Source organism: Chanos chanos, chromosome 1 (genome assembly GCF_902362185.1).
Source record: "Chanos chanos chromosome 1, fChaCha1.1, whole genome shotgun sequence".
Taxonomy (NCBI): Eukaryota; Metazoa; Chordata; class Actinopteri; order Gonorynchiformes; family Chanidae; genus Chanos; species Chanos chanos.
Window position 1 is genome coordinate 6,860,708 of NC_044495.1, and position 143,587 is coordinate 7,004,294.

The following is a 143,587-nucleotide window of genomic DNA, read 5'->3' on the forward strand; positions in this document are numbered from 1 at the left end:
TACAGCCTGCTCTGAATTTTTCTTCCAATGATGGACTGACCACATTTGTTTATCTCGGTATACTGACTTCGCATCACTATTTACACGCTGTAATACTTCGCGCTATCTATCTATCTATCTATCTATCTATCTATCTATCTATCTATCTATCTATCTATCTATCTATCTATCTATCCATCCATCTATCTATCTATCTATCTATCTATCTATCTATCTATCTATCTATCCATCATGAGGGTGTGTATTATTTATGTGTCCACTTATCCATAGGACCATGTTTCCATATTTGCTGGATATTCCCTATCTGTACTTACGTTTGAAAGAGTGATATGAAGAACACACATTTGCCAACATGTAAAAGATAAAACAGCATTAATGCAGTATCATTAGATCCTGAGTGGGCATGAGAGCTGCTCTCTCTCTCTCTCTCCCTCTCTCTCTCTCCCTCTCTCTCTCTCTCTCTCTCTCTCTCTGTGTGTGTGTGTGTGTGTGTGTAATTTAGGCTGAGTGCACCTTATCTGGGGACGCTTTTATACTCTCTCCCATATGTCTGTCATGCTCTGGCCTGGCTCTCTCTAATCTGCTCAGATTGAGGCTGTTCAGCTGTGACGGATTACACCCTCTGACATAGCACTGCACTCCACTGCTCTAGCCACTGCAGAGGAGTGCGATTTCAGGCCCAGTGGCACCAGACGCACACAGAGCATCATGCTGTTATAAAGCCAAGTTACCTCTCAAAGCAGAAAGGATACCTCTCTGGTATTTTAGGGCATCTGTTTAAATTTGAAATCAAATTATTACATAAAGGACTAAAATCTTAATAATTAATAAAAGAAAATGTTTGTACATTTCTGGCATTATTCTAAAGGACAACACATCTGGATACATATAGAACATTAATTCTATATTAATTAATAAAAAAAAAATTATTACACATTTCATGTAGTGCTACATCTTGCTATGCTAAAACGCAAGAGACTTTTACATCATTATAACAAATAAAAACACATACATTTCACAAAGAATAGACACACAATTGTAATTCTTTTTTAATAATTTGTATTGCATTTTACAGATTATGAAACAAGAAAACACATATTTTAAGACTACAGTACATTAAAGTATAGTTCAAACAATACTGTAGCAAGCTATCTTTATTTACAGTATTTACAACGTTACAATACAATCTAATACAACCTATTACCCACTGAGAGCTTTTAAGAGAGAGATACTGTACAAACAGTGAGGAATCATGAGTAAACTCACACTGTATGAATGCCAACAAGATTTAAAAATTGTCTTTCTTTTTTTTTTGAAAAGGACAACACAATAAATATACCCGCATCAGGCACCAAGTATGCAGTATCCTGATGATGTAGTGAACTGTCATGTCTTAAATCTGTTAATTAATAAACCTTAATCCAAATTGGTCTCTGCTGAGGGAAGAGAATAAGCACATGTATAATATAAATTGTATCAGTATTATGACACTGATGTTGGCATGATGTAGACAGTACATAGAATGTCTTTTGGATATTTATAAAATGAATGAAGGGGAGAGATATTTATGATTTGATTTTTTTTTTTTATCATAAAGTTACAAGAAAATGTCACATTCAAAAATTAAAATAATGATATTTGTCAAGTTTTTTTAATATATTCATTTCGTTGTGGGAAAACTGTAGTCGCTTTGCGAGAATGAAGAACACAAACCCAGGTAAAATAAGAGTACATTTATGGTGAATGAAATGAGAAAGAAGAGAGAGAGAGAGAGAGAGAGAGAGAAAGTGAACTGGGCACGTTCATAAAAAGGTATTGTGTATCATCAGGGCACGTAGCAGTGTCCTGAAATACTGCAGGAAGAAAGAGAGAGAGAGAGACACACAGAGAGAGCGAGAGAGAGAGAGAGAGAGAGATATCCTCTGAACAGGTAGTGCATGTCTAAGAGCTCTGCTCCTCCTCTTGTGAATCCGAGCGCTCGCTAGATTTTTCCTCCGTCACCACCTTCGGTTCATTCTTGCTTTCCAGTCTTTCACAGGAAACTGTTCCTAGCACTTTAGCGCTGTGCTCCTGTGCTTTTGCCCTGAGAGCAGCAATGCTGTTCTCCCTCAGTTCCTCTTTGGAAATGGGCGTCTTGCAGTCTGTCCTCCTCTCTTCTGCTTCTACCTCTTCTCCCTTCTGATTGGCCGGTTGCTTGCTGACGTCGGACTTCCCGGTTGACGGGACTGCGGCTGCCTCCAAAGACTTTTTGTGCATCCCTGCAAAGAATTGTGGGTATTCGGTTTTAGAAAAGCGTCTGTTGATTGGATTGCCATCTTGAACTGAAAATAGTAAGAAACAAATTTGGGTTTAGCTATGACAAGCTTTTCAAGATAGTGTTTTAATTGTGCAGTCTGATTTGAAAGGGGTTTTTGGTTGAATTCTTTTACATTTGTTATGTTCAGTGGACATTTTGTGTCTTATAGGCAGTAGCAACCACATCTCCAAGTACAGTTCCATAAGGACAGTTTTGGGTATCAAATTCCTAATTCCTCAGTGTAGGAATCATAAAACACTGCTCTGCAGACAGTACCATTACCATATCTTCAAAAAGACATCATCCTAAACTTAACAAGTTCACCAAAGACCGACCCAGGAAGAAGAATATGTTTGTATCACCAATGACATACTTTCTGTTTCTGTCTTGTAAGCAAATACAGCTTTGGGTTGGGGGGTGGGAGTTGGGGGCTATGGTGTAAATACGTCTGGTAGATGAGTCCTGGGCATTTGTTTGAGGAAACATGTTGTTTTTATACAGAGACATAATGACTTTTCACCGCCACAAGGCTCTACCACTGCATGTAAGATGAAAGAAAAAGGAATGATGTTTTCCTGACCAATTTTGCTGCTCTGATAAAACCACAAATCCTGCCAGTTTTCATTAGTTCATTAGTTTTATTAGTGTAGTTGTTTCATGTGTAAAAATGGTCACATTAGGTTTAATTACCATTAGTAAATTAATAGAAAATATAAATGCTAAAATTACTAATGCTAAAATTACTAATGACTTTTCATTATAATGATATAAATTTGTTTGTCTCTACACATTTTTTCTACATTTGTAACAGTTTTCATTCAATTTTGTGTGAATGAGTGTTCTTTTTTCAGGTAAAAGTAAGAGACAATATTATATTTTTTTTTTTTTGTTTACCAAATTTGTTTTCTTTTCCTTATCAGCTCCTTGATGAATCATATCTCAGAATCATTTTAAAACAACTGCCAAAAATGCCAAGTATTAGCATTTAGCAAATTTAGCCCAGTGTAAGCATGAGGTGGAAGGCTGTTGTAGCCGGTTCTTTCTGACTTACCCAGCAGCCAGGGGGCACAGGAGTCCATTATGCCATCCTTGGCCGATTTAAGGATGGACTCGGGAAGCGGGATTGAGTGGCGGACCATGGCGCCATAGAGACCGTACTCGGCCATCACGCTGCTGCGACCCCAACACTTCTCTCTCTTCCTCCACTTAGCCCGACGGTTCTGGAACCAGACCTGAAAAGAGAGGAAAAAAAAAAAAAAGACAGAGAAGAAATCAAATATCTTTCGCTGTCAGGAGGCGCCTGTGTGACGTTCTCGTCTCCCGTTGCTGAATTGGACGGTCATAAACCGTTACCGTTGTAACACAGGCTTGCTGATGTTGAGTAAGAACTGCAAACAACTAGCTCCAAAGACAGGATATTCTATGATTATTTCAGCAAAGGTTTCCCCCCAAAAAAACCCTCTGCCTCACCAATAAACACAAAGAGTAGATGCACTCATGAGTGACAGGTAGCAAGGATAGTATTAAAGCTATATTAAGGGTGAATATTAATGAAAGCCACATAATATTCCTTCACAGTAATCTTTGTGTCTTTTAATTCTCCTGGCTGTTAATTTTATTTTACAGTATAAGGGAACCCACGATGAAGCACACTCGGTCCTCTCAGAATTTTTGTAACTTTACAAGAAAAGGACACACAGTAAATCTGCTATAAAAGATTAGCACCAAACATTCAAATATTTCCACTGCATTTTAAATATTGCATCTCTAAAACATGCAAGATTCTCTATTGTGGTTAAAGAGGGGACATTAGGTGTGTCAGTTAATGTCTTCCCCTCTATAGAGGAGCTTGTGCTAGCCTTCTTCCAGTATTAAGCACCACTAATAGAGCAGTGGTTGCTGAACTTTGATTGTAAGTAGGCACATGATGCTGTGGTTATCGAGTCTTAATCTCTGAGAAAGCCTGGAATATGCTGTTTTGGTGTCGCAAAAGTAGATGTTTAATTGTGTCGAAAATGTTAAGTTAGATAAGGATTTGTGTGTTGAAAATAAAGAAGTATGTATCAAAAAAATGCAGTCATAAACTGTTTTAGCTTTACAACACTCCTTGGCCTAAACTGAAGAGCAAGAAATCACACACGAACAGACATTCACACCTGCAGACCAAAAACTAAATTCAACTTCAGTCCACTAGATTATAACAGAATCACCTTCCAAAACTGCTGTGCGTACTACACGTTTGTTGTGATTTCACCACCATAATTACAGCTACATCGAACAAAAAAACCTGCTGTGGCTTGACTATTCGCAACCCCCCCCCCCCCCCCCCCCCCCCCCCAACCGCTGCCCCCCTCCAACCCCGCCCATGCAGGCGACACGTGCGAATAATCTCTGCCCTTTAGACCCCTCCATGACGCCGAAGCGGATGAATTGTCGGTGACGCATCAGGATGTTTAACCTGCAAACTGCTGGAGTAGTGACGCAATGTCTTCTGGCCGAGACCTCAGGGCTATCTGTCAGCACGCGGAAAGGCCCAAATTGATTTCGTAGCACAATACAGAGTGTTTAACCAGTACTTCACCTCCACTAATCGCAGTCTGCAGAATACAAAAATAAGAGGAGGTGGGGGCCCAGAAACTGTCTAGAGTCCAGAGGGGGACAGACACTGAATGAGAAATTATGGAAACCATTTTCAAATCTTTTTCTGTTAATTCTGGTGATGGCTCTCATTTCTTACAAGATACTTTTTTTTCATGAGAAATTGCTTCTTGGGCGCTCAAAGGAAAGCGGGTGGAGGCAGCGAGGAGAAGCGACCCCCAGGGCACGCCGAGGCTGATTGAAAAATAAGTTAATTTCAAGCCCAATCGATGGTGGACAGGCGGGCAAATATCACGGGAAATTAAACGACCGGGGCCCAGGGGAACACTGCTATTGACCCGTGCTAATAAATTCAATGTAGTTATTTCATTTGAACTCCCCGCATCTCGAGCCATGCCTCCCCTTGGAACTTAACCGGCTCGTCTGATTTAACTAATTACACTCGAAGAGAAAATTGGATGTTAATTTTACTTAGGACTGAAATACACTTATTTATTTATTTCCTTATTATTTATTCGCGGCGAAGAGCCATAATGAGAACGAAATTAAAAGGCACGCCAGCAGATGGATGGTTCAGGAGACACAGCAATCTTCTTCCGCCTTGATTGCTTGATTAGGTCGTTAGCGCTTCTCGCGGAGAACAAATTGTTTCACATCCAACTGCGGTTGATGAGGGATTATCTGTCCAAGCGGGAAAGCTTGAGAAGGGAGTTCTTTTGCTCGAGAGAGAAGGAGACATAGCCAACATTATCACCTGATCGATACGCCCATATAGGGCTCACCTGATGCAGCTGAAATCTTCGAGTTCACTAACTAGCATTTGTAGAACTACCAATGCTGTACCTTCATGAAGGCTATCTCATGGGGCAGTCGCACATTCAGTTTGGGCAGAAACCGCAAAATGCGGATGAAATGTTTAATGGTCCTGTAATGGGACGAGGACAAGAAGGAAAACAACCATTTTCAACAAATTACGGCAAAATAATTTGGTAGATCTATAAACCATGGTCTCAATATTTTGTTATGTCAAGGTCTCGTGGCATGATACCTATGTGTTAGTTGTTGACGAATCAGCAACTTTGCAAGATAATAAAACATCAGAAGCAACCTGCAAACCACGTCAAGGCTATTCCCCCAAACCCACGTTTATTAAAATCAAATGTGAGTCTTCCTAACTGAAATAGTGCCATGTATTCTCTGAGCTGCAGTACTGTGGGCGCCCGCGCGCCCACACACACGCGCACACATTAAGAAGAGACCTGTTGTCTACACCAACATAAAAATTAGCAAATCATCCGCATGTAACGAGAAGATCGATTCAAACAGCGAGCAACCGTTGTACAAAAGAACACCATGAAGAAAAGCGTGGTTTACACTTCAGAGCATCGTTTTTTTCATCATCAAGAAACCATCTTGTTGTTGTGTACCGTCTTGTTATTTCAGCTCGACCACTATATACGGACAGATATCTCATAAGCATAGCTTCAGTTGAAATACTTGTGTTGTAGTTTACCTGTATTCTGTCTTCAGGAAGTTCCGTCTTCATCGCGAGCATTTCCCTTGCGTACACGTCAGGATAGTGTGCTTCGTTAAAGGCCTTCTCTAATTCCTCTAACTGATACGAGGTAAATATAGTTCTGTGAAAAGATTGGACAATATTTCTGAAATCATCAACATCCAGTGAATTACTAAACCGTACATTTTTACACAAATGCAATATACACACAGACGATAGATTTTCAATAATACAAAGCCGGTGTGAAATATTATCAATAATATTCTAACGAGTTCAGTTGAAGCCTTATCTTGAAAACTTTAAGGAAAAAGAAATCACATTGCACCTAATTGATCCTGTGTCAAGTGGTAGCGTATATAAAATAATATAAAATACGTCGTTAAATCCAAATGACTAATCTTTTTATTAGTATGTGCTTGACAACGAAGCTGTAACGTGAAAACAATTTTTTTTATCTAAAATGCAACTCTACTGGATTGCATGTTGGCTCATCTGTGACAAAACTAAACGAATTCAGCAGGTGGACAAAGACAGACGCAGAATTCTCATAACCATAATTTGCTCAAGCTTTTTAGATTTTGTTCATTTGAAATTCATCTGAATTGCGATGAAAAGATCCTGATATTCCTGAAAATGGGTATTTCTGAAAATATATAGTTATTTGGTTTGATGGACTGATACACGCGAAAAAACACATCTAGGTTCTAAATCATTCGACGTTTATTTTCCTTAAGTAATATTTGTTTTGACAGTATGAAAATAAAAATGAAACAAGTGAAAAATTGTAAAGCCTTAAAAGAGTTTTAATATAGATATAAATCATTTCTCTAGTGCTTCCATAATATAAATTCAAGTATACAAATATTTACACAACAATAACACCAATAATTTTCATTGTTATTAATTTTGTTGTTGTTGTTGTTGTTGTTTTGACTGTTGTGGTTATTGTTGTGTGTTTTTTTGGGGGGGGGGTTGTTGATGTTAATGATGTTGGTTGCTAATGTTAAAATTAACTAGTACAATAATAAGTATAGTCACTATTATTAGTATTAGCATGTGGGTAGGGCCAAATATTTCACTGGCTAAATTAAGACATCCCGCTCAGACAACCTACAAAAACCAGTGAGTTGTTGGCCTATAATTTGCAAAAAAATGTAATCCAAATTAACCAACACGGTCAAACATAATTCATTTAAAACGTTATGGGCTTTAAAAAAGAAAATTCTGAAAGAACAAAAAATAATAAAATCCTAAAATTCTGACAAGAGAAAGGGCTTGGCATCCACAAAGTAGCGTTTGAAAGGGAAAGTGATGTCATGGATTTTTTTTTAAAGAGATCTTATTGTCCAGCTTTGAGCTTTCATTTTCAATATTCAGAAATAAATCCGTTCCATCCAACAGCTGGCTACGCAGTGTAAACCCGACAATAAACCGCTACGGCAGCTACAGCACTTACCTGTGTCGTCTTTTCTTCCTTTTCTTGCTCTGGCTCAGGGAGGATTTTGATAGTTTTTTTTCGCTGGATGAAACATCCTCTGAATCTGTAAATGTAGGGGAAAAAACCCGGAAAAATTACTATGGTTACGAATAATAATAATAATAATAATAATAATAATAATAATAAGCAACAACTGTAACTCTTGCTTTCATCCACATTAATTAGCTTATTAGGAATCCATTACCTGTTTACGTGTGGAAAAGATAATAACATTATTATTATCATTATCATCTATAACCGCTTATATACCTATTTAAATGTATAGGTAATGCTAAATCTTGGGTGAGTGGCCTAACACCGTTAACATTCGAACGGATAATATCAGTCAACACTATTTTTTCCCTCACAATGGGACTAATTCAGTGTGAGTTCACTGCATCATCTCAATATCTAAGCAAACACGTACAACAATAATAATAATAATAATAATAATAATAATAATAATAATAAAAATAATAATAATAATAATAATAATTACATACACTGTGCTTTTCGGCATTAAAAGAATTTACATTTTCCTCCCCACAAGATACCAGAAAGATGCTTAACCATCGAATACAATCATACGAGCTTCCTACCTGAACTTGCGGATTGGCTGGTCTCCAGCGGTCCAACTGTCCTGTTGAGAGGCTGCAAGTGGACGTTTTGAGCGTCTGAAAGGACTTCCAAAAATGCTGGCTGGCTATAAAACGACGGAATACCTCCAGGGCCAATTAATCCCATCCCGACCCCAACACCAGCAGGACCGAGCATAGACCTGGCGGCTAGCAAATGCGCTCCTGCGGGCAGAGATTCCAGTGCGCTCCGTGGGGCTGACGACGGTTCTTTATTGAGCCCCAAAATCTCTTGGATGCCGAATCCGGTACATCTGGGCGGATGCGTAGCGCTGCTCTTTGAAAGCTGGTGGCTGTTGTTCCCTCCATTCTCAGTAGGGCAGACTGTTTTCGGTTTGTTTAAACTTTCCGATAACACGGCCCCTTCCTTTCCTGTCATGGTGTGCTTTAAGGATATTCCCCGGTTCAGCCAAAACAGTCTGTCCCTTGTGCACAAGAATCCACAGAGCGATTCGTATGATCCCTCTAGAAAATCTCCTTTTATCAAACAGGTCCACCTCAGCAAGGGTCAAAACTCAGCAGCCAATCAGCAACGAGGAGGCGATTCAGAATTCCAGAGGATGGAGAACGCCGTGCGCATAGTAGCCACTGCATCACCCAAAGAGCTGATTACCTTATTTCAGAGATTAAATGGCGTACCAAATCGAAAGGTAAACAATCGGTTTGAATAAGGCACGGAACCTAATGTGAATTTCAAAATATCAACAAAAGTCTAAAATCACTCAATTTCTTTTTCAGTGTATAGCGCACCATTTTACGCTACTTCTGTCTGAACGGTGTAAATGGTTAGCTTATGGCATCCTATACTGTCCAAGTTGCTTGAATTATATTAAAATAATTTGGAAATCCTTTAAATCAAAATTACAGCGCTAGCCAATTTCACTCCTGAAAATAAAATCCAGTGCATACAAATAAACAACATTCGTCTGTTTTGCCTGTTCAGCTATTTCTTCATTTTCGTTACATATGGTTGTTGAGATCAATGTGCAATTGATCTAACGGGTTAAAAAGAAGAACAATTTCAAGGAACAATCTCGTCGTTTCCCTAAAATGACAGCTGGGAGCTAAAACCAATTTTTTGCCCCTGTAGTCTACCTCAGATTGCTAATCTCCTACCGACATAGATAAAGAGATTTAGGTCTGGGTCAATCTGTATAAAACAACGCAGATATTTTCGTTCGTTTGTACGTGGCCATCACATGTTCTCAACAGACTGCAGAGTCTGGTGATTCAGGGTGCTCAAACAGTGGGCTCGCGCATCTCGACTGTGTGCTGTAAGATACAGGGGTACATATGAGACATCAGATTCTCGGGCTGACTAAAGTAGAGAGAGCAATGAATGCGTAATAAATTAAATGGCATTGTTTTAGGGTAAAAAAATAATACCCTAACTGATGCCACGATAAAGCTAAGAATGGAAACAGAGGGTTACTTTTTAAACGAACGGTTGTGTAATAAAGGATTGTCCTCGCTCATGGTTTTATTTCTAAATTATTTTTTTTCTCACTCTAATCCGCAATACAGACTATTCTATGTTGTTTAGGCTGCCCTCAGTAGACTATTTTTGATTTCTCTGATGACAAAATAATCCAATATTTTTAGCTTGGTTTGTTTATGCTCAAGGTTTCAAATTTCAAACATAATGGCTCTTTTTTACACGTGAAGAGCTACTTGTTCCCTTTCTTTAGCCCTACATTAATGTCACTTGCGATTGTTAAAACTATTAGAGTTAATGAAAGGTTCTGGACACTAGGATTACACGATACAGGAAACGAAATGACGAGGACAAAGTCAAAAATCGATACGGACAGTAGGCTACCTAATTTCACTCATCTAGTCAACTGAGATGCTGCTTCTCCATCCGTCACCCTGTTTTGATACAGTGGTCATATAATCACATCATCATCTACTAGCCAGGGTCTTATCCTTGAGATAAAGCCCTCTTTGGAGACAAATCAGCTTAATTTGGTGCGATTTATAACAAAACCTGGCTGGATTTGAATATCAAATTGACATTGAATTACTAACGCTTGGATGAAGGCCATAAGGACAGCTCAGTATTTTTAATTGAATGTTCTTTCAGATCTCGGAACGATAACATGAAAGGCGACTGAAATATTCTATTCATAATAAGATGGTTATCAAATAAGCAAAATCCGGTGTTGCCTGTAAAGTGAAGCACAGTTAATGAGCACCGTTACTTTAGTACATGGATACGAGTAGGCCTATTTTAAATTACAATAAAATCACATCATGTTTCGTCTTGCCCTTTTATTCAAACGTCCTTAATGATATTCATTGTCCCGTGCACTCCATGCTTTTTGCCTTATTGCAAAGAAATCGAAATGTGGCGACCCAAAGTGCGAAGTAAAAATAAAATTTGTGAATTTATGTTGTTGTCTGAAGTATCCACTTGACAAATAGAGCACCCGTGAGTGTGTATCTAACATCGGAATATACTGGACGTAAACTTGTGCGCACTTGTTTGAACAGACGGCAAAATATATCCTAATTATATTTCAGATTGTTTTTATATAACGAGTTCTAATCAGCTATTACTAAATTACAGTGGGATTTGATTCGTTTGGAGATAATTTGTGGCACAATTTGGACATCTGGACAGATAATTACTGGGAGATAATTTATGGAAATGAGCAGCGAGCCGTTGATGGCGACAGAGATAACACCAATCTTATCAAAGCTCCATGTGCTAATGCATAAATAAATGTCATGATTCATATGACACCAGCAGAGCGCGAGGCGCGTGGCTTCGCCAGAAGAAGACAGCACAGCCAAGCGTATTGGGAGGCTCTTGACCGAGTGGTCCCACGAGAGAGTTAACGATATGTTGGTTTTCTGGCTAATTAATAGTTAGCGTGCGATATCGAGTTCTGATCTACAATTTACCGAGATCTGGTCCGGTCAGATTTAGACTGCTGGAGTGCAATAGTAAATATAGTGAATATCAATGGGCAAGGCCTTAAACGGGACTTCTTGTAATCGATTATTCTTCGAGATTAACGAGCTACTTCAAGATGGAAGTGTGAAACGTACGAATGACTTTACCAAGCGTTTTCCAAAGACTACATGGACCTATATTTAGGAGTGACTTGAAAGTGTTGTGTTGTTTACTCCACCCCCGCCTGATGTTCTGATGTTTGCGGGGGGGAAAAAAGTAAAAAAAAATTAGGCAACAATCGAATGTCAAATTACAACAAGATTTTTTTTCCATTGTGTGTTGCCATGACTGTAAACTATCAGGCTACAACATTTAAAAATGATCATAACAAAGCATTTAAAAGAACTAAACTACTCTTAAATGTAAACACTACTTGAGTTGAATGTGTCCAGAGCAGCAGCAGTATGGTCCATGGCCTTATGTATGCGTTATAGGCATATGTTCATTGTTATAATTGCCTCTTTTCAGATTAGCCGCTATGTTCCAGGTAGCATTGCGCACCTCTTATTTAAAAGTGGCCAGATTTTTTACCTCAAACTAACTTTTCTTTTGTCACAATGGCATAAAATAAAGTAGTGTGGTCCTAAAGATATCATCACATTTAGGAGCCATGTCATGTGAAATGCACCGAATTGGAAACGCATCAATGTAGGCTAAATTAGTGTAAATGAAAATGTATCTGTATGCCTACTTGTTTTGCGTGTTTTCTACTCCAGTAGGTCAACGCAATACCACAGTCCCAACGGGGATTCAGAATCTCCGCCAAATGGTCCCAAACTACCGATGCATGTGCATTTTCCACTGTGCTTTCAACTACCTTATTTAACACCTCTTCTGAGTTCGTTCAGTCTGAAAATATTGAGACATAATGTTATAATACAGAAGAAAACAATATGCTATTGTATTCCAGTTGAGATAAACTGGAAAGGATAACTCATGTTTCCAAAAAAATACTTTAAATATGTGTAGGCTGGCGGCCACTAGACGACTTTAGAATCGGAAAGATTTTAGAAAACACATTAACGTTAAAGCAGGAGTCGGTTATCATGTTAATAATGGACACAGGTGTTTCACGTTTTTTACGAAGGATGCTAAGAAAACACGTCACAGTTGATTTTAGGATTGCGTTTACGATGCTCTTAGAGCTATGATGCTGTTGGACAACAAGAAAACACAGCCTTGATAAGTAATAAAGATGCACTGTAATTATGTTTGTTTGTGTGTGTGTAAAAGCGATTAACTCTCACAGTTCACACACACACATACACACACACACACACACAAGCTGTTTTTAGGCATGGTCTCAGAGGCAGTATGTCACTTTATTATCTGTTCATGATGATTCTGTGTTGGCCTGAATCCATGATAATTAAGTGAGGCTTTTGACTATCACTTTTCCCTGACAAACTATGAAACAGTGTGTGAAAATTTGAATAATACAAATATTGCGAAGAAGAGGGCGACTTGGTAGGCTACATAAGAAGAATGCCACGAACATACAAAAATCACGTGGAATTTTTTTTCTTTTTTTGTTTGTGCCCAACCTGAGAAAGTCAGTCCACGATTCAGACACAACAGAAAGTGCAATAAAAAATAAATGTGTGACTGAAAGTGCATTTCAAACTGAATCCATCCTTTTAAGGAACAGTAATTTATCTCCGCTGTTCTGACAGTGTTTAAACGTAAAAACCTCACCACTTTCACTTTCACAGCACTGAGAGTTTAAACGTTTAAATTCAGCTAATAACTGCAAATTCTCTGTCAGAATATACCCTTATGAGGATCGCACGAGAAATACTAAGCACGAGAAATGAAGAAACCTCTAAATGTGTAGTCTGTAGTAATCCGAAGCACCAAAGTCATATTTTACGTCAAAAGTTAAAAACCCGGGCCCACTGATTAAGAGGGACCAAAATATTACCGTAGCAATTACACAAGCACCAGTTGAAACTAATTAGAAGCCATAAGTGGAAATTTCATTAGGGGTAATGAAGAAATCAATGTTATCAAGATATGCTAATGACGCATCACCCAGTCGAGATAAACCCATCTATTCACACAGCTCTCCGCGAGTCGGAGCGGGCTGTCAATTACAGACGCCTTTCTGCCCTCTCTGCGACTCCACTTCTGTTGTAATCTGTGCAAGGCTTTGTTGTTTATTGTGAACGGAAAGCCCACTCTCCCTCCACGGCTTTTGATAATCCATCTACATATGAAAATGACTGCATCCTGATTTACATGCATAAGAGGGACAGACTAATAAGGTTGTAGATTAAGGAAAGATTTAGCTCAGTCATTCGTGCAGATTGTGTTGCCTATCAAAGACTGGAAGATCTGATGGTGGCAGATTAAAAGGCAAACAGCTGTTGCAAAATTTGTTATTTTCTTCAATCTCCCTGTCCCCTCTCTCTTTCTGTTCCATGACATGGCGAGGACCGCTTTTAAATCGGAGTTAGCGCTTAAAATGAAGCGAATGTTCTGGAGTGAAAGTTCTGGAACGAGTACATTACTATAGATTATCGTGTTGATATCCGAACGTATCTTCTTAAAATCCATTTCAGAGCATTTCAATCAGTTAAATAAGAGGAAGAACAGACCCCTGTCTAGTACAGAGGACACAGTAGCTTGCACGTTATGTCATTTCAGTTCCTGAAACAAACACGGCGTTTGACTTTGAATGCGACTGGAGGGCTGAGTTGTTTTGGCTGGAGATACTTGACATCTATTTGTCTTTAGAAACAGGAGGAGAACTTTCACTGCCAAAGAAGGTCACTGCTAGGTAATGAGTTTTGAGACCAGCTATATTAGGGACATAGCATTGCATTAGCCCTGCCCCTTTGCAGATTGCCAGAGCTTGTGATTTTTCACACAAGGCAATTTAAATGAAGGATCACTGGACCCTACTTAGTCATATATCTGCATTTGCCGTGAGCAATGATGAATGGATCTTAACGCTGCATATAGTATTTTTCATATTCTAATCCAACGTTGGAACGAAAATGAATGTAAAAGTGCATCCAGCAAAGCATACGACAAAGCATACAGGCATACGAGTATCACTGAGGAATCATATTTAAACCGCTCTATCGGTGTAAAAGTCATTATTGTCAAAGAAGCCAATTTCTAGCTCGTATCTAGTACCAAAAAATATGGTAATTATACCCTCCAAAAAGCAACCCGGGAGATGATTTTGAAATGAGTGCTTATATGTCTTCGAAAAAGTGACGTGGAAGGTGATAATGAAGCTCGTGAAACTGCTGTAGGCTGTAGCCTTGCAAAACTGCTGTAAGCACTGTTGGAACAGTGCTAGGACTGCAGCTTGATAACTGCACACACATCTTGTGCTGAGTCTAGCTGGAGAGAGGGAAAAAAAAACACCAACTCAGCGAAGAGTTTTTTCCCCTTGTGTGCTGCCAAGGGCACAGTGACCCCCTGATGCAAAGTGAGTTTGCTAGCTCCAGTTTTCTCATGGTGCTCTCACAATGGCGTGTTTGGGAGCTGCCCGCCGGCATTGCTTAATTAGGCGAGGAGTTGATTAATTTGCACTAATTGACAGCTAATTAAAGGCCTGAGGGCTCATCGGATTGACGTTTGTCAGGGCAGCAAGGCTCGCCGAGGTCAGGGCAGTGGGTTGTTTATGGCTGTGCTGGTTTTTCTTTCTTCCAAGGGGAGACAACCCCACCGCGGGGAATGACCTCCTTCTTCTGGAAGACGTCTGGAAACCGACCGAGGACTCGGGTTGACGGGCAGCTAATGGAGGCAGATACCATAACGTGCACATAATGCCACTCGTTGTGGTGTCAGCATGCTGACCGGTCGATTTGCACTAGTCAATGTACAGCAAAACTGTCACAACGAGGCGGCGTAACAACACGTTAAAATCAACAAGTGCAATGAAATAGCTCCTTTATAGCAACAAGTGCAAATGAATAGCTTCTTAATATCAACAAGTCCGAACGAATAAGCTCCAAAGATCGGCAAGTCAAAGTGGCAAACAAACGCATATTTAAAAAACGTGATGGTTTAACCAGCACAATGAGCATTCCTAATTTGTCTGTAAACAAACGTAACAGGTAAATCTCTAACAACAAGTGTAACGTTATATAACAACACGTTTATATAACAAATGCGCTGATTTGTGAATACAATTCATTTTCTAATTTTGGGGCAGGAAGTCAATCAATGTGTACAGTACATGCTGAAAAAAAAAGGACTTCTTTTGAACCTCGTGTTCAAGTGAAGGCGGCAAAATGTTGACTACACATAACAAACCTTTACAATGTCTGTGTTGGAATTCTAACCACTTCTCCTGGACTGGGCTGAACTTTTACCCTTCTCCAACTGCAGGGCTTCGACTTAAGCTCTCTGTCTCTAATCTATCAGACTGGGAAGCTTTGACACACACCAAAACATACTGTCCTGTCTGGGTAGGGTTAGCTAAAATTGTGGAAACAAGTCTGTAACTGTAGAGAAGGGGTGAAGTTGAGTTTGTGTGGGACGCAGGGGGGTAGAGACCGACTTTGGTTCTGGGGGGTTCTGTGGTAGTGGCCTCCTCTGTCCGTGTGAATCGGAAAGACAATTAGGGGCTTATTAGTCACTGGGTTGGAGGGGGGGAAAGCATACCACTCCAGAGTTGGAGGGAGCAGGAGTGAACGCTCGCCAACCGCGGCCAGGGCCTCTACGACATCTCCAGCCGAGAACAGTCCAGGCTATTGTCTCACCTAATTATGCCGGCCAGGGCTGTCTTTGTTTCCCATTCTGCATGCCTGTCTGATTCCCTTTTCGCCCAGACCATTCACTCCAATGTCCCTGGAAGTGTGCTAATTAGAAAAGAAATGGTCCTAGTAATTATGTCAACTCTCGTTAACAGGGACGACAATGAGCAATATTATTTTTACGCAATGTTTTGTGTAGGGGGCCTCTCAACTTCCAATTCTCATTAAATGGGAGGGGAGGGGGGAGGGCAACATTGGTGTGCAGGCACTCTTATGTCAGGGACTCTTACATGTCCAGACCTAAAGAGGGCCATTCACAGAGGCAGTTTGTGAAGTGGTACAGGCATGAAGTTATTGCCCTAATTATAAGTTTGGACGCCCCTTTGTAAACTTTTGCATTACTGAGCTTGGTTACGACATATCTCCCCATAGGCTTCTCTCTTACAACCTGACTTCATTTTAGTGGTCCTCTTTCTAATGACAGTTTAAGTCTTGCTGTAAAAAAACAATAAGTGAACTTATGAGGATGATATTTCTACGCCACAAATAAAAATGCTAGCACAAAATACATCTCAGTGGTGTAGTTTGCACAGTGTGGTAAACAATTCAACAGACACACAGACACAAAATCCATTTGAAGTTGAAAGAATTTATTAAACATTTTGAGAGTGTTAAATTGCAAAGGAAGTAATGAGTACAAATAAAATGTAAAAATAAATACAGACTATAGATTTTCTATAAAGTAGTATCTTGAATTGAGTCCACTAGAAGATTTCGGTTATCAGTCACCTAAAATCTTAAATGAAACAACTGTTTGACAACAAATATATACATAACGTTGTAATCAAAACTGTCCTGACATTTACTCTGTATCTCTTTTTTTGTCTTATATTGGCAAAAGCACTTCAGTGAGATGACACTGTGCCAAGATCATTTTGAGTCAGTCACAATTTGTTATGAGCTCTTTCTTGTCTACTGAAGCTACAGCTCTCTCCTGGTCCTTCCTGCTGTCCTTTACTTTTTAGGTCTCTCCAGGATGTTTAGGAATTTTCCTCTTGTCATTTCTCTAGCTGAAATAAAAAAAAAAAAGAGAAAAATAAATTAGTGAAATCATGGGTCTTTTGTTTTTCATCATCTGTAACACACTGTTACTGAGTAGGAGCAGTAATGCAACTTTCCTTATCATTTTCCCCTTAGTGACTTGTAACGTTTTCTTAAAGGATTTCAGCAGCCTCAGAAGCATCTATGAAGGTGCTGGCATTTTAAATTTTGAATTAGCACAAAAAACTGTCCTTTATATTCAATCAGCATAAAAACATATTACAATCTACATGTCATCCGTAGATGCATAGCGTTTGGTCATTTTTGTCACAAACATCTGTCCATTTTTGGTTGAAAAGAAAACTCTCACTACATAACAATAAGACGAATAAGACGAGAGTTATACAGTCTGGATAACTGAGGGGCATGTGTCTGTGTTTTTCCCCACTGACAAACACACATATGATAACTTCAGTCTGGATTATGGATCAGTTCTCCACGTTCAGCTGAAACATTCTCTGAGAGTCTACAGAATTTAGGCACTTAGGTGCCCAGCCTCCGATTTCGAACTAAAAGAACAGAAATTCCAATCCCCCAGACCAGCACTGCATCACTGAACACAAAAAGCATTCAAAAGCTCCTAACAGCAAATATCGTGATGCACAAAGCTGAGTGGGATATCTGATGTATCCGGCATACAACAGGATCAGACAACACCCTACAACATTGACAGCTCCACAGATTCATCTGAAGGCTCTCTGTTAACAGAGTACACATATGAAGTTCATCTTTCAGGTGCTTTTCCATCAACAAACATTCCTTATTCCTTTATTCCTTACAGGAACGTCAACCTATGTGGCGGCTGGTGATTTTGGGACCCCTGAGGAAAGTTCATCCAGGTTCAGTGATTGCTCTTCCTTTCAGGTAATGAGAAGATCAAATTCTCTGTCCTCCTGTGCACTGAAGAGGTAAACCTCATCAAACTCATAAAAACTAGCTTAGTTTATCCATGGCAGGAAGAATCAATGCCAATGGGTTTCTTATACCCTCTCTCCATTATTGATGCTCTTAATGTAGCCTAAATCCAGTGGCAAATGAATCTTTGGTGAGGGCAAATTAAATTGCCCCCCCCTCCCCCCCTCAAAAAAACCTCAAGCAATTCTGTTTCTTGTAAAACAGGTGAGAAGTTGACCGTTTTCTAATCTTTGTAATGAAAGTATATTTGTGTATATGCCCTAAAAACCCACAAGTTTTATAGTTCTTTGGAGAGAAATAGAACTACATGGTACTCAAGATGAATAATCAATAAACTAGGAAAACTGTGCGTCGATATCCATTCGTAACTTCAATTTAAAGATAATGCTTGCATTTCATCAAGTTCTGGCACGGCTTTCCGGACATCATCTCTATATGATGTACAGCGATACATCTCCATATGGGATATGACCTGCTTCATCTTCCTCTGTGAAACATCTCCATCGTCTCTCTAACATAACTCCGGACCGTTGTGGCAGGCCGGCGTTTGGGAAGCTGGAGATGAGACAAGCACTGATGAGCTACTCGCTAGTGTGGGTGGCCAGGTTTTTTTTTGTTTTGTTTTTTTCCCTTTTTTTCCCCCCGGGGCCATGAAAGGTGCGTCGGGCACGCGGTGAAAGGGTTAGCCGTTTCCACCGCGGCCGGCTAATGAAAACGCGCGCGCGGCTGATTGTAATTTAAATGAGCTCTGTCGCGTAGAATGATAATGCTAGGCCCAAGCACCGGTCGCCTCACCTTGAGGTGTCCATCATTGGGTTAAACATGATGCTAATTGGATTTGGATTGATTCATTTTGCTTGGTGCTGTCTCATCAAATAAAAGCAAACAAAAATAACCACAGAGCTGTGAGGCATGGCCAAGGAGGGAAGAAAAAAAAAAGGGGGGGGGGCTTTGAAATGAAATGAAACCATCAGAATGAAGAGGAGTGCCCAATGAATTGAGATGACCCATAATTACCACTACCCAGATAACTTTTTTTTCATATTGGAGGAAACTGTGGACAATGAACTGAGTAAAAAAAAAAGGTTTTGTCTCAATACTGATGATGCACCTCTGACAAATGGAGATTTATTCTAAGGGTAATTACTTACTGGAATGTAATCAAAATATGAGGTCAGGTATCACCCTTTTAGGATATATGTGTCCCGTTGGTATTATCAACCTAAAATCGTGCATCGCAGAGTGGAGTGACAGAATAGTTCTTGTTCATCTGTTTAAATTCATATGTATTTCAATGGTTTTTATCTTTCTGGTTTTAAACAAATAAGAGATTAAAAAAAAAAAAAGGGAATAAACTGTTGGCTGGTGGGGATGTCAAAAGGCATGGAAATGGGAAATGCATGGGCAGTTTCACTGTGGACAGATTAGAGCTCCCACTTGTCTGTCCACTCTATACAAATCAAAGCTCTCTAATCCCAGATTTGTCTTGCTGATATCCCTGCTAACAGCTCGTTAAACGGACCAGTGGTTTCTGGAGGGGCTTACAAACAGGAGGAAACTTTGCCTCACTCACTCTCACACACTCAATCACTCTCTCTTTTTACTCTCTTTCCCCCACACACACACACTCTCTCTTTCTCTCTCTCACTCACTCTCTCTTTCTCTCTCTCTGCGCTCCCTCCTTTCCTCTGGTTGTCCAAAACAATATGGGATCCTGGCCCGCTTCAAGTCTCCTCTCCTGAGACTCCGACACGAGGGAGAGTCTCTCTGATCCACTCATTAATTAGATTTCCATTTATCCTCCATTTCCGTCGCTGAGCAAGTGAAATCATTTGCATGGAGTGGGTTAGATTAAAAGGGAAGGGTGGGGTGGGGTGGGGGAGTGGGTGAAGAGGTTCCAGCTAGCCAGGCTGTCCCCTTCTGTCGCTTAACACCAACCACGCCCCCTTCAGCACCACCAAACACACACACACGCACACACACACAAACGCTCGCGCACACGCACACGCACACCGGGTGTTCTCCTCTCTCACGCAGCACAACTGCTTGTGTTCTGTCACAGGCCGTGACAGATCAATACTGATTAGCAGGAGTTAGAGATTTGTTTAGTTGATTAGAAAGGTCAATTACTAATTCTGTACTTAGTTAATCAGCAACTTGTTCCAGCTGACATCCATACTAAATGACATTTTATGGATTCCAGAGACCATCTCGTCTCACTGTGGTTTTTATGAGCTGCTCATTAAAAACTGCAAACAGGCCAGTCACCAAAAAAAAAAAAAAAGTGAATGCTATAAAAAAGGAAAAGTCTGGTATGGGCGGTGGTGTATTTAATTTCAAAATATGAACTACTAACTGCTTAATTACATTTAAATGGAAATTAACAATTGACATGGAGGGTACGGGGGGGAGGGGACTCTCGTATAACGCTGTTATGTCTGTTTCTGTTTTCAGTCACACGCTTTTGGCCTTTAGAGAACACAGCTCACTCATTGAAGTGAGATGCCTCCTACAGAAACTAGGGGTGTGATGATTCATCGTAGCACGATACATCACGGTGCAAAAAACGCGACGGTACGCATCGCATACATCGGACGGTTCTGGTCGTCAGCTCTAATTGCATTTTTGTATTATCATCATCACTGAACATACATTTTATTTCAAATGTTTAGACAATACAATTACATACACACACCAAATATAACAAAACACTACATTACAATTCATCAGCGGTGGTAAATAAATAAACAAGATGAAAGTAGTCACCTGTATCATTATTTGTGTTACCAGTGCATAAAGTCACACATCACGCTTCCGGCGTTCCAATCCAGGCCTCACGTTTTACATGTTTCAGTCACAGACACAAAGAAGAGGTTTCAGCTACGTCAGCGTGAAGCGTAACGAGTGTGGCTGGAGCTGAGACTGAAACTGAGGATGCGGCATCCACCTTTAAATCAGAAATGTGGCAATATTTTGGCCTTACGATCATTCAACAGGAGAATGGCGACAAATTTAGCTGACAAAACGAAGACGGTACACGCTGTAGAAGAAAAATCGCCTACACTACTGCTAATACCACGAATATAACGCAGCATCTACAGTTCCACCGCAACGACAAACTCAGGTCAGGGGATGTGAGAAACAGAGTGCTTAAAGGCCAAATTTCTCTCTGAAAAAGTTTTGCATCTCCGTTGCCTCATGCATGTGCAAGAGCTCAAGATATCACCGGATCCATAGGAGTGTTTGTCGCTAAAGACACGAGACCATTCTCAGCAGTTGACGACGCAAGATTTCGCCTACGACTTAAGACGCTAGAGCCCAAATACAACATCCCATCACGCCCCCGCACTTTAGTCAGTCTGTACAACGAAGCAAAAACCAAAGTGACAGAAATTCTGAAAAGTGTGGAGAGTTAGCTCATTAACTTGTGTCTAAATTTGAGTGTTGGGTGGTGCAATTTTCAGTATTTCATATGAACGTAATTCAGACAGACCCAATCAATTTAATATTCATTTATGTTTGGAGACTATGTATTTTTGTCTAGCTTTCAAAGAACTCCTCCTAGGATCAAGCTGTCATGACTTTTGGTTTAATGGTACAAAAAGACAATAGTTCAGCATTATTAATACAAATCCATTGTTGTCATTCCATTGTAAATTCAATTGATTTTCTTACAAATATCGTGGAAGAATCGAACCGTAAACATAGTATTGCGAATCGAATCGAACCATGAGCTGAGTGTATCGTTACATCCGTAACACAAACTCTCCTATAGACACAAAGTAATACAAGGGGAATATGTTTATTCTCTTCCCTAAACACACTTATTCTGTAATTCCTAATCACTGGGCTAAATCCTAATCTCATTCCCCCAAAGGATCTCCAAACTTCACTTCCCATCTCTCTGCTGGGTTATATGATTTATATGACATTCTATCTCATGGATAAATTTGATTTTTTTAGATAAGTCATGAACCAACAAATGAAAATATGTTAACTACGCTAACTACTTAAAATGCACAGTTAGAGCCTTACAGATAAACCATGATATTTTCAGCATGGAATCCGCTAGAACTAAAACATTTTAAAAGTTGTAAATCTGACTCTAAGGTCTAAAATCAAAACCTCTATATGACACAGTGCTATGAGATCTTTTGGGTTGTTACTGGTACTGTAGTCTCATGGATGAGGTTTGGCAGTCTTCTCTGTCCTAAGGTACTAGAGGTGATCAATGGGAAGCCACCCCATTAGAGCGCAGCCTCGTGCGAGATGGATACCTCTTAACCTTCGAGAGAAAACGAGTCCCTGGGTTAACTGGAATCCCATCTCCTAAACCTGACTGCCCCAATTCGCTTTCATTAAGAGTCAAACACACTAATCGTACCCCTGTTGCGCATCACAAAGTGCCACTTGGCTATTAGGCCGAGTAATCTTTATTTAATGGATTTAACATCCATTCTCACTGCTGTGGTCCCAGGAGATTGGGGAGGAACACAGAGAGGATATGACACACACACATCCCCACACACACATACATACACACACACACACACACACACACACACGCACCCACACACACACAACCCCTTCCATTAATTTCTATACCCCACCCCCTTGCCCCATACAAAACCCACATCTTCGTCCCAGCCTTGGAAAACGCTCTCACACACACACACACACACACCTGACGCTCGTGTTTGTGTTCAAAATTCAATTACCCACTTATTGATACTTCACAGGGATATTTAAGATGCAGACACGGAGAGTGATTTCCCCAGGGAGCCACTGCTTCCTCTTAATGTCCCAGCGCAGAAGCCCCCCACCGCCCCCCCACCCCACTCCAACCATGTCTCTTTCTCTCTCTCTCCCCTCTACCACGAATCATTACACTCACTCACGTACACTCACACACACATATACACACACACACACACACACACGTACACGTGCGCGGATGCAAACATCACACTGTCACCGCCCATTCTTGTTCAAGAGGTGTCCTTATTAATAGGCAATCAGTCAAAACTCATTCATTAAAAACCCTAAAAGGTTCCACACAGGCACTATGATTAGCTGGGAAAGAAAATCCAATGAATTCCTAATGTATTTATGGAAATGAGGTGTCGTCTCTGATCTGTTCACTGAGTCAGTAGGCAGGCCAGAGGAGGCTCTCTCTCTCTGTGTGTGTGTGTGTGTGTGTGTGTGTTGGATTCCCTAATTCGCCTTGCAAAACAGTTGCAAAGATTAGCTGTGCTATCGGAGAGATTGTATATATGTCTTTCAATCCAATATTTTGAGGTATCAAAAAAGTCAAGGTTTTATTGTTATTGCTGCTTTTTTTTTTAAATACTGTAATTTTATTAGCTATTGCATCAGTGCATAGTAAAACACCATGCATGTTTAAGCAACACGCTGAAAGTAACCAGCGTTTCGTTCTTGCTTTGCTTACACATAAACACACTTCAGGTTCCTCCACCATGTGTCCTCTCTCACACATGTGTAAAACATAAGCAATACAGTGATGTCCAGATCACAAGTCAAACGGGTTTGGTCAACAAAAATACAAGTGTCCACGAAAAATGGTATGTGTCTGTGTGTATATGTATATATTATGACTAAGATCAGCACCAAAAACCCAGCAAATAAGCCATCAAGACCTTGTTTTGGTCACCTCTTTTCTAGAGCAATGTCTTGTGTGCACATTTTTGTTGAATTGTGGCACTTAAATGACTGATTACTGGAACTCATAGGTTTGACAGTCTCTTAACCTTGATTTAGGGAAATGGGGGGAAAAAAAAATAAAAATCAGTGTTTTATTAGTGCGGTCATGCCTCCACGGACCAGCAGATCCAATGATACAATGTCACTTAACATCCAACCCAGCACTGTTCTACCGCCTGCGAGTCTGTGCTGGGTTGCACAGCACCAAACACAGTGGATGCTGGTGGGAAAAGAGGAAGGTGCATGTTGGAGAAGACATGACGAGCAAGAGTAGAAGGAGGAGGAGAGGAGAAGACGAACAGGAGCGGAGTGGAGGAGAAGAGCTTTCACCCTGTGCGAGCTGTCAGCCAGCGGCACTTCATAAGGTCTCCACGCCCCCCCCACCCCCCCGCCGCCCTGCGGTAAGCTGTCTCTGATGGATTGATGACGGCACGTTACTACAGTAAGGTGGTATCGGAGCAATCATATTCAGCCTCACAGTGAACTTAATAGAGATGAGATTGATCTAGGGGGAAGGGGGGTGGGGGGGGCATGAATGCTGGAACCATTAGCGGTAGATGGCTTTGACCTTCAGGTTTTCTTACAGGTGCTGGAGACGGGATGTGGAGGTCGAACCGTTTCGGGCATCTGTTCTCGTATGTTTCCATAAGACCGCTTGTCCTAATGTGTATATCTCGTTTTAAGTCTTCTGCAGAACGCTCGTGCAGAAGGAATTGGTTTCGTTTCCCTAGATCTGCCTGTCTAAAGTTGGTTGATTGGGTTTTTATGCCACAGCAGAAGAAAAAAAAATGCAAACCGTGCAATAGCTGAATGAGAGACGTTTTACAGAGAGGGAGTGGATCTCCACACCCTCCGATTTTTAACACCCAGCATATTGAATGCGCATTTAACAAAAACACCAAAGAGCAAATGCAGCCAAGAGCTCTGAGCGCATCCATGGACACCTCTATGAGTAAAGTGTCGTCTGGGTTCAGTAAAATGAAACTGAACACATGGGCACATGACAAAAAAGACGAGCAGAAGCTGGAGACGGTCTGAAAACACTTCGTATAATAAGGGTCTTTGTTTACAGGAAAACGTATTATTATTTTTTTTTGAGCAACCAAATTCATCTGAAGCCCACTGCTGTCCGGTCTGAGTGTTTCAGGATCAGATGAGAGAGTATCAAATGGAAAGCCTTGCATTGTGTTCGCCATTATGCAGAAATCTCATGCAGCGGGTGTGGATTAACCATTAGGCGTGTTAGAGTGGTCTTACCCCCCCAAAAAAACCAGCTAGAGCACCAGCAGCAGTATCATCAGCTGTGCCCGGGGCCCTTTCCCTAAGGACCACTTTCCATTCAATTATCTTCAATAACAGCACTTATCAGAGCAGTCACTGGCCCCGGGGGACGACAGGGGCCTGATAGCCACGCTCAGCGGCCCACGACAGCCACATTCATCATGGGAAGGAGCAGCTGGTACTGTGTTTATGTGTGCATGTGTGTGTGTGTGAGTGTGTATGTGTGGGAGGGGAGGGGGTGACTGGTAGGCACGCGTCAAAGCCCCCGCGAAACAGGGCTGATCAGCATCACTCTGCTAAAAGAGGAGGGGCTTGTGTCCCAGGGGGGAGACAGGTCTGACACACGCCCTAGTATCGCAGATAAACACAAATACATGCAAACGCTCTCACATTCACACTCACACACACCCACACACCTCAAGCAGGGCACGTGTTACATGTACAAAAGCCCTAACAAAGCAACCCCCTCCCTTCATGCCTTCCCAGCTGCCACTTCATCAGTGCTGCTCCTCCTCCGATAAGAACCAAACCCAACAACTTAACACAAGGCACTGGACGTGCACTTTTATATTTACACAAACGCTGGATGGGTATGTTCACAGAACCACCAATACGCTGAAATGCCAACATTATTGTCTTTAGACGTCTAATTCTTTTACATTGTTTCACATGTGTTGCTTGAAGGGGAGGCCCATTTTAACAACTAACTCTGTGGTTTTAAATTGCCGACAATATTGTTGGATGCGTTACTTTAGCAAACCGTTATTTCCCGGTGATTTGTGTTGCTGAGGTTTTCGAGAAACTTTTGTTGGCTGACTGAGCAGAAATAACTGCACATCAACTGTAAAAGGCCAAGTGTAAAAGTTGCCGCGCTTCCTCCAATGACTGAAAGCAGTCTGGACAAGATTAGACACCATACAGACAACCTGACACTGTCAAGACCTAGATCCGCTTATCTTTTCTTTTCATTAACCCATGTGGACATTTGGGCGAAAAAAAAATTCATTTGAAAATTCACCGTCGACACAACCACCAGCGTTAACGACAACGGTAAATCAATGCAGATTTGAGTGCATTTTAGGTGGTTACAGGAAATGAGCATTTCTGATGAAAAACTCCTTCCCTAATGAACTGTCCAGGGTGATGACAAATGCCCAGGAAAGTGTTATAGTTACTCCATACGTCACAAACAGTGAACTCCCCCTTTAAGACGTATCCTCCAAACCTGAGTTAGCAAACTTTGTCGAAATGACGTGCACTGAGAATTCATGCTCGACATCAGAGCGACATTAAGACATCGGCAGAAAGATTTCATACCAGTCGTGGTGTCACATTATCATCTGATGCATACGCAGATGATGTGGTAGCGTGAGGCGTTTGCTCGTCCTCCAAGACAAACAGGGCACAGTGGTTGATAACCTTCCCCGTGCGGCTGAGTTTTCACTGCCTGATTGTCTTATCCCCATTAACCTGCTGGCGACTTTAATGGTCAAGGCGTCCAAGAGGGCACAGTAAATCTCCCCCCCCCCCCCCCCCCCATCCCGCCCGGCGCTCCCGTCTCCCATTTAGCGGCTCATTTTAAAGGCGCTGAGGAGCCAAAGAACCGTGATGAAAAAGCAGGTGAGATTTACAAGCCTTCCCTTGACAGCCGGGAAAAGGAGGAAAATTAAACCACAGCGCATTAAACAGACAGAGAGAGAGAGCGAGAGAGAGAGAGAGAGAGAGAGAGAGAGAGAGAGCATTAAACGCCGCTCTGAGATGTATAACAATCATAATTTCTTACTCTCACGTGCGCCGTGAAGCGGAGCTGAGGGGGACCAGTTCACGGTCTGCTCTGCGTAAACGGTAAAGAGATCACCTGTATGCATGTCATTCCATACTGAAGACGCGTATGATTCACCTTTAAAAGGCCTACACTCTTACATATTTCTCAGAGGGAAACACAAGCTGATAAACTAATCCACTCTCGTCTGTTAAAGCGTGTGAGACCAGCTACCACAGGAGTAGTCAATCAGGAGTTAGCTATATACCTTTCCAACAACAGAACCAAAAACTAGTTTGGTCAAATCTTTCTCTCAAATCTTAATCTTTCACATTCTTCCTTAAAATAGACCATGATAAATTTTCAACCACAGACAACGATACTTGTTGCATGCCCAAGTGCCAAAAAAAACCCCTTGATTTCATTTACCCTAAAATCCTAGAAAAATGTTGCCTATTTAGATGGCAGGAATGATCCTGTTCTTTAACTACAGGTCTAAAATAACTGACCTTAGATTAGACGCATTTTGGAGAATCCATCAACTGCACTAATCTGTGCTTTAATAATTCAAAAGCAGAGTGGGACATGTCATGTAGACACAACACACACACAGACATACACACACACACAAGCCTGAATACAGTCTGCAAAACATTTCTGGTAGCCATCTAAGACTTTGTCAACAGGACTAGCCTATTATTTCACTCATTACTTGCTGGGGGCAATTTAACATTCATTTAAATCATATTTTTTCCCTCAGACTTGACAAATCATGTTTGGCATAATCCTGCCCTGAATGAGCCCACTTTAATCAGGCTCTTGTGATGGAATTTTACAAATCAGCAGTCAACTCTCGGGGCAGCCTCCCTTTCAGCCACCAGCTTCTCCTCCTTCTCCTCGCCACCTCCACATACTCTCTGTGCTATCTCCCCATACTTCACCACAAATCCAACAGAGGCATCCTCACTTTACAGCGTGTGTGTGTGTGTGTGTGTGTGTGTGAAGGTAGACATTTTTGCTTGACGTCATGAGTGCAACTGTTTAATGCAACAGAACAGGACAGGCACTCTACAGAGATTTTTACTCACTTATGATAATGGAGGTATTGCTACTGTGCAGAGCACGGCAAAAGCATTCGTTTCATTCGTTTAAGAGAAAGTGAGCTCAGAGTCACATGAAGTACCTCTGGGCTAGTCTAAGGACAGCTAGAGCGTATGATCCACTGAACGCTTTCTCTGTCCTCATTTTGGCATTATGCCAGAGCTTCGCTCATCTAGCAGTTAGGTAAGTGTGTGTCATCTTCTTCTAAAAAAAAAAAAACCCCAAAAAAACAAGAGCACTCCGGGGCATTCACCTAATCCCCGAGGTCTGGATTATGAACATGGATCAAGACATGTTCCATTTCAAAACCACTGGACCCCGCTCCACTTTAGATCCACAGGACATTTGAATATTTGTAATGGAGTAGGCTGGGAGAGTGACCTGCAGTTGTAAGGCCAGGGTATATTCATGTTCTGGAATAGAAGTGTACTTTGCTTCGAGAAATATCAAAATATGACGCGACAGTGAATATTAGGCCTGAAATATCCATATCAGGCTGATCTTACAGACATAGGTGATTATTTAATTTTCACAAACCATATCTAAATATGAGATCAATCTAATCATTACTATGACACTACCAAAGTTGATCATTTCTGGACTGGAAATTACGGTGAGCAGCACCACCTAGAGGTCACAGAAGGAATTCCAGTCCACAGTTAATACCTTGCTCCCCATTCTAATCACATTTGGGCTATTTCCAAAAATAACTGCTAAGGCAAAACTAGAGACAGGTATTACACAGTGAATGTAATATGATGCATTGTGACACCCTTGACCTAATATGGAACAAGTTTCACAATACCACCAATATTCACTTCTACAATAGCACTCAGGTACAGGGGGATGAGGCTCAAGTTAACCATGAACTCAAAGTGACACTCACATTCTTCAAGGCCCAGCTGATAGGCAAGGTTCTGCAACCCTTTGATTTTCTCCATTAGGTTAGCTGTGGTCAGACTCCCAAGTTCTGTTAAAGAGAATTGTAGAAACCAATGTTATGATTGGTTTTATGCAGGACTTGTTCTATATTTGATTAAATTTTTAAAATGACAGGTAATAACAATGGCTAGTTTTTCTTTATGAATACATTCTAAAACCATACAGTACATTCTGGTATAATAAGCCATACTCATGAATTATGTAGGAAACTGATTTCAGTTAATTTAAGATGTATCAGATACGGCTGTCTTTGAAAAAAACGCTGTACCTTTCAACATTTCAATGTCTTCTGATTCTAATTCAGCCATCCACTTGGGAGGAGAATTAGTAATGGGCTGCAGCAAGAAACAAAAAAGGTTTACTTGCATTCATTGATTTTGAAAATATTCTGACTTTAAAAACGATGCTGTAAACATGAAAAGAAAAAGAAAGAAAGAAAGAAAGAAAGAAAGAAAGACAGAAAGAAAACCACTCACATTTTTAAATGAGGCAGCAAACTCTGAAACCCCTGGTACTGTTGACAAATTGAAATGTCTTTATGAGGAGGGTTTCACACATGGGGTCGATTCTATAAGTATCACAGTTAAGTTTATGAATTAAAGTGTCATGAAGTTGTCTGTTAGGAGTTATCATTGTGCACCTGTGGTTTTCTACTAATTACAATGGTTTCTACAAAGACATAAGATTTGTTATTATTGTAAAGTCGATCCAACAGTTTCAAAGAAGTCAATTCCTCCTCGCCTCCTTGATATATAACAGTTATGGACAATATGAGCGCTAGGCGTGATTACTGTAGCAAATCACTTACACTGCTCTGGCCATAGGTCAGGCGATGCTCTGTCAAGTTTTTCAAAACTTAACAGGGAAGATTCAAAATCATCACCTGTTTAAAAGAACATTTATACACGTTAACTTATATCTGAATCCTCATGCTGTGAAACCAAGCTAGAGTTTCCCATTCCCAATGCACCACTTGATTTTCCTTACTGTACAATGACGTCAGAGTAGTAGCAAACAGTGGTACCAGAGAACTGAAAACACCATAAAAATACTGCTGACAAAGCACCGTCAGTCGGTAACGCCAAGCTGCTGTCATTGAGGTCGCATATTCTACCAAGGTAATTAAGTTATCTTTCCTAAGAACAATGCTGGTTGGCGCATTTAGTTCGCGCAACACTAACGTTATACCCTCCTGTTTGTTGCATTAAAAGCATAATAAAACAATAAACGTGAACATACTGTCTTTTTAAATTAATCTAAAATATAAATGCATCTAAACCTGAAAACAAACGACTTCTGGCAGCAGTTTTCATAAGAATTTAATACATAAAACAGGAGCTGTGTGGCTAGCTCGCTAAAAACTACTGACGTTAGCTGGCTGACCACCCAGATAAAAACAGCTGAGTGATGTCGACAGTCCCGGGCGTTAGCTGTCCAAAACTAATAAAGCTACTCAACATTCCCAAAATATACGGCCTTTAACTGTATGTGTTACAATCTAAAATTCAACTATAATTTTAAACGGAGACTTCATACGCTTCGGCTCCGAATTTACGGTGAACAAACGACAAACACCAGAAGACGGAATTAAAATTTACCTCCATTCGGAGACGCCATCTTAACAACAGTACACGTGACGTTCGGCAGCCAATAGTTAGATGCTACTCGAGGATTGACGTTACTGCGTCATACAATCTAAATGAAGTAATACACTGGGTGTTGTCAACGTCTGCTTATTTTTACTACTCGCCTCAAGACGTAATAATATGATTTTAACCCACCATTCTACATGATTACAAACGGACAATAGTTAGCTAAAACTGTTCAACAAAACGATACATCAGAAAAGGTCTATCATAACGGTGCTGTAAATTTGTTGAACCTTGAAAACTGTTTTTTTTTTTTTAATTTTATTTTCTCACTTAAAATTACTGCAACTATATTTACAAATATAGTTGCAGTAATTTTAAGTGAGAAAATAAAATTAAATAACGATTATCGAAGCTATGTGCTAACATTAACATCATCAATACCTGTGGAACTTCACCTCTAAAACTATAGCTGAACAAAATAATATTTGAAAATCACTTATCTTTGATGAGAAAGTCCATATTAATAAGAAACATACACTGTAACTGACAAAAATACTTTGCAGACGTTGAAATAGTGAGTAAGGCCATTTATTTAAATTTCATACAGTACTGAAAACACTTTTTTATTTCCAATGTATTGTTCACATTTTGGGTCTAAAAATACAGTATTTCATAATTATATTTCTCAACAAAAGAGAGAAAACAAACAGAGATATACACAGATCTTCTCATACGTCCATATTGCTACACTTTAGAACTTTGTTTTACTTACCACTGTAACTTTAAGGTTAAATACTTGCATGTGCATTTTGTAGTGTGTACACTAAAGTAGTAAATTCTTCTGTAAATCTGTTAAAAAAAACACTGTAATATGAAAACTGTATGGTTGTAACATGATATTAATGTTTCTGATACCATAAAAACAAAAGAACAAGGTCTTGTACAATACCACTGCGCATAATCTCAACCACAAGGAGACAGTCATAGCACACTCATACCATCTTACAGCAGCAATTTGGTGACTGATTCAGAAAGTTTCAAACTATTTAAAATTGTCTAAAATTCCCAGGAGTCCATCCACCTGAGTCCAGCCATGGAGCTGAGAGGGTCATGGGCCAGGGGTCCTCTCATGCCATAGGAGAGAGGGTGGAACAAGTAAAAACTGAGGAAAACGAAGAAAACAAAATACTCGATTAAACACGCGAACGTTCAGAAGATAGAACAGTGACGCAAGCAAACACATGAAGATGTCTGTAGGAAAATGCATTTCATGGCAAAAAAAAATTTAAAAAGGAAAAAAAAGAAAAAATGTACGACTCGGCAGGGATTGCCGCTGTCACCCTTTTGCACACACAAATTCTAGGACAGAACAAAAGGTCTTGATAGGTCGTCTACTGATCTCACCTGTAAAAGAAAGCAAACAGGAGTAGGGCCTGTCCTCCCCTTAAGAGACCCTGGGCCACAGCTGGGCTAAACAGTAAGTCCATATTCTGCAGTAACGTGTCCAGTGTGATGCCTTAAAATGGAGAGAAACGCTCTTACTTTGGAAAATTAACTGATAAACAGAACAGTAATTTCTCACATAAAATCAGCATTCAATCTATGCACAACAGTTCAGCCTTAACTAAAGGAGAGTGTAATATCTTCCAAAATGTTCCACTGACACCAGCCTCCAACTCAAAAACTGCATTAAACCAGCAGAAATGATCAGTCATGTAAGGAAGAAAGGTTTTAATGCAGTGTATTTGGCTATAGAGAGAGACCATTTAAACAACATAAAATATCAGTGCTACTGTGGCTAGCTTCCCGAGTGGATTGGTCCTTTCTTTGTTGTCTGTTAATGATTAATGCCTGAACTGGGAGAATCACTTTTCGTCTAGCAGCTTGTGTTTCTCAACAGCAAATTATCAGTGGGGGACCCTGCCCTTTAGAAGCAGCAGAGAGGCTACAGGAAATTGCAGAGATGGCACAGGGCCAAAGTGAAGCCCCTCCCACCCCCCAACGCCCCCCCACATACCTGTTAACATGCTATTGAAAAGCATAGCGGGAAAGTAGTGATGGTAGTACAGGATCCGGCCCATGGTGTAGAATGGCAGGTAGTGTAGCAACCAACCCAGGAATAACGTCCCACCTCCCTGCCTGAGTATGTGACAGCAGGCTAAACGACAAAGGACGTCCCGTTTCACATATTATTTAAACAGACAACAATCTGGAGTAATGAACAGATGAGATTAAGTTTTAAAATATGCATCTTGCTATTGATGAGGTTCACCAAAGGGCTCGATGATGAGCTGACTGGTGGTGTGTGAAAGTATAAGATTTGTGAGTATAAGACAGAGACGCATTGGTTGAGGACACAGCACTACACAATACTCAAATGACAGAGGAGAGAACAGTGAGGGCTTTCACTCTCCCTTTACCTTTTCTCTTGCCCTCTAGCTTGACTCCTCTCTGCACGGCCACTGAGGTAATTGTTACCATGACAACAAACACACCCAAACAAGCCAGGTTAAGCCACCAGATAACCTGCAGGAGAGACCAGGGGTCATGTGTATAAAGGTTCTCAGGTTAAGAACATTGATCTAGGAGAAGTTTATGGCTCTTGTAAATCCTGATGAATACATTTACACAGACAAAGAAGAGCTGATCGTAGATCAGCACCCTAACACTGAGATGCTTTATATCGCAGATAAAGAGAAGTCCTGATACTTACAGGATTTCCCAGCAGGTACACGCGGTACTCTGTCTCATTCACGCCAGAAAACCTTAAGCCCTGAGAGAACAGGAATGATGAAAGGTAAGGCAAGCTTCATCTCAACCAAACCCTGTTTGTTAATCTTTTTTTTTTTTTTTACATTACTTTTTAAAGACGAGTTTGAGTTCACAAACCTGATAGTTGATGGGCCAGTGCCAAGGTTTTGAATTAACTTCATTGTCTTTGGGCTTCAAACCACTGTTGCCCTGATGGAAGAGAGACAGGATATAAATGAAAGCAACTGTTATCTCTCAAGCAAAACCTGTAAGGTGCAGCACATGGTTTCACCCAATCAAAACCTTACCCTAATCATAACTATATGAGATTCCATCAGAATCTCCAGGAAGGAAGGTTTCAGCACTGAAAGACTGATGTTGGGCACTGTGAAGAGATAAAAACGACACATCGTACATATTCACACATTAATACTCAAGAGCCATACACACCTTACTTCTTCACACCTCACTCTGGGCTCAAGTACGAGCCAGAAAGTCTGACTGAACATTATATGGACCTACGTCTGGGGTTGATGTGATCTTCAATGTTCCATTGGGAGTTAGGAGTTTCCTTCAAATATGGACTACATGACACTTCTACTTGTTCCCAACCCCTAAAAAAAAGAAAAAAGTGACACAAAATTAATTTTGTTCCCTTTCTTTCTTAATTTTTATTAAAAAAAAAAGATGTGAGAAACACTCAAGCAATAGGTGTCATATTTAAAAAGAAAAGACAGGACCAGGGATCCTGCTCTCACCATTTTGGGAGGGTTTTTCCAGACGAATAGAGCACACACCCGGTAGAGCGATGCAGGAGGCGAACCTTACTGCGTAACACCTTCACCAGGTCACCCTTTCGTCCCCCGCTCACCTCAATCCGCCAAAGGTCATTCGGGTCACCAGTGCCATTCTAGAAAGAGAGTGACAGAACTCTATTCCTGCTCTGGGATAGGACAACATGCTCCAAAAAGACTGACAAAGGTCTTGGACATGGAAAAAAAAAAACTTATTGCATTTATCTTTAACTATGTCAAAGATAAAAGGTCAACATGAAGAATTAACTAGTTAATAAATGTCACCTTTGTGTCAGATTGATTGACAAACTAGAGCATCAGGAGAGAACTCACAATGCCATAACCTGTGACCTGGAGGTGCTTTTTGGTCAGTGGTGCTTCGTGAAGGTGGCTGTGAAGATTGCGAGTTGTCCTGTTAAAAGACATGAGAGTCATTCACAGCCTACGTCAAAGCTACCAAAACAATAAGAGAAAACAAGCTAACAAGTAAACAAGCAAACAAACAAACAAAGAAAGAAAAAAACAAGCGGCTGTCAAAGCGTACTCTTTGTGCTCCAGTCGAATGATGTCACCGTGACGGACGAGGTCTGGTGTTCCTGAGGGCTCTGAGGGGATAATGCAGATAATGAATCGAGTCAGAACAGGGAGTCTCAGAGAACACGTCCTTTTTTTTTTTTAATACCAACAGTAATTTCCTCTCACCGTCAGCACTGTCCTGTCTCTTGACTAACCACAGATTGTTGTAGTCTTTATGTAAATATGCTGTAACCTGCAAGACACAGATAGAATTTGTTAAAGGTTATTGGTATATTTCATAAAATGGAACAGAAGAACATCCCAGTTCTAAATGTAAAACACATATTTCCAAACGCTGTTATTGGATATGAACCTTCCAAAGAATCAGACTTAAGAAAAAAATTGTGCAACTTGAACACAGATGTGAATTACAAAATAAAAGTCCAAGAAAATCAACCAAGTTGTATTTATTCCTGCACTGTGCATGGTATGTAGCAAAAAATAAGAATTTCTTTTTCTCATGTTGATTTGTGAGAAGGATGGAAGAATTAGGAGAACACACCTGTTGCTGGTGAGCTCCTACCCCCTCTGGGTAAAGGTGCCAGTGTGAGTGGAGGTAACCTCCAGCTATACGCAAATTCTTCACTGTTATAGTGGAGCCATAGGCCAGATCTAAATTACACAAAAAAGAAAAAAAAAGCCACACAACATTACCATTTGAAGTAAAACAAACAACAACAACAAAAAAAAAGTCGAACTGTTAATTCGATTGTGGACGTTTACAGAAATGTAGGTAACGTTTGAATGCACTCACATTCTGGCATAGAGGCATTGTGTAGGTTGTTTCCAATCAAACGGGACTGGAAGGCAGAACTGAAAAAGCCGTCCCCTGGACCGCTGGATGGGAGGAGAGAAAGAAAGTCGGGTAGTTTCTCAATACGCAACCACAGGAGAAAGGCGATACTCTTTGAACTCTGTAAACCTGGGTAAAAGGTGTACGCACTACAATTCCACTTTTGTTCATTTAGCAGACACCCATAACCAGAGCAACCTACAAGGCATGCATTCAAAGTGAGCTGAGGAGATACCACAGATGTTGGCTGATATGAAAACCACTTTTGACTGTACCTCTAGGACTGGACACAGTAAATGGAATGTTAATATGGGAAAAAAATATGTGGCAGAGAAAATTACTGAGACAGAAATGTACACACTTACCTTCTGTTAAGGATGACAAAATGCACAGCAAATATTGTAGTGTACATGAACAAAGGTAGCGCGATTAGCCCAAATATTCGAGCTATCAGGTGTTTCCCAAAATCCACCTACACAAAAAGAGGAACATCACTGGTCACCTACATTCTTGGATTTACAAAACATTCAAAACATTTAAGTTTGTCCTTCTCCATACCAGACAGAGATGCAGGTCACCCAGCAGTCTCCAGAGATCCCAAGCAGTGTTCAGTCCCACCAAAAGGATCACAAACAGCCCCACAAATTTAACCCCCAGAGCTCCAGAGAGGCTGACACCAGTTAGAGCCAACCAGAGCCACCAGTACCAACTGAAAGGCCTAGACACCAGAGAGATCCATCGTAATCAGGCAGGAAAAACAAAAGAATATGAAATACACCAAATCGATGTGAGGCTGAAACACTGGGATTATGATGAGGGAGGTTAGAGATGCGACGCAGACGCTTACCTGTGTGCCTGGCTGTTGAATTTGACCATGCTCAGCACAGCACTCATAATGAAGAACATTAGGATGGGATCAAGTAGGATGTACTGAGACAGGGTGATGCAGCCAGTGTCTGGAGTTAAAACACAAGACGGTTAGTTTGGTGCAAACACACTCAGGATAGACCTGTGCACTCTGCACTTGGAACATCTCTATTGGGAGACGCTCTGTTTGGAACTGCATTTCACTCTAGGACTGGGTTTAACAAATCCTGTCTCTAGTTCAAAAGGGAGAACAGCCAATCAGATTAGCCTGTATTCTGACTAAAGACAACAGCCTATCAGAGCTTCCCATGCTCTTAGTCCATGCATGCAGATCCAAAATCAAATTAATTTCCCAATGAATTGTAATAGAGAAAAAATGTCATTAAAAAAAAAACCAAAACAAAACTAAAAGCAGATCTTAAACACAACGAAATAACTGAATTTTTCTATTGAAGTCTGTAGTAATGGAGCCCAGCATTGCAAAAAACACGGATAAACATCTCTTTCCGTTTGATTATTCAGTCAGGTATAACTGTCACGGACAAGGCTCTGTCACACTCACCAAAGATGAGCAGGGAGGCAGTTATGAGTGCGGCTGCAGTTGAGTGAGACAGCTCCAGCACCACCAGGAAAGAGAAGGGAGGCAAACAGGAGCCAAGAGCAGCACAAAACTGCACGGGGGGGGGGGGGGGGGGGTCATAGTAAACATTAAAATCAACACCAAGGTCTAAGCTCTCAAAACCCTAGAGACAAACTGATTGCACCAAACACTTCATAGTCTGATCCAGGCTACGTTTAAAACCCTCTGTGTTTTAATTTCCCTACTGCTGTGTCTAAGCAGGATCTCTCAGCGTGCCAGAGAACATATGGTGAAAGTTAAGTCCGTCTTGCACAGACACAGCTGAGGAGGACGCTCATGACTTTTGGCTCGAGTTATCTGGCTAACTGAGAAATCCTGCTTTGTGGTTCACAGCTCTGAGCTCAATCTTAACCTCGCCCTGATGCTAAAAGAGAAGCCTCAGTATGACAGCATGTTCAAAAGTCCATTCTGCTGGAGTACTGAAATGTCCCCATAGAGCAGTATGGGCGTATGGTGTTTGAAACATAGTACTGATGTTGATCTTGACGGAAAGAGATCTTGGTCTTTCTCTATGAATGATCCATTATGATTCCAGAGCCCTGAGTTTGATTACACCAAGTAGCTGAGAAGAGACAAAATTCTTACCCCTCTCATGCCCCAGTAATTGTGGTGCTCATATTTATCCCCTGGTTTGATAAATGGGAAAGTCCCATCATATCCTGTCAGGTATCCAGCTAAGCCAATCAGCATCTTTACCATGCAGGAGGAAAAAAAAAAGACAGCTCAAACCCACACGTTCACTTTTGAATGATATGTGCTGTGCAGAATCAGGAAAAAAGAACTAAGACAGAAGATCAGACTGGATTTACAAATTTACGACTTTTACCTTGCCAAGAGGTGGATGGACATCAAAAAAGAAAGTGCGATTGATGTAATAGCTTCCCATTTTCCCAAAGTGAGTCTCATCCCAACTGAAAATGAATTCATGTACACCGTAAGTGTTTGACCATTAGTGTATGATAATGTTTGAGCACATACACAACTCTACATAACATGCTACTTATACTGAATCCTCCACTCACCATATATGCGGTGGTTCCATGATCTTGTAAAAGCGTGTAGCCAAGGAGAGCAGGACCACCAGAGTAAGAGGATAAATTGGTATCTGTTTTTCATGATTGGAAAAGTGGTGGGCTCCTCGTTTGGGGTGCTTGTGTGAAGCTCCATTAAAATGCGAGCTATGTTTTTCGTTTCGGTTTTCTGCGGTATTTTTCACGGGTTTGCTTTGAAGATAATCTTCCTTTAACTCCGTTTCCAAGCATGCTTTTCGATTTCGTACACCTGGGACTGTTTGCCTTTGGATGCTTTGTGCTTCACATGTCCTATCTTCCATTAGCTAGCTATTCAAGAATAGCATTTATAGCCAACTCACTTACGTTCTCTTGCACTTTGGACGAAAAATCAATAACCATATACGAGCAAAGTATACGCTGGGAAGGTAATTAGAGAGATCTATTCCACTTTCCCCTCAGCAACAGTCGCGTATGGTAACCCTAAGCTCGAGAATGTCTTGTTTGTCTAACAACTGTGCGTCTACGTGGCTAATACTATTTGATAATTTCCTGCAGAAATAATACAAGTTGAATTTAGAGCATTATAATCGGCTATCCCAGTTCGTCACCTCTGCATTATTACTTCATTGCCTTGATAGCTGTACGCGAAATACCATATTTCCACACTTCTCCAACTTCTGCTAGTGTGAAGACGAATAAAGTAAGGTATATCCAATATGGCTAACGGTGGTACACTTTTTCAAAATAAAAGTCAAGTCCCCATTGAGGTGCCTTATCTTTGGCGTAATTTTTTTCTGTTTTCTTCATTTTCAAAACCATGCTTCATCTCTCTTTTTCATTTTGAAAATCTTCTTTGCTTGACATAACCTTGCAATCACATTTATGTACGAATAAATTTTTATTTTCATATAACCTAATATACAAGAAATGAAATAACCCAGCAAAAACAAACAAACCAAACAGGATCCTTTTTTAAATCAACCAAAAAACAGTCGCTCACTGTATTCACCCTAAATTGCACGTGGTTCACAGAATAAACCGTGAATGCAGCGAACTGAAAATCAGCAAGATGATTTTCAAAAATCAATAACGTGAGTAAAGGGTCCATCGCTGTTGATATAAAGAACCTGCTTGCTCCCATACTCTCCGTGTTTCACTGTGACGCCAGCATCAGTGCACCTCTGGGACATGGAAAGCTTCTTCTCACACAGGGACACGAAGCTGCGGTAGAGTCGGAGTCCCCGCCACGACTCAATGGCGTCGGGGTGCAAAACTCTGCGGCCTGTGATCACGCCTGCCAGCGTGTCCTGAGGAATTATTAACACGCTTCCCGGAAGCTCGAGGATGGATGCGTGTCTCCCTCCGTCCGCGGGGAAGAACTGGGCGTTGAGCAAAGATTTCACTGTGGTATTGAAGCACAAATAAACACGGAGCTTAGTGTGAAATCATTTCAGACTATTCTGATATATGGTGGTCTGAAACGTAATTAAGCTTCCACACGGTATTTCTTTTGTGTGTATTTACTTGTTCTGTACTTCACTTTGTACTTATCACTCCACTTTTCAAAAACACTGATGTAACCTCCCCAGCACTGGTGATTCTTTTGAAAGATTGACTGTTATGGAGTCTGACTTAGTACAGTACAAGTACAACCACAAACAATGATATGCAAATTATTATTAGTGGTATTTGTATTATAATGCTTTGCCTCTTTAAAACATGGTATTACTATGGAACAGCAGAAATAAAAAAAGTTAGTTAAACATATTAACAATAGCAAAGTGCTGTTTAATTCTTGAGGTGATCTTTTTAAACACTTACCCATTTTGGGAATGACCTCTTCAGTGGCACCTTTGTAAAAGCACACATAAATCACCATCCCTGCCTCAATCTGCCAGAAGGAAAGAATTTCATCATATTCCTATAATAATTCAATGCACCACAATGTATTGTTTCAAAACTTCAATTATTTACTCTGCTTTTAAAACCCCTCAGACCCCACAGTTCACAGTGAATCACTTTGCATGACCACAAGAGTTCAGTAAAACCCCAAAATGCAGTACCAAAGGAATGTTTTCAGACCCTTTCAAGTTTTCAAAATTTTGTTACGTTTCAAACTCATCTTAAAATGGATTCAACTCTTTTTTTTTTTTTCCTAGCAAGATCTAGGAGGACTGATGGTGGTTCCAAATCTCTTCCATTTGAGAATGATGGAGGCTACCGTGCTCTTGGACACTTTCAGTTCTGCAGAAATTTTCTCCTGCCCTTCCCCAGATCTGTGTCTTGACACAACCCTGTCTCGCAGGTCAACGGACAATTCACTTGACCTCATGGCTTGGTTTTCACTCAGACATACACCATGAACTGTCAGACCTTATATAGCCAGGCGTGTGCCTTTCCTAATTATGTTCAATGAATTCATTTAGGCACAGGTGGACTCCAAGCAAGTTGTAAAACCATCTCAAGGACCATTGATAGAAGCAGGATGCACCAGAGCTCAATTGCAAGTGTCATAACAAAGGGTCTGAATACTTGTAAATGGGATATTTCAGTCTTTTATTTTTAATAAATTAACAAAACACTCCAAAAACCTGTTTTTGCTTTGTCATTGTGGAGTATTATGTGTAGACTGATGAGAAAAAAATGACTTGAATCCATTTTAAGATGAGTTTGACACGTAACAAAATGTGGAAAACTTGAAAGGGTGTGAAAACTTTCCACTGGCACTGTATACCTAGAGATTTATTTTCATTCTCACTAAGAAACGGGTAAATATATGAATTCTCTGGGCACAGTACCTTCACCCATTCCATGTTTGTGTTTGATCTGGGAGGTTTGACCTGCAGTAAGGCGTGCTGGCATTGCTGTATTACCGTCCTGGCATTCAAACGCAGAGTTCTCTGATCCTTAGACAAATCTTCAGTGAGTTGAGTAGGGCCTTTGGAACTGTAGATGAGAAAAAAGAAAAATCAAATATCAAAACACTCTGAAGGGATTTGAATCATGCACGTCTGATACCATTGCTGTGACAGGCTGTGACAACATCTCATCGGGTCAGACTGTCATAAAGCGCTAGCGACTAATTTCGTGATTTTGTTTATTACCTGTTTACGGAGTCATGTTTTGAGGTTCCATTTCCTCCATTCTCATATTTGTCAGACTGAAAGCTGCCGGTGTCTGAGGGGGGAGCTCTAGCGTTCAGCCTTGGTGACGTGGGATTCAAACTCTGCTGAACCGGCTGTTGTGTGGCTGAGACGTTTGTGAGACGTTCAGAATGTTGTGAGACGTTTGTGAGACGTTCAGAATGCATCTCCTCAGCAGCTGGACTTGACATTTCCAGACTATATAACAAACAAACAACCAAACAAACAAACATTTTAACTGATGAATAAAAGATGAATGACCATAACCACAAGAAAGTTAAATCCTCTCTTCCGTTCTATCTTATACACTCAGTGCTGAATATATAGTACAGTTAGTATATCATTGTACATTATGTGAATGAGGAAACCATACATGGCAAGACGGGGATGTAAAGAGACAGACAAATCAACCTGGATGAATCTTTGTCATCTGTGGGCTCAGTCTGGTGGCTGGCTACAGAACTCCCAGAACTGACACCAGGTTCTGTGGACTCCATAGGTCTCTGCTGCCCAGAGCCACAACACTGAGGGCAGCTGTTAATCCACTGAGCCACGTCTGCTGTCATAGAGCCCCAAAAGAAGTGTCTGGAAACCAGGGTCAGACACTTCTCATACTCCAAATGACTCATGTCGTCGTGGTAACTGGTGAGAGTGGAGTGAACCTCCTCTCTGCTCCTCAACACTCGACGCCTACCATGTTTCAGATTACCTTTCCCAGAGGTGTAGAAAAGAACACCATCTGAAAAGGACAGTTTTGCTGGGTTAGGAAGAGCTTATTCTTTCAACAAACAGGTAAAGGGATATACTACTCAAATTCACTGACGTGCACAATTCTGTAGACCAAGAACTACAAAACGTGTTCCATAACTTTTATTGGCATGGATGCATTTAATTCCACTTCTTAAACTGAGTCAAGCGATCTTTACCGTGGATGGCGAATCTTGCGCAAAGTCTTCGAAGAGTGTTTTTCTCTACTGAATTCAAACCTGGCGGATAGCCCTTTCCGCTCAGGAATTTGGCCACTGCGTCGTATTTAGAGAAGAACGTGTGCTGGGTACTGGATGCTCTTCTCAAATCATGAACAGCTTCACCAGGAAGGCTCCTCTCACCAAGGTTATGAGAACACGTTTCTGGCCTCTGTGCAGAAACACAGGCACTCTGAATGGACTTCAACACACCCTCATTAACAATTAACAGTCACCACATCAACAGTATTTATGTTTTCATTCAGTGTTTGCAATTCCAAGAAGCTTTACAATCCATTCTAATGAGAAACTCCTATCTGAGAGACTGTGGGCTGTAGTTTTCCAGACTGTGTTCTTATGAAACATAGTCTGCAATTTAGAGCATACAACAAAGTACTAAAATATGATAATAGCTATGACAGTATGATTAAATTGGCAAAGCACCTTCTGGGGGACGCGATAGAGAAGCAGGGTAGGGACAGCGTGCGGCTTAAGGCGAACAGTGCCCTCGGTTTTTTCAAAACAGTCCTCTGTGAAGTGACTGGAACACACAACAGACCTGGGTGTGGGCATCCAATGACCCCTCTGCATGTTCTTAATCCACTGATTCAGCCTCACTGGCTCGTCCATTGGAAATCTGTCAAAATAAGAGCACATAAAATTTGACATAGCTGCCATTACAAAAAAAAAAAAAAAAAAAAAGAGGACATCAATAATGTCGACAGGTATAGATAGTACACAAGTTATTTTGGAGAAAATAATTTAATTTTTGTTAACGTTATTAACTTTGCAGATATATTTTGATGTAATAAAAATGGAGAATTCAAAAATATCACATAATAAATATATCCTGATGCTGTATGAAGACATTTTTGAAGCTAATAATCATGTTTTGGGCGACAGGCAAAAACAGGGCGTCTCACCGATGGAAGGTCAAACCTAGAGTCCTCTCCACCGGTCCGTTGTAATTATTACAGCTGTATACAGAACAGCGATATTTTTTGGTCGCCTCATCCATGTTCAGGCAAAACTGGCATTTGCCAATCCATTCAGCCACGTCCTTGGTCATCGTGCTCCAATAGTACTGCTCACGGAGAAGCGTCAAGCACCTTCTCGAGCCAAAATGGCCTCCGTTGTCATGACACTCTCTAATCGCTGCCGTGACCTCTTCCTTACTTCGAAGAACTTTGCGTCTCTTGGAGCCGTAACGGTAATACAGAACCCCATCTAGAAGACAAAAGCAAAAGGTCACAGAGGTTGTAAACTGAAACACTTGGGGGGGTCAACGTTTTCCGAAACATATTGTTTTCCGTTCACCTTCGATACTGAAGCTTTTGGCAGATCTCCTGATGGTGTGCTTCTGCTTCGACGGGAGACCTCTTGAATACGACCCCGCGCGTAAGTATTTCTCCACGCAGTCGTACCGTCTAAAGTTTGGGTCCTTACTGGTGTGATACTGCTCTCTGTTTGTCTGCTTTTCTGGCTCTGCTTTTGCCTTAGCTAAATCCACCGAATACGGATGTTCTATGTGAACTGCGTCTTCTTTCACTGAGGCACACAAGTCTTCCTCACATTCCATAACGTTGGCATCCTGAGTTTCACTGTTCATCTGTCAATCAAGAATAAATGTAATACATCAATCGTGGACTGCGGAACATATTTCGAATTTGTCAGGCCCATCACCCTGACACCCCCCCCCCCCCCCCACCCCCCACACCCCCCACACACACACACACACACACCACCTGATCTGTTTTTTTGGGCATTTCATTACTCAGTATAAGGTAACTAGATAACCAAAGAATGAAGTGACAGTTAAACATGAACTGTATGAAGGGAGCAGGGTTGGTGTGTGAAAACTCGATTCACATCACATGGCACAATTTTCCAATGCATTTTTAGATATCAGAATTTACTGCTTTCTGATAGGCTGTGTAGGGGCACACAGGGAAGCAGTGTATCATATATGTGGCAATTTTTTTTTACATGTTTCATGTTCAAAAGTAGGTAGGGCCCGGGCCATGACATCAATGAAGTATGCATCGCTATTTTTACTATTACTTTGAGGCAGCATATCTTCACATTAAATATTCTAACTAATGTATATGTGTTTTACCTGACGTAATACTTACTATTCATTGCAAATGTAGTGCATGAAAACTACTTAAGTTAAGTTAACTAGGTGTGTAATTGTGTAGTAAATTTAAGTATGAGAAGAGTGAAGAAAACAATTGACTCATGCTGAAAAAGCTGTGTTTGATTTAAGTTCCAACTCTTCTGATTATTTTACTAGATTTAAAAATGGAAAACAGACTTTTGATACACACCACCTCTGGAGAATGTGCAGGTGCCTCAATGGTGGGTACAGCGCCATCTGTGAGACGAACCCTGTCTCCGGTTCTATCAAAGCAGTCTTCAGTGAAATGTTTGGAACACAAGGCTGATCTTTTGGTAAGAGACCACCGATCCCGATGAGCGAACCGGATCCAAAGGTTGAGCCTCCCTGGATCCCTGAAAGGGAACCTGTCAAAAAACCAAATGCGTTAACGACATACGGAGAAAGAACATGTTGAATTTAAACGATTATTTTCTTTTTTTTTCTTTTTCCTTATACCGGTGAAAAGTGACACCCTGGTCATGGGACAGTGGTCCACTGGTGTTTTCGCAGCCATATGCAAGGCAGTGGTATTTTACTATCACATCACCGGGTGGAGGGGAACAACCCTGACAATTGTTAATCCAGTCAGCAACGTCTTTGGTGATGGAACGCCAGTAATAGCGGTCAGACACTGTTTTGAAACATCTCTTCCGACCGGGGTGTCCCTGGTTGTTGTGGTATTCCGCTAGCACAGCTCTGACTTCCTCTTCGCTGCGAAGCACCTTTCGTTTACGGCTACTATCCAAATACCACAGAGCGCCGTCTTATTTAAAAAAAAAAAAGAGAGAGAGAGAGAGAGAGAAATAGCTCTTCTTTTCAGGGACAGAACAACAACAACAAAAACCAGAATTATGATGATTAAAAATCTTAATAAACTCATGATGTAGTGTATGTAACAAGCTACATACCTCGCCAACGAAATCTCTCACTATATTTTTTAATTCCAACTTTTGTGACTCTTCCTGCTTCCTCTGGGAATGTTCCATATCGCAAATATCTTTCTACATTATCAATTTTATTGAATCTCATGCTGAAAAAGAAAACATATTATGTTATTTATTTTAACAGAACAGATTTTCTGATGGCTCAGTAGGCTGTTGCCTTTAAGTTCATTTATGTGTAATTTACTTTAAAGGCCAAGATAATTTAGCCATGCTAAAAAAAATATAATGAAACACGGTAAGTAAAATTAGCAAATCAAAGGAAATATCATTTAGTTTATTTTTTTTTATTGTATCAGATATTATTATGTCAAACATTAATAAACGTGATTTTTTAAAAGTTAAATATTGTGTCATAAAGTGTTATGTATCATCTTTGCATTTGTTCTGAAATTCGAATGTGGAAGTTCCCTTATTTATTTACGCATCATTTGAAAGATGTGGATTTGGACTGTCTCAAGTAATTTCTAAATTTATTACAGTCTAAGTGAACAATGCTGTCGAGTAAGCTTGCTAAAATCTGTCATTGTATGTCACTGCTAGCTTTCTAATTCCATGTGGTACCTGCTAAATCACCTCTCAGCCTCCCAAAGGGGACATGCTCGGGAACTATCTCTTCAAGCTGAGCTTTTGGTCTTGCCGAACATAGCCACGTGAGCTAGTCGACCTGGAGTCGACAACACAAGGGTGAGTTTTGTGACGAGGAGCAGGATTTGGCACTACATTAAATCAGCCATAGAGTCGTAATTTTCATATCCCGTTCACCCACTCAAAATAGGCGTTTAAGAGGCTTCATACAGAGGACGACAATAAACCACCGCCTGCGCTCCGCTGATGGTATTTTAGGATAAAGAAAAAAATAAACTGGATTGTTAGAGGATGTGTCAAAGAAAAAAGTACAAGGGTCGAATTTGCTCAGCAAATATCACTTCCGGTTGCTTGATTTCACAACCTGCGTCAAGATAAAAGTTCCTGCTTGAAACATTCACACCGCGGTGAACGTACTATCGTGCTGTGAACGTACTGTGACCTTATATAATACCTTGTAGTCATTCATATGATAAATACATGGTTGAAAAGGCTTTTTGTATTAAAAAAACATGATTTCAAAAATGTAACTGTCATTTTTATTACCATTTTATAATTTGCATCAAACCCCAATAACCTTGCAGAACTATCTGTTCTTTTAACCTGTTCTGGAACTATTTGAATATAATTTTGGATTTTACTTTAGCCCAGATCATGGGTGGTCACATTTCCAACATTTTTTATTTTATTTTATTTATTTTAACTCTGGAGCATACCCTTTATCAGACACATAGTGGAAAGCCTGGTGTGATTTTATTAGTGTCAAGCTACCTATTCTGAAAAAAATAAATTACTCCACAAAAGTGTAAAATTAATTGAATTTCTTGGAACTGAACTTCTAAGACCACTGTTATAAAACACATTCTTCCAAAGGCAAACATTCTAAAATATATTGAATGTATTGGGCATTAATGGAATGTGTGTCATAGGACACTAAGAATCTTCCAACAGTTTTTAGAATTGAAAAATTATGATAACATTATTAACACAGAGCTTGAGTTCAAAATATCTTATTTTGCATGGAAAAGATAATAGAAATGACATTACAATTCTTTGTATAAAGATGAAACTTTTGTTTAGTTGTTTTTAAACTACTTCAGTTTCTTTGTGTGATTTTAAATGAACTCTTCTCGATGACATCATAGCAATAGCAGCGATCATATAGCCACACATTTAACAGTTCATAATAACAGTTTATTTAAACTAACTAAACAACCTCTTGAAAGCCTGTTTGCTCAAAACTCCATCAAATGAGTATATGGTCCATTTGTGTCTAGTTTCAGAACTTGTCTGTTTCCATAGGTTCCATGTTTGACTTGCGTTCCTGCTTCGCTGCACTTGCTTGACAAAGACAGTTCTTTTTCACACTGAGACACAAAGCTCGCATAGAGCTGCTGGCCTTCTTCTTTCGCAATGTTGCCATGGTATTGCATCCCTTTTCCCTTTGCTTTGCCTCCCAGTGTAGCCTGAGGCACAATGAGAACATTACCTGGTAGATCCAGGACAGATGTGTACTTCCCAGAGTCCATTTCACAAAGCTTCAAATTGAGCAGAGAGCTCACTGTGGGAATGTACAACGGTTACTTAGCAACTGTTTCCTCAAAACATTTTGTCTGTCAACAACATGTAAATTAATGTGAAAACGCATACCTATTTTGGGAATAATATCTTCAGTTGCACCTTTGAAAAAGCAGATGTAAATTACCATTCCTCTGTTAATCTGTTGGAAATAAACGTTATAGACATGCACCTTTAAGTTGTGTCAGAGTCTGTGAACACATAACAATGCTAATGATATCATCAGAGAAAACTAATCAATATTATAGTTATACCTCAACCCATTCGGCGTCACTTTCTCCATCTGGAGGTTTTACTTGAAGTCTGGCATGGAGGCACTGTTGAAGAACAGCTCTGGCATGCAACGACCCTGTTCTGTCCGTCATCTTCACAACACGGCACTACAGCTATGCTTAAAAGTATTGGCTATTTCATTGGCGTGTGCAAACAATTCGGTATTTATAAAATAATTTTCTATCAAGTAAATGTATGAAGGATCCTTGCACCAGATCTCCAACCCTCCTTCCGGGTCAGGCGCTTTGTCTATTGCGTCATCACCACTCGACAATTTATGATACATGTTTTAAACAAAATGCCCAGCATTTGCGAGGAAAGAACTTCAGTATTGTTCATATATCGTAATTAATGATTACTTGTACTGTACTGAATGTAAATGGAACGCCTTTCCTCGATTAGCATTGGTCTGGCAGCTAGGGGACGTGATTTGTTGATTATCTTTCGCACTGTTTACAAGGTTTAGTAGCTAAGACAGTAAAGGAGTGAGAGGATTTTTCCATTTATTTCTACAAATAAATTACGCACGGTCTTACATTTGACTCGAAAAATGGCACACTATAGCTGCGGTAAACTGTCACATTTATTAAGGCTTACCGCGACTAGTTTTAACTCAGTGATGTGGACTGGTAGGCATGTTCAACATAACGCTCAGCCCAATAGCTGTAAACATTTTGTTCGTCTCAAGGTAAGTTTTGTTTCTCTGACTTAACCACCAACTCTCTTTCTTACAAACAGATGTTAAGTGACTCTCAAGACGTTGGTCAACAATATCCAGTCAGCGGCATAAATAATCCTGTTGGAATTTGATGTCGTAGCCTGATATATATTTCAGATGAAATTACGCCCTACGCTTAGCAACATGAAGTATATTCAACAATAGCTTGGCATGAAATACTGAATCATTAGTGTGCTGCCCATCTGCAGCTGTAACAGTCTGAAACGTATTATGGCACAGTAAACAGCAGAACAGTAGAATGTAGGCTAGCATGTCTCTGCTTATCTGCCGGACCTGACGACAATTCCATTTACCTGAAATTACTCACAGTACCCGTGTAATAGTCAAACAGTATCTTGTATTATGACAGACTTTCTTCGCAGACTAGGAGAAGTTAACAGTGAATTGCATTAGAACTGTGAAAGCGTTCCTTTGTATTTATCGTTTAAAAAATCTCCAAACATCGAAACTGTTTGATGAGTACTGAACGGTGTTTGTAACCTCAGTCCTCAGGTGCTGTTGACAGGGCGACGCTGGAGCAGAAGCAACGGCAGCATATGGCACGTGGCTTGCCCAAACAGAAACCCATAACAGGAGTGAAACAGGTCATCGTTGTTGCATCTGGAAAGGGAGGAGTGGGGAAATCTACTACAGCAGGTATGATGCAAGTTAGGCTTGTGTTTAACAATGAATAATTGCATGCCTAAACTTCATTAATTGTATTATTTTGATATTGTTAAGAGGGTTGACTTTTATTTATGTACATAATTAATGAATCACATTTACCATCAATAATTTGATTTACTAAATTAATTACATACCAAAATACAATGTTCAGAATTAAGAATTCTCATCATGCAAATCCTTATAAACATTAAATATCTCTGCTCTCTCAACAGTAAATCTGGCCCTTGGACTCACAGCTAATGATCCGGTAATCCGGCATACACCAATCATTGTCGCTGTTCCAAAAAGAAATAAAAAGTCTCACATTAGGGTACATTATATTTGTCTTTCTGGTCCATCTCTAATCACAGAGTAAATCAGTGGGTCTCTTAGATGCTGATGTATATGGTCCATCTATTCCGAAGTTAATGAATCTGAAGGGAAACCCAGAACTAACAGACAGTAAGTGACAGCCACATACTGTACAATGCACATATTGTACCTACTGATACCTATAACACAGTGAATATACTGTGGTTAAAATGGCTTGGTGCCAAAAATCTTTCATGATTTTTATCTTTTTGATGTTGGTTAAAGCAAAACTTAATGTTAATTGCTTGTCATATTTGATTTCACTCATCTGAATCTGCTTTGCTTAAAGATATTCTCTGTCGTTAATACATGTATTGTTTCGTTGGTTGATTTTCTACATTTTCAGACAATCTGATGAGACCACTTGTTAACTTTGGAATTCCATGGTAAGTGTATGAACTGATATCTTGGAAGCAGCTGTGTCTCCAGATTGTATGACATTAACCAGATTAATGGCTGCTCCTTGCAGCATGTCAATGGGATTTCTGGTCGAAGATGTTGCACCGATTGTATGGAGGGGCCTTATGGTGATGTCAGCCATTGAGAAACTCCTCAGACAGGTAAACTGACCAAAATGAACAATTTCCGCCTCTCTTTTTACTCTGTCTTTTTGAGGTTTTCTTACAATTTTGTTTTGGAGTTGCCATGAGGGCACTACCCTATATTTATATGAATTATGTGGGTATGATGAGAATTTTTGTCCTGTATTTGTGCAGGTTGACTGGGGCCTGCTGGATTATTTGGTAATAGACATGCCTCCAGGGACTGGAGATGTCCAACTGTCCATCACTCAAAATATCCCTATTGCAGGTGAAGAATTGTTTGCTCTCCATTAACAAAGCACGATCCCTAGATAGATGCGTTGAGTTTTGTTCTCCGTCTGGTATTAAAACATCAGACTGAGTCTTGTTCTCAGTCTAGTATTAAAACATCAAACATGACACCTTTCAGTAGCCGTGTTATCTCTGATACTCAGCTTCATTTTGTTTGTGTGACTCATTTAACAAAAGCTTTTTGCTTCTCAAAGCAGCTTAATGCAACCTAAGGCCTGAAATCCGTACTGAATAATCCTCAGGCAAAAGTGTCAAGAAAACACAGCTTTGTTTATAGTCTGTAACTGCGATGTGAAAGTGATTACAAAATTAGAGTGCCCTACTACAAGGAGGCAGATTAGTCACGCCTGTCAGAATAAATCTGTAATCAGACAGGAACTGTTAAACCATGCAGACAATTGAGATATTAAAATGCCATAATTTAAATTTTTTAAAGCATCTTCCAGTGACATCTTTAGTCATCACAAATTCTCAAATGAAAGAAAACAAGGTTTTTCAAAGTGAATTGTATAATAATCCACCCACAGAATTTTTATTGATAGCTTGTCATTGTTCGTACAGGTAGAGCGCTCTCTCTCTCTCTCTCTCACACAGTAACAGTAGTCTTGCCTATTCACATTAGAGGAATGTGTGAGGTCCTCTCTCACACATTCCTCTACTGTATCACTGTAAGGTGTTCAGCTATTTAAGTATACTAGTCCCCAATCTTCTGAGGGCAGCTTGCAATAATTGATGTAATCCTTCCTGTGCTCTCTGTCAGTGCACCCCCTAAGGTGGGATTAAGCTCATGTTTCTGACAGTAAGCAGGATTCATTTCAGCTCACCTCTGAATCAGCCCTGCTGGCTGATGGGAACTACCAGGAATGTATTACATCATTAAAGGACTTGCTCCATCGACCTCAATGGCAGTTCTCAGAGTTACTACACAGAGAAAAGAGCTTACTTGCAATTTTGTCTGAACCAAACGAATAAGCCATCAGATAGTCTCGTTAGTTTTAATGTGTACTTATGAATGTGTGTTCTATCTAGACACGCGTAAAAGTCTAGTTTGTAAAACTACCCTTTAAAGTGCACTCATGGAACGGTGGATTATTCATCAGCTGTTCAGCTATTGCTTTAAATGAATGACACATTTGTTTCCCTAACTGTGGTCCCTCCACTCCTCAGGTGCAGTCATAGTGTCTACTCCACAGGACATTGCTTTGCTCGACGCACGCAGGGGTGCAGAGATGTTCCGAAAAGTCAATGTGCCGGTGAGACTTTGATAAGACCTTGAATATCTGTGATGCCGTAGCCTTGTTGGAGCCAACTTCTTTTGTGGGTGTAAACTTAGCTGTAACATTTCATGAACTGCTCTTTATTATTGATTTTGTCCCTCAAAGAAATGAACTCATAGTGACTTTGACTTGACATTTTAATGAGGACTGAGTTTTGAATATGGACTTTTACAGGCTACGGGATTACAATAGGCTAAAGCATAAGCACTAGACCTTTTTAATGAAACTTCTACAGAACTAAAGGAGCTGAGATGATTTTTTTCCCCTCTTTCTATTACAGGTCCTGGGTCTGATCCAGAACATGAGCGTGTTCCAGTGCCCCCAGTGTAATCACCAGACCCACATCTTTGGGGCAGATGGAGCCCGGGAACTAGCCCAAACCCTGGGAGTGGAAGTGCTCGGTAAAGCCACTTTCAAAGCTCTGAATACAAAACGGGCTTGAAACATACCAAAAATAAGAAATGTATACGTTCTGTGTTCAGAGTGCTGCCAGAAGCAGTAGCCCGTTTTATGTTACTCCACTAATAACAGAAGTCTATCACTTCTAAAGAAGAAAAACTTAATATTTCGGAAAACCGTCCTTTGAAACCACCGAACCATATTCTGTGATTCCAGTTTCACTGTTCGGAATTTGATTCACACAAACTGACAGATGTTTAGTCAGTTTTCAGTTTTGGCTCAGTCAAATCAACGTCTTTGTGCAGGTGACATTCCACTCCATCTGAAAATCAGAGAGACGTCAGACAAAGGACAGCCTGTGGTGGTGTCCTCCCCAGACAGCCCAGAGGTGAGTGTACGACCGGGTCACACAAACTCAAACCCTGAGCCTCTCACCTGCTCCAGTTCAACTGACTGAAACAGTTATTCTAAAAACATCCAGAAACACCAAGCGTCCAGAAATGTATGCAACGCGGAGGGGCTATTCCAAGAGGCAGGAATTCTAAGTCAGCAAGAAAACTCGGGCCAAAACCTAAGAGCGTCCAAAAAAAAAAAAAGGAATGTTCATTAGCTTTTCTCCTGTTGGATAGTTTGAACTTTTGGCTCAAGTTATCTGACTAACTGAGTAATCCTGCTTTGTGGGATACTCCCCAGAGAGGTATTGTAATGGACAAAAACATTTGGGTGGGGGCAAATGGTGTTATTTTCGAGAAGGGCCTGTGGGAGAGCAGTGAATGTATGAGAAATGAGCTGTTTTTTGTTTTTGTTTTTTTGATGCTTTTTATCATCAGTCCATATAATTCAGGATTAATGTTTTCATTCAGGGTGTAATCTCCACCATTCCATTTGATTTAAGCGTAACCGCAATTTGTCCATGACTAAGCTAGAATATAATAAAGGCCATCTCTCATACGACTCCATAACGTCTAAGTCTTGATGACTAATGTCAGGAGACATTACCGATAATGCACATACCGCTTTAGCCACCCAATTATTCTGTTAGTGACTAAATCCGTAGCATAGTGTTATTCTGTGAAAGGAAACCGCAAAATCAATGTTATGGTTATTTTAAGCCCCATATCAGTCTATAATCAGGAGTTGTGATTTATCGTTGATAGTTTAGATGTGGGGACATTAGATACTGCCTGTATTTCTGACTGCTCTATTTCCCTCTTCAGGCTGAGGCTTACAGGAAAGCGGCCTCTGCTGTAGTGCGGAGGTTAGCAGAACATTCTGGATGAATGACTGACCGACAGATAGAGACCGATGAGCCGGTCACAGTGACCTGAGACGAAATCAACCAGAGCGCTCAGAGCCACCTCACGCCATTCACCTTCTGACTCTCCAATGTCTCGCTTTCATGTTTCATTCATATCCTAAAGCAGTATGCTTTGTTCTAGGAACCACATCACATATATTCAGTCACAAACAATGATAAGTGAAGTTCAGATTTGGTATCCATGGAGAATGCACTCTCGTAAACCAGCCAACAGACTCTTTCTCCTGTGTGGATTTGCTGGGAAAAAAAGAAAGAAAGAAAACACACACACACACACACACGAGAAGGATTTTGGAGATTAGTGGCAGAGGACTACCAAGGGTTTTCAGATTGTCTCTCGGAGAAGTAAGGATGGAATCTTCTCTGTCAAGTGAAGCCAGGTTTGCTTGATTCAGCTCCAGCCGTGACAGAATGCACCATGGAAGCGTATCGCACAAAAGGCTGGGGAGACCTCAGCTGAGCTGAATGTATTTGTTTCATGGATTGTGTGGAGGAAAAGAAGAAATATATGTGATTTAATCAATTGATTTAATGTTATTGTTATTTATTTTATCAAAGCTTGTAGTGTTTACTTCATCTGTGACTACAGGATGAATTAATATATGATTTTATTCATCACTTCAGTACCATTCTTGTGTCTCAAGCTACTTTTATAGTAAAACTACATTTTACTGGGAAAAAAAATGTTTCTTATATTTGGTAACCTGACGGGTGGAGCTTAACATTTTGAGAAAATGAAGCAGGCTCCCACATATTCTGTTTGATAACATCAAATTACAGTTCTACAAACAAATATTTCACACTCTGGGTAATTCATTTTTGGCTCTACCAACCTCGACTCAACATGTTTACTTGCGGTCTGAGGGTGTTATAATAGGTAACTACCAGAAGGTGGCAACACATCCAAATTTGAATTGGCACCAGTATCTGGGCTAATTCGATTCTTTTTTTTTTTTTTTTTTTCACTGCGCTGGGGCCAGAGTGGAATGAAATATTTCTTTATGACAAACAGAGCCACTTCCTGCATACTTTCTCAGTTCCCTTGACTCAACTCTAGCAGCTGTATCTCCCCCAACTGCTGTGAAATACTAGCCAGACACCAGAAGCCTGGATTTCATCAGGTCAACGAAGCTGTGAAACTGCTCTTGCTAAACACTGATTTGGCTGTTTATCTCTTCCTTTGTGTGGAGCTGAGCACGAAACCAACCATGAAATCTGAAAGTAGTTTGTTTTGTGTGCTAAATTACAGCACTTTCACTATGATTCAATTGAGTTACAGTGATTCAGGGTGGAACTGGTCTTGTTAGTGTATTAAATCTGCTTTAGATATATCTACCTTTTATCTAGTGCGTTTGGCTGAGGTTGTTACAGGGTGTGGATATCTTGCCCTTGAGACTGTCGAGGAGGACCTAGAGGCGTAACTATGTAGGTGTGAGCAGTTATCTTTATTAAATTTACTTTAAATTCTGTTGTGATTAAGTAATGCAGTGGGTGTGTTGAACAAAATCTGTCTTTACATGAGAAAGGTTGCTAAGGAATTCACCCTTTTACTTCAATCAACTATTCTATGTCTCCTGAAAACTGTGCATGCCAGATTCATATGGCTCTTTTTTAGACATATTGTTACGTTATGTTCCTCACTCATGTGAATGTGACTGAATAATTCCATGAGCATCCACAGCGGATTTTCCGACCTTCCGTTCATGCACAAGCCTAAACTAAAAAGTTAAATTTGAACCTATTCTTAAATTCGTGAGGAAATCTCGTATAAAAATATCCCATGACAGCATCAAGTCTAAGAATCCATTCATTTCCATGTGGCGATTCGGTCTGGATTTCAGTGCTATTTAATCCCTACCAATGAGCACACACGCTCACACAGATAATTGACTATTTCCATTCACGTGCATTGACTAACAAGAACATAGATCAATGTCTCGGTCAGTCGAAAATGTCAGATGATACAGACGCATATTTAGCTATGCTGCCAGATCCTAAAGCATAACAGGGTACTTCACTAAACGAGGTTGAGTCCAAACCTTCGTTCTGTTACATCTGTATCTTGTATCATGGGCACAGGAATACAGCATGTCAATATCAATGCCCTAAATCAGGAATTCCCATTGGTATAAACCGAAATTTGCAGATTGGCAACCCTGGCCAGAATGGTAGACGTCATAGACGGCGGCATGGGCTGCATGAAACAACTTGGCTGTTTCACTAAGCGCACCTTTTTTTAACCAATGACCAATCAAGGTCAAAGTGATTGATGACTCTTATGCTTAGTGATTTGTGTGGTTGTATGTCTATGATACCAACAGAGCTTTGCTACATTTATTGCTTTAACGTTTCATGAAATATGTTAGGTTAGGATATGACATGACGGCTCTGGCCTCGTCTTTTAAACTGAGTTGTCCCAGAAATGAAAGAAAAAGAAACTGTGTTTCCGAAGTTGTTGTTTTTTTCCCCCCTTGAGTGTGATTGGCACAAGGCGGATTGTTCTAACATGACATGGCAGAAACATGAAAACCTCCCATGAAAGCAGCATGATAAGACAAAGTTATTAAAGAAGACGTGCTTTCTGTCTGGGATGGGGATTTCTATGGCGTATTTCAGCATCTCTGCATCATTGTCAGTTATATGTATTTTGTGTGTGTATATATATATATATATATATATATATATATACATATATATGTGTGTGTGTGTGTGTGTGTGTGTGTATATGTATGTATGTATGTATATATATATATATATAGAGAGAGAGAGACATAATATAATACTGATAATTATGCAGATATATAAAAAGCCCTCACATTTTGTCCTATGCAGTAAGCACAGCACAGGATATCCATGGAGAGTGTTCTACTTCCTTGGGCTATGAGAGAAAATCAATAATTAAATGAGGCAGTTGCCCAGCTCTAGAGAAGAGAGAGGGTGTCTGGTTTCAGTGTCACCTGAGCTCTGTGCAGAACGTATAAAGGCTGATAATACTACTTCAATAATGAATTAAGATAGGGGACTATTTTTGATGTAAAAAACAGGGAATGGTTTGTGGATGCTTGTTGTTAGCTTTGAAATATATTCTATTTGAATCTCTCATAAAGAAGTCCTGTAGGGTGTTCTGTACATATGAAAGTCTTCCGTTCCTTTAAAAACTTGTTTAAAGTGGTGATTTTCACATATATTATACAAGAGGTAAGTATGTATTATTGATTGAGATTATCTTAAGTATGGCTTTCAGAGCCCTGGATTATTAAAGTAGTAGGATATGCCTTTGGCTCATTTTAAATATATCTTCATAAAATCTACATTTGAAGGATTCTGTCTGAGAAGTGCTGCATAATACGGACTGTTATACAGTAGGCTATGAAATTTAAAAAAAAAAGAAAAAAAAAAGTCTATATTTGTCTTTGCAAGACACCATACCCTCGAATTACACCGTGCCTTGGTTCAGCCATTCTCCCAAGTCTTGTCAGTTTGGTCTAAATGAAATACAACTCTCCATTGTTATAAAAAACACTTCCCGTGAGCCAAAAATAAAGAGGAATGAATGGACAGGGAGGGGAATGTAGAAAGAGCAGTAATCTTGTCCTTTATTTGAATATTTTCACTTTCTAGAATCAGCTGTAAAAAAAAAAAAAATTAAAGATTGTTCGGAACGCGAGTCATTCTGAGTAGTCTGTAAAATAGAGTGATAACTCTTAGATTTTACATCAGCAGTGCTGTACAATAGTCTGTTATATAATCGTATTGTATAATTAGCAGAGTAATTCAAAACTCAGAATGAGGCCAGTATAAATGTACTTAGGCGTCTGTGACACCACATGAGCGTGTTCTAAGAAATAACAGATTTCCCATAAGTCCCCTCTCTCTAATATGTGGCCCCATCCATCTCTTGTGACCTCAGGAACCCTACCCCGCCCATGAGACCAAAGCGTGGACCTGTTGCCATGGCAATCCAGCTGTGGTGCCGCGCTGGGTAAATAGTAGCAGCTGGTTCCAATTGTGCTTCATCACTGGTGTGGGGGGTTACGGGCTATCAGACCCCCAACTTCAGTCAGAACTACAGTCTGCATTCAACAGCAGTTCCTAAGTTTGAGAGAATTCAATGACCTCAGACAAAGATGTATTGTTTGAAAAAAAAAAAAAAAAAATACAGTAAAAGTAAAAAAACAGTAAGTAAGTAATGTTGGCCTGGGAGGTGCTTAATGACTGTGAATAACATTCTTAGTAACTCTTACTCACTCACTCAAGAAACACAGGCTAAGGATGACTTTCAACAAAAGCCATATTCAGCCATTCACAATAATAACCCGACAAAACCGCACTGCAGCGAGAGATCCCTGGCCTTGACTGTTTTTCCGTGGCTAGGCGACAGAACACAAAAGGGGGCAGGACAGTATTGCCTCCGTTCAGAGCACAGACTTTCTAGCACAGTTGGCAGATATAGAACACATCTAAGGGAAGTCAGAGGGAGATTTGGGTTGGGGTGTGTGTGTGTGTGTGAGTGTGGGTGGGTGTGTGTGCTGTTGGGGTGGTAAATAATTCATGATCCTGAAGAAAAAAAAGAGAGGGGAGATTTGAGGAAAGGCAGATATCCAGACAGAGGGACAGACAGACAGGTGGAGGCAGCTGTGAGGTAGACTGCTGGGCTTTTGATGTCTGCAGCGTCCTCTAGGTGAGTGGTCCAGAGACCGGGCCACATTAATTAATGTGGGCCACAGCGGCTCTCAGCTCCACGCTGTCTGCAGCCCGAGGTGCGAGAGTGTAAGGCAAAGCCCAGAGGCTAGATGGACAGACCCACAGACGATACTTGCCTCGGGGTTCAATTAAACATAAAGCTGGAGTTGCCATAGCGATAACTTGACACCGTTCCCTTGGCAGAGAGGACAAGAGCTGCATGCTAGCCCTGCATACAAAATTGACATGGGATTGCCCATAGCAAAGTAGCCTCCCACTCAGGCTACAGGGCATCTCTAAAACAGACAAAACCTCCCAAAATGATGATAATGGAAGGTGCTGTGACAAAAGAAAGGATTTATTACATACACTACACACTGTGTAGTGTATGTAATATATTCTGTATACTATAAAGCCAAACCAATTCTTACAAAGTAGAGTTTTGCATGTTACTGCATGTGGTATAAAATGGGTAGGGCATATTTCCCAGTGTAAGCTTTGAGGTTTTGACTATTCAATGTTTCACAATTCATATGCCCTCACAGAAACCGACTAGCTTGTCTGTAGAACATATTGGTGTTCTTATTTCCTGAACATACCCTGTATAGTACAGCATATGTAAAATGAACTTCATATCTATATCTATCTTTATCAGTCTTCTTTTTCCCCCTACAGAAACCCTCAACCTTTGATGGATTACATTCGGTGATCCAGCGGCGGTTTTTTTTCTCTCAAAGGGGAAACAGCAGCCTACTGCTGCGGACAGATAAAGGCAAACCTGATCCACGCTCTGCTGTTGATAACGCTGGCCATTTGAGTGGCCCCCTTTCTGAGCAGAACACAGACTACATTTGCATAGCGCCTCAAGGCCTGTGATAGAAAGGAGCCAGAAGAGCAAGTACCAGCTAGCCTGATGAGCATACACATACACACACACACACACGCAAAGAAAAACATCTCCTGCAGTTCTTGAATAAAACGAGTCTTTCAGCAGTCCAATTTGTTCTGAGAATCATATAGCATTAATATGTCTGTATTCGTGTGGATATGTTGATCTGATCACAATCTAATGCAGGTGACTTCAGATATAAATCAGTGCCCTTTAAGGACATCGTTGGTGCCCAGAGATTGTGGTTACGCTTCTGTCAGTGATATTTGAATGTCAAATATGAATATACACTTCTCTGTATGATGTAATATTCTAGTTAATCTTCTCAAGTCTTTTTTTTTGACATCGGGAGTACACATCACACTTTCCATTGCTGGTTCATCAAGTTTCTATTGAATGACTTTGGAGAAAATGAAACTGCTGGTGATCACATTTCTTAGACAATAATTATCACTGGTTTATAACAGGTTTTGACACATCGAGCTCATAGAACTCTAATGATACCTGAATCACTACAGGGTAACAGAATGGACTGACTCACTTTGAGAAGAGGAGTAAAATATGTGATTTTACAGTAAGCAGTGACAGATACTGTACACAACAGGTCATTAGAAAAACTTTTTTATTGGAAACCAGATTTATTTTCAAACTTCACACTTTGTTAAACAGTGATGTTGTGTGTCATGAAGTCTACTCACAATCTCTGCTTTAGAGAATGATTTAAATTGACACGTCTTTGATCACACTCAGGCCACAGTGTGGGCATGTGATAAACTTTCTATATATGTTAATGGTTTGTATTTGTTTCAGTGACCTATTCTGTATTTTTTATGAAGACTCTGACTTGAATAAGGTCATAAACAGATTCTATTGATACAAACAGAGGATATTATATATAACAGTCATGATATTGAACATCCAGTTCATATTTATTGATTTTCACATTATAAAAAAAAAAATGCATTCATTCATTTATTTTTTTTTTTACACTGAAATGTACTCCACCTTTTAAGCTGACTTACGAGTTTCCATGGAGTCTGAAGTCATTTTTATTTTTCATTAATGCTTCGCCGGACAGGACCTGTGTGAGCTACGCATTCTCACAGCACCAGGGGAACGAACCGTAAATAAAAACGTTGTCTTTACTCAGTGCCCTCTGTCGCTCAGTAATTATATTTTATTGCATCAAATGACACAACAATGACACAACACGTCATTTTTACCAACTGACCTTTGAACGTGCCGGATGCACACCAGTGTGGACGTCTAAAAGCTGAGTTAACAGCATGTTTTTGAAGCCGAGAGCAGGCTCAAGACTGCAATTTCTTTTCCCTGTTCATACTGATTGATGGTGAAAGCTGAAGCTATAAATCAGAGATCTCCCATCAAACTCCCACTTGTTTAAGTGATTTGTCAGACAGAACAAGAGGAAAACTCTCATTTTGGAGTGTATGTTTCACAACACGCTCCTCCATCCGAGCAACACGTTAAAAAAAAAAAAAAAAGAAAGAAAGAGAGAAAGAAAGAAAGAAAAAAAAGCACCAAAAAAAAAAAAAAAAGCAAACCTGAGAAAAAGAGTCAGTGTAAACAGCAGAGGACAGGGCTTCCTGCTTGTCCCAGGGTGTTTTGTTGTATTTGAATTGCAGAGAGACAGCTGAACCCACACCCAAACAGCTCCGAACAATGGTGCTCAGGCTTCCAGCCTCAAATTTAGAAACAAATGCTCCATAGAGCATAAAGCAAAACAGAAATGTTCTGCTGAAATTTTTTTTTTTAAAGAGATGTAGGCATGATTGAGCAAATCCAAGCAGTATTATATTACAGGGCCCAGTCTGGGTCTTAAATATTACAACAGTAATAGTAATAGTTTTAATATTTACTCATTAAAAGCTGAGAGAGAGAAAAAAATATATTGGCCACGTTTCAAGTGAATGTATCAGTTTCTAAATGTGTTGTTTCTATGTGAAATTTGTTTAAATGCTTCATCATAAATATCTGATTTTTTTTTAGATAACCCTTATAGAGAATTTGAGTGAAGACATTTTGAAGAAGCACTTATTCTGAACTTGTAAAACAGGCTTTAATGAAAACTGTTGTGAGGCATGGCATTGTAGTCTCCCTTTCTCTTCTGGATTTCACTGCACTGCTTCCTATTGTAACTTTGTCTTTATATCAGGCAGTTGCATAGCCTGAAGCTGTATAGCTCCATAGAGGATCATGATTGCATTATCCATCTAGCTGATAAACTAATATACTTTAGTGTTCACCATAATGATTTTATGCCCTGTTAAATCTGGCAGAATCACTCAACCTAGTGGTGTAATTTGATTTAATGCTATATCTGTTTACATGTTTATTGTCTAGTGATTGTCTGAAGAATTGCAGCACCACATTTCCCTGCAAACCGGGCTAAATGCAAGAGCTGTGCAAACAAGGTTTGGTAAATGTACTTAAAATCCTCTCGGTGACTGTTGAAAGTGAAGCCCTCGGGCAAAAATACAGTTCTGGAATCTGACATGGCATTATTCCAGAAATCCAATTAATTTTCCTCTTAACCTCACCAGTCATGCCCTTCAGTTTAAAATTACAAGTTAAATGTAGCCCCATGAAATTCAATTTGATGGACATCTGATATACTGCTGAATCACATGAATTAATTTTTGTATTTGTAAAAATTACAAAGTAATTAGATAGACAGACACCGTCAGATGGACACAGACAGACAGACAGACAGACAGACAGACAGACAGACAGATAGATAGATAGATAGATAGATAGACAAAATGATTAGTTGAGTGTTTTATTAGTGATTGATAGCTGTGTATAACAAATAAAAATAATTCAAACGATAGCTCTAAAAAGGAAGGCTTAAGATTCCAAAAATGTTAAATATAGTGGGGGGAAAAAATTATATACCGATAAGAATAGCAGGAGCCTACCAATTAGGTGTTATGGGATTGTGTTGCAAACATGAACGCGCGACGCGCCCCCGCAGTGAAGGGAATGGAAAAGTTACTGGGGAGAGAGTGAGTGAGAGAGCAGGATCTATCCGTCGCCATTACCGATTGGAATGAGAGGGGAGGGAGTGGGACTCGGATTACACGCATACCACTGATATTGTGAAAAAATAGATGAAAAACCCTCTTCTTGAGAATTTCAAAGGATACACCGTATGTTTACGGCCAAAGAAAACACACGATAACTGTTTTAAGATCGAATTAGTGGAAATTAAAAAAAATACTTGGATTGCTACATCTTTTCCGTGGTGTCGGGAGCTGGGAGCGACCATGTTAGGTAGGGGAATGTATTTGGAAAGGAGTGCTCTTACTTTCTTTAGTGCTGTCTGCACAAGACTTTCCATATTTCTTTCGTTTTTGTCTGCCTCAAACAAGCTAAGCCTAGTCGTGTAGTATATCTCAAATAGTTAAATATGCATTTTAACAGTTGCCATTTGGAGTGTATTGTTCCATTATCACAGTGTGGTGTAACGCTGGGCTAAGTTTAGCTAGCTAGCTGAGAGAGAGCGTCTTGCCTCGATTCGGGGCAAGGCCCCTGTGGTAATCACTCGTTAACAAACTAAATATCATAGATAATACTCAGTTGCTTGTTAATGTTAATTATGGACAACTTCTGTTTACCGCGCGACTCTAAAGGAGAAAATTCTCTCATAACAACTAGCTTGAAACATCGAACAACTTAGCTCATTCAATGCCACCTATTTGGGTTATCTGGCTAGCTCTACCACGCTAGCTTCCTCGTTTGTCTGACCAGTAAGTCCGTTTACTAGCTCACTAGCCAAAGAAAAGCATTATGTCATCCTGCGATGTTCTCAAGCAAGTGTAGTGAATAAGTTCAATGACCAAACGCTAGCCTGTCAGAGCGGATGACGGAGTCTCATTCTCACCGGTTAATATTAGTTGGTAAGGAATAGGAAAAGTAAGTGAAGCTATAACGTTACTTATATCACTCACCCTCACCAGCCTCTAGTACTATGGACTTCATTAGTTCCCCGAACATATATTACCAGATAATGTCATTTCTGTTCCTGCGGACTCTGATACATTGGTAAAGATCGCAGATGTGTAAAAAATCATCCAAAAGACGTGGGGTAAACCACTTTAGCTTTGTGCATATTTAGATAAATGATTGCATGTGTACTTTTAACTGTCCTTTAAAGCATCTTAGAATCTGTCTTTACAAGTCGTTTGTTCGCATACTTTTGCGCAACCGATGTAGATAATGATAGATTTTATCCGTGGTAATACCGGTGGTTTCCAGCAATCCGTTACATCTTATCAGATTTACATATCACAAACCAATTGCAGTAAAAGTCCCGTCATATTATTTACACTGATTGATAAGGTGCTTACTGCCACCTTTCTACACTGGAGTATATTGACAGAAAATTAATGTCTGTTTGAAAGTATCGAGTGTGTTTGCAACGTAAGTATGACTGCCTCTATATCGTAAAAGGATCAAAAATTGTGTTTGTCAGCTGCATTAAATCATCTTTCATACTGTCATATTTGGAGTTGTTCTGACAGTAGCCATCTTGAAGCAACTAACAAGGAAATTACAGATGACCTCTGGAATACGCTTTTCGGAGAACATTGTCCACCTGCTCTACGTCCTCGGGAACGAACGTTTAGTCATGCTCTAAACGGACCGTAAAACCGATTTTGTAGTAGTTTTTCTAAAATAACAGTCTCTCAGTATGGATCACGCTATGGGTTTCCATTCCTTTTTATTATTTTAATCGACTTAAATTTTACAGAAATTTGGCGGTTGTTCGTGAGGTGATTGGTGGATCAGATTAGTTAAGGATTGCGTTGATCGTTGTTCAGACTTGGCAGAGTGCATCATAATGTATAAAGCCCAAATGCTAGTGGCAGATGGCATTGACTTGGTTTTTGGATAGAGATGGTTGGCACAAGCTTGAGATGTAGCCCTAAAATCCTATTTTAAATGTCACATTTTTTAAAGGAGCTCTGAAAGATGTTATAAGTAGTTTACAAATGAGTTAGCGTGCCACAAACTGATTAAACACCCTCTGATTTGATTACATTTTAATAAGATCGTAATTGAACATCCAGACTTGCTTTTAAGTGGTAGGCTTGTAAAACAAAGCAACTGCACCTGCAAGCTATTCTTTGGATAGTTAACAAGGGTTGAAAGAAAGTTTTTTTTTAATCTTCGATTTAGTATCTGTAATCCTAACCAAAGACTAACGTATTTGCATAATATCTGGGGTACTGATAAAACACAATCATGTGTTTTGGAATAATAAAACACTCAATCTTAGATTCGCTATGTCTGTGTGTTGTGTTTGTAAAAGAGTAGAAGAGAGTGAATTTTCTTTTTGTAGAGCTGTGTTGTGTTTTCATTTGACCCTTTGCAATAGAGAGTGTCCATGGAGCATCATTTGCTTCAAAGATATTGTCTTGATTTGCTTTCTCTGAAAGGATTATTCAGGTGTTAACTGGTTCCTTGAGGCTCAGTTCATTCCAAATTACAAATTTGTAGGCTGCTGCTGATGGGGCCTGGATTTTTTTTATTGCTTGGCTAATGCATTTTTGGGTCAGTGCCTCTTAAAGGTTGAGGTTATAAGTATTTTCAGCACAAATTGTATTCATGCAGTATTTATTTATTTTTTTTCATCAGAGTCATTGGTACAAGCAAAGGCAGAGAGGCAGACTTTACGAGAACAGTGTTTGTTCACCTTGTATTTTCATAGGCTTTAGAGTTCTGTCTTAAGCCATTGGAGGTTACCAGAAATCCATGAAATTTAGCCTAATTACATTGTGATCTGTGCTGTAGGTCTGTAATGCAGATAAGCTGATGTTTGATTTCAGCGCTCTGTTAAACTGAGTCAACATTTTTTTTCCATTTGTCTTTTCATTGTTTATTCATTTTTGCCTGAGTTAAAATAATTTAGGCTTTAAATTCTACCCAGAGAACACAGGCTTGTCATCAGTACCAAAGCCAACACAGTTTCGCAGATTTGTCACTAATCACTGCTCTGGAAGCATTTGTATGGGTTTGGCCTATCATATGTTGAAATTGCTGTTGGAAGATAATTATTTCCTTTTTTTTTTTTACTTAGTTTGGCCAAAATAACGTTTCTGTCTCTGGGGATGCAAGAATTCCAAAGTGATTTTTACAGTGAAATGAGTTCAGTCGTTTGTTTGGCCTGTAATTCAGGCATGATCTTTTTTAAAAAAAATTTTTTGTTGTTTTCCAGGAAGGTGATAAGAAGAGAAGAAGCAACTGCCCCAAACTGGCTGATCGTGAAGTGGGCGGGACCAGGTCTGGAGCAAGACATGGAGGGACACCTTAACTAACCAATGGAATCAGAGCTGTGCCCTCCTGGCAAACTTTTGCTGAAAGTGTCAAGGCAATGAGAGGGGGAGCATAATGGCCAAGAACAAGGAGCCCCGCCCTCCAGCATATGCTGTCAGTGTTGTTGGGCTCTCAGGGACAGAGAAAGAGAAGGGTAACTGTGGTGTGGGCAAATCCTGCCTATGCAACAGATACGTACGCCCCAGCGCGGACAGCTATTACTCAGAGCACACTTCTGTGTTGAGCACAATTGACTTTGGAGGACGTGTGGTGAATAATGATCATTTCCTCTATTGGGGCGAAGTGTTACACAGAGGGGACGATGGCCTCGAGTATAAAATACACGTCATCGAACAGACTGAGTTTATCGATGATCAAACGTTTTTGCCCCATCGCAGCACAAACTTGCAGCCCTACACTAAGCGGGCTGCGGCGTCAAAGCTGCAGTCCGCGGAGAAATTGATGTACATTTGCACAGACCAGCTCGGCCTGGAGCAGGACTTTGAACAGAAACAAATGCCTGACGGGAAGCTGAACATTGACGGTTTTGTCCTGTGCATAGACGTTAGCAAAGGATGCAATAGAAAATTTGATGATCAGATGAAATTTGTCAATAATCTTTACTCTCAGATAGCCAAGTCAAAAAAGCCTATTATCATCGCTGCAACAAAATGTGACGAGTGTATAGAGCAATACTTAAGGGATGTCCAGGCTTTCGCTGCAAATAAAAAGAACCTCCTGGTGGTTGAAACATCCGCTCGGTCGTCTGTTAACGTAGACCTCTGTTTTAACGCTCTGACCCAGCAGATGGACAAAACACGAGGCAAACCCAAAACCATCCCGTACTTGGAGGCATACAAATCTCAGAGACAGTTAGTGGCCTCTGTCACAGACAGGTTTGAAAAGCTCATTGTACAGACTGTCCGAGATTATCACACAAACTGGAAAACGGTTAGCAATTCATTAAAAAACCACCCAGACTATGAGGAATACATCAACTTGGAGGGCACCAGAAAAGCCCGAAACACCTTCTCAAAGCACACTGAGCAGCTCAAACAGGAACATATCAAGAAAAGGAGAGATGAGTATCTCTCCAGTCTGCCAAAAATTCTCAATAACTTACTTAACAACCTCGAGGAAATCGAGCACCTCAGTTGGATAGAGGCACAGAACCTCATTAAGAGTAGGCCTGAATTTCAGTACTGGTTTGTTGTGTTGGAGCAGACCCCATGGGATGAGACGGATCACATTGACAAAATCAATGACAGGAGAGTGCCCTTTGATATCCTCAAAACCTTCGAAGGAGAGAGGATATATCAAAACCACGTCCAGCATTTGATCTCAGAAAAGAGGCGGCTGGAGATGAAGGAAAAATTCAAGAAGACTCTGGAACGGGTGCATTTCATTAGTCCGGGACAGCCCTGGGAAGAAGTCATGTGTTTTGTCATGGAGGACGAGGCTTACAAGTATATCAGTGAATCCGATCGCAGGGATGTTTACAGTCGGCATCAGCAGGAAATAGTTGAAAGGGCCAAAGAGGAATTTCAGGAAATGCTTTTTGAACATGCTGAGCTGTTTTACGACCTGGATTTAAATGCCACCCCAAGCTGTGACAAGATGAGTGAGATCCACACTGTACTCAATGAGGAACCCAGATACAGAGCTCTACAGAAACTTGCCCCAGATAGAGAGTCTCTCTTATTGAAGCACATTGGGTTTGTGTATCACCCCACAAAGGAGACATGCCTGAGTGGTGTTGGTTGTGTGGATCTGAAAGTCGAGCAGGTCCTTGCAAATAGGCTGGTTCAGCTGGACCATGGTCGTTCCAATCTCTACTATAACAGTGCCAATATCGATAAAATCAATTTATTTCTCCTGGGCAGAGAGGGATTGGCTCAGGAACTCGCTAATGAAATCAGAGCTCAGTCCACAGATGACGAGTATACTCTAGATGGGAAAATTTATGAATTGGACCTTAAACCGTTTGATGTCAATTCTGCGTTGTTTTTGAGCCATTCCTTGGCATCAACGTTTAAACCTCACGGGTGCTTCTGTGTCTTCAGCTCAATAGAGTCGCTTAATATTATTGGTGAATGCATTAGCCGAATTCGAGCAGAGATGGCTCAGAGCAGAAGAGACAGATTCGCCCAGCCTTTGCCATTTATCCTCATTCTGGCAAACCAGAGAGACAGTGTTTGCAAAAACATGCCTATTTTGAGGCATCAAGGCCAACAGCTTGCCAACAAATTACAGTGCACCTTTGTAGATATACCCTCTGGTACCTTCCCACGCAAATTTAACGAGTCCCAAATAAAACAGGCTCTCAGAGCCGTTCTGGAGGGGCTGAAGCACAACTTTGACGTGATGTGCCCCGCACCCTCCATCAAAGATCTGTCCGAGACAGATTTGCGCATCGTTATGTGTGCCATGTGCGGAGATCCATTCAGCGTGGATCTCATTCTCTCGCCTTTTCTGGACTCGCACTCGTGCAGTGCCGGTCAGCCTGGTCAAAGCAACACCCTGATTCTCGATAAAATCATAGGCGACAGCCGCAGACGAATACAGGTCACCGTCCTCTCGTACCACTCCTCGATCGGAATCAGGAAGGACGAATTGGTCCACGGTTACATTCTCGTTTACTCAGCAAAACGAAAGGCCTCCATGGCTATGCTGAGGGCTTTCTTGGCAGAGGTCCAAGATGTCATCCCAGTCCAAATGGTGGCCATCACAGACAGCCAGGCTGATTTCTTTGAGAACGAGGCCATCAAGGAGCTGATGACTGAAGGGGAGCACATTGCTACGGAAATCACGGCTAAATTTACAGCACTCTACTCTTTATCTCAGTACCACCGTCAAACAGAGGTATTCACACCTTTTTTCAATGAGGTACTCGAGAAGAAGAGCAGCATTGAGAGCTCCTTCATGTTTGACAACACCAGGGATGGGACCGGCGCCACTGAGGAAGTCTTTCCACAGTCTCCACACAGCCACTCGCCTGCGTACAGTTATTACCCTGACTCTGAGGAGGATGGGGAAGGTCCGCCGCCTTACAGCCCCATTGGGGATGATGTACAGCTGCTGCCCACGCCCAGCGATCGCACCAAGTACAGAATTGACCTGGAAGGGAATGAGTACCCTGTCCACAGCACACCTGTTGGTGATCACGAACGCAACCACAAAGTGCCTCCCCCAGTGAGACCCAAGCCTGTTCTGCCGAAACCTAGCGTGAAGAAGCTTGACCCCAACCTTCTAAAGACCATCGAGGCGGGCATGAGGAGCACCCGAAGGACGCGAGGACCAATGGCCCATGCTGAGGACCTTGAGTCGTCCGACAATTACGCGGAGCCGGCTGACACACTCCTTAAATCAAAGGGCTTAAACGATGATATTTACGCCGTCCCGGAGGACACCCACAGCCGGATCGTCAAGATGCGTAACTCGTTCGGCGGGCTTCACGTCTTGCACGGCGAAGAGGAGAACGGCATCGACCGTCTGTCCAAGTCCCAGTGCAGCAGGAGACCTTCTAAGTACAAGCACCGTTCGAAGATCCTCTTCAGCAAGACGAAAGCCTACCACAGACGCGTTCACTCTGACGTCAGCGACGACGAGTCGGGGCCAGCGTCGCAGAAGAAGAAGAAGGGCAGGGGTCATCGGTGCAGCGAGGAAGACCCCTTGCTCTCTCCTGTGGATCCCTGGAAGGTGGGGATAGACAACCCAGCCATCACTTCTGACCCAGAGCAGGATGACAAGAAATCGAAGAAGAAGAAGGCACCAAAGACCAAGGAACCCAAAAAGGTGAGCTGTGTGTTTTTCTTCATTATTTTGAACGAATCACAAAATCTGATGTAAGTGCTTTATTGTTTTGAAGGTTAATATGGAGGTTGAAATTTTGTCTTCTTAAACTGAAATAAGAGTAGCCTATGATTAAATATATGCACTGTTTTATCACCTTACATGTTATGATTTTCACTGACACAAGTGCTACTCTTTTAGTTGGTTTTTTTAGTACTTTTAACAGTTGTTTTGAGAATGCTCTAGCGGCACTCAGAATGCCATTCTGTTGTCAGCTCTTTCTGATGTTGAAGTGGAGAGGATGCGAGATACAGTGGAAGAATTTCTGAGCATCCCACGGTAGCTTTGACTGCCTGTTACCAGATGTTAAAGGCATTTGAAGACAGCATTCCAGAGTATAGAGGAAACACTCTGGAATTTTCTCGTTCCCTTTCATTCTGCTTAAGCTTGCTGGCACAGTTTGCCCAAGCTAGAAACGTCTTTTGATGCCCTGAACATCCGTGACGATTTGCAGTCTGAAGATTTTTTCCCTTTCAGATTTTAAAGTATGAGGAACCTGCTCTTTCCTCACTTTAGATACATCAAATGATGCTCTCACAGTAATAGATCTTGACTTGCCTTTGAAACCTTTTTTTTTTTTTTTATATTTTCCATTGCTGTTTGTAAGAGGACACTTTTGAGTTGATCAAGAAAGGGAACACAGTTCAGTTTGGAGTGCATAACTCGCCAATGAGCGGCATACTGTAGGATGTAAACCGAAAATTACAACAGAATGCTTTGTGTGTAATGTGCCCCCTGTCTTCTCAAACAGACAAAATCAAAGGCTACTAAGCCTCTGTATCCACCCACGCGAAGGAACTGGGAAAGCAACTACTTTGGTGTGCCCTTGGAGAACCTGGTAACCCCTGATCGACCAATCCCGTTGTTCATTGAGAAGTGTGTGGAATACATTGAGCGCACAGGTACGTCCTTTGGTTTTCTGATGATTTTGCTGTTTTCATGCAGGATTTAATCACTCCCTACAGTATGCATGCAGCCTTCTCTTGTTATTGTAGTGTTTTGACTTCAGCTTTGTTGTTTATCCCCCTGCATTGAAAATTGACTGCTTATCAGTGTGATGTGACTCGAGGCTACTTTGAGCACACGTGAACTTGTTATATTGTCCTGATGTTGCAAGGCAACGTGTTGTTTAGCACCGGACTAGGAACAAGAATATGGGTCTTTGGGTATACAGGCTTGGCTTCAGCAGTGCACCAGGACAAATGAATCAAGCAATCAAAATGACCTGATAAGCCGGTGAAAAGTAGAATAAGGTGGGGTAGATCAGACTCTGAACAAAAGCTTGAGGGGGAGTGACCCGCCCCCAGGAGGGATGGCTGTCAAAGCCTACCCTTAGCCAAGAAGCTCAGGGAGAATCAGGTCATGTTCTGATCATTTTGTCATGCAGGTAGAGGCTTCCTGTGGTTATTATGCCAGAGAAACCTTTCCCATTTTGCCGCCTTTACAGCCCCTAAATGTCTTGGAGGCATTTAATTGGATTTTCCTTTAAGCTTTGTATGCTTGAAAACAAAGAGACGGATTAATTCTCGTGCTCAGTTCTTTGTTCTGAGTCTGGTTTTGCTCACTGCAGCTGCATAGAAAAGGGTCAAGTGAAAATGATTGGTGTTGGAATATGAACTACGTCTAATGTTATTTCATCGCTTTGGTTAGGACCGTTTTTTTTTTTTTTGTAATCTCAGCATCTGTAAAACAAAAGTGTCATTTTTGCCATGCTGCTGCCATGTTTCTTGTCTTTGGTTTAAGTTGACAAGGGGTTCAGGTCGCTAAAGATGCATTGAGTCCTCTCAGCGGTTTTTGTCCTTTCATCCTTTGGGCCCCCACATTTTATGATCTTATGTAATATGAAGTGGCTATTCTTTTGGTCCTGGCAGTCCTCTCTAGAGAGGCTTGACTGACTACACGCACTGTCTGTTCTGAGAAACAGGTCATTCATGAAATGCCTGATGAGTGTATCTCACCGCTCTTGGCCTCTCTGCTACTTGGGTTTATGAATGATTTTACATTCTCGTATTCATTCTGAGCTTCCGTGCAACTGAAACTGCTGTTTGAAATCTCAGCGCTAGTCTACAGTATTAATCGTTTGTTAGCCTTGTCTTTTGTTGGTCCGTGTTTTGTTTTGTTTTGTTTTGTCTTTCTCTATTCTTGTATCGGACCCGAGTGTCATTTGAGCGTCACCGTTGCAAGCGGTCTGGAATACTCCTGACACTGCTGTGACTGTTCAGCCCCTGATGGACCGTAAAGAAATAAATTAACAGGCAAAAGTGCATCCGTAGAGCTATTCTGGCCCGGCTTATATTAGCCTCCACAGGCCAGAGTCTCCAGATGCTACTCACACAATCTCAGTTAATCGTGTATTTCATTAAACGTTTCCTTTTCTCTCAGTAATGAATTGCATTAGGAGGGGAAAAGGGAGGGGGGGGGGGCACAGACACGGTGTGGTGAATGATTAAATGGATTTTGATGTTGATGCATTTGGAAAGTCGTCTTGGTCATTATTCCCAGAGCACTTAGCCTAATGTGAGCAGGCGGTGTGAGTTTTTTTTTTTTTTTTGGAAGCAGTGGTGCTCTCTCGGTGGGTGATTGGCGATTATACCTCTTCCTCTGCATGTTGAGCAGGAGACATGTAATATTCACCTCTTTTTTTTATGTTAAGAGGCTCCAAGAACTGTGTATTTACACATTAGCTTGATCCTAGTTCTAAAGTGTATTTGGGTTCCAGTTGTTTAATGTCACAATGTCAACTTGCTGCTTCAGTCTAACCCTATAATATCTGAGTGGGTATCCACTCAGACATTACATTGCACTTAAATTACAGGGCTGAATATAATTTATGCTCACAGTAGATATCTGTCGAGTGTTGTTACTGAAATCAGTTGTCTGGACAAAAGGCCATCTCATCTGGGTGATGCCTTTTTTTTTTTTTTTGTAATTGTTGCATAATTGTGACGGTGCTTCTCAAGTGGGCCAATAACCAACAGAAGTGTTAATTAAACCAAATTCCAGTCTGTTTGAAAGGCCGGCCTACTTCCTGTGTTCGGTTCGATGACGACATGGCCTCTACTGCCTGTTCTGTAACCCGCAGTGTACCCAATGGAAACTTTGACTCACCGTCATCAATAAAGCACAGCTCACCAGTTAAACTCAGTCTATCAGACAATAGAATCAGGTGATGCCTGTGTGATGACACATACATTTTGCAGTCAGACAGTTTTTTTGAGAAGACTGGCAGTCTTGACTCTCTTCAATAAAGGCAAAGTTTGAAATGTGGTTTTGAGGTATATGATTAAGCAGCTGTTAGTGGTTTTCATGGCTGTTTGGAGATGGAAGTGGGCAAAGTGTTACTTAGTGAGAAAGCGATACTGGAGTAGAGTGTGTGCTAAGTGGTTTTGTGGTTACAGTGGCAAGTTGGAATTTAAGTGCTGAAATAGGGCAGTGTCCTTTTTGCTCTCTTTTTGCCTTTCATTTCTGTCACAGTTGCTTTGTCCTTTGTCTCTCTCTCTCTCTCTCTCTCCCTCTCTCTCTTTCTGTCACACATGCGTGCAAACACATGAACAACACAAAATAAACTCAAACAGAGGGAGGAGAGAGAGAGAGTAAGTGTGTGTGCGAGTGAGAGAGAAAGGGAGAGAGAGAAGGAGGGAGGCTGGGAGGCTGGGAGGCTGAAGGAGAAGCAGAGAGCAAACCGTAGCCATTTTCTGCTGATCTCATGCCCTGAATGTGCTAGCTCTGAGCAGTGGCTGGCTGATGCCTGCTGACAGTGATTAATTGTTTGGGTCAGTTGGTTTGGGAGCTGCTTTTTTCAGCCTGGGAGAATGTGGACTGGGCCGTATGTGCGGCCCACACGGCATGCTGCTTGGAAGAATCTGCAGGACCGTGACCAAACTTAGCCGCGGCCTAAATGATGCGAGATTTGCGCTACTGATCTTCTAATCAGTGAATCTACTAATCAGTGACTAATACCAACGATCGATTAATTATTCTGAAGGTTCTGATTGCTCTTAGTTATGCTAGACTACTTTGGTTGTTGGATGTTTAAATCAGCGCTTGATGAGATGATTGTAGGATAACTAGTGATGCATTTGCGTCCAGATCGGGACAGCACAGGCTGGACACAGTTTTCAAGAGACAAAGCGGTCACCTTTTCCAAGTTAAAATCGTTTTCTCGCATGTCATAATGGTTGCATTGTGGCGAGATTGATTGATTGATTTAGAAGGTGCATATCAAGTGTTCTCTGCCTCATAGTGATCTGGAACAGTAAGCCGGGCTTTATCCTTACTGATTAAAATCATGAGTGGTGATTTAGCAGCACAGTCCAAAATTACACCTGTTTGTGGGTTTTGGATGGTAGCAGTTGATTTTGGCTGCAGTTACTTTCACAAATAGCTCCAGCCGGTAATGTGCAATTGAAGTAATTGCGGACATGTCAGACTTGCTATTGATAGGCTGTGTTTTTGTGTTTATAAACAGTTTGTCTATAGTTACCGAGGACACTCATTTTAGCTAACGTACCTAATGTACCATGCTGAGGTGTTACTTTGTGTTGTGTCTCGCCAAACGGTTGTCGTCAAATGCAAGTTAACGTAGCTCTGTGGCAGCGGTTACCTCCACTGTGGCTTTAGCGTTGTCAAATTAACCGTTAACATGTTTACCAGTCAACTTTTGTCAGTGACCTCAACCTGGTCATTAATGAATGGGTAATGGAACCTTAATGGACACGATTTAGAGTCAGCCTGCCCATGTGTAGGCTACTTTAACTGCTGCAAGATTATGTTTATGAAAAGATGGATCCTTATGCGAGACACACTGTCCCTAATGAACCAGTACATCTACGATTTGTTCTGCTCTGTTTAAGTTCTTTTAAAGTGTTTGTTTTGGCTTCAAAATTTTTGCTTACACTTGTTTAAAAATGCACTTGAAGACTACGCAGTGAAAGATTAGCTACTCTTGACCCATCTTAACATGATACAGTTGCAGACACAGGCGAGAGAGAAATGAACTGGAGATTCGTCAGGGTTAAGAATCATCCATGCCCATTTTCAACACTTGTCCCTTGACCGGCCACTGCGAGTAACGTATTGTGCCTGACAAGATATGAAAACCAAGGCATTTGCTTTTGTTCTCCCTTTTAAAGAGACACTTGGCACCTGTGGACAGATCCACAGCTTTCTGAACAAAGGACTCATTTTATTTCTCTAGTTGTTAAACTCCCTGTGTGTGTCTGTGTTTTGCATAGGCCTATTCCCCCCCAAAATTAAATCCTCAGCATGAAAGTGGCCTGATCATGCTGTAACTTGCTCAGTGGCTTGAGCCTTTGGTGATGACCTGCTCCGTATCTGGGCCTAGTTAAGTGTGCTGTTGACTTCCTGCATGACTGTGGGGGAGATGTGCGATTGGAGGAAATGGCCACTCTGTGATTGGCCGAAATAGGTTTTCTGTGCCTGTGGCTGTGTCTGAGCATCTCTGGTCACCATTTAAGAATCCTTTTAGAGCACCTTTTTGTCTGAAAGCCCTGGCGGATGAATAAGTTCATCACGCCATGTTCTTTCTTTCTTTCTTTCTTTCTTTCTCTCTCTCTCACTTTCTTTCTCTTTCTGTCTTGCTCGCTCTCTCTCTCTCTCTCTCTCCCTCTTTCACCCTGTCACCCTTTCACTTTCTCAAAAGCTTGTTCTTTCTCTTTTTAACTGTCTTTCTGACTCACTCCCTCGGTCTTTTCTTTCTTCTTCTTGTACTGTCCTTTACTTCGCCTGTCTTTCCACCCCCCCACCCCACCCCACCCCGCCCCCCTTCATTGCTCCTACTCATTCTTTCTCTGTTTTCTCCCTCTCTCTATTTCTCGGCACTCCATTGTGAAACACAGAAGAAACAGTCATACTACGCTTTGGTATGTTCCCTTTCTGTCTCTCTGTAGGAACACATAATGCCAGTCTGCACATGATGTATGCGCATATGTGCTGTACTTCCCCCCCCTCTGCATCCCTCCATTTTGTGATATGAGGCCTATAGCAACAGGAAAGCAGAAACCGTGGGGAGATGGAGAGAAAATGGACCACATGGGTGTTTGTTAATTGACTCTGATAGCTTCTTTAGATGCCGCGTTCCCGTCTTTGATCCAGTGCAAGAGTCTCGGCTGTTTCTCTCTCTCTCTCTCTCTCTCTCTCTCTCTCTCTCTCTCTCTATCTCTCCCCTTCTCTCTCTCTCTTTCTCTCCCTCTCTCTCTCTCTCTCTCTCTCTCCCTCTCTCCCTCTCTCTTTCTCTCTGTTTCCTCCTGGCAGTAGTTTCTTTGAACTGTTAGAGCTTGTTAGCTGTTAACTCATTAATGGCATGTTTCTCAGAGTCGCATTTTAGTATCTCTGAGTCGTGCTTCCGATAACACTGAGGTGTCCTATCAGACAAGGACTGTCAAGGTTCAGTATCTAGGTCACCCTTCTGAGAGGGTGTGTTCACAAGACCCAGAGACCCCCAACTGCATCAATCTGAACACGGTGAACTCAACAGTGTGCTGTTCCAGACCTGGAATTCATTTTCGCAGGGTTTCTTAGGCAAATTCTTGCAGAGGTCTTATGTAGCATATGGGTCATTTCTTTATGGTGTTTGACTTGAAGGAGGCAGAGGCGGTATCCTACCTGTGTTTAACTGGATAATAATAACCAGTCATGTTTCCTCTTCAGATTATCTCTAGAATCTTTTTAGAGCAGTGATGCAAAGAATTGTCCTCCTCTGCTATCAGTGTGTCGCAGTGTGTTGTGACAGTATCACTTTTACGAGTTTGGTTTTTTTTAACTTTTTTTTTTTTTTTTTAAATTAAGGACTGCACCTACCACATGAGAGCAGATGTCAGCCAACAGGGCTTTGTGGAGTTGCAAGTGTAACAGGAAAGCATATGTGCTACGGCGTTTTACCCCCCCCCCCCCCCCCCCCCCCACACACACACACCTCCTCATCCTCCTCCCTGCCCCCTGTCATTCTGCTGTTCGTTTCTGGTTTTTTGCTTGTCCACCCCCCCCCCCTCCCCACCCCCCTCAACCCCACCTCCTTTTCCAGCAGTCTCTGCAAATTCATCCTCAGGCACTGCAGTCTGTTTAACTCTACTGGATAAAAGCTTTGCTTCATCTGTTATTTTTCCTCTTAAAAGCATCCAAATTGGACTCGGTGGCTGTCAGCGAAGCATGGAGCATCTCTGAGGATGTTGTTGAAATGACGGGCTTTTCACAGCAACATTACGCAGGGCAGTGCATCAGTCAGCTGTTTTCATCACCCCCACTTACCCCCCCTCCCCCCCCTTTTGCGTTCTTCGCTCAGGATTTGAAGACAGGGCTGTTGCTGTTTAGCATTCCCTTCAGAGAGAGGGGTTATTTGACTCTTGAATGGAGACTATGATTGCTGTGTTGTTGTCTTGTGTGCCCAGGTCCCCCCTGCTGTCAAACACTACTACCCATATTCAGCACTGTCTGCCAGAAAAGAAACAGCCAGCTCGCACAGGAGAGAGGCGTTTAGTCCTTTTGATATGGCATCCACTGGAGTCAGTGTGCCAGAGAGAAATTGGAGAGTGTCTCTTTTGAGGTTGTTGTTTTTTTTTTGAGAGATGCTGCAGCAGTATTTGTGAAAGACCCATTCTGTATAGGGTGTCATCAGGTGTTTGACTCTTATGGATGTGATAAAGGGTGTCGTCAGGTGTTTGACTCTTATTGATATGAAATTCTGTATAGGGTGTTGTCAGGTGTTTAACTCTTATGGATGTGATAAAGGGTGTCGTCAGGTGTCTGACTCTTATGGATGTGAAATTCTGTATAGGGTGTCTTCAGGTGTTTGACTCTTATGGATGTGAAATTCTGTATAGGGTGTCGTCAGGTGTTTGACTCTTATGGATGTGAAATTCTGTATAGGGTGTTGTCAGGTGTTTGACTCTTATGGATGTGAAATTCTGTATAGGGTGTTGTCAGGTGTTTGACTCTTATGGATGTGAAATTCTGTGTAGGGTGTCGTCAGGTGTTTGATGCTTGTGGATTTGAGATTAGATTTCACGGATGATGGATTATGGGTCCTCTAGAGTTCTTTTCATGTGCGTCACTGGCGAACTAGGGGCCTGTGAGGGCAGAGTGATTTAACAGGGCGTCACATTATGACTGAAACCACAAATCAGAGAGAGAGAGAGAGAGAGAGAGAGAGAGAGAGATGGGTGTTGCCGCTCAAACCTCCGTGCTTGACCACCTGGCACTGCGTCAGCTGGGTGGTGAGCCTGTGACTTCCTACTGACTGTCCTGCCCCTCCCTCCCCCACCTCTCCCTTCACTCCCCTCCCTACAAACCCCTGTTGCCTCCCATGACACTGGGGATCAGTGTTCAGACTGACTGAGTGATTTGTCAGGCTACACAAACAGCGATCAATTATGCATGTTGCCACTGTGCTAATACTGGAGCTTAGCTGACCTCCATTCCCGCTGTTTCCTCCTCTGTGTGTGCGCGCGCGTGTGTGCGTGTGCGCGCGTGCGTGTGTGTGCGTGCGTACGTGCGTGCGTGTGTGTGTGTGTGTGTGTGCGTGCGTGTGTGCGTGCGTGTGTGCGCGCGCGCGTGTGTTTTTGTTTGTGTAGAGAATCTAGCCAGAACAGCTCCAGCAGATTTTGCACATACACGCTCACACAGACTCTGATTCTCTCCTGCCCCCCTCCTCTTCCCATTGGCCCGTTTGAGTTAGGCACCTTGCTGGGAGGCAGCTAGAAGTTCTGATGACTTGGCATTTTGTGTTACATCAAGGTCTCTGGCGCTTGGCTGGAAGTCATTGTCTGACCACGACGCGAAGTTCTCCTCTTCCCCGTGGCAGAGTGTTTTCTGCCAGTCAGGGAAGGGACTGTCAGAGTGAGTTGGATTTGACAAGTACTGTCGCCACAGATCAAAGACTGTGGTCCGGGACCAGGGCTGGGGCTCTCTGGGGCCCCTCGAGGCCCCTGACTCTTGGGGACGGCATGTGGCTGGAGGATCCACCCTTTAAAGTACAGCAGGAGTCAGAGCAGCCCAGCTCTGCTGTCTGTCACCTCGAATAAACATCGGTCTCACACACACACACACACATACAGACAAACACACACACATACACATACACACACGCGCGCATGCCCGCACGCCCGCACGGACACATGCGCAGCCAGAGTGAACATCAGCCAGCAGCACTGGGTTGTAGTGGACACACATGGGACACGGGACAACGCGCACACACACACACACACACACATGCGTACAGCCTCAGTGAACATCAGCCAGCAGCACCACTGGAGTCTGGTGGACACACGTTGGATGCACACACGCCAAGACAGACGTAAGCACAGATGCAGACTTTATGTTGCACACAAACAGAGCCAGAGTAAGTGTCTGGCCAGTGTCACCAGTGCCAATAAACCCTCGAGTGTTGTCCCACAGTCGCCAACTGAGGTCTGTGTGCTGTGGTTTCAAGTGTGGGAAGTTGGTGTCATGAAAAAATGAACCAGTCCCTCCGGACGCCCCCCCCTCCTTAATGCAACAGTGACCCAGACAACTCCCTCATATTTTATTAGGGAAATATCTGGGAACGTTTTGGAAATTGCTTGGAAGATAGCATCGTCAGAGTGGACGCTCCCCTCTGTAGCCTTGTCCGGGAGATTGGGAGTTTGCGCTAACTGGAAACAGAAGTCAGCTAAGTTCAAACACACGCTGAATAGCAACAGTTCGCTTCTTCCTTTCTCATAAACAGGTTTTTTTTTTTTTTTTCTCTCTGTCCCTTGAGCAGTACACTCTGTAGCTAACACTGATTATGCAATTGTGTTAGTTTAAAGTTTAAGCGCTCTATTTTTATACGTAACCCATCTGGGCGTTATGAATTAGAGATGAGCTTGAGCAAACCACGGCGTCGGTGCTGAGTGAAGGACAGATGTCCAAACCACGCTGCTCAGTTCGCGATCCTCCCCGCCCCTGCCCCCCGCCCCCCCTGCCCCCGATGGCCAGTGCATATCCGGGACCTCGCATCACGGAGCGTTCACTAATCTGGGTCCTGCAGTCACACAGCTCAAAAGCCACCCCGGCCCATTCTGCCTGCGGACCTGCTCGGTTAAGGTTCTGCCGAGGAGGACAGCTTCAACGGACTTGACTGAACCATGACTGGACTCTGTTTTCCCTGTTTCTTTTTTTTTTTTTTATTGCTCAGAATGATTCACCAGAAACGGGAATGTAAACATGTGATGGGCATGCGTTGGGACTTTGTCTTCCATTTGAAGACTACTTATTTCCCATGGGTTTAATGGAAGAGCAGTAGCAGTTGGAACAGCTTAGATTATTGAAAACATCATTCGAATGTATCCAACAGCAATGCTTAGTAATGCTAAGTGTTTGACACTAGTTTATAGTGCACTAAGTGCAGTTTAGGTAACTGGTAAAAGAAGCAACAGAGAGACAACAGTGTTGTGGTCAACCACTGCTTTAAATGCAGGTGATTCAACAAGAAAAAAGAATTAAATTAGCGTGCAGACCCCGTGACTTGTGAAAAACAGGATGTGAATTTGAAATGAAATCCAAACCGATTATTTTGAGACACTGGAACTCAGAGAAGTTTTTCTGATAAGCAAAAATAAATCCTGTCTCATTTCCCAGTGTTGAGCCTTTTTTTTTTGTAAGGGATAGGAGAAGTCTTTTGTTTCCTCTGTTCTTTTTATTATTGTCACAGGAAATCCCTTTAAAGAAGCATGTGAGTATTTGTGAGCAAAGCGCACACACGTACACACACAAGTTCTCTCGCAGTGATGACTTGCCACCATCGCAAACATCTCTGTCTCTTAAGAGAGTTTCTCCTGGTGGAACATTTGTCAATGGTTGTGGCTCTCTTCTCTTTTTCCCAGCTTAGTCAACCCCCCCCCCCCCCCCCCCGTGCATGTGCGTGTTTGCATTTGAGGAGGCTCAGAGGGTTTGTGTGTGTGTGTAAGAGAGAGAGAGGGAAGAGCTTTTTCTGTATGGTAATGATTGTCACGTAGCTTCCAGTAACAGTAGAAGGGACAACATTTAGCTGCAGGCCTCAGATAAGACTGCTCTGCTCTGCTAAATCCTCTCCACAGCCAGAGATTTCTTACGGCCTTCATACACACACGCGTTCACATTCTCACACACACACACACACACACACACACACACACTCACTCTCTCTCTCTCTCTCTCTCTCTCTTTCTCTCTCTCTCTCTCACTCTCACTCAACACTCCACTGTGATAACACCTTGCCTTGACACAACAGTTCCCACCCCACTCTGCTCTGGGCTCAGGCTTGGCTCTGCTATTTGTAAAAGCACTCAGACCTGTCCTGTCAGAGCTGTCTGCTCGTCATGAATAAACACGTAATCCTTTAAATACACCCAGGCCCGTTAATGAAAACAGCTTGCCGCCAACGGAAACACTTAATGTTTCCACGTTAACACTCGGTAAGGGAACTAGAGAGACCAGTGGCATTGATGATAAGAATGATGGCTCAGCCACATGTTTTTTTCTTTCTTTCTCTTTCTTTCTTTCTTTCTTTCTTTCTTCTTTCGTTCTTTCTTTCTTTCTTTCTTTCTTTCTTTCGTTTGTTCTTTCTTTCTTTCTAGTTCTGTCAGCACCGCACCAAGCTCCAGCCCAGAATTCATTTTCTCAGATTGCACTTAGCATTGTCTCAAGGGTCGTTAAATTCAGACCCCTTCTCAGGGCAACCGTCGTGCTGCTATGGATTTTGCGATCAATGCGAGGAAGGAGTTTATGGATGCTCATCTTTTTAAGCTTCCCAACCCCCTGCCCCAACCCCCATCCCTCTGCGTGTGCGGGAGCTTGCTTTTGATATATACACACACACACAGAGGGCTGCAGGGAAGGACAATTATAAAGGCAATAGCGTGGAAATTGATGACGCAGTTGGATTGAGCGCTCTCGACCGACGCGCTCTGTGCTTTTCGCGCCGGGAACAGCGACTGTTGAACGCTCACAGGGGCCTCGTAGGCTCTCCATCAAAGAGACACCCAACTGGTAGAGGGAGAGGTACAGTAGGAGAGGTTTGAAGCAGCGTGAGGTGGGGGAAGGAACCAAGCAGAGGCAGCGGTAGGGAAAAGGTAGAGCGAAATCTGGTGTTGTCAGGGTACGGTGGTGTTGCTTAGAGAGTTGAGTTGCCTTTATTTTGCTGAGTTTGTTTGTGATACAGAAGCCCCCGTGATGAATAGCTTTAATAAAGCCGAGGGGTTTATTTTTAGACTAATTTCCTGCGGTATGCGCGTGTGAATTACGGCCTCCCGCAGATCTGCCATCATCCTTCCAATGGGAAGCAAAGCGATAGACTCTAAACTTCACCTTCAAACCCTTCTGCCCCCTCCTTTCCCCACTTCACTAAAAAAAAAATCAAACAGGATCTCCTGCATCCTTCACTGGAGTATTTCATCACCACATGGCTTAGGGAAAAAGCCCTAAGATCTTAACTGAGCCTGGGATCTGTTCATTTATCAATATTATGCCCCAGTTGGAACGACTCCTAAGTTTTCTGCACTGTTAGTGTCTTTGGTCGCATGGTACCTGCAATTAGTGATCTCTGTCTGCCCCTGCATTGAAATGTAGTTAACTATGCAATATTGTATTGCCTCTTAAAGCATGTCACCCCCCCCCCCCCCCACCCAGCGTTGAGAACTGAATAGCTGCTTGGTACTGTATGCACTACAAACATCTCTGCGCATGAATAGACATAAAAAATACAAAAACAAAAAGCAATTGTGTGGATACTGTAGAGGAAACAGAGGCCGGCGCTTACGCAACACTGGAAGCTCTGAGTGTGGTGTGAGTCTTTACTGACAGGTTGTAGCAGAAGGTGGTGATGTCATAGAGGAAATAACTTAAACTTACATGGAAGCCTGATCTGCTTATACGGTTTCAATGAAACCAGCTCAAACATTAACGACAGGTACTGCTCGCTTTATTAGTTATCACACGCGTAACCGTGTGTGTGTGTGTGTGTGTGTGTGTTTGTGCGTGTGCCTAGCTGGGGAAAGAGCTCCAGCACGGTTACGGAGCAGGAGAGATAATTAGGTTTCAGTCTGTGACGTCTCTCCTTAGACTACAGGCAGAGACATCGGCTCTGAGAATGACACGCATGAAAAAGCCTACGGCTCTGACCCCGAACTTTCCTCCGCGGGCTCAGATCCATTCTGATAGTGCGGTTACGAGGGTTCAATCTGATGACATTTCCGAGTGCGCTGCAAAGTTCAGCCGACACGCTTCCTGGAAACAGATGTCCGCGGAGCAAATGGATAAGGAGGTGCAGACATTTCACATGACTGAGGAAAAAAAACAAAACAAAAACCCCTGGTGTTTTGAACCTCAGAGTTACTGTGCCATCTTCACTGTGTTTGCTGTGATACTGTGAAACGGTTGAGGTCATCCATCTGACAATCAATCAAAAAAAAAAAAAAAAAAGCCCCGAAAGTTTCCCGACGATGTTAATTTGAAATTTAGTGTGCAGAGCATGTTGCATCTTATTTTTCTGCCTGATGACCTTTTGTCCGTTTTTGTAGTTGTAGCTTATTCCAGTCAGAGAAGGATCCCCCCTCTCTCCTTTTTTTTTTTTTTTTCCTTTTCTTTTTTTAAACTGAGTCTTGGTTCCACTCAGGGTTTCCTCCAGTTTCAGCCAAAGGGGGTATTTCTATGCCAGTGTCAGCTTAGGCTTTCTCACTGGTGGTTTGCCAGGTTTGGCATCATGTAAAGCTGCTTTGTGACAACGTGTATGGTATTACAAAAAAAAAAAGAAAGAAAAACACTTCAGAAATGAAATTGAATGGATTCATTGTTTGTGTAAATTGCGTTAATCCAGCATATGTATACCCCTGGGCCCTTAACATCTGCCTTGAAACCAGTAAGCAATTTTATCTGTTCCTCCTGACATGTATAATGTAGTGTCCATAACTCTAGAGAGTTGGCAGTGAGCTCTTGTGCTGATTTCTAATTGCCATGCTGAGAATGGAGTCGTGTGTTTGCTGGCAGAGTGAGGGCGGTGGACTGTGGACTGTGTGGATTTATATGAAGTTCATGCGGTGGAGAGTTGTGCGCACAGAGCCCAGCTGAGGCGGTTTTGACTGAGGGTGGGAGAGGAGATGGTCTGAGAAGACAATAGAGAATCCGGCTGCAGTGCTTCTAAATTAAGATCCCTGCTTCCCTCTGCTCCCTCTGTTTGCATGGCATCCGTACATCTAACCTCCTCTTCAGTATTAGCCTGAGTTAAGTCCGAACGCATTCAGCAGGGGATCGGCATGAGCATGCACACAAACAAACAAACAAACAAACAAAAAAACCCCACACATTTTGAGGGCGAGCGGTCTTTGAGTGCAGCTAACGGTTTAGTTTGTTTGTTTTCCCGCCATCAGGATGACCCGCACGTGGGCGTTGAGCGCCGCTAGCGAGTTGGATGAAGTCACCAACAGGTGCACGGACCAGTGTAACAGTCCAAAGTAAAACCAAGTGAGGAAAAGGCTAAAATTAGGCAAGCCAGAGATGAGTTTGAACTTGTCTCGGGGAAGGCCACAAAATAGATCGTAACCCCAGTGCCTGCCCTAGCTATTTTCAGTGCCTCAGTAGATACAGCGCTCATCCCATTTTAATTACATGTCATCAGGGATTTACATATTTATTCAGTTATACTGAAATTGGCTGAAATATTTGTAGAAGTTATCATGTGGTTTTGAGCACAAACCGTTTTTTTTCTTGTAGGCCAGCCATTGATTAAGATCTTCTCTTCCAATGGAAATTCCCCAGCAGTCATGTTTATTGTAAAGCACTCTCTCTCTCTGTCTGTGTGTGAGAGAGAGAGAGTGTGTGTGTGTGTGTGTGTGTGTGAGGTAGCCTGTGAGCTCACACTCAGCTGACAGTGCCAGGCACAGCCTATCACGGTCAGGGTGACATAGATTCACGCGTTTTCGACACGTCGTTGTGTCGTGTGCAGCAGACAAGGCGGTAACTCTCGCTGTAAGCAGGCACAGCCGGCGTTTTAAGTGTCAGAAAAACACGCAGGTGGACCAGAGAACCTGATTCACCCCGAGTCGACTTTTGCGCGGAGCTGGAAATGCAGCTCGTCCTTGCTCCGCCTTGCATTTGTGCACTGTGTAAACACCCCCCCCTCCCCCCCACAGGCCTCCTGCAGCAGAGACAGGCCCTGACACGCCAGAGCATGCCAGGAATGTGCTGCAGTTAGCAGCTCACAGCGTTTAACCAGTGACGTGTACTGCGTCATTGTGCCTGACCTGTCATTGCCGTCCAGCTCCGCAAGGTCACGCCCCGAAACCTCTCCCCCCCCCACCGCTGCTTTACCGTGTGGTGTTTACGGGCTCGTTACAGACAGAACAAACAGAATAACCCAGATTACAGGTGCGGGTAATCCCCGTGCCAGCCGGGATGGCTGGAGAGGTTGAGATCATGATTCTGAATGAGATTAGTATACTCGTGTCTGGTCATACTGAGGTATAAAATATTACAGTAGTCCCAGTAAATGTTTATTTTGTTTAGAGGATAGTTGTTTGTTTGGTTAGTTGACTCGTGGCCTACGTGGTTCTAGGTCAATAGGCTGAAAGAGCACAACTAGTGTAAGTTTGACCTTTGACCCCAGGGCTGTCTGTGCAAATAGCCACTTCTCACTCCACTTGTCTGCCTCCACCCCCCACATTGTTCATGTCATGTCCAATAAAAACACAGCTTTGACGTGGTAGGTGTGTCTGTATTGGCCGGCAGTTGGGTTTTTTTTTTTGAGTGAGGCTGTTTTTCGTATCTATCCACTGTTATTTTTCTTTTGGCCTCCGAAAAACGTGGGAGCTAAAAACTGTGCTGTTATTTTTGAATAATCTTGGTATCATCTAATACACATATGAATGATTTGGATATATTTGACTAACCTGTATGACTTTTTTTTTTTTTTTTCTCCCCCCTGTTGTTTTTCTGCAGGTCTCACAGCAGAGGGTCTGTACCGCGTGAGTGGAAACAAGACCGATCAGGACAACATTCAGAAACAGTTTGACCAAGGTGCTTCTATTCTGTTTACACAAGCACATCAACCTCAGTGTTCCTACTTACCCTGCTCTTATCAAAACATTGCCGTGTTTGATTCTCTCTGGCGCATAATACACCTTACCTTTAAGGCTGTTTTAACTGGCAGATGATCACAGGGCCAAATGCCAGTTTCAATAGTCAGCTGTTTTAAATGTCACTGTCCTCTCCTTTCCTCCTACTGTTCTGAAAGCACCTCCGTGACGTTCAGAAATGTGTTTTTTTTTTTTTACCTTTGGTCTGATTCAACAATTATTTGAAGCCACTCTGTGTTCGCACAAGGTAGTTAATACCCCCGAGATAAGCACGCTGCTCGCAGCCATCTTACGCTTACCCATTAATCTAATGGCCTACCAGCACCGACACGATAACACGGATCTCAGCCCAGACCTTAGTGTACAAAGGGTAAATTGCCCAACAGTTTATCAAGAACTAAGTTTGCTCATTCACTGCTGCGAACCGTCGTGAAGTGAATTGAAATAAGACAGTTATATGAAGCGAGCAGCATGCTTTTTGTATGTCCCTTCACCCCCCCCCCCCCCCGTCTTTGACCGTTTGCCGCAAGGCTTTTCTGGTGGTGCGCAGAATAACAACACAATATCAACAGCCGCCTGTTACTTTCCGTATACTCTCCAAAGCAGTACGGTCGACCTTGACTCTCTGGGTCGCTGCGTTGTTTGTAATGAATGCTAATCATTAGATGTTGTGGTACATGAGTAGAAGAACTTTAGGACAGGACTGGTTCCCAAGGGAAGTGTTACCTATAGATTCTTTTCTCCTTTTCTTTTCTCTCCCTGCTGCGGCCCAGTGCGAGGCTTTTTCTCTTTTGTTTTGGTCCTTCTTTCAAATCAAATACTAGTCACAGGGTTCAGATGAGGTGTACAGAGAAAAGGGAGGATGAGAAAAGAAAGAAAGAAAGAAAAAATAAAAAGGCTCTTCGGCACAGTGGTCAGATTCCTCCCTTCTCAAGGCCCAGTTTGCCCAAAACAGCCACTCTGGGCAGTAATCTGCCTGCTGGCCCGGAACCATTAGTCCTCCACTCTCTTCCTCTCCTCCTCCATCCACTGTGTGCGTGGGGTTTTTTTTTGTGTGTGTATTAAATGCATTTTTCTTCCTCTTGTGTCCATTTCTGTGCTTCGCCAGAGAGATCTACTCTGACAGCTGTCAGTTCACCTTAAGCCCTGTTCTCTCTCTCTCTCTCTCCTCTTGTCTTTCTTTTCCCTTTTTTCCCTTTTCTCCTTTGTCTGTCTTTCTCTGTTTGCTTGCTGTTTCACTCTTTTATTTATTTGTTGTTTTCTTGTTTTGACACCTGGCTTTTTTTTTTCCCCCCCATGCTCAGATCACAGTGTGGACTTTCTGGCCATGGATGTGGCGGTGAATGCGGTGGCTGGAGCTCTCAAAGCTTTCTTCGCTGACCTGCCAGATCCCCTCATCCCCTATAACCTGCACCCAGAGCTGGTGGAGGCAGCCAGTGAGTACAAACACACACGTCATCTCTCCCCCTCTCTTCCCCCTTCTCTCATCCCTCCATCTCTTTGTCTCTCTCACTTTCTCTCTCTCCCTTTCTCTCCCCCCCCCCCTTTCTCTTTCTCTCTCATATTCCTTCAGTCTCTGCTTTGGGGCGGCCTGTTAAAGTTTGACTAAAAGTGGTTTTTCCGTCTCTCCCCATTTTCTTTGCTTTTCTACTTCTCCGTGAGAGGTTGAGTTTGGGTCACTGTTTTGCTTTCACTCTGCTTTCTCTCTGTCGACGTCTTCCCCTAATCTCTACATACCCATGCGCACACAGACACACGTTTTAGACCTGAAGCGGTGAGAGGCGTGTAGAGGCTAAGTGTGTGTGTGGTGTGAATAAGCAGAGGCTCTGGGCACTGGCTGTCCATGAAAGGTCTCAGTCTGTGTGTCTGCCGCAGCAGGGGGAGCAGCGCAGGTCCCGTAAGGCAGACAGCTACTGCACCTGCTGCAAACAAGAGTGGAATAGCAACGACCTGCCACTGTCTCCTGTGTCTAACCTCTCCCAGCCAGCCAAGTGGAGTCTGTCTCTCTCTCTCTGTGTCTGTCTCTCTCTCTCTCTGTCTCTCCTTCTCTGTCTCTCTCTCGCTCTGTCTCTCTCTCGCTCTGTCTCTCTCTCGCTCTGTCTCTCTCTCTCTCTCTCTGTCTCTCCTTCTCTGTCTCTCTCTCTCTCGCTCTGTCTCTCTCTCGCTCTGTCTCTCTCTCTCGCTCTCTGTCTCTCCTTCTCTCTCTCTCTCTCTCTCTCTCTCTCTCGCTCTGTCTCTCTCTCGCTCTGTCTCTCTCTCTCTTCCCGTCTCTCTCTCGCTTTGCCCCAACACTACTGTCTTGTTCTCTTGTTTTTCCTCTTCTTTTTTTATCAGCATATTTTTCATTCCTCCTTTCTCCTTCTCTTGTTTCTATCTCTCTCTCTCCCCCTCTCTTCCTGCCCTCCTTGTTTTGGTCTTTCCTGTTCTCTCACTTTGTATGCCTTTAAATTGTCAGTCATAGATTGATTTCTCTGTTTCTCTCTCTCTCTCTCTCTCTCTCTTTTGCTCTCTCTCTCCTCCTTCTCTGGTACATATTTCCACACTGCCAGCCTAACTTCAGAATAATTCCGTTTTAATCCTGTCATGGTGCTGTTTAATCCCAGCCCAAGGAAGCAGTATAGCTAATTTTAATACATCTGCATTTCTCCTCTCATCTCAGCGGCACGCTTGCCGAGCGCTGTAGCTAATCCAGCGCGCTCTGTGATGTATTACCTTTCGCCTCGGCAGCAGATTAATGTCTGTGAGTTTGGGCTCTGGAGCACTTTCCCCCACTCCCAGAGACCCAGGGCTTGTATCGCAGGTCACTACTGCTGCTAAAACTGCAGAAATGTGCAGTGCCTCACCCCCCCCCCCCCTCTTCCCCTCCAGTTGAGGGTTCTTGTGCAGAATGATGTTGGAGGTGGTTTGGAGGAGCGCCAGATCTCCAGACCCAGTGCCCTCCTGACCAGCCGTGCTGCATTGCGCAGTGAAACCGTATTCTCCATGATGTTGTCGTCTTAGCTCCGCACTCTAAATGTCGATGCACGGTGTGCTGTCACCCCCCCCCCCCCCCGTGTTTAATGTTTACTCACAGTCTGCATTAAATCAGGTTTGTTATTGTTTTATCTTTATAACAAACAAACAAACAAAAAGGCAGGACTCCTTCAGCTCTGATCTGGATCTACTGAAAACCTATGAACACATGCTGTAATTGTTTTCAGGTGGAACAGACTCAAATAATTGGCGCAAAGCGACGACCTCGCGTGTTCAGCGGCTTTTTTTTGTTGTTGGTGACACGCAGCCCGTATACATTTGCAACCGCTGAAGTGTTTAATAAACGTGGCTCTCTGTATTTGGACTTTCGTTTTTGAAAAATGAGCGTCTAAACATAAAACAGAATGTGAACAGACAAGGTGGTGATTTTGAGAAAGGTTTACCCTGCGGTAACGACACAGGCTTTATCAAAGGAGGAAGTGACTCTGATCTCCAAGCCTTGAAGTGGAAGTAATCATGGACAGCAAGAGAAGTGGTTCTGCTGTTTTGTATTTCCTCCCCCCCTCCCCTCCCCCCCCCCCTTCCTCTCTTCCTTTTTGTGAATGAAAGACTAAAAAAAAATGTTTTGCTCTCCGTTTCTCTGCAGAAATTGTGGACCACGTCGAGCGTCTTCAGGTGCTGAAGGAGATAGTGAGGAAGTTCCCTCCCGTGAATTACGAAGTTTTCAAATACGTCATCACTCACCTTAACAGGTAGGAGGGTCCACACACGGGGTTAACCGGTTTAGATACATAGTCAGCCAGAGAGAGAAACAGGCACAAACTGAAGAACGAACCTTAATGACAGTGCTCAGCACGGTGACATCGTTACTGTAGGTTAGAGTCACAGAAGCCAACAGTGCCAGCTTGCGGGAGAAATGTCATGTATCATTTCCTTTTACAGTACTTCTCTCCATAAGGATTGCAGGGATAATATGCTGTCCCTTTACCTTTTAACCTAGACCAGAAAACAGACTCCTTTCCCATTGTATGGAGCTGTATTCAAATGATGCAGGATTCTGGTAACTGTGAGTTGCTTCTGAGTTGTAAGAAAGACCCTCTGACTTGGAGCTGTGAGCCAGGTAATTTGGGTATTCTGGAAGGCACCGTGTATTTATGACTTCTGCTGGCCACTCCTGATGCAAATGAAAGCAGAAGTTGCAGGTTTTCAAGCCACCAGCAGTAGCTAGCAGACCCGCCTCAGTGGACAGGCTGTCTCATCGAATGAACAGTTATTCCAGTTTCACCTGAATACTCTCAAATGGCATTAATGACTCCTCCACCTGGACAGTGGAACCGTCTGAGGGAATTTGAATAGCCCTCATAGAACTGGGCTGTTGTCACAGATCAGAGAACAGATATGTTATGGACTTCCCTGATCTGGATATGCAGAATGGTGCAGAGTGAACACACAAACACACACACACACCATGGATTAGAGAGATTAGCACCCCATTGCTAGACAGCAGAATTTGTGTTGGATTTCAGTGTTTTCAAATGCCTCTCTGCTTTTAGTGATGGAATGTTTTCTTTTTAAATTTTATCCATTAAACAAAATTAAGCCCTTTTCTGGCAAATGGTCTTTGAGTCTGAGACCTTTTCTAACCCTGTTAAGCTAAACCTGTCGTATTTGCATGTTATTTCCCTGTGGGAGATATCTGGAGTTATCTAAACATGCAAGCACTCGCATGCAGAGGTCATTTGGTTATTGACTGCACTTTTAATCAGCTGAGGCAATCTGACCTCATTTCACAAAGAAACTGTGAAAGCCAACTAACAGTGCGGTGCTTTGTTTTTTTTTGGGGGGGGGGGGGTTCCTTTTTGGTTTTTGCTTTTTTTTTTTCTTTTTTTTACCCTTTCTTATCTAATAGGAGTAAGAATTACACACCTGTCATGCAGAAGATGCAGTGATTCACCCAAACTCTTCATGTTGTACGTGAGAAATAGCTGGAACAGACAACACACGCATGGCATTCTTCTACGATGTGCATTAAATCTTGCTGCTGTTCTCTCTGTCTCTCTCTCTCTCTCTCTCTCTCTCTCTTGCAGAGTGAGCCAGCAGAGTAAGACTACCCTGATGACGGCCGACAATCTGTCCATCTGTTTCTGGCCCACGCTCATGAGGCCAGACTTCGAAAACAAAGACACACTCTCCACCACCAAGCTCAACCAGTCCGTCATCGAGTCTTTCATCCAGCAGAGCCAGTACTTCTTCTACGGCGGCGAGATCGCCGAACCCCCCAGCGCCGAGGGAACTCCTCCGCCCCACGGCCACGGCATGGTGGAGTCTCTCCTGGCCCTACAGCTGCCCCCACCTCTCCAACCCCAGCAGATCCAACACCCGCTACCGCCCGACCCGCTGATGTAGCGCCACCTACACCCAGAGTCCAGCGACTGCAACGTCAAAACACACACACACACACACACGTACGCTCACACATACACGCCATGCGGCAACCTTTTTAAACAGTTAAACGGCTGCACTCGATTTTTGAACAAAGAGGGAAAAAAAACAGAGGCAGTGAGGAGTGGATCTGTGTCAGCCTAACCTCCAGCAAGCAACGTGTATTTCACTCTCTCTTCTCGTTTTTTTTTCTCTTCTTCTTCTTTTTTTTTAATATTTTGCCCTGATGCTGTATCTGTGAACTGACGTACATCTCAGCGACCTTTGAAAAGAATGGCGTGTTGCGGAGGGAAGAATTTGACTCTCCTGAATTAGGATACCGAGGAGATGCTTCAAGCCACCGGTGCACATGCATGCAGAGACCACCGCTGGTGCCACCAATGGGAAAAGAAAAAAATAAGGAAGACATATTTATACTACAGTAGTTTTTTTTTGTTTTTAATTTCTGTTAAAAGACATTTAAAAAAAAGACATTTATTTGATGAAAGGAACTTGACACTACATGCACGATGTGTTTTAAGTACTGCCCGACACCACTTTGTCTGTTTGTCTGTCTGTCTTTATTTTTTTATCATTTGGCGATGGATTCTAATTTTTTAGGAGTCTAATTTTTATCCGGATGAGAGTGATAGTTGATGTCGTGGTGTGACCCCCCCCCCCCCCCCACCAACCCCCCTTTCCCCATGTCCCTGCCCCCCTCCCTGTCCCCCTCCCCCCTTCCCATGGCCTTGCATTGTTTGGAAAGGGACTAAAGAGACAGGATATTAAAAGGTCGACTGGAATGAAAAGGAACACTTGCGCTTGGTGTCCCACACAATCAAACGTGTAGCAGTTCCAGAAGCCGAAGATGGGAGATTACCCCCCCCCCCCCCCCCCCCCCCCCCCCCCCTTCTAGAACCTTCTTTTGGCACATGTCTTCAGAAAGCTCAGGCTTTTGCAAACTTGTCTGAGTCTCTGAATCCTAATGTTTCTTCTTTTTTTTTCTTTTTCTTTTTCTTTTAAAGAAAAACTTCCCTTGGGTTCCACTGATAACAGGCTTTATTTTGTATAGTTCTACTTATTTGTTTGTTGAACTAAAATTTTTGCATGTCTTTTCGCCACTTTTAAAAAAAAAAAAAATGAAATGATTGAATGATTATGAAAGAAAGCAAAGAGAAAATGAAAGACTGAACTTACACGCAGGTATCTAAAAAAAACTTTTTTTTTTTTTTTCATTTAAAGACTTATTTTTTATCTAACTTGGTTGAGGGAACATTAAACTGGGGTCAGATTTTATGAATTCTTCATTCATTTTGTCATGCAGAATGTTGACTCTTAATATCATATTTCAATTTTATGTCTAATGGTTTCCCTAAATAGAGGACAAAATATATATATAAATATATATGTCAGCAGACATGCTGATATGGTTAAAAAAAAAACAAACAAGCAAAACAAAACAAAAAAAAAAACAAGGGGTACTGAGCTCTGTATAATCTTGTAAAACCTATAATAAGATTTCTTTGTGGTATGCTGTACTAAAATTTGGGGTTAGATTAATTGACTGTGTACTTAATTCCCTATATGAATAAAGACCTATTGCTTCTTTGTAGATGGTACTGAATTTTGTTTTCGCTGTTAACAGATGCTGCTTAGAAAGCTTACGATCATTGTGTAGAAATCTCAGCACAAGGATGTGTGGTCGTGTAAGAGTGAGAGGGAAGAATTTTGTATGTGTATGGGTGGTGAAAGAAGAGATAGGGTTGTTTTTTTTTTTTTGTTTGTTTGTTTTTTTTTTTTGTCTTAAAAAGCTTTGTAAGACTTATTACATTCATTTTGTTTCTCAATAGAGGCGTTAAAGCCGGGGGATGGGATTCTGGGGGATGGAGATATGCGCGGCTGCTAGCATACCTTTTGTGTAGATTTAAAAAGAGCCAATCCTATTTGTTCATATGACCTGCCTCATTCAAGCCAGTGTAAAAAAAAAAAAACAAAAAAAACTCTGAAATATTTTAACATCATCTGCTATGTATTATAGTAAATAAATGATTTTGACAAAAGAGTCTGAAGAGTTTGGATCAAACCTCAATATCACCTCCCCCCCCCCGCCCCCCCCGAAATAAAGTCTAATTTTCTGTGTATATGTGTCTTTGGAAATGTCGAGATGTTTCCCTAATACACTGCATAATTTACTGTAGAACTGTGCCACACGCGACTGGCGTCCCTTCGCTGTCACTGAACCCCGTTTAGTTAAGTTGCCTACAGAAATGGATGGGAGAAGAAGAGGAGGAGGTCTAGCACAAAACCCCTCTCTCACAGTTTAGTGGGCATAGGATGAGTAGACAAATCTCCTTCTCACGCTCTATTGCCAACCCCAGCCCTGGGTTTGCCAACATCCCCCAGAACAGGAGCGATGGCAGCCAGTCAGGATTGCCTTATTGTTCTCTCCATGGACGTGTGGGCAACTGTACCTCTCTCACTGACCCTAGAGCGGGTCCAGGAGCCAAAACACTCCAAGATATATAAAAGGAAAGATGGTAAGTGGTCGGTTCCGGTCAGGCGGTTGGGGGAGAAGTCCAGTACGCCTCAGACAGGAGAGTGGTCCTCCGCAGAATAAACTAGAACGTCACAGCTCTGGGCAGTGCCGGCTGGAGCGAGGCTTCACGCTGAACGTCACGCACCTGCCAAAGGCCTGCGACGTGGCCTGTAAAGCTTCAAAACGACCCGTTAGCGCTCAGGACGGATTCGGATGAGAAGGCAGAGTTCTCTCACAGAGTGTTCCACTGGAATATGTGGGACGGTATAAATAGCTTAATATTTTTTTTAACAGTTGGCGAGACATCACCTCGTATCACGCACAGGGTGCGAGAGGAGAATCGTTTTGGGCCACGCCGAATCGCTCTGGTGGCTAGATAACGATGAGGGAAGGAGGAAAGGTGTAACAGCGCAGTGTCTATGTTATAAAACATTCTTCTCAGTGCTCTCTGTCCAGGCAAGTGATTGCGCTCTTGGTCATTCTGCAAGACGCTCAGAATGGCTTCGCAAGTTAAGAGTTCTTCTTCACTTGTCTGTCTTAGCTCATAACCCATTGTAAGCCCATTTCCCTTCACTGGTCTTGAGTGTGAGAGAAGTATATACAGTATATATATATATATATATATATATATATATATATATATATATATATATAAAAAACCCTCCATGTAGTTCTATGTGGTAAATTTCACAAGATTTCCTTTTGAACGTTAATCTCTGCTTGAGTAGTCTATGGTCCAGATTGACTGAATCCTTTGATGTGCGCAAATCCTTTATGCTTATTCAGAGCTGGTTACAGAGAGGTCAGGGTACTTGTTTTATGCCAACTATTTGTCAAGGGGTCTGTTTTATATGGGATAAAAACCATCTCGTGTTGAAAGTCTTGGTAAATGTGGTCTTTAGTTACAATCTGCTACAGCCCTGCTGCAAAGGATTCCAAGCCATGTATGTGATATATTTTGGTACACTACATCAGAAATACATTTCCCTAATGTTCTGCACATCTTACTTGTGTCATGTAATGAGGTGATTATTAAAACCTGTAAATTTTATGTGGATAAATCATGACCCTTTTCACTGATCACTGATTAAGAAGAAGCCAATCTGTTTTACTGTTTTACGTTTTGCTATCAAAAACTCTCTACTGCTACTATTTTGTTGAAATATTTGAACAACGGTGCAGCAGTATTCCGTAAACTTCACTATTACAGAATATTTAAAATAGTTCAGAACAATTTCTCATTACTTTAGTGTATATGATGGTGTCAGCAAGTGAGTCAGAACTAGGTAGAGAACTGTTCATTCTAATCTTAGCCAGTGGAGTCCTCAAATAGCTACAGATGTATCAGACAAAGCATGAGATTGTAAGCACTCTTGTGGTACCTGAAGCATTCGGTTCGCTTTCACAAAAACAAAAACAAAAACAAAAACAGTACAGTGCTTCCACTGTAAATGGTACAAGCTTGACAAAATTGAGTTCTGTTAATGATGGTGATTATTGAATTCTGTAGAGGCTCCACCATCACCTGAACCTCTGAACCTGTAAAGTTATAAAGTTATATACACATACACATGTGTGTATGTGTTTTTTCATTACACACACACACACACACACACACACATACACACACACACACACACCATTTATCCTTGAAACTGTCCACAAGACAACACCTCTATGCTGAGTTCATTTAATTTTACTGTATTTTGACAACAGAAGTCATACTAGCTCAGGGCATATTAAATGTACATGTATTACTCATGTCTGTCATTGTGTACGTAATGCAGTATTTGCATGACATCATCTACAACGTCAGTTCTGAATGTCAGTATGAGGAGTCGGTCAATTTCAGAGGAGCGGGCAAAGGGTGCCATCTACAGGCCAATGAGATCAATGCCGTTAGAACAGCACTGCTGCGACTCTTTCTGTACTAAATGTCCGCTTTCACAGGTATTTTCTGACAAAATCGTCGATTTAAATTGAGACTAATTGTTACGTCTAGTTGTAAGTGGTGAAGTCTATCATGTTTTTAGAGAGGAGTGGACTGTGGCTGTTGACGAACCAGAAGGGGGGAACTGCACTATTGTTAAAGAAGTAAAATGAGTGGGTAATTGGTTACGGTTAATTGTGTGGTTCCATTGCAAAGCCATGTGTGTTTGGATTCATAGTGGTGATTATTCTGCTTCCTTGTGCCTGTATTTTTGTGTTGGTATAAACGTTCATATTCGTCAAGGCTCATTTTCAGTTGCTTGTTTCTGACCTGATATCAAATGTGACAGCTAAATTCCTATTTTGCCACAAAACTATTTTTTGAGTAATAAAATTAGAACTCATACTCTGTAATGTAGTAAATGAAGAATATGTGTGTTTCCTTCTTCCACATCATTCAGTTCAGTTGGGACGATAGAGATGACAGAAAACAGAAAACGTGTGCAGCATAAGGGGATGGTACAGTCTGCTGACTCTTCGTCATCATTCCTGATACATCGCATAGTTGCTGTTAACACATAAACACATCTCTTTCTTTATTTACGCTGATTTTGAAATCCATTTTAACGAAGGCTTAAAGTAAGCAGAGCAGTTTGTCTAGCAATCAAGCTCAATCTTACCTCAGAGTTGCTGTCCGTAGGGTCCCCGGGAGTGAGATTTAGGACTTACTTAAAAGGCATCTAACTAAAGCAAAAGGCAGTACCATCAGGGCGTGGAGCCACAGTGTGTCTCGCTGATTAAAAGAAGGAATCAATTTAGTGGAATGACACTGTAATTGTACTGATCTGATCTCGAAGTTTGCACAGTGTATACATATATAGATTCAGTTGATTTCATGCATTTTTATTATTGGCAATATTCCTCGAATTATTATGACTGTTATTGTTATTACTACTACTTCTACTATTACAACTACTACTACAAACCAGTAATGTATACTCACAAGCCCTGATTATTTTGGGGAGGTCTCACTAAATTTTCTTAAATATCTTCTATCGAGGAGTATCACATCAGTACAATGAGGAAACCAATATCATGAGGAATTTCACATTACGTTTTAATGTTTGCCTATTTTGTGGGTCTGTGCCCGAAGCAGCTATTGCCCTCTCGTGGCACCGAATAAACCGTGCGCACACAAACACCAACCGTCCAAAAATAAAAAAAAAAAGGATTCCATACCATGGCACTTGCACTACGCAACTTGTTTTTATTAAATGAAGCTTAATTATACTAGTAAAATGCGTGTTTGACTAGCTGTTATGTTAACGAAGTTCACAAAAGTTACCATACTACTCTCTTCTAAGTGGTGACGGAAAAGACGGACGACAAACTTTACAATTGACTTCAAACCAGTAGGTAAGCAATTATCAAACGACTTAAACGTCCCAGTCCGAGTACAGACGCTGAGAATGAAATTATTCAAAGAGGACCAATTTTGTATTAGTACCAAGGTTCGTTTAGGAAGTGTTGCCGTCTTGGGCTTGTATGGTAATTGGATTCTATCTGTCAAATACCGTTTCGCCAAAGGTGTGTTACCAGGTAGCAGCATGCGACAGACCGCAAAGACGGGTTTTCACATAGTCATAGCTATCTGAAATCATTTGATAGAGTTGTGTTTAACGGGTGTACCTTTTACCATGTGGTATGTGGTATGGACACCATGAAATGCATAATACCACATTTTTCTGTACAGAATTAAAAAAAAAGAAGTTCCTAGGAACCAGTGAATTGTAAATAATTTGAGAGGAAATCATGAATGATCATGGAATTTATGGTGGTATTGTTGATGTTTTTGTCAAAAATAAAGCAAGACTGATATGCAAGTATCAAATTTTTTTCTTCTAGAACTGGTTTGCTCTGTGTTGTGTTGTATTATAAACAGTTGGGAGAGAGAGAGAGAGAGAGAGAGAGAGAGAGTGAAGGAAGCCACCTCTTTTGCTGTGAAGCATCTGTTTCCACTACTCTGTCTCCTTTCTCATGCGTGCATAACCCCTCCCACCTGGGGCCCCAAACTGGGAAGACCACATCTCCTCGGCCAATCACGAGACAGCGTGACCACTCCATCACATCTTAGTTTCCAAGGCAACAGGGCTGCTCTCATGAAAGGCGCTGCATCATCAGCATCCATCCAGCCAGGGCTTAGAGAGACAAGCAGCCCCGCAGTGGGTCATAGCAGGCACCTCCCTCACGTTCACACCCCACACAGACGTCCAGGAAGGAAAATGGAGTAGGAGAGTGCTATGGTAAGTACTGGTCTCTCTCTCTCTCTCTCTCTCTCTCTCTGTTTCTCTTGCTGTCTCATATTTGGGATTTATTTAGGATGCTACTGAGCAGAGCTGGGGATATGTTTAATCCCCTGCTAGCATTTGACTTTAGCGAGCAGCTTGATGCTAGCGCTGGGAGAAGCTGATTGTAGAGGTGATGCAGCTTTCCTGTTTCATTAAAGGGGCCTACTGAAAAAGCAGTTGCCGCATACACTCTCACACACACACACACACATACACACACACACACATACACAGACACATATTCTCCAGCTAGAGGAAAGGACATCAACAACACCATATCCTTCAAGAGAGAGAGGGGATGTTTTTGTAGCTATTTCTGTCACACTGAACGGGATGCTAGAGAGAGACTGTCAGATGTAAGTACGGCTTTCCCCACCCACTGCACAAGTGTGGAGAGTGTTTCCCAGAGCAAAGCTCTGTGTATCTGTGTGTCTGAGTGTGTGCGTATGTATGTATGAAGAACTCACTCCCATTGCATGTTAATGACCTCTCTGTTCACCCTTTTCTCAACTGCTTTCCTGCTGGGATGGGGGGTTGGGTGTGTTGAATGTGGCTGATCGTTGCACGGTTAATGTAGAGTGCATGGTGAGGTGGAAAGGTCTATGTATCTCTCTTGTTGGATTGGCCTGGGTTGGTTCGGACTTTTCATCTCAGGCCCTGATGTTTTCATCTCCTCAACAGTAACAATGCGATGTAGCAGGGATATGGGATAGCATACCTGTTCTGGTTAGCCAGTATGGTGTGTGTGTGTGTGTGTGTGTGTGTGTGTGTTTTATGAGGTGTGGCTCATACTCCTGTGTTGTGTTTCTGTGTTTTGACTGTTTTTTGCTAACGTGAACGCGCTGCAGTTTCATGAAGCTTTGTTAGTCGGGTCTGTTTCCTTTATTCTGAAAGCTGTTGATTGCATGCTGTGTTTTTCATCAGTGCCAAACCTGATGTATATACGTGTTATTAGACTGGGTTATGGCCACAGAACTAGAGCAAGCTATTCCCCTGTCTGTTCCACCCTCCTTCCCTCTGGGATCCCTTATTATCAAGATGATGAAGCAATATACCTAGAGAAAGGAGAGAGAGAGAGAGAGACAGACTGAGGGATGGATAGAGAAAGATAAAGAGAATGAGTGTGTGTGCTGCTTATGTATTGAGGGGGTTGGGTGGGGACACTCTTGGGGATCGCGCTCTTCTTTTTGCTGAGGTTTTCCGCCTGCTGTGCTCGGCCTTGAGTCCTCCACACGGCTGTCTGCTTTTGTTTCTCTCCTCTGATAGGACAAAACAGGCTCTCTGAGCTTGTTATGACTGTGGTCAGGTGACCCAGAAAGAAGAGGTGTTTCAGACGACAAAGATAAAGCCCAATCAATCTAGGAGGCTTCGGTATCAAGGAGTTATTGCCCATTTTCAACTCTGGACTATTGCCACAATGTTATCTGCTAAAAAGGCTAAGATCTTGTAAAACTGTTGTGTCTTACAGTATTTCAAAAAGCTATCAGAATGTCATGTTAGAGTCAAAGCTATATCAAATTCTAACCTTTTAACTTGAGCAAGCCCTCACACAGTAAACATTTTTTGTTTGTTTGTTTTTTTAGCAATGAGAGAGATTTATTACATAGCCTTTTTGTTGTTAGCTCTTAGCTGTATGTAAACACTCTAACATAATGAAGACTTCTTCTCACTTTGTGTTATGTGACAACGTTTCTCTTTTCGATTTTCCATTTAGAAGCAGAGTGCTCCTAGCTGAGCTCGTTGTAATCTCGACCTTCCCCTGTCATCACTCACATGTAATGTCTCCAGCTGTCCTCTTACCAGAAAGCTCATTTAGGGTGTGGCAGTGACCAGTGCTAGTCTTGAGCCCTTTTGAAGTTACTCTCTTCCGCAAAATTTTGAAATACAATAGCTAGATTTATGATATAGCTGAAATGATGTTTTTCCTCACAGTTCTGAGCAATAGTTATACTTTGACATTGACTTTCTAACTGAATGTTCTGTAGGTAAAGCACTGTTGCTTTCATTGTCTTTTGTGGCATCCTTACACAGCATGAAAACACATTAGTGGGTGAATAATTTTCCACACTATTAAACCAAACAGGTTGTTTTCATTCTTGTCTGTTGAGTCAAATTATAATTTATGTGTCAACACTCTGATTTGGCTGTGGATTTACAACTCTAACCCTTTCAGTTCCTAAGAGAAAAGAGATGTTTCTATAGGAGAGAGAAAAATGAACTTGAAGAATGAAAGGTCTTTGCTCCTGACCATAAATGATGATTGGGTTCAAGGGCTGATTCACTATTGATTTCACATGGAGGCTTTAGCTGTCATATGTGATGTACAAAAGGGAAGAGATCTCTAAATGGATGGAGATTTGAAAGGTGAGGGAGAATAAAGGTGATTTATTTGCCCCACTGATGGACAAGGATTGTGTTGTGAAATACAGCATGATCATTTCAGAGTTTATGCACTGTCATTGCCTGGAGAGAGAGAGAGAGAGAGAGAGAGAGAGGGAGAGAGAGAGGCAAGAAAGAGAGGGAGAGAGAGAGGCAAGAGACAGAGAAACAGGTGAGAAAGAACGAGAGAAAGAGAGAGGGAGAGAGAGAGAGAGAGAGAGGCAAGAAAGAGAGAGAGGGAAGAGAGGGAGAGAGAGAGAGAGAGAGAGAAAAGAGAAAGAATGAGAGAGAGAAGAGAAGAGAGGAGAAAAGGAGACATAGTTTAATTGATCCATTATTATGACCTAAATGTCTCTCTCTCTTTCTCTCTGTCCCTCAGCATTATGTTGTAAACCTACGGAAAAGACAGCTGCATGTGCTGACTCACATCTCACTCAGTTTTGGTGCCCTTCACAGTTTTGGGTATCCTTTGAGCAAGGTTTGTTTTTTGTAAGTATCTACCAACTAAATAAAAAATATTTTCAACTGAACATGAGTTGTGAATATCATAACTGATCCTTATTTGTGATGATGCAAAGTCTTTGTAAATGATATCACTGAACAGGTGTTTAAGCTGCTGCTTTGGAAATTTATCTGGAACCATGGTTTACCGTTTTAGGCATTTGAGACATTTGATTGGAAATACATTCCTTCTACGTGTACTCTGACAAAAAAAATAGACACATTGTTTACGGTAAAGAATGTTTACTGTAAATGTCTTATTTAATTGTTTATTTTAAGGAGTAAACAAATGGATGGAGTACATTCACTCTCCTTGTCTTCTTCCAAAATGGTGGCTGTTTGCCATTTGTCAGACCATCAGCTGACTGATATGAATAATTAAAGAGGGGCTCTAACTGCTCAGGTCCTGGTTATGCTGTTACTGGGCCTGACAGTCTTGGTCTTTCAGTGTAGTTTTTGACAAATGTGTAGATGTGTGTGCATGTTGGGTACAGTCACATTATGTATACACATCATCTGTGTGCTGTGTTATTGCAGTCTGTGTAGGACTGAGTTCCGGTCAGTAAGTTTCCATTGAATCAGTTCAAGGAATAATTCAAAACTGAGCTTTTTAAACTGCAAATATCCCTGCTGTGCTCATAAATGTTTTATAAATTAATCAGTCAATTAAATTCTGTCCCTGCCCTGAACATATTTATTACAAAATGAACTGACCTCCCTCTCAGTGCCTGTTTTAGATGTGGATGAGTAATCCTGTGTGTCTCGGTGATGTTGTCTTGGCTTTGAGTTCCAGATTTCACCAGAACAAGCTCAATTTGAATCTCTGTTCTCCGGGAGCCAAACGAAGCCCATTATAAATCCAGCATTGTAAATTTGCTGGATCACACTGGCAAAGTAAAAAAAGGGAATGTCATGCTTCATTTTCTTGCATGGGTCTGTTTTCAATTAGACATAGCCTCACTGAAATACACTGCTTAGTCTTTATACAAAACAAGTTGTGTTGGTAGGTTGCAGTGTTTTCCAAAAACTGACTGTTCACCGCAGAGGACCAGATTCTTACCGAAACTGACGTCAGACCGTATGGATATAGCGTGGCATGTACAATAAGCAATATGAACATTGATTTTTAGGTAGGAACATGTCATGATGCCATTAGGGACTGGTTGACTCAGTTCAGTATATGTGTGGGGTGATACAGTTGAGGATAGCAGAGAGCAGGGACAGAGAACAGAGCAAATATAAAAAGGCAGATCACAAAGTGCGAAACTGACCCAGTTAGATTATGCTGCAGCTATTATATATCAGATTGATTTCTATACCAGCCTGTACGCTGCAAATGGAAAGTGGCAGCTTAGGTCCTCTAAGGATTTAGAAACTCCCGGTGTTTGTATAAAACTCCAAAGGCATGGACATATTTGGAGTTGTTGTAATGTAGGTTGAGCCGTATGCTTCGTTGCCTATCATTGGACGTGCTGAATAAACTGGAAAATTAGATTTAAAAACTGTTAAAACAACACCTTAGAAGTGCTTACATATGCTAGCAGCTGTTTTCCGACAGTTTGGAGGATTTAGAAGCACTTTTATTGAACAGTTCATTTGACCTTAATGTGTCCTCAGGAAGGTAAAGTAAACAAGGGGAGAATTTACTTATTTGGTTCCTTCCCAGAGAAGGGCAGGGGGCCTCATTTATTGAGAGAGAGAGAGAGAGAGAGAGAGAGAGGGAGAGAGGGAGAGAGAGAAAACACTGCTTGGTGTCCTGCCAAAAACTGTGCTGTAGGTGTGTGAAGGATAATGAATGCAGCACCCCATCTTTCCCATTGTCACCGGTTTGAATGATGTGATTCCTTTGAAAAGGACCTCCAAACCTCCAAGTCTTGTTACATTGCACAGACATTGAATCAGAACGGGTCCTAGGACATCTTCTTAGGAATGTAGAATTGGCTTAAGTTTGTTTTCTCACTCAGAAAAGAATAACTGAACATTAAGAAGGTCAGTAGTCTCAGGACTGGATGGGGGGAAAAAGTTTATATCTATAGTGATGTACTTTCTAGACGAGGTGTCGACGTAACACAGTTTGATTCATTCTTCAGTGAATTACTCTGTGATGTTGTTTGACAACACGCTTGAGGGAAAAGGTCAGTGATTCTGTGTTTGAACAGCTGAAGCAGCATTTTGTCAGATCACATTCAAAAAAGCACAGCGTTCATTTGTCAGTACTGAAGGCTAGCATATTTCAACTGCTGCTAAGACAAATTGAATGTGTTCTCTGCATCTCCTCGATTTCCTTTTTTTTTTTTTCATTTTGTTTTGGTTTTTTTTTGTTCCTCTTTTATTGAAAGTGAGAGCAGTTTTTTTGAGGAGGTAAAAAAACTGTTAGATATCTGCTTCCTGCATAATAAATTATTCAGTGAAGCCAAGACTGGAACCCCCCAGAGAGAATAAGACTCAGATTATGTCTCTATGTAGTCCTTGCAGCTCATGATGTTTCAGTTCTGTTGTGCCCTCTGCTTTGAGTAAGACCTCTTAATGACTGGCCTGGCGTCTCACTATACTGGAGTCACTGAACAGGACCCACGGAAACCAGACTCTTTCTCTCTCTCTCTCTGTCTGTCTCTCTCTGTGTCTCAGTGTCTCTCGGTCTCATAGTTACGACTAATACTTCAGGAACATAACTCTGGTCGTGCCGACTGTGGTGAATCATTGCTTGGATGGAAATGGGTTTTAAATGCAGTTACGGGGACTAATGTTGGTGTTACAGGATTACAGGGGCTGCACTCTGCGGAGATTGAAGTCATCCGAGACTCCAATCACTCACTCCCACTACGCTGCTGTGCATGTATGTATCGATCCAGAAGTTCACGTGTTCCTGTGCTCATCAAGACCATGTTTTGCATGGGAAGCATGTGTTTTGTGTGCACCTTCAACATATTTCGCCATGTGTAGCCACTGTTCTAACTGGAGATAAATTTCTAATAGCTTTCTACTTTGATAATCTGCAGGCACGAGTTGGATGTTATTTAAATAAAGATGATTTATAGTTAATCCATGTGGGATTATTCTTACAACCGACTGCCCAGTTACCTTCAATCAATGAATTACATTTGCTGTGTGTGCATATCAAACTATACATTATCATCCCTTGCCAGTCATTGTCATGGACAGTAAGACTCTTTTTAATCAGTCATAACTTTACTTGGAGGAGTTTGAAGCACTTACGTTTCCGGCCTCTTCTTAGAAATTATACCATTAACCATCAAGTCTTGTCATGTGTTTACCTACATCAAGTTTCTCTCTTGATCCAAGTTTTAGTGGGAATTTTGGTATTCTCTAAAAAGACACATTTTAGTAATCCAGTGGGTTTCACTTTTGGGATATGATGTCAGATTATGATAGAGTGGCCGTGAGCAGCAATTAAGACAAGTAGTCTCAGCTGAGAGCACCTGGTGTGTTGAAAATCACCAACGTTGTCCTGGTTTATGTTCCGCAGATAAATGCTAGCGTAGCTTGGCCTAGTTCGGCAGAGCTCTAATTAGGGTGACTCATTAATGATTGTTTGGTCACGTCAGTATTAACACTGGTGGCTGCATGGTGGTTTTCACACATCGCTGAAACCTGAATGTACGAAGCTGCTGGATTTTTGCATGTGTTTTGTCGTTGGCTGTAATTGTACAGTCTTGGATATAATATAGGCAACACTTTGTTTAAAGACATTCATAGATTTTTTTTTCTGTACGAAAGAAAATGAGGGACATATTGACAAGAGGGTTTGACAAGCACCCTTGTTATTGTAGTTTATTCTTTTTAAAATGTGTGTAATGTCAAATGTGCTCATATGACTTTAAAAGAGCAGCGTCTGAGAGTGCGTAATCTGTCCCCACTCTCTGGCCCAGCGGTTAAATACGATCTGTTCTGCACTGGTACAGTAGTGTGATTTTAATTGACATGACTATTATATGATTGTCTTTGATTAGTCAGAGTGTATGATGCAGCCAGATACATATGAGCTGGGTTTGCATCACTCTAACTGTCAGTGGAATGAGTCCTGGCTAATCCCATGGCATGATCTCATTCCCTGCACGCTGCCTCGTCCTGACACACACTCCGGAAATGAGCAGCCTTGTAAGGGAGGAAGCCAGTCATTGTAGTGTGTGTGCGTGCATGTGTCTGTGTGCGTGCGCGCGCGTGTGCACGCGCTTTACTTTACTGGTCATCTCATTGCTAATACACAACTGTTGTGTCATTGTCCAGTTTTATTTATACAGAATTAAAAGATGCAGTTTGGAAATAAACATTCAGCATTTGGGTGTTTATATTTCTGTATTTTTATGTTTACATTTTACATTAGATATCTCATTTGTCACCATTTTGAAGTTTTCTGACTGTGGTTTGGTGGAGAAATCCTTATACTCTCAATATGTTAACCAAACAGAGTCTGTTTGTTACTGAGGTCCAAGGCTGAAGGTTACGTTGATTCTGTCTTCTCTCAGCAAGGAGGTGATTTTAGAATCAAAATCCTGTGTGCTAAGACCCCTGCTTCTGGCCACCGCCCTCTGGGAGAGAGCAAATAGAGAAAGAGAGAGAGAGAAAGAGAGAGAGAGAGAGAGACAGAAAGAGAGAGAGAGAGAGAGAGAAAGAGAGAGAGAGAGAGAGCATGGGAACGGGGAATGGATGTTTGAAGAAGGGAGGGGCTGAATCCAGAACGCCTTTCCTTTCTGTTCCTCCCACCCCTCACTCACTCACACGCGCGCGCGTACACACACACACACACACACACACACACACACACACACAGACATAGTACCATGCTGTGGCTACCACTCTGTCACTCATCAAAGAGGCAGCTCTACCATCAGAGACAGAGAAGGAGAGAGAGAGAGAGAGAGAGAGAGAGTCTGGCTTCTGTGGCTGCTGAGAGAGACAGATAGAGAAAAAAAGAAAGTCATGAGCGTTTTCTGTCTGACATGGAAAGGATAATGTTCTGTTGCTCCGTGTGTTTAGCTCATTGGCTTGACTTTTGTGCTCCGGTCTCCTGGATGGCCTTTTTTGGTGGGAAGAGTGAGGTATACAGACAGGCTGTGCCTCCACTCTGCTGAACAAGACTGTGGTATGTGCTCCTCTCTTCATCTCTGTTGTGTCAATCTTCTTTAACATGCAAACCACGAAGTGGATCCTGTCAGATCTTACTGTTTCTGAAGTCCGCCTCTGGACCACTGTTTAAGTACAAAGTTTATGCAGACAGTGCTGATCATGTGGAATGGGACTGTTTATGTTTTTTTTTTCTTTCTTTCTTTTTTTTTTTTTTTTTACAATTGACTAATTTTTTCCACACCATTTTTTCCCCCCTATGAGCAAGTTCTCTGTCATGCACAGAAACAAACAGACGTGAAATTTCTTACATTGTGATTTTACAATCAGAATGAAACTCTTAATCATCTACTCAATTATCTGAACGTAGCCTTTGTTTCCCATTGTTATTCATAGATTATGCAGATAGTTATATGTATTCAGCATGTGGTCATAATTATGTGTTTTCCCCTGCTGGGTTTATTCTGCTGGTGAGAATGCAAAGAAATAAAACTATCAGTCATTTCACTGTGTCTGCATGAACACACACAGGCAATATATCAAATTAGCAGCAATACACTCACCGACAGTATTTTCATTATTCATTAATGAACTGAGCTGGTTAGCACATAATTCATTTGTGTAATATATATATATATATATATATATATATATATATATATTTCTTTTTTTAAATCCTGGTCTGTGGACTATTTGTTCTTTTTATGTAAAAGAACATATATTTGAAAGCATTAGTGTGTTTACCTGAGAATTTTTTTTCTACGTTTAAACTTCATAAGGTCAAGTTCTCATTGTAGTTTTTTTGCATCGTGTGTTCAACTCATCTGATGGCGCTACAGAGTAGCTATCAATACAGGTATTTGATGAATAATTTAGAAATTCAGAGTCATTGCCTCCAATACGCTGTAGGAAACAGTCGTTAAGATTTTTGAAATGTGGATAATTTCCATGTTCTGTCTTGATTACATTTGTCTTTTGTTTGATAGTATTGTTTTGATGCTGGGACTTTTAACTGCATTTAAATGCAGCAGTGATTTTCATTTCCATGACAACAGTGTCAAAATGATCTGAGGATGTGATGACCCTTTGCGTGGTGTTTCTTGGCACAGCAGGGCTATAATTGCAAACTCTATGAACTTGGTCCCTGAATGAACAATTCAACAGTTTGCCTTAAGAGTTTTGCAATTCAGTATTTTGTGTTAGGGGTTTCACATATAGAAACTCTGTTCAGAAGAACAAGCCTAGGCAATAGTTCAGAAACCCTAAAAAAAACTATGAAATGTCATGCACTATGCAGTGGGAATCAGAAACAAGTGGTTACTCCACAGTTGTGAAATATTCTTTGTCTTGTGTTGTCTGTGAGCCTGTTGTTTGAGTCTGGGGATTGTACCTGCTTTATCTTTGGCCCTAAAGACTGAATGTGCATATGATGTTCAGTAGCATATTATAGGCATTGCCTACAAGTTGTGCATAATGCAGTTAAAGTATGTTACATAGTGTCTACAATTTATAACTGTTTACTAATTCACAATGAGTAATGGTTTGACAATACTGTTTCACAATATAGGTTTGAGTATATGAGTACACATAATATCGTCAGAGACATCAGAAACATGTCTATATGTGTGTGTGTGTGTGTGTGTGTGTGTGTGTGTGATATTTAAGAAAAGAGTGTGTGTGTGTGTGCGTGCGTGCGTGCGTGCGCGTGTGTGTATGTGATATTTAAGAAAAGAGTGTGTGTGTGTGTGTGTGTGTGTGATATTTAAGAAAAGAGTGTGTGTGTGTGTGTGTCGTGTCGTGTCTTTAATGTGTGTGCTCTTAATTATGAGGGTTGGGAAGGCAACCGTGCGGTAAGAACCCCTCTGTGTCACTCTGTGTGAAAACATATGATTACGCTCTGGAGTTTGGCTGTGAGGTGAACATTTCTGCTGGTTTAAATAGTGCTACTATTGATAGCTTAGTGAAAGCGTTTGGATAACTGCCCTTTGTCTGTATGTCTGCTGCACTTTCCATTAGGACACTGTCATCTTCGCTTGAACTCATAATGTTAACATGAGCAATGCAATTTCCACAAGAGGCGTAAATGTCACGAAGTCATATGCGCTGAATAATTCATCTGAATGTGCAGAATCTGATGGTATATGCATGGTTCCCGCTGTGCTAGCGGCATGCTAAAGCACAGGTCAGGATTGCTTTAGTCATGCAATTGTTTTCCAGTGTAACATGTCCCATTTGGCTCCGCCTACATATACCACTTAGATTTATTATGGTGTGGTGACTTTACAGTAGTCATCTGACTCACACCCTCCTTGTTTGACTCATTGAGTCTGCTCACAGACCTGGTCACACTAGACACACAGACACCTTCATAACTGTAAAATCTAGTCTTTCGGGGCCCGATATTGAACTGTCTAGTGTCCTCCATCTTTTTAATTTGGTATATTTTCTCATTTGGAAGCGGAAAAGAAAAGGCTGTTTTCATTGCTGTCGGTGAAAATAAGAGGGCAATCAGGATTATTGAACGTTTTGTTGTTCACTGATTCATTATTCCATTAAATACAGGAAACGCTGCCTCTGAAAAGATGGTTATGTTTCCCTAATCCAGCAAAGGGGCAGAAAAGTCTTTGCAAGATGAAAAGTCTTTGACAGTTCATCACTACTGATGTGCTGATAATGGACATGATTACATTATTAGTATTTATAAGATAAGGAGCAAAACACAACACCAAAAATACAAATTGGAGTAGGAGAATGGGACACTTCTTCAGACCAAGTTCATAATAACATAATTTATCTTATTTTATTGTGTTCTGTATTGTATCCTATAGATGGCTGTTATGTAGGATGGTCTTAAACCAAATGTTGGGACTCTGTCAGTATTGTACTCTAACTCATAATATCGGTGTGTTAAAATAAACTACTGAACTACACTTAACGTTTACAGATATGGAGGAGAAATTATGGTGTAGTACACTCACTGAATTTTTGGTATGTTTTTCACAAATATTGTTGCACTCCCTAATCATAAAATTGCACTGTGCTTTTCTGAAATTTCTAGTGTCAAACTGTGAAATTAAACATTTTCCACAAAAAGCGTTTCTACTCTGTCTTACAGAGAAGTGTATATATTTAACAGCAGTAAAGAGATATGGAAACCACAGGGTGAGCGATCTTAACATATGCATTTCCCATATTCCGTTTGATCATGCTTTTACATTCTATGCAAATGTACACTCTGAACAAGCCAGGAGAAGGTAAATGGCTTATTTGGATTAGACTGTATTGACTTGGGCGGGAGATGCTGTGGTGTGAGAGAGACATCGTGGGGTTTTATGTACCAGGCAGATTAACCAGTAGCTAACTCTCCAGTCAACAGCTGGAGAATGAGGTGTTGGGCAGGCCAGCTGGGTGCCACTGACTAGAGGCAAATGAATCATAGAGAGTAAAACTGGGACTGAGTATCAGTCAAATCCTGTGAGGAGGAGATGCAGAGAAGGATGATCAGAGAAAAGCGGGTGGGGTGGGGTGGGGTGGGGTGGGGGGGTGGGGGGGGGTCTAAGGGATTTTTCTGGACCGCTCCTGGGCCTCTCTCTCTCTCTCTCCCTTTCTCTCTCTCTCTCTACTCTGTCTTTGATGTATGACTGTCAGTTCTTAAGATGTGACTGAGTACATCGAGGTTAGACGCTAGACAACAAATTTGCCATGTCAAATATTCAGTTTGGCGTGCGCTTTACTTTGTAGTTGATTTATGTGCAGTTCACAAAGAAGAGGTGTTGACGGGAGGATGTGTATAGGTGCTGTGATGTTTCAGAGGGATGAAAATGGTTAGGAAATCCTCCAAAAAAAAAAAAAAAAATTCTGCTCCAAGCCTCTGTGACATTAGCCGTAACCAGTCAATTGAGTGCCAGCTTATTCACTAGCAGAGCATGAAAGAGACTTCGGATGGATTTGCATCCCAAATTTTCTGCTTGGGTTTCCCCCTGCTATTTATTAAACAAAATCTGGCAGGTCATTAGTTATTTATTAATGTGCCCCCCCCCCCTTTCCTTTCCTTTCCTCCCTCTATTTTTTCCTCTCTGACAGACACAGAAAGCCTCATCCTAATTAACGTATTTCTCCCTCTCTCTCTCTCTCTCTCTCGCTCTCTCTCTCTTTCTCTTTCTCCCTCCTTTCCTCTCTCTCTCTTTTCTTTCTCTCCTGTCTTTCACAGCTAACACAGCAGGCCTTATCCTCAGGACATAGGTGTTTTTCGTCATGAATGTCGTTGTGTCCCCTGCGGCCAGTGAGGCCGCCTCCCCTATGATCACCTCTGTCACTCCTATCCTGGAGCACTGCCCTAAGGATGAGGAGCCAAGCCCGTGTGGGAGCAGCATGAACGGAGATGAGGTGGTCCAGGACCAAGATCTTCGCCGCAGGAACCAGAAGCCCCCACCCTTACACACGGGCGCAGACTGGAAGGTGGTTCTCCACTTGCCTGAGATCGAGACATGGCTAAGGGCTACGACTGAAAGAGTGCGCGACCTCACCCAGTCTGTCCACCAGGACAGTCTGAACAAGCATGTGGACGTTCATCTGGTGCAACTTAAGGTAAGAGGCACTTTTCTCACGGAATACAGATAGAAACACTGCTATCAACCTATTGCTCCACAAGCAAGAAGAGGGAAACATTTGTTTGTTTATTTATTAACTTATTTATTTAAAATAGAATTGAAATAGGTGTTTTGCCAAATGAAGCTTTTACTCCGTCAGTCCACGACTTGCTTCACTTGTGTTTTAGTCGTATTGTTTGGTAGGAAAATACTGGGGACTTCCTGGATCTTGTCTATGCCCATATGAAAACAGCATCAAAAAGCTTATGTCTTTAACAACATCAGGTCCGACTATTTTTACTTGTAGCCACAGGCTGCTCTTATTCACTGAATAATGCAAAACTGACCCTGCCTTTGTTGACAATGTTGTTCTCTCAACTCAGAGACTTACTAAACCATTAGAGCCCAGTTTCATCCAGTAGACATCACTTTCATGAAATTCAAAATACAAAACAATCCAAAAAAGAACTTTTATTTACCAAAATTTTGACCCTAATGACCCAACATTTTGAGGAGGTACGTTCTTATTGTCTCAAAACCATGGCCAACATTTGAATTGGTAAGTTTTGTTAGGTAAAAATCATCTTTTTTTTCGGGGATGGTGCACGTTTCTGGCTTCATTCTTTGATGCAGTGAAGCTCTCCATAATATAGACAGGGGTAAGATGTCCTGTTAGGTCACAAACACAACGATCAGATCGATGTATAGAAACCCCTGTCCTTTAGATGAGGTCAGACACAGCCGAGAGCGACACACTACCCGACACTGATCAAGCCTACAGTAGGCCAATACCACGTAAAGATCCAGCACTGGAGATCTGAAGAATCTCATTCATTTGCATGTCATTTGGTCAAATCAATCAGCCAGGGGTGGGATTACATTTTATTGAATTTTACTGTGCAGATTTCGCCAACACTAGTCTAATTAATATGGATCTGTATCTAGTCACTGGCTATGGCTCTCTGGAAGAGTTTGTTATTGCAAGTGGTCATGGGATCAGTAGTTTACGTCTACTTTTGGGGAAATAGGTACTCCATCAGTAACAGTATAACGTATTCAAACCATATCATGCGAAGCATACAGGCAGATACCAAGGGTTCAGTGTGTGTTTGTGCACAGGGGCGCCTGCAGGATTCTCGTTCATGGTATGCACACCTTAAAAAAGTTGTGCCACACACAATCTACAAATGACAGCAGGTAATTTTCGGCATGCATAGAGGAACCATCTAGGCCTGCTGACGAAAACAGGCTCTCATTTTACTGTAGTTTTTGAGTTAATAAACTCAACCATATATTTCTTATAAGTGTTTTCTTTCCATTTTAGATCACGTAAATGCCAGCTAGCTAACTTTCAGCGCTGAACCCAATGACAGAGGGCTAGCGTCCAAGGATTTTACTCGCATTTTGAAAGAAACGATAAACGTTGATCAGATAAATACTAAAGCAAATGTGTTTCTTGGTCGCGAGCTCATTATGTGCACCAGAACAGTAACCAACCCTGATTTTACATGTCTACACTCTGATTAAAAGAATGAAACTCAGCCTACCTTATTAAGAAAGATTGGCTCTCCTGGTCCCTGTTGTGTCAAACTCCCTCAGAACTAGTTCCGTATCTATTTCAAAGTCTTTATGAATACTCATTAGAGCCAATCTGGTCAATTGTGTCTCTATCATACTGTTCCTCAGGTATGTCTTTAAATGTCTCAAGCAGCTGAATGACCTTTCCAGCGAAGCAGTCAGGACAGGCATTGTCAGTAGCACTTTAATGATATTGTGAATGTTTGGGTACATGTCCACTGTCTGTCTTAGGATGGTTCACAGATCAGAATTAGTTCCCTGCTGCATCGTTGTGCCAGCTCCACATCTGTCAAGTCCAGACTGGGCATCACTGGTTTGTATTTGTGTTTGATGTCACGGTTTATCAGTCGGCGTAGTCAGTTTGCCAGGCATGAGGTACTGCGCTCTCAGCCTCGGCAAAGGGCTGCACACGCGGTCGTCTAATTCTGTTCATAGATGATCCAAAAATGGGAGAAAAATGTTGAGCCTCTGGTATTCCTTTGGCGTAGCGGCTGAGACGTTCGATCGCATAGTCTGACTGCCCACTCGTCGGGGCACTGAAGGCGCCACCTCAAGTTTCCCAGCCAAGTCACATGCTTTCATCCACAGGCCACAGAAAGTACTGTCAGAGCGTATATGACCTTATGACCCGAGAGAGCTTCACTAAATAGCTAAGAAAGTTTCCTATCAGTGCGTGTAACCGTGTAAATCTGGGCGCTAGTCACTGTAGAGTCTAGTCACTGTAGAATCTAGTCACTGGAATTGTTCACGTTTTGGAAACAGAAAGATGGTGAGCACTTTAAGAGAGACTTGTGACATGCAAGCAAACAACCCAGCGATTTTATGTACTGTCCTGTACAGTCTGTAGGTGTAAAGGTGCACTACAGTGATGGAATACAGTGTTTTTTTTTTTAAATATTATTTTATTTATTGTTTGAGTTTTTAAACCAATCTCAGACTCATTCATTTATGTGTTACTTGAGAGACCCCTAGCCTGTGGCAAAGCCTGGGTTTGCCTCTTTGAGCTGTGGACATTGAATAGCGAGCATGTCACACTCTTTTGAATGAGGATTATAGTGGCACTCCGGGCTGCTCTGTCGCACAATGTTACTTCCCTTTAACACTGTAACCTGCTGACACCCTGTGGTGGTGGAGTAATTCTTACTGATAGACAGGCAGACCAGAGATTTCTCTGCTGCTTCACAGCCGGGAGGATAAAATGAAAAGGACAGCGATGCCATTGAGGAATCAGTGGAAGCCCTGCATAGGAGAAGGGCCTGAGTAATATTGGAATCTTGCTATAAATCAACACAGGCTTTGATTTATGGTGCCACGGTCTCTTTCTGGAGTCTAGCTGTGCCACGTCTTCATATCCTTCCGGATATGCTTCAAAGATTATGTAACGGTTCAAAAATATCCATATGCACGTTTTCATTTGATTCTTTTGGGGGTATCATAGCCATACATCCAGCTGTCCAGCTACCCATCCGTTCATACACTCATCCACTCATCCACCCATCCACCCATTGAGCTGTCTATTCATCCAAGCTTTATGTTTTTAGTTTATCCTCAAACATTGTTATCTACCAAGGTCAGATGTGGGTGTTGTGAGTGAACTGTTGGATGAGCATTTACTTGAATGAATGTATTATGTAAGTGGAAATTATAATTGGCTTTGCAAGTGTGAAATCACATGAAGCTTCAGTGGACCGCTGCTTTTGCCTGTAAAAAAACAAACAAACAAAAAAAAAACCCCATAGTCTGCCAGTTTATGCACAGCGAATGTTTGTAGTTTTGGGGAGTAATTGAAAGGACGAACAGTTCTTTGATTTTATACATTATAACAGGATCATAGAGTCGTTTTGTTATAAATGTTAGTTAGTACAGTGTTTCTTTTATTTAGAATAGGCTCAGAATGAATGGAGTTTTTCTGTGTTCTGAGTTCTAATGGTTTTCGGGACAGAACGAAGATGGATTTGGGAGCGGTCCTGCAGTTTTTTTTCTTTACCTTGTCCATCATTTGTAAAGAGCGGCGATCTTTTCAAGAAGAGGAAACAAAAACCACCAAAAAATATAACCGTCTTGGGCGGAGTGTTGCGTAAGCCTTAAAATGGCAGGCTGCTCTGACATGTGTTTCTCTGCCTGTTCCACAGACAAAACGGAACACACTGCAGCCCCTGATGCTTTGTCTTAATATAGCCATGCCTTCTCCTCCAGTCTATGGAGAGCTTCTGGGTGGTGTGAATAAATCATAGCTAGACTGTGTCAGACAGGGAGGGGGTATTGCAGGTCTCTGTCTTCATCACACTCTCTCTCTCAGAGTCATCTACTGCACTGTCATCTTGTAAAACCTCTCGTCTGTACTGGACCTACACCGTCTCACTGTCTTCCCAGCTTTGTCATTTATTCTGTTTTCTGTTTATTGGACGTTTTCAGGTGCATGTTTTGTGTTTATACGCTATGTGCTTTGTGTGTCATGTTCATCATTATCATTCTATGGATATGGTTAGACTTATGGTATGTGTAGATGGTTTTTATGTATCTAAAGCGTTCTTGAGCCTTATCTGAATCTGCCGCAGACAGCCCATCATCATCATCATCATCGTTGTCGTCGTCGTCATCATCATCATCATCATAGTCATCATCATCATAGTCATCATCACCATCATCACCATTATCATCATCAACAACAACATTATCATAATCATCATCATCAACAACAACATTATCATAATCATCATCATCAACAAGAACATTCTTATTCAGTCTTTCCCTCTTTCTTCTTCTTCCTCTTCTTCCTCTTTATTGTTGTCTTCCTCCTCCTCCTCCTCCTCCTCCTCCTCCTCCTCTTCATCATCATCCTCAGAAAAAAGAAACTTCTTGTTTCTCTGGAGCGCTGTGATCATGTGACTGGCTGAGGTCAGATATCATTCTGAGCGTGACTGGAGTCTTTGTGCTGCTGCTGATTCTCGGCAGACTCTGACTCACTGTGGGTTACGTAGTGCCCGTCTCTCAGATTCCCTATGTGGGCATGAGGCAAGAGATCAATGCCGAGAGACCACTGTTCAACTACCAAACATGAGCGACAGGGGCCCTCTGCTGTCTGTGGCCTGTAACTGCGTGGTTCAGCGGTTTTAATTTTTTTTAATCGCATATAAACATAGTGGAGTAGGACTCAGAACCTTCAGAATGATCAGATGTCAGGTGCAACCTTGTATAATTCCTGGTAGTTTGAATAAGCTTACACGAGATTGTGGTCACAGGAGAGTGTAGCATGTTTAATGTAATTATTGAGTACCAGTGTAGAAACAGAAGAGGCAGCTGTTTTTCATTATCTGATTTTGTGTCTATTATGGATTATGCAAATTATGCAGCACTTCTGGCGGTTCTTTTTTTCCTGTAGGCTTTTCCCAGAAAGGCCTCCCCTCCCTCTCTTTTTGTCACTGTTTCATTCCCTGAACAACTCACAGCCCTGAAGAGACAACACAGCGTAGGGCGTGACAGTCTATTAAAGCAAATATACTATTCTCCTTCCATTATCTCTTTCTCTTTCTCTTTCTCTTTCTCTTTCTCTTTCTCTTTCTTTTTCTCTTCATTTTTCTGTTCATTTTTCTGTTCATTTTTCTCTTTCTCTTTCTCTTCATTTTTCTCTTTCTCTTTCTCTTTCTCTTTCTCTTTCTCTTTCTCTCTGCCCCTGCTCCCCCTTGTGTTTCTGTCTCTGACTACATGAAATGACCATTTTGTGCGTATGCCAAGTCTGGTATTTCCCCGGAATGTGATCTGTCCTCTGCCTTCCAGGAAAATCCTCTAATCTGCTCTGTCTCTGTTTAAGTCTATGTAAAGCTGCCACTCTCAGCACACGTAATCACTCTTTTTTCTGACATCAGAATGCCTCAATTTTTAAAAAAATTAACATTAAACACACATTTTTCTGTTCTTTTAGGAAGATCTATGTATCTTATGATAAGCTTAGAGTAATTATAAATTTCTTACAAAACTGTTTACTGTAAATAGTGATTGTTGTGTTGTCAGAAGTGTTTACATTTTAATTTTGAAAGTTACTGTCTGATAAGGAGGAATTACTAAAATACATAATATGTATAAACATGCTAACTGACCCATAGCACAATCCTGACTGTTGGTCATTTATGCTTAAATTCCTTTGTGTGGCCTGCCATCTAGTGGCAGTATCATAAAAGAACAACATTCAATCTTTTAAGATATTTTAATTTCAGTTTAAAAAGTCACTGTGACTTTACCTCCAAAATTTATTAGGAATTAATATTCAATAGCATCTTAACATATAAAGCCTCGTGCCAATGAATATTCTTGCCAATAAATGTGCGGAATTATTGTTTAAATTGAAGCAAAACTCAGCAATTCTACACAAGTCAATGCTTTAAGATCAAATGTGGCCGTTCACAATTTGGTTTTCGCATATAATATTGGTCACAAAATTTGATGGGTCACCAAAACAACCTGTGCACATCCATCATCCATTAATGCAATACGTTAATTTCTCTTCTCTTCTCTTCTCTTCTCTTCTCTTCTCTTCTCTTCTCTTCTCTTCTCTTCTCTTCTCTTCTCTTCTCCCCTATCCCCTGCTCTCCCCCTCTCCTCTCCTCTCCTCCTCCAGCCACAGATGCTATAATTAGCTCTCAGAACCCTGGTCATTGTCCTGACCTTGCCATCAGCACACAGCCGCTTCATTTAAAGAGAAACATCTCAGAAGTGCCTCTGCCCTTGTGCTATCTGCTCTTTAGTTAATTCATAAGATAAACAGAATCAACCCAGACTTGTCAGTGTGACTGTGGTACCTACCTATTTCTAGGTAACTGATATTACCATCTGTAGGAAAGAACAGGGACATATCTTGGCCATTTGGTCAAATAACACATGTCAGTTATTGATGTGTGGACATTAGTCAATATTTGACAAGTCTCTGTGGAAGATGTCAATGTCTGATTTGGTGGCAGCTTTGTGGGTCACTACTTCTCCAAAGGGAACCTTTTTCATTATCTCACAACCCCTGTTTTTTCAAAATAGTACAAACAGAGTCATTTGAAAGGGTGTAAATGGTTAAGATGTGGATTTTCGTTTGGACTGTTTTAGAAACATTTCATCTGTTTATGAGATGAACATATTTTTCTAAAATGTCCAGCTCTGATATCCTTTCATGTGAACGGGTTGCTGTCAGGCGGACATCTGCAGATGAAGATTACAGTAATCATGAGGTTGCACAGGGCTGGTGTGAGTTACCACTCAGAGTTTAGCGTTAGTGTTTTGCTCTCTCATGCAGTGGCAGCTGTGTGTAGAATGTGGAGAGTAAGAGGAGAGGTTGACGCAGGCGGTGTGAAGAGGGTTAGGCACACAGCTGTGGTATCCATGCTCCTATTTTAAATCTGCACTCCAAACAATGCATGGAGCATGCACTGGCTATGAACGCTAGTGTGGTGGCAATGCTACCACACCCTCATTCATAATGTCCTTGCATATAGAGCCAACAAACACACAAAGACACACACACGCACGTGCACAGGCGCACACACACACACACACACACACAGAAAAAAGCAAAACAAAACAAAAAAACACATGCACAAGCAGAAAGAGCAGATCTGTCCATACATACATACATGCACAGATTAAGAACACTTTGAGGAACAAGCTCTTTAATGAAAGGTTGCGTCATCATCTTTTTACGGTTTGTTGAAACAGTTCCCAGGTGCTTCATTGTGCTTAAACATATGTATGTATGTGTGGTCTGTGATGTTATTAAAATACTAAGGCAATAAGAGCCCTGTGTCTTTTTTGCCATCTTAAAAAAGCGTACATACAGACATACACATTCTCACTCTCTCTCTCACACACACACACATACGCGCACTCCCGCACATTCACTCTTTCCATGTCTTTATTTATCTTTACATGGGTGTCATGATCACTTTGCAGCCTGAGGTGGCCCACAGCTGTTTGGAGACATTTATTTGGAGTGATGTAATCCCAGCACCGCCGAGAATTCCAGCTATCCTGCCCGCTCATGTACTGCCGGGCTCCGGATAAAACTGGAAGGGACATGGGAACAATCCTCGAAGGTCTACACATGAAAAAGCCATCGAACCTAGTTTTTAAGTATTGAATTTAGTCCTGAGTGGATGAGTTGATTAATCACACTGAGTATCTTGGAGCCTGCACACCGCGGCTCCTCAGCCATTTCCCGATGATTCAGCAAAAAAAAAAAACAAAAAAAAAAAACAACCGCCAGGCTAAGCTCCGCCAGGCTAAGCCCCGACACGCTTTTTAAAGTCTACAGTAGCCCTAGTGTTCTTTCTTGTTCATTTTTCTAACTCAGGGAAGCAGAGAAGAGGACAGCTGGCTGCCAGAACTTTAGTAAACAAATGACGCCGCCTTGCCAAGCTGTGCGTGAGCTGCTTCCATATTTCCAGTTTATGATTCATGAGTTTTTTCCTCACCTCGTGAACGAGGTGTGCGCTCACTCCTCTCTGTTTTTCTTACTCAAACCAGTGGCATAAAGGGCCGGTTGATTACCTTCAGAAACTATAGAGGGGAGACTTTCGTGAACAATAGCAATACATAGAAAACAGGAACCCTGAAGCTGAACTGAACTCCCTGGCCACTTCATCACATGCGCAGACATAGAGTCATACAGAATGACTCTGACAAACAGAATTGCTTATGATAGCTATAACTGGGGCTGTATCTTAGTAAAACAGTGGAAACAGATATGGAGACCGTGTGTCTGTGGCAGAAGAGAGAGAGAGAGAGAGAGAGAGAGAGAGAGAGACGTGTGCTCTTTAGCATATAAAAAGAGTGAAACTTGATAGACAGAATTAAGATGGCACAAATTTAGACGAATACACCCCTTCTTTATGACCCTGGAAACATTGCTGTGTTCTGTCAGTGGGATGTTTCATTTGAAAGCCTGGCTTCCCTGGAAAAAAAAAACATTAAAAAAAAAAAAAATGATGAGTCACAGCTTGTTTCATAAATTGTGTCATAATATTTGGGGAGCCACTTGAAAATGCTGATTATGTATTTATAATTTTTCTGACACTTTTCAAAGTCACCGAATTATGTAAATATATTAATTACACACACTGAATGCTGAAAATCATCCTTGCAAAATATTATATAAGAAACACATGAGTAAAAGAACCTCAGAGCTCTCTCTGTGAAATTAAACTCTAAATGCTATATACTAAACTATACACAATTTTTTAATCAGTTTCATATTTAAGACAGGACAAGTGATACCTCAGGGGGTGCGTCTGGGGCATATGTAGAATCTGTGGTCTCTCAGGAGACGACCTTGACCTCTCCCATTTCCCTCACCCCTCCCCTCCGGTTATCTATGTCTTTCTCTGATGGCAGCTGCCCCGTGCCAGACCGTGGGGTATTCTGAGTGAACCCGGCACGAGGGTGAGGAGGGGTTGAGGTCCAAGCCCAAAATAGCCCCCCGCTGTTGTGAGGGAGCCCCTCCTCTTGTCAGAAAGAGAAGCAGGTCAATAAAGAGAGAGAGAGAGAGAGAGAGAATGAACAAGTGAAAGAGAGAGAGAGAGAGGAGAAGCACTGAGAGCACCAGAGAACTGTCACTGACACTAAAGCCACTGAACACGTTGTCTGCTACTGAACGCACTACTGAACGTATTTCTTTCTCAGTCATACAGGCATCAGGTAAGAGACATATACTATGGTGTGTTGTGTCAACTTTAGAGATAACTGTTCTGTTGGCTTTAGCTGTTTGGAATACTTGGTTAGGCTTTGCTAGAGAGTGTCACATTTTCCTCTTCTCTAATAGCACATGACTTTGGAGCAGTATGGCAGTATGTGCCTCTGTGTGAGACACAGTTTTAAACCATTGGCATAGCCAATGGGAAAGGCAATTGGCTTATGTCTAATTTATTAGAAAACATGCCAGAATGAATAACTGACCAGAAATGCTGGAAATGTGTGTGCCCATGCAAATACTGCCTGGATTTGTTGCCTGGACTTGTTGTCTTTTCAGTTTGTGTGTGCGTGCGTGTGTGCGTGCGTGCGTGTGTGTGTGTGTGTGTGTGTGTGTGTCTGTGTGTCTATGTGTCTGTGTGTGTGTGTGTGTGATGTGCATCAGTGTGTTTTTAACATTAAGGCCCATTGGAGGGCATGGTGTTTAGGGAGCAGCTGTGATTTGCTGAGTACAGAGAGGAGAGCAGAGACTTTTACGAGCGTGTGTGTTGTCTCAGCTCAGAGATATGTCTGCTGTCAAAGTGTTTTGTGCAGTGTTTGCATAGTCTGCTGTTACATGCACCAGGTCTTCTCGCTGTTCCTCTCTGACACTGACTGTGTATTAAAATATTATCAGACCATAAGACCATGTCTTAATATGTCTTTAACTTGTTTTTACTGCAGAAATCAAATGGTTTGAAGAAATATCATTCAGTGAATACTTGTGTATTTCCATGCAAACAGTTTTATCTGAAGATCAGGTTCATGAGGTCTGTGTCATTTGGTGTAATTTGTCCTCAGTTCTTTACCCAAGAAACAGAACTGGTATTTGACCAGTATGTGTGCACAACTTTGCTCGTGACTGGTTTCCTGTAGTACCTTGAAACCATACTGTACAGCCATGTTTATTTTGGTGTGGACGGGGCAGGAGACATCGGTATGGGGTTTTAGTGTGTTGGCAGTTTGTCTGACCTACATTCTGAGATGCCGTGTGTATTTTAGGGAGCAGGAAACATCGCGGCCAAGATGATGTTGGCTTCTAACCGCCGCTCTGTTGTTATCGCGTTGTCATGAGAGTTCAGTTGCTATGGCATGTCTGCCACGTCTCCAGATGAAAATCCACAAAGCCTGTCAACCAAACTTTTATTACCCAAACATGCCTGTAGTTTTTCAGCCTGAAGGATAATATGGATGTTTGGTGATCTGTCGAGTTCCTGGTGATAGTTTGTGTGGAGTTTGTTGTTGAGTAAAGAAGGAGAGGCCAGTGATGTCATAATGGAGGGTGTGTGGACTCAGAGGGGAGCCAATAGAATGTTGAGGCAGATTTAAACAAACTTGCGGTCTCCTATGCAAAGTTTAGTTATTTTGCATTCTGTTATTCCTTTTTCAGAATGTTTGCTTGTCCTTGGTTGCATTACGGCTTGGTGGGGTGCAGCAGAGCTGCTGTCCTGTGAGAATCTTGATGTGTGTGTGTGTGTGTGTGTGTGTGTGTGTGAGGGGCATCTGCTAGGCTACATACAGCAGTGACAGCTGAACCCACCTCACTGAGACTGGGGGAGGGGATAGTCAGTCAGAGCCTGGACTGAGTGCGCATGCACACACACACTCACACACACACACACACACACACACACACACACACACACACACACTGCAAAAACCTGAGAGGAGAGATCATGAAACGCTGCAACCTCACGGGCGTAAAGTGGTTTTATATATGATATAAATAGCATGTTTATGAACACGAGGAACAAGCATTAATTCCATGAGTTTTAAAAAGAGGATGTAAAGCGAGGCAAAGACATTTTTTAAATGTAGTCAGAATGTGTCATCTCTCCCTGACAGCCGCTAAAAACCAGCACCCTTCATATCAGCACCCAGAGCTTGGTTTAGGGTTTAATCCACTGTGGACAGTGACTGAAAAGACCCTCAGATCCATTGCCTTCCAGGTCAGCTCACGGGACTGGCGTTCACCGCTAGTAATTCAGCACCTCAGTATCTGTGCTTTATTTATCAGCATTTCTTAAAAAAAAGAAAACACCTCACCCTGTAGTCATTTAATTACAGACAGGCTCTGGGCAGGGGAATTCCAGGCATGGCACAGATTGCCCTGTATAGACTTCTGTGGTTTGACTGCCAGTGGACTGGACATGGATTAATGGTGGAGCACAGACTGTGATGGCTTGTGTGTTATATGTAAGGCTGACTCGGTTAATGTCACTGTTAGCGTTCAGTCTGAGTTAGGAGGTAACGATATTTTCAGAAGATCCTGGTGTTTCATCATGTCAACAGAGCTGCTGACAGAGACCAGCTGTTTTGGGTGGGCGGGGCTAAGTGAGGTAGTGTTTAGTGGGTGGGACTGGGTAAAGCCACCTAGTTCTAGTTCAGTCTAAAAGGTTGTGATTGGAGCTTGCCGGTCTGGTTGGAACTAGACAGTGGTATGTGGTTTGAGGTAGAGATTGGCGGGTTTGGACTGAGCAGGGTCTGTGGCTCTCATGTGGACCAATGTTTGAACTGGAAAGGCACTCTACACAATGTGCCGAAAAACAAACAAACAAACAAACAAAAAAAAATCACTGTCGTACTGTTGTGGGCAGAATTTGCCTCTAAGTGATGGTTTTGAGTCATTTATCATTTTTCAGAGCTCCGCTTAAAGCCAAGGAAAGCTAATTGTTGTCAATATCAAATCTCCATGAACTAAACTGACTTGTTTCCTTACAGCCTCAGCCTTGAGATCTGTTATAGCCATCCTAAACATATCATTTACTGTTTACTCTTCACTCTGACGGTCCTCTGTAGCCCTGCAGGGCGCACTTTTCAACACTGATTACTTTCCACAGACACTTTTCTCAACACATAGCATCAAACACCACTTCATACTGTATCTCAGTGCAGAGTAGGATACAACAGTAGGACTTCTGTTTTTGTTTACTGAAAGACGCCTTTTGAATCGTGTGAAAATGACTCAGTTGATGAATATGGAAGTATGTCATTCTGCTTCTACATTCATGTGGTCACCAGATTGCTAGAACATTCTCTTCTCTCTTCTCTGTACCTTTTTTTTTTTTTTCTTGCTTTGTGTCTTGGGCGAGGTAAGTAATGTCACTGGAGTTTACATGAAGTCTGTTGTTTATTCAGGACAAACTATTGTACTTCCTTACTCTGAAATATCCACTTAGATCTAAGTAATTGCTCTGTGGAACAATATTTCTCCTCAGTATTGCAAAAGACCTTGAATCTGAAACCTTTTATGAATGAACAATTTACATCAGTCTGTGCAGAGCGGTACGCGCTTCTAATCAAAACACTGAAAAGCAATATCAGAGCAACACTCCACTTTCTCAATATTTTCCAGTGCGTGTCTATCTTCAACATGTTTCATTATTTACAGTTGGAAATCAATTGGTTTTTTCATTCCTCTGAAGTGGGTTCTAAGTGTAGCCTTTGTACGGCTGATTGCTGTCTTACAGTTTTGAAGGGGCTGTCTCTTTGCTCCCTGAATGAATATTTTAAAAGCGGAGTTGAATCGTCCTGCCTGCTCTGGTGATCTGAGGCTCTTGTAAAGCTCCACACAAAAGCCTGTAATTCACAGACATCTTTCATCTCAAGCTCCACAGCCGTCTGAGTGCGCCGTGAAAGGCACTGTTCTGAACTCTGAGTGGAAACAGTTTGTTATCATTATTCACAAGTTGAAAAGAGATATTAGTATTGACAATGCGTCTACGGGCAATATTTGGGTTTCGTAAGGGCTCGATAAATGCTGATGTCTTGAGAGAGGATGTTTGTATATGTGTGTATACGTGTTTGTGTTAAGGAGGGGTGTATGTGTGTGTGTGTGTGTGTGTTAGCGTGTGTACTTGATAGCGTGTATTTCTTTTCATATGTTCTTATGTATGTGTTCTGTGCCCGATTTCTAATATAATAATAATTCTGAAATAATTTATGTGTGTCTGTCCGTCTGTCTGTCCCTATGTGTGTGTGTGTGTGTGTGTGTGTGTGTGTATGTGTGCATATGTACAGGACATCTGTGAGGACATATCAGACCATGTGGAGCAGATCCACGCTCTGCTGGAGACAGAGTTCTCCCTGAAGCTGCTGTCCTACTCAGTCAACATCATAGTGGACATTCGCACTGTCCAGGTCCTGTGGCATCAGCTGCGTGTGTCTGTCCTCGTCCTCAAAGAGAGACTCCTCCAGGGTCTACAAGACTCCAACGGCAACTACACCCGCCAGACGGACATCCTTCAGGCCTTCTCCCAGGATCACGACCAGGTGACGTTGCACACTCTGTAGGGGGAGTACCAAACAACATACGTGGTTTTGATATGTTTCCAGCACACTGGAAATGCCAAATGTCAGTTTGTTGGCAGACTGAAAAAAATGCCTTTGATGTGCCAGTGTAGAACTGCCCCATTGGGATTATCCAAAATTAAGTTGTGTGGTTTCATTTTTAAAAATTAAAAAAAAAAAAAAAAAAAAGTGGTTTTATACATTTCATTAACTGTTGACCAGTTGAAAATTGTTCGGTACACAATAAACACCAAACCATAGGTCCAGTATTGAAGGACTCAGTATGAATACATTTGATCTTTTCACCCACTTACACCAGACAATGCGATCCAGCACCAAATAGACATGACCTCATGAACTGAGTTTTAAATCTGTACTATTGTACAGCCCAATCATGTCTCAATGGAAACGGGGAAAAAATGGCAGGGGACATCATTATTATAAGATATGGGATATGACATCTTTTGAACAATAAACAAGTCGCTTCAGAAATGCTGTATCTCTTTCAAATATTTTTTAATAATAATCTTTAATATTGATATCTAATTTTACCCAGTACATGCAGTCTCCTGTCATTCACTGTGTATATCACACACAGTCGCCAAATACAACAGCAATGTGTGAAAAAAAAGAGTTAATTAGGTTTGTATGTATCGTTCCCAGGCTCGACTGGATGCTTTGACAGAAGTGGACGATTCAGGTCAGCTTACCATTAAGTGTAGTCAGGATTACTTTTCTCTGGACTGTGGGATCACTGCATTTGAGCTGAGTGACTACAGCCCCAGCGAAGACCTCGAAGACAAGGGCACTGGTCAAGAGCCTCGCTGCTTGTACCCAGAGCTAGAGAAAGATTTCCCAGAGCTGCTTAAGAGTGTGGATCTTCTTACCACTGCAGCGGGGCGTCTGTCACCGAAACCCAGTCAGGGTTCTTCTCCCACGGAAGAGCCTGGCCCCTCTGGCCAGAAGCCCACGGACTCCTCCATCCAGCCGGCTGAGGAGACGTCCTTGCCTGCTCCCGCCATGCAGAGCGAGAGCAGTGTCTCCAAACGCCCTCTTCAGGGCTGTTACAGCACTGACGCATCTCCTACCCAACCGTCCCTCCCCAAAAAGCCCATGTATCAGGATGGCGATGCAGAACCCCACCTCTGCAGAAGTGCCAAGCCCTCAAATCTCCAATACCAAGCCGACATAAGCAGGAGCACGCCCTCACTTTTGGATCCTCCAGACCGCTCCAAGTTTTGGCTGGAGCTGGATTCGGTGTATCCCGGAAACGGAAGCCAATCCTATGAGAACCTTCATGCCACCAATCTGAGGAACCGGCAGCACTCGGCTACTTTCCAGAGACCCCCAGTACCTGGTGGAGCCAGTGCTCCCTTTCAGAGGAGCAACTCTGAGCGCTGTCCAAAAAACAACGCCTCAAAGGATGTGGAGCCAGAGGCCCAGCAGTCAAACAGTGACTCAGAGAGTCCTCTACTCTCTCCAGCGGAGGACTCTTCAGACCGTGATCCTCGGGATGATTCTTCCAGCCCTGAGGGGCCTTCCCCAGCTCCTCCATCCCTATGGATCACTCCGCATGTGGGGAACAACGTCCCTCAGACAACTAGCCTAAAAGAAGAGCACTGGTACGGCTCAGATGAGTTCCTGGCCCTCCCGGCCCAGCTGAGGAAGACCGAGATGCTGGCGCTGAAGCTGGAGAGCCTGGCTAAGGCATTGCCCCAGAGGCCCCTACAGGAACCCATCCAGGATGTGGATGACTGGGAGCTGACCGAAGCCAACCCGGACTGGGAGAGCAACCCGAATCTCCTGCCCTTGCACCCCTGTAAGAAGTCTTACCTGATGGGACGGTTCTCGCCCACGTCCTCCAGCGACATCGCCCCTTCCCTGGACGAGAGCATCGAGTCGGGGCCCCTCAGTGACTTGCTGTCCGAAGACGAGGCTGGATGGAGCAGACCGCAGTCCAGGAAAGGAGACAAGACAGCCGTCGTCCTGTCCAAAGCCTCCAGGATGGCAGAACAGTACACACCCCTCATCCAGAAGCTTCTAGAAGATATCCAACATCAGGAGAACTACCAGGAGGTGTGGGGGAAGATTGAGGTGAAAACCTTTTTTTTTTTTCTCTGACTTCACCATTTATTTCGACACTTTGGACACATCACTCATTGCCACAACATCAAACTAATGATTAGCTGAAAACGAAGCACACAGGTGACTCATCCTAAAATATAGATGAAGTAATTGCATTTCTTACTTTGCGGGACATTAGTCATGGATATTGGCACTGATGTATGAGGTGGTGCATCAGTATCTTTTTTTTTATGGGCAAGAATAAAGACAGGAAAGGCTGTAGCATTATCCCTCAGCATGACTGCAGACTGCATTCTGGATGCTAGTAGCCTGGTGGTCCAGTGATCAGAGGGATGTTGGTTTGGATCACAGTCTCTGACACAGTAAAATTTTAAATCACTCTAGATGAGCATGTCGGCTCAATGTAAAACTTAAGACATTCAAAGACATATAAGAACATGCAATCTTTGAATTTTATTCACACTATTGACTGCACATAGTTTAGCTTTTATAAAAATCCTCTTAGACCCCCTTCTGTCTTTGTGGCAGTTTAAGTGTATCATGAAGTAACTAGAAAAATAATTGTATAATCGAGTCTCTGAATGACCAGGCCACATGTGGGAATGTTGGTCCTATCAAATGGAATAACATTTTAGAGATGTTGTCTCAGCCTGAGTTGTGTTACGAATCTACTGCAAGGAATTATTTTTGACAGTTTTTAATGATTTATTGGCCTCTCCAGTAAGATCAAATAGAATAAAAATTCAGAAATGTGATCTAAACCAAAAATTGTTTTAACAGACACAACAAAAATGTATTTTGACGGCTTTTAATGATTAATCAGCCCGTCCAGTCAGATCATTCATGTGATCACACCGAGGTTGAATCCTGAACTTTGCTGTCACCCAGTACAATATTGAGTTTGTCTCAAGTTCATCTTTCAGATCAGTGCAAGCGGCACACTGTTGCCATCTGCTGGTGACTTGCACTGTTCTCCAGAAAAGGCCATGAATCACAGTCTCCCAAATCTGGCTCTGGAAGAGAAAAGACCTTTTGGTTTTTGTGCTTCTCTGATACAGAGAAATGATTTTTATACAGGGAAACAGGTGTGTAGTCATCAACCAATCAGTATGATTGTTTGGCTTGAAAACCAGCAAGACTTCAGCCCTCTAGAACTGGATTTGAGCTACTCAACACTTTGTAAAGATGTTGTCTATCATTTCAAAACACCAGCCCGGCCACAGGGGCTGTTTCAATCAGCTGAAGGTTAGTGTTGTTTCAACGTACAATCCCTACTCACTGTGTAAACATTAAGAACTGACTGAATGGTTGGTTGGATGGATGGAAGGATGCCAAGACCATTAAACTTAGTAAGTCCTAGTATAGTGTATCCTTATCCACCAAACAGCATTGTATGAATTTTTTTCTGTGCAATGATAGGACCAAACGCAATGTGCAGTATGCAAATGTAATATGTGTAGATACAGTTATTGTTGTTGTTATGGTAACACTTTCCAGGAGCCTTCTGTTGCAGAGCAGATAATACATTATCATAGTGTCGTCAGCACAGATGCCACAGGCTTGTGTCAGTTGTGTCTGTCAACATGGACAGTGTTAGCGTTATCACACCACAATACTGCTATGCAGCCAAACACAGTCATGTCTTACCACAGCAGCTAACATCATTTGTTTAGTCTTTACATGACAGTGTTTCATAGAGCATCCAAAGTTCTATGCATGCTGTCATAAACAGAGTCAGGTTGTCACGGCATCATTGCAGTACTGTTATAGTTGTGTTATGACACAGATTCATATCAGTGTAGTGCTTGCCTTGTCCACACTAACTCACCATTCACAGAACCAACCCATAAGGACTGTGCAAGAAGGGCTTTATATTCAAATGAATTACTAGCTCGACCAAAGGGGTTGAAAAATGATCAGCGACGTCGTCACAGGTTTCACATGAAGCCAGAGCCAGAGTAAAGAGGGAAAAAGAAAGAAGTGGTTCTATAGTGTGTGTGTGTGTGTGTGCATGTGTGTGTGAGAGAGAGAGAGAGACAGAGAGAGTGTGTGTGTGTCTAGCAGGCAGACCGGGCCAAGCAGAGATGATGGTGTGTCACGGGGGGAGGTGATTGATTGCATTAGCATAGGGGCCTCTGGAGATGACTTCATCCGCATGGCAACAGACAGCTGGCAGCTGAAGGTTCTACTGGGGGGCGTCTCAGGGGCCTAGTCATGTGTGACGCGCCGCCGAGCCTTCTACCCATCTATCTGTCTTCTCTATCTCTTTCTCTCACTCTTATTCTTTCCTCCCTGCCTCTCTCTCTCTCTCTCTCTCTCTCTCTCACTTCATTCTCACTCCCTTCATTCTTCCAGTTCTTTCTCATCTTCATATTCTCTCTATCTTTTTCTGCTTTGTTCTTTATCTCCGTTCTTTGTCCATTTCTCTCTTTTTCTCATTTGCTTTCTCTTAATTTAGCAATCGCTTTGTGATCCCCATGTCCTACTGATCCCTTTTTATGTTCCTCTCTCTCTGTCCCTGTGTTTTCCTGTCTCTCTCTCTTTCTTTCTCACTCGCTCTCTCTCTCTCTGTGAGATGATGAGATATTTTTCAGTGCTCCACCTCTGTAACACACGTCCCTGAACACAAACGCGTTCTGGTACAAACTAAGTTAATCCACGGGCTACGCATTCGTTTCAGACGAGAGAGAGAGAGAGAGAGAGAGAGAGAGAGAGAGAGAGAGAGACTGATAGGGTTCTTTGCTGGGGGAATTATGTACCGGTCTTGTCTACTAAACAGCACTGACTGCTCTGCTATCGCTTTGCCGTATTTCTCTCTGTCAGATGACTATGTGTACGGTATCACAGTTGCCTGGTGGATTGGGCATGAAAACACAGTGAGGGGCAAAAGGAGCTAGGTAGGTTGCCTCTGGTCAGTTGGCACAGAGGGGCCAGTCGTTTGGGTGATGTACATTCAGAACCATCTCTCCAGCGTCTACCTTCTGAAACGAGACCCAGTCTCTCGCCCACTTCAAAGCACCGTCTGTCTGTGAGGCGAAGGCCAGGCAGTCAATAAAAGTGTTTTTTTTATCTCCATCTGAGGAGAGGTCATTTGTATCAATATCTTTGATTTTCACCAATGTCAGATAATGAGCCAAGCAGCTGCCATAGAAAATATGTGAAATATAATGATATCGAATTTTAGGGGTCTGGCTCTCTCTGTTCATTAGAGATTTTATGAAATGCCATTTGATCCGTTAAGGTTCATGGTAATATATCAAGGCTTGAGGGCTGCATGAGAGCTTATCTGTGTGCAATAATTAGTGAACCATACCAGGCTTCTAATGTTTCTCTCCCCCTTGCTCAAACTCAGGTTTGGGAAAAAAAAAAAAAAAAGAAAAAAAAAAGGAAAAAAAAGAAAAACCCTACAGGAATCAGGAGAAAATGCCCAGTCCCCCACTGGATGCAGTTTTAGTCTGAACCAGCAGATGGCAGTAGTCATCCATCTCAGGCACACTGAATACCCCCCCCCCCCCCAACCCCCCCACCCCTTTGTTGGATGAATTCCTCAAACAGATGAAGGGCAACTTCTGAATGACAATCTTCCCATTTACATATAGTGTGTTTGTACATCTAGTTTTTTCCCCTCTCTCCCCCTAACTTTAACTTAAAGTTTATCAAATTGGCGTAAATTTATTTGAAGGTCACTGATAAGAGACCGGGGAATGTGCTGGGCAGAATGAACTGATGTTTGTTGGTGTTGTGAAGCGACAGAGGGTGGATGGTTGGGTTGTGGCGGGGTGGGGGGGGGGTGGTGGTGGTGGTTTAATAGCCAGGAGTCAGTGAGTTTGTTCTGTGTCTCTGCAGGGTTTTGTCAGTAAACTGGATGAGTTCATCGGCTGGCTGAGACAAGCCCTTGAGTGCACAGAAAACTGGACGCCACCCAGAGCCGAAATGGACTGCCTTAAGCTGTACCTGGAAACACACCTCGTGAGTCAAAATCCACCACTTTACCTTACAAAAACAACAGACATGGGAACACACACGCACACACACACACACACACACACACACGTACATACACACACAACCAGTGGTACACGAGTACAAGCATAAATTCACATGTTCATATACATTGATTCAAACACATGCTCACACACACACACACACTCTCACGCTCTCATATGTGTATCCAAACTGTGATGTGTGATTCATCGGTACACTTACAGTGTATAATCCCTGTCCTGGTCTGGTTTTTGATTTGTCTGGTTTGTCTTCATGTGATTTTTTGATTACACAGACACTGCTTCATTTGTCAGTGCAGCAATTGGTCACAATTCAGCACATACTCCACACGTTTTCAGTGATTGTGTGTGTGTGCGCGTCTGTATTGTGAGACTGCATAACTGTGTATGTGAATTTGAAGCCTACCTTTGTGTCCGGTGTATGTGTGTGCTTGTGTGTGTTTATGAGTGTGTGTGTGTGTGTGGAGTTAGGAAAGAGGTGGGAGGGGAGTGAGAGGCCATGTATCTGTGTGTATGTTTGTGTCTTAGTGTGTGTGTGTGTCTTTATCAAGGTTTTGTGGCACAGCCAAACGCTCATCCTGGAGAGACAATCACAATGTGTTTTATAGTGATAGAGCTTCACCCGTTTGTATTGATTGAGAGAGTGCAGTCAGATGCTCTGTTCTCTCTTTTTTTTCATTCTCTCATCAGGAGCTCCCAGGACATGAAGTGGGTGCCCTCACAATGTAATGTTAGAGCTGGAAATCCAGCTGCTGTGTGTGTGTGTGTGCGTGTGTGTGTGTGTGTGTGTATGTGTGTGCGTGTGTGTGTGTGCTTGGAACCCGTGGGAGTGCAGTAACGAGGGGTCGAAATGTGGCACCTCATAAGGCATTGAGAGATGGCGAGAAATGAAACGGCTATTGATTGAGCTGAATGGCAGATCCAGGTCTCTGAATCTTATTAATGAGAACACAGGGCTCCAGAAGAGCACAGGACAAGGCACCCAGTCAGAGGGACAACAGTGGAGGAACACACAAAGTCAGCCACACTCTCAACTTCTACACAGCAAAAATATACACCCAACATACAGATGCAAATACACACAGAAACACAGACACAGACACACACACCCATCCCTCATCATTAAGAACACACACATCAAAGACACAACACACGCACACTCTTCTCTTAAATATCACACTCACACACATACACACACACACACACATCTACATACATACAGAGAGATGTGAACTTTTCAATGTGTACACATGATATTCATACTCTCCGTTTTTATTTCTCTATCCCACATAAACACATACATATGCACACACTTGCACAAACTTTGATACATTTATACAAACTGATACACACATATCAAGGATCTGAGGTAAAACAGGTCTTGTGTAGCACAATGACGTATTCTTACTGGACTCATCTTGGAATGATTCTCTTTAATATAATTTTACATTACCCAGGAGTTGAGACAGTAAACATTATTACCTCTATTTTGTTAATGTTCTTTCTAATTCACACATATTCATATTCATGGAAAGGCTAATTATATATAAAAGTGTAATGAAACAAAGGCAGAAATAGGTAGGCTGCATCTCAGAGGCCAGTTGAGGGTCATTTTAACCTGGTTTTTATTAATCACCAGGGGTCTGAAATCACCTTTAACTAGCGTTGTATTTCCCTGTCTTGTAAATTCTCTCTAAGGAGACCTCCATGCCTCCCCCCTGGCTAGGTCTCCTCACCCCCTTACCTCCAGCTCCTGCCCCTGTCTTCTCCTCTGTGGGATACGGCAGCTCCGCAATTCCATCAAAACTGCCACGCAGCCCGTCCCCAGACGCAGCCACGGCTAACAGCTTTTCTCTCTCCCTCTCTCTCACTCTCTCTTTCTCACACACATGCACAAACGCGTACATGCCTGTATGCACAAACGCGTGCGTGCACATATACACATACCTTCACCCTCTTTTTTCTCTCTCCCTCTCCCTCTCCCTCTCTCTCTCCTCGCTCACAACCTGCTCTCTCCCCTTCATGTTTCTCCGGTTTCTCTGCTGTTCCACTCTCTATGTGAGTTAAGGATTAGAAGAGGGCGGCTTCTGCTCCAGCGGCTTGTGCGCACATCTATTGGTGTCAGTACAGTGATAACCCAGCCGCCCTCTTGTCTAATCCGACCCAGAGAGACCTGAGCTCGCTGTAACACCGCAGAACCAGAGCTGTGCCCACCTGCAGCTCAGAACATAGACTATTACACCGTCTCTACGGCAACTCTGATTCTGGGGGGGGAAAAAAATAACCCATCACCCATTGTCCCAGAAGAAAACATCGTTAAATGAAAACGCCTTTCACTAATTCCAGGCAGCAGAAAACTGTTCATTTTATGACGTAAAATATTTTAAAGATGTGATTAGAAAAAAAAAAAGTTCAATCTTATATCATGAAAAGTAATTTTTATTTTCTGAGGATATTATGGTATGTTTTCAGTTTCATCATGGTTGATCGAGGTAAAGGCAGATACAATCAAATCACAAATGCATGAATTATACCTGATTGTGAATGTAGCAAAAATCCTCTCTCAGCTCTTGGACTATATAAGTTGATCGTATCTGTGACCTAATGCGATGTGCATTAAGTACAGACGATGATATATATCACATTATTGCTTACAGTCAACCTTGAATTAAAGGTGCATACATGGCCACACAGAGACATTTTATACCGTTTTAATAAGATGCGTGTGATATTCATACCCCTGCAGTAATGATTGAGTGTATAACATCAACACAGTTTTTTTCGACCTCTTCAGATTATCGAAAAAAGCTCAAATGTCCTTGGTATAAACATTCTATATTAGTGTCAGATATATATATATAAAAAACGTTTGGTTGAGCATAAATCAGCGATGTATATCTGGTTATTGGGCGCTTTTTTTGGTTTGTTTTGCTCATTTTAAAGGCATTTAAGACCATAAAGGCTATCAATTCTGGCTGTATCCGCAACCATAAATAAACGTTCTTGAGATTCTCCCCTTGTCTGTCATCAGTGATAAATGCTCTCCTGTGTCTATCCATCACTAGCCTATAGCCACTCTCTGATGACAACGAGTTGAGTGAATTTCTTAACCTTGCCGCCCTGCATGCAGTGAAAAGCTAACTTACGAGACAGCTAATTTAGTATATGCAAAACTGTCTGGCCACAGAAACAACCAATTGTGTGTAAAAAAAAGTTGTGTTTTTTTTTTTTTAAATTAAAATGGCCCTTTAAATGGTTATACATTTGTTCATACACTTTTATAAACCATTACAAACATTTATAAATCTACTTCTTCGATTATTCAGTTTAAATTCCGAGACAGGAAGTCGCTGTCTATTGGTAGATTCTATGGAGAGTATTTCTGAACGAGTCACAGTTGGCTGAAAATGTTTACTGGTAGCTGACAGACGGACAAGGCTCAGCTAACTCTGAAAAGCACTGTCAGTGTCTCTGGGTCTGTTTTCCATTCCCTTTTTTTCCCCCTTTTTTTTTCACTGATGCTGACTTGCCACTGGGGTGTGGTTCAGTCTTTAGCATGCTGTCCTGTTCTTCTTTATCCGTGAGCTCCAGGGAAGCCCCCTCTGCATGTGAGGCAAGGCAGGCTGACTGACTGACTGACTGACTGACTGACAGGCACGCGGTGCAGAGGATGGAATCATGGGTTTTGGCAGTTGGGCGCGCCCTCCGCAGGCCGGTCAGATCAGAACCGCCGGTAATGGCGTGAAACAGGCCCGGCCGAGATCTGAGGAGACGGGAATGGGAGCTGAAGATAGCTTTAGGCACCTCTCCACAGGGTCCCTGTGGGAGCCCCCCCCCCAACCCCCTTCCCCAATACCAACGCACACACACATCTTCAAAAGTACATCCCAGCACAACTACCCCCCCCCCACCCCATTTCCCCCTCCCTTCTTCAGACCCAGGATAATGCTCTCTACACTTTGATTACACTCAGCAACTCAAGAGCTCTCTGCCAGAGAGCACTGGGTATTATCAAAACCAATCAACATGAAAGTTTTTTTTTTTTCCCTGCGCAAGCACCCAGAAAGATGGAAAAAGCGAATGAGAGAGAAAGAGAGAGCGAGAGAGAGAGAGAGAGAGAGACAGCGAAACAGAGAGAGAAAGAGAGAGGATGAAGAAAGAGTATTTGGAGGTTCTTAAAAGCATTATAAGAAAATAGAGACATCAGAGCTGCGGACAGGCCTTGGGGAGTGGCACACATGCCGGAGAGTTCCGGAAGGAGAGAGGGATGGGTCCTGTTAGGGAGAGGGTGACGGCCTGCTAAGATATTAGAGTCAGACAGACAGACTGCTGTTCTCTCGCTAAGCAGTGTGGGTCATTTTCTAGAGGGCACAGCTGGGAGAGAATGGGGTTTATAACGTCATTTGAATATTAGTTTATGGCAAAGATGATGAATTAGACGGATGGGTGTCATTTGTTAATAATTCAGAACAGCAAGAGATAGCAGGATGGGCTCCGACAAATGTGGCAAGACGCAGAACAGGGTGCACCAATTCACCCAGGAACACAGATCCATGAATAATGTGTGTGTGAGGTTTGCAATTGTGTGAAGGGTGTTTAGAGGTTGTGTGAAAGCAGTGTGTCTGGAGATTATGTGCATTTCAGCTACTGCACACAGGCCCTAATGTGTTTTATGAACATTTGTTTCAAGATTCTGAATGTGTGAGGAGAGCACTGACACTTTGTATGTGTGTGTGTGTGTGTGTGTGAGTGTGTGTGTGCACATGTACTTATGTGTGTCATCTGTGTCTGAAAGGGAGTAAGAATAAAAGAGAGAGACAGGGTGAGACATTGAATATGTATAGTTTGCAGTTTGCACTTACATACGCATGTGAGTGTTTGTGTATGTGAGTGAGAGAAAGAAAAATAGGAATTAATTAAGACAAAGCTACAGACAGATCTACAAACAGAACTACAGAACTATAGAGATACAAAGACATACATACAGACATAGATAGATAGATAGATAGATAGATAGATAGATAGATAGATAGATAGATAGATAGATAGATAATGACATAGTAAGAGAAGAGAAAGAAAATGAGGTGTTTGTGTGAAAAAGACAGATGAAGAGGGAGTGTGTGTGTGAGTGTGTGTGCCTGTGTGTGTGTGTGTGAGAGAGAGAGAGAGAGAGAGAGTAGTGAGTAAGCGATGTGTTCTGTGTTGTACATTATATGTTATGTATGTGTGCTATAGTAAGATGTCATGCATTATGTTGTGTATGTGTGTGTGTGTGTGTGTGTGTGTGTGTGCAGAGCTTTAAGCTGAACGTGGACAGTCACTGCTCTCTGAAAGATGCCGTGCTGGAGGAGGGGAGGCAGCTGCTGGAAGTCATCATCTCCCACAAATCAGGTACTGCGCCGACCGGCCGCACATTTATTATTAATGTTTATATTAACATACTGACCTTCAGAATTCATAAATCTTGAAGTAACCGCTTCAGCCCGAGATGCCCACATACATTACACACGCACAAGACTCGGTGAATTGCGAGCGAATTGAGTTCGGGGATAAAAGCAGCAGCAGTAGCAGTAGCTTCTGTGAATCGGCGGAGTCCTACTCTCTCTCTCTCTATACGAGTGGCATTAAGAACTGCAGGGCCGGAGTCACAGGCCATCACGCGGACATACCGTCTCCTCTACGCTACCTGATTATTCACCCGAAACAGCCAGCCAGTCGAGCGCTCAGCACATGTACAAATCCACCAAGCTGACCTCCCTGTTGGCGAGATGTCTCCTCTCCCGACTGCTAAGCTGCCCACCATTAAATATGCAGATAGCCCTCAGGAATCTGGCAGATTCGAAAGCTCCTCGACATTCGAGTTGCACTGTAATCCTCCCAGAATGACTCGTCCCCTCCTCTCTCTTTTCTGCCCCCCCCCCCCCCCCCCCCCCCCCTTCTATACCTAATCTTAACTCAGCTTCTAGTATCTTCTCTCTTGTGTGGTGTGTACTGGACACCGCAATTATTAGAAAAATCTCACCGCAACTTCTCACGCCGGCCACTAATACCTAGTTTCCTAGCAACTCGGCGGATCAGCAATCGTTGCACAGGTACGAACAACAGCTGACGTCTAACTGCAGGCGGGTATGAGCGCGTATGTGTGATCCGCGAGCAATGCAGGGTCATTCTTCGCCTTTGCTCCATTTATCTTAATTTATGCTTTTTAATTACTGTGAACAAATAGGATTTGTGAAACGGCTAGCGCCTTGGTAAAGCCGGGGAGAATCGGCACCGTCTGCCAATGCAGTAGCGTCCGTAGAAACAGAGTTGCAGAAGGATTGTTCCAATCACTCAGATGTTCGTCAGATGCAAACACTAAATCTCAGCTAAAGATAACATGATGAAGTAGGTAGAAAATTTGCGATTAGATTTTAACCCCCCCCCCCCCCCCATGTTATAAAGAGGATATGTTTCTATTGCAATAAGATTATACCTATCATGCTTGTGGTGATGATAACTGTGATTACGTTAATGATGAGCGTTATTAGCGAGTGTCGTCGTGGTCGAGGCGGTTGTATAAGAAATGTGGAGGAATGTTGCCTGATCATTAAAGCTGAAGAGTGATAGATGGCTAAATAGCAGCACATTAAAGAACCATTAATGGGGACTTAAGGGGGATGTGTGCTTGTGTGTGTGTGTGTGTGTGTGTGTGCCTCTGGCATTATACAGTTTTCTTTGTTTAACTTTGTGTGTTGCAGTATTATTAACAGTGTATTAACTATGTAACATGGCATTGTACTGTATTTTTGTGTAGTAACGTTCTTATGCTCTTATGCATTAGCTCAGGCGTTAACAAAAATTTTCTATATTTTAATCTTATTTTGCTGATGTTAAACCGTACATACTTATTACGCGTATTCATAACATATCAATGCCATGGAGCTATTTACTTGGTATTAGTGATGTGCGTGTGTGTGTGTGTGTGTGTGTGTGTGTGTCTGCGCAGGCCTCAGGGACATGCTGCAGATGATAGCACACCAGTGGCAAGAGCTACAGAGGCAGATCCGTCGGCAGCACAGCTGGATGCTGCGCACGCTGGACATCATCAAAGCCCAGATCCTGGCCACCGAGTCCTCTCCAGTGCCACGAGTAGACCGCGCCAGCCCAGAGGTAAAACCCGTCCAGGGCCCGGTCCAATTTCCTCCCCTTTTCACCCCTTCCTATCCCCACACACACTCCTCTTCTTTTGCCTGCGGCTATCCACTGCTCGCTCAGCAAAATAAACACACTCAAAGCCATGGATGGAGGAGGGAGGCGTTATTAGCATAAGAAACATCTAAAGTAAAAGCTCTCCAGTTGGAAGTTTTCTTTTGAAAAGGGTGGGGTGGAGGCAACACGTCCAGTTGCACATGATATGAATATACAATTTTTCATAAATGAGCACTAACGCTGGTGTGGTTGCATGAATAATTTGATACCGTTTTAGAAAACACATACACACAAATTCACACACACACACACACACACACACACACACACACACACACACACACACACATCAATATACATTGACAGTTGCACCCGCACGCACATATACGCACTCGCGCATGGATACTCACACACACACACACACACACACACAATTATGCTTCGCTGGAAATGTGCGAGACTCAATTTATACCTTGCACTTAATGTGTAATTGCAGAGGTAGTCATTCTGGGTACCAATTTCTCATTGTTTAATTGTCAATTGTGATTGGGTAATTGCACTTCAATTAGATTTTTGTGCAGGCATTCAGTGCAGACATACAGAGACAGAGAGAGAGAGAGAGAGAGGTATTTGTGTTTCTTCATGAGGAGCGAGCTGAGAGACATGAGAGCCTGGCTGGATTTCCCATGGGTCTCAGCACAGGCAAGGCACTATCTTCCCTTTCCGCCCTTCCTTCATAATCTCCTCGGACTCATCTACAGTAAATGAGAATTGCTGTTCCCTTTTGGTCCCTGCAAAACACGAAAAATCCTCTCTTTTTTCCCCCCCCTCTAACCTCCTTCTTCTTCTTCTTCCTCCTGTTTTTTTTCATATGGGCTCAGATACTTGCTTTCTCCTCTTTTTTTTTCTTATAGGTGATGTAAATAACCTGGATGCTTTTAAATTGTTTTGTTGCGATTAGAAATCACTCCTATCAGGGCCATCAGTCAGCTCTGGCATCCATTAGCTGCTTGGTTACAACAAATTAACAGAGAGAGAGAGAGAAAGAGAGAGAGAGTAAGAGAGAGAGAGAAAGGGAGAGGGTGTGATTCATTAGCACACCGTTGTTAATGACCATCAGCTGCATTGCCTAATTAGACCCTGGCCATTGTAGAGGAGGGGGAAGGTCACAGTAAGATCCACAAATCTTGACTCTGCTAGAGCATTTGTACCAAGCTTTTTGCTCAGTGGGCTGGTGTTTTGTTCACATGTGAGACCTTTGCTACATAAGTGTTAATGCGGCAGAGACGTCAGACACGTAACACCCCGTTCACTGAAAAGAAATATAATGGTAAAAAATTTGCTGCCATTTAGACAAGAGAGTGGTCCCATCATGTTCTTTAAGTTTAGACAACAGTTTCTGACTTAGAAGTAAGCGAGTGTTGTTGTTGCTTTTTTTTCTGAGGGTTGGTGACCTGGATGGGTGCATAATTGTTGTTTTCACGGGCAGTGACGGTTTCAGACAAGATTTTTGATTGGATAAAACATGCTACGTTATGCTGTTTGAATTTAGGCCGCGACATCAGCTTGATAATGCTGATCACAGCATGGACTCCACGCTAGGAGGAACGGCCTTCACGCTCCTGTGTCTTTCTTTTCAAAGGAACCAATCAGGAGCTTGTCGGCATATAAATGTCAAGATGTGCCGCTTTTAGCCTCCTCATAAGGACGTGTTAACGTACTGTTCACCGACAAAGGGCAGTATCGCAACCGTGAAATCCCCCATTAAATGACATGCTCCAAATTTCGATTGGGATACGTGGGTCTCATTCCACGTTACTGCTATCAAAGCTACTTCGCTTGGGGAATTTAGGACCCTCTTTTTTTCTCTCTTTCTTTCTCTCTTTCTTTCTTTTTTTTTTAAATAAATTTGTTTAAAGAACTGTAATATCATGACTAAACAATACTTGAAAATTGCTGTCAAGGGGGTATTCTCAATGACAAGTCTCCTTTGCTCTTAATTTCTGAAGCTTTGCAACAACAGGTGCATCTCCTCTGTCATTAATTTGCTTTTGTTAAAAATGGCACACAGGTGAGCTATGCACCCTGTCACTGGTGTAATATACCGCATTACGGAGACACTAAGCTTCTCCCCGGAATGCCATTAAGGTGTGTACAAAGCTGGGCGCGTCTCTCCTGACAGCCATAACGCTTGGTTATTATTGCTCCAAACATATGCTCTCGTTGACATCGCTATGCCGTGTTGTGCGGTCTGAATTTTTTTTTTTTTTCTGAATAAGACCATAAAGTTTTAACATGGCTGGATGCTGGTCAAATGGTAATCCTTTGGGGAGCCCTGTCTTGCTTAGTTATTCTCCTCTAATTAAGCTATAGGGGAGGATCACAGAAGAGAGAGAAAGAGAGAGAGAGAGAGAAGTAATCATAAACAGCTTGAAGCGCCAACAGTCACTGGAGTCTCAATAATGTGGTTTGTGAGAGCAGAGGAAGCTAATGATGCTCCGATCTTCCTGTTTCATCCATGGAAAAGTAGCTTTCATTTCCATATGTCAGCTTATAATCCATACATATGAAGAGGCATTCTGTCATTCACCTAAATGTCACGATATATCAGATCAAAGTGGAGAGAGGACAGGCAGAAAGGGATTTGTTCCAGCCTAGGTGTGTAGGGATTACTGTGCGATTTTTTTTTTTTTTTTTACATTTGTTCAATATTGCTGTGAAACATTGGGGATTGTGAGCTATGTTGTGATTTTGGCGACCATGAGAGGAAGCTTCAGTCAGCTTGTGCTCCGGTGTGATGTTCACAAGCTTAGCTGGATTGGTGTTAGCCATGTCAGAGGATTGTTCTGGAATGGTGTTTGTGGCAGTGACATCACTTCATCTCCTGGTGGACTCTTTGATGCTCTTTCACTTGCTCTCTCTTTCTTTTTCTCCTTCCATGACTCACTTCATTCCCATAGTACACCCCAAACCTCCCCTTTTGACTGTATTATATGAACTCAGCATTGTATCTGTGGACAGTCATGGTGCAGTGTTGTATACAAGCACTATGTATAAAGACTAAAGAAAACTGCAGTCAAACCATGACCAGACAATCATCAAAAAGATTGTATCTTTGCTTTATATCTATTTTATGTACATTAAAATAATGTACATAAAATAACGTGTGGGGGGGGGGGCTGGTTATGTAAAGTAGTTTGAGTAAGAACACTGATTTGTGCCCTGTAATGGAATGCTCCATTGTCCCCTTAAGGCAGGGATGGCCTCTTTCTCTCTGGAGTCCACTACCCCAAACCCCCCCCCCCCCCCATAAACACTTTTCGTTCTCCACATAATCATTTTGGAGAAGTCCATGTTATTTCTCACCGGGTGTCCAATCCTGTAACCAGCTTGTCAGAATCGCCTGGAGTTAATGACCAAGCGACAGTCCAACATTTGCGTGTTTTTTTTTTTTTTCGGGATAGCATATATTTTTTTTTTCCCCCTCACAGATCTGCAGCGAGTTTATCAGAGACGGGAGTGCAGGGACCTCCTTGCATTGCCCCCGGTGCGGTGGTATCTCTGGCCCTTCAGTACGGCCGGGGTGAATCTAGGCCCTGCCAGGTGTTGCTGGCATATACTTACATTGTCACACGTACGTATGTAAGAAAGCAGGGAGGGCCCCTTATCGGCGGCGGCTCGGAGACAGCTTGTCTGCCCCAGGGTGCCCATTTCACCCTCTCGATCTGCCTGACTGCAGCGCAGCGGGAGGAGGGAGGGACGCGCGGCCTGCTCACTGGCATATGTTAACAGCTAGCCACGCCACAACACATCCACACAAACCATGCATATGGAGCAGTCTTAGGTATATCAAAGTCACCGTGCTTAAAACCTGACCCCCCCCAGGTTATGGCAGCTGAAAATGGAATTAAATGAAGTGGCGACTTTAGATCCAGGACATTTTGGGAGAGGAAAAATCTTAGCGCCCTGATACTGAAGTTTATGTGTAGTTTTATTTATTTATTTTCTCCCACCCAGAAATTCTTCTCACTTTGAGGTCACTTTGCCCCACGTGTTTGCATCATCGTGAGTTTATTATAATCAGATTTTTAAAACAGATAGCTTTTGTGGCTAGCGTTGCTGGGTCATAAAGAATGACGAAAAAGCTACATTTAAGAAATGAGCTTTGAAGGGTTTAAATAGGGTCAGAGGGAAGCGCCTTTACCCCTGATGAAACAACGCGAAAAAAAAAAACATGTACCCTCGGGATTTGTAGTCTTATTATTGACATTAACTTTAAAATAACTGCAGATCCCATATGTGCTTTTCTTTTATGTCGAGACAAGTCCGCCAAGATGCTGAGAAAACCTTAGCATCAGTGCTTATTTTATTTATTTTTAATCCGATGTTAACACACACATACAGTATATGTTTGAAAAATTAATGAACAATGAATGATTGTACTCTCCCATGTGTAGGGATTAGCCCTTATCTCGTGTACAATGCCTTTATCAGAGCTAAATCGCACTAATCCTAGTCTAAGCACTTTATTGGCAAATCCCATTTTCACTACTGCTCCATCACTTTGACTTTGAGTTAATTCCCATGGACTTAACATTCATCTACATCTTCTGAAAAATGTTTATTGGACTCTAAGTGGAAAATGAAAAATAATCAAGGTTCCAAATACGTAGTAATTTATTCAAGTTCTCCCTGGATGTATTAGCATGCAAAGGCACTCAAACTGTAATTTATAAAGTGAGTTAAAATTGACATACTTCTCTAAGTGTTTTTGCCAAAGGCAATCTGACAATTGAAATGAATGTTTTATGAAAAAGTTAATAGGGCCTAGTTTTTCCAGACAGTTTCAAATATTTAATCACATAAGTGATATGAATTAATATGCAAGGTGGTTAGTAATTTATATTAATTTTTTTCCCCACCCCAAATTAAACGTACATGTAAAGTACTTTGAAATGAATACTGTTGCAGCATGTTAAAACAGAATGCACATTGAAAACAGCATGTAAAATCTTTTTTGGTGTACGCACACTGTCCTTTGTATATTTCAAAGTTGATATGAATTGTATCAGGACTGTCTTTTTTGAATTAGTTTTTTTCTCTTTCTTCAATGTTTGCCAATTCTAGACTTCATAAACAGATGAATGGAAATATTGTAACTCTCTATTTATGAAGGCTACACAGGAAGAAACAAATTCAATCAGTTCCAAACATGAATGAAACCATAAACCCCAGCGTATTCTCACTGTCTTCCCCAGTATGACTTCATTCATCTAATTCTTTCCCCCTTACTCCTTGTCCTTTGGCTATATACATTATCCTGCATGCAAATATATAAACCAGATTTGATTATTTTCTCTCTTTTTCTTTAGCCCGCATGCAACACTTGGCAATAGGATCAAAGATTACCAAGCTTGCTTGGAAATACAGCAACGAGGAGGAATTTAGGCTCTATTAACTTGAATCAGAGATCTCCTCTGACTCCACGCCCGTGCACGTTGCAAAGAGGGATCCTGTTATGTTATGTTTGTCTCCACTTTGTTTGGCACCGTGTCGCCGTGTTCCATACCTCCAAACGTTTAATGAATTCTGTCATACCTGCAGTGATAAAAACCTAATCTGATTGTGCTGTTTCGTGGTTTCAGAACCAGGCGTTCTTACTTTAGACCTGACGTTTCCTGTGGTGTTGTTTTTGAGAGTACGTTTACTCGGAAAGAGAGCTGCTGAATTGCTAAGTGTGAAATGCGGCCCAAACAAATGAAACTTTACACGGGTGGGAAACGCTGAAGATAAATCATTTTTTTTTAAATGAAAAGCAGTTTGATGTCAAATATTTCTTTTTTTTTTTTTTTCGTAGTGTCATATGTGTTCAAAATTGTGAATGTGTGTGTTCTCCCCCCCCCCCCCCCTTTTTTTGCTACTTTGTTTACATTATCCTCTCAGTCAGCGTGTTATGAAACACGGTATTCAGACCAGTGCATTAGTCAGACGTCCTAAGAGAAGAGCAGTCTCACCTAGTTTTGCCAGCATGAGTCTGCCTGGTCCAGAGAATTACAACCAAACTTAGTTCCTGCATGGTCACTCTCTTAGGGGGAATTGATGAAGTTGCAGTATGGTCTACAATAAAAGCTCCTGGAATAAACCTTGGTCATAAAAGGTCTTATTGCCGTTGTCCTTCACTTTTAATCTCTCTCTATTAACTAGCAGTGTGTTGTCAAATTCACAAATACCTTATTTAAATCAAGATTTTATATGTGTGAATGCTTGTCCCCAAGTTGTGCCAGTTTTTTTTTCTTCCTCCCATTGGTAAAGCCCCACCTGGTGTTTTAATTAAACCTGAGAACCCTGGCCTCCTGATTGGACCGTGTGTCTGAGTAGGATTGGATGTGATTCGGATCTGCAGGCATTTGGTTAAAAGAGAAGGGGGTGGGGGGAGGAGGGGGAGAGAGAGAGAGAGAGAGAGACAGAGAGAAAGAGAGAAAGAGAGGGTATGTTAAAGAACTGAGCATTAATAGCAGCATGACTCTTTATTCTCAATGCTCTCACACAGGCCTGGCTACTTACCCTTCAGTCAGTGTGGAATAATTGTCAATGAATATTTAACAAGCCTTCAGTGGGAAGGATAGGCATCAGAGAAGTATCAGCGGCCTCTTGTATTATTAATATCAGAGACGTTATAGATACACTGGAGTCGGCGGAGCAGAGAGCGCAGTGGATTAGCTATTGAGAGTGATGCAGTTGTGAATAAACTAATTCCATCGCCCTGGTTAGTCCCTGCAAATCGCCTGAGAGGAAAACCAGACAGACTGTATTTTTATTTATTTATAAATTTTTATATTGCGCCAAGATTGTTCC

General features: G+C 42.0%; 7 protein-coding genes across 7 annotated transcripts in view; 3 read left to right on the forward strand and 4 right to left on the reverse strand.

The window, feature by feature from the left end:
* Positions 1-1,941: 1,941 nt before the first annotated feature.
* vsx2 (visual system homeobox 2) lies at positions 1,942-8,901 on the reverse strand. Its single transcript, XM_030786697.1, has 5 exons — positions 8,487-8,901; positions 7,867-7,951; positions 6,408-6,531; positions 3,348-3,528; positions 1,942-2,258 (listed from the first exon to the last, which is right to left on the reverse strand). The coding sequence occupies exons 1-5, from the start codon at positions 8,899-8,901 to the stop codon at positions 1,942-1,944; spliced, it is 1,122 nt and encodes a 373-aa protein (XP_030642557.1).
* A 7,952-nt stretch (positions 8,902-16,853) lies between these two features.
* lin52 (lin-52 DREAM MuvB core complex component) lies at positions 16,854-30,636 on the reverse strand. The gene is made up of 6 exons (XM_030783753.1): positions 30,618-30,636; positions 29,828-29,902; positions 29,496-29,533; positions 29,288-29,354; positions 28,964-29,047; positions 16,854-17,266 (listed from the first exon to the last, which is right to left on the reverse strand). Exons 1-6 carry the CDS (start codon positions 30,634-30,636, stop codon positions 17,211-17,213), a joined length of 339 nt encoding a protein of 112 aa, XP_030639613.1. The 3' UTR covers positions 16,854-17,210.
* Positions 30,637-31,288: 652 nt separating this feature from the next.
* On the reverse strand, positions 31,289-38,706 carry pomt2 (protein-O-mannosyltransferase 2). The gene is made up of 21 exons (XM_030780637.1): positions 38,055-38,706; positions 37,859-37,943; positions 37,618-37,722; positions 36,955-37,063; positions 36,373-36,481; positions 36,084-36,243; positions 35,891-35,997; positions 35,487-35,569; positions 35,235-35,344; positions 34,859-34,925; positions 34,701-34,761; positions 34,490-34,568; positions 34,121-34,272; positions 33,885-33,976; positions 33,671-33,747; positions 33,501-33,572; positions 33,325-33,384; positions 33,032-33,137; positions 32,629-32,769; positions 32,016-32,127; positions 31,289-31,773 (listed from the first exon to the last, which is right to left on the reverse strand). The coding sequence occupies exons 1-21, from the start codon at positions 38,363-38,365 to the stop codon at positions 31,668-31,670; spliced, it is 2,304 nt and encodes a 767-aa protein (XP_030636497.1). The 5' UTR covers positions 38,366-38,706; the 3' UTR covers positions 31,289-31,667.
* Positions 38,707-46,974: 8,268 nt separating this feature from the next.
* dtd2 (D-aminoacyl-tRNA deacylase 2) lies at positions 46,975-47,867 on the reverse strand. The gene is made up of 3 exons (XM_030788494.1): positions 47,673-47,867; positions 47,491-47,560; positions 46,975-47,401 (listed from the first exon to the last, which is right to left on the reverse strand). The coding sequence occupies exons 1-3, from the start codon at positions 47,781-47,783 to the stop codon at positions 47,076-47,078; spliced, it is 507 nt and encodes a 168-aa protein (XP_030644354.1). The 5' UTR covers positions 47,784-47,867; the 3' UTR covers positions 46,975-47,075.
* A 296-nt stretch (positions 47,868-48,163) lies between these two features.
* Positions 48,164-53,744, forward strand: nubpl (nucleotide binding protein-like). Its single transcript, XM_030782125.1, has 11 exons — positions 48,164-48,379; positions 48,916-49,066; positions 49,309-49,343; positions 49,447-49,537; positions 49,794-49,833; positions 49,917-50,007; positions 50,164-50,257; positions 51,448-51,533; positions 51,838-51,958; positions 52,262-52,344; positions 53,174-53,744. The coding sequence occupies exons 1-11, from the start codon at positions 48,242-48,244 to the stop codon at positions 53,234-53,236; spliced, it is 993 nt and encodes a 330-aa protein (XP_030637985.1). The 5' UTR covers positions 48,164-48,241; the 3' UTR covers positions 53,237-53,744.
* Positions 53,745-61,936: 8,192 nt separating this feature from the next.
* On the forward strand, positions 61,937-90,940 carry arhgap5 (Rho GTPase activating protein 5). The gene is made up of 7 exons (XM_030773254.1): positions 61,937-62,140; positions 65,088-68,980; positions 69,789-69,939; positions 84,983-85,060; positions 86,424-86,555; positions 88,739-88,844; positions 90,180-90,940. Exons 2-7 carry the CDS (start codon positions 65,261-65,263, stop codon positions 90,496-90,498), a joined length of 4,506 nt encoding a protein of 1,501 aa, XP_030629114.1. The 5' UTR covers positions 61,937-62,140; positions 65,088-65,260; the 3' UTR covers positions 90,499-90,940.
* Positions 90,941-109,545: 18,605 nt separating this feature from the next.
* The window catches only part of akap6 (A kinase (PRKA) anchor protein 6), a 90,390-nt gene continuing 56,348 nt past the window's right edge, over positions 109,546-143,587 (forward strand). Inside the window, exons 1-6 of the mRNA XM_030787657.1 lie at positions 109,546-109,878; positions 123,183-123,434; positions 124,116-125,546; positions 129,384-129,506; positions 134,836-134,932; positions 136,530-136,693. Coding sequence (XP_030643517.1) covers positions 109,546-109,878; positions 123,183-123,434; positions 124,116-125,546; positions 129,384-129,506; positions 134,836-134,932; positions 136,530-136,693 — 2,400 coding nt within the window. The remainder of the gene's footprint in view (positions 109,879-123,182; positions 123,435-124,115; positions 125,547-129,383; positions 129,507-134,835; positions 134,933-136,529; positions 136,694-143,587) is intronic.

What these genes read in the sequence shown, in the direction of transcription:
- lin52 (XM_030783753.1), bottom strand. An exon ending in AGACATTGAAATGTTGAAAG is followed by an intron (nt 29,048 to 29,287) that starts GTACAGCGTTTT and finishes TCTCTTTAACAG; the next exon opens with AACTTGGGAGTCTGACCACA. An exon ending in TCAGCTGGGCCTTGAAGAAT is followed by an intron (nt 17,267 to 28,963) that starts GTGAGTGTCACT and finishes TTTTTATTTCAG; the next exon opens with CTAGAGAAATGACAAGAGGA.
- pomt2 (XM_030780637.1), bottom strand. Translation starts at nt 38,365, where the DNA reads ATGGAAGATAGGACATGTGAAGCACAAAGCATCCAAAGGCAAACAGTC. An exon ending in ATTCGACTGGAGCACAAAGA is followed by an intron (nt 34,569 to 34,700) that starts GTACGCTTTGAC and finishes GTCTTTTAACAG; the next exon opens with GACAACTCGCAATCTTCACA. An exon ending in ACTGGCCCATCAACTATCAG is followed by an intron (nt 33,385 to 33,500) that starts GTTTGTGAACTC and finishes CTGTTCTCTCAG; the next exon opens with GGCTTAAGGTTTTCTGGCGT.
- arhgap5 (XM_030773254.1), top strand. Translation starts at nt 65,261, where the DNA reads ATGGCCAAGAACAAGGAGCCCCGCCCTCCAGCATATGCTGTCAGTGTT. An exon ending in AGACCAAGGAACCCAAAAAG is followed by an intron (nt 68,981 to 69,788) that starts GTGAGCTGTGTG and finishes CTTCTCAAACAG; the next exon opens with ACAAAATCAAAGGCTACTAA. An exon ending in TCAGAAACAGTTTGACCAAG is followed by an intron (nt 85,061 to 86,423) that starts GTGCTTCTATTC and finishes CCCCATGCTCAG; the next exon opens with ATCACAGTGTGGACTTTCTG.
- nubpl (XM_030782125.1), top strand. Translation starts at nt 48,242, where the DNA reads ATGGCACACTATAGCTGCGGTAAACTGTCACATTTATTAAGGCTTACC. An exon ending in TCAAAATATCCCTATTGCAG is followed by an intron (nt 50,258 to 51,447) that starts GTGAAGAATTGT and finishes TCCACTCCTCAG; the next exon opens with GTGCAGTCATAGTGTCTACT. An exon ending in TCCGAAAAGTCAATGTGCCG is followed by an intron (nt 51,534 to 51,837) that starts GTGAGACTTTGA and finishes TTTCTATTACAG; the next exon opens with GTCCTGGGTCTGATCCAGAA.
- dtd2 (XM_030788494.1), bottom strand. Translation starts at nt 47,783, where the DNA reads ATGACGGACAGAACAGGGTCGTTGCATGCCAGAGCTGTTCTTCAACAG. An exon ending in GTGACGCCGAATGGGTTGAG is followed by an intron (nt 47,561 to 47,672) that starts GTATAACTATAA and finishes TATTTCCAACAG; the next exon opens with ATTAACAGAGGAATGGTAAT. An exon ending in AGATATTATTCCCAAAATAG is followed by an intron (nt 47,402 to 47,490) that starts GTATGCGTTTTC and finishes ACATTCCCACAG; the next exon opens with TGAGCTCTCTGCTCAATTTG.
- vsx2 (XM_030786697.1), bottom strand. Translation starts at nt 8,901, where the DNA reads ATGACAGGAAAGGAAGGGGCCGTGTTATCGGAAAGTTTAAACAAACCG. An exon ending in AGGAAGAAAAGACGACACAG is followed by an intron (nt 6,532 to 7,866) that starts GTAAGTGCTGTA and finishes ATCTTTTCACAG; the next exon opens with AACTATATTTACCTCGTATC. An exon ending in TTCCTGAAGACAGAATACAG is followed by an intron (nt 3,529 to 6,407) that starts GTAAACTACAAC and finishes CTCTCTTTTCAG; the next exon opens with GTCTGGTTCCAGAACCGTCG.